We start from the raw sequence: 143,545 nt of genomic DNA, 5'->3' as shown, positions 1-143,545 counted from the left end.
CACATAAATCCAGATTTTGGCATCTGATTGTCAGACAGAGGGGTCACTGAACTCTGTGGCATCCAGCCAAGTGCAGATAGACACTGTTTGCTGCTGTTGCTGATGTATTTATCTTGCATTTGTTGGAGAAGTCTTTGGCTATGGATTCTACTTAGGGACAGTCCCAGGATGACTGGAACCATAAGAGGAGAGATGAAAGAAACTCTAATGATCTATTCCATTTGGAACAAGCTACGTTAGTGGAGAAAAGAGTGATGCTTTGAGGCTCTAGACTAAAAGTGAGACAAAGATACCGGAATCCACTAATGGGAGCAGGAAGAGAAGCAAGAAAGAGAAAAATAGTGACATTGGGGGGGGGGGGGCTTAATAGTTTCCCAGCCATGGTCCTACTGGATAAGATACAAATCTACCAGAAGGAACTATTGCTGGAGATTGTTTTCAGTGGAATACAAATGCCCTGGACAGGTTTGATATCCATCTTCTCATCAGTAGGCATGACCAACTGCAAGACATTTACAGGAGCCTTTTCCTCTGTGGCAGAGGAAAAATTTGCAAGAAGAGATATATAGACCCAAACTCCATTGGGAATGGAGGGACACCTCCCCCACATTTGCATGTGTCATTCCATCCACCTGAAATGCCCTCCCATCCTGATACACATGCTCTTTCCCTCCTACTCCCCATTGAATCAGGTGGCTCTTCTCTATGTTCACAGGGTCCTTTTGACAATTGAGTTCACTCATGCAAAATCCTTAGACAGATCTTTGGACACAGAACTCAGTGAGGCTTTGTTGTTTTATTCTACCATGGCACACTTCCACTAGACCATGTGTGTTGGTGGCCATGTGTTTGCCCATCACATCCACCTGACTGAGTTCTTGACTAGCAAGAACCATTCATGGAATGCTTTTGTATCCTTATAATCTGGAATATGGTTAGTGAAACATGAGATAGTTCCGAACCTGGTACATAACTGATCGCTAAATGTTGAATAAACAAGAAACGAATGCCTATGCACTTTTTGAGATGTGTTATGAGCAAAACATGTGCCCGCCACCCGTGGTGGTCATGTTCACTTGGACATGTGTTTCTTCACCCCTCACCACTAGTCCAGGTCTCGGCCAGCAGCCTGTGGTCCAGTCTCTTTGGAGGGAGTTCATTGTGCTCTGCTCTGGCACAGCCAATATCAACAGCAATGTGGAGATGGAAAACAGACCAGAACCAACAAAAGTTGTTCCTTCTCCAGCTGAGACGCCAACCGTTTTCAATCTGCTAATGAGACCCAGCTAGGAGTAATCAGGAAGTGTCTAAAATTAGCTATTTTAATTTAAGTAAAAGGGAAAGGGGCTGACTCAGAAGGGGACACAGACTCCAGTGGAGCAAGTAGGGTCCTGGATGCCTCCAGAAAACCCAGAGAATCATCTGGTTGCCCAACACCCAAGAGAACACCCAGGATGCATCCAGGGTCCCTGTGATCAAACACCTGGTCACAAATTAAAACAATCATTGGCCATTTGTCCCAGAACCCATTGTGTTCCAAATTAGAGAGCAGAGGCCATGGGCTGCCACCTGGAAAACATTAGCTGAAGTTTGATTATGAGAGTCCTTTCTCCTACCCAATTTACTACTTTCTAACTTCATTATTTTGGCTCTCATTCCCCACCCCAGAAAAGTTAGGCCTGTACTAGGTGCTTTGCTGCTACTGACAAAGGTTTTCTGACCATCCCACAGGGATCCCAATATCCTTTGAATCTCTAAAAGAAATTGATTGTCTTTGCCATTCATGTATTACTCATGTATTAATTCATATATTTATTGAGCACCTGTTATAAGATATATACTAAGATAGGGATCAGGGATTCACACAAAGAGGGAAGAGATACAGTGCTGCTTTATGAAGCTCAGTCTGTTGCTGAGACAGAGAAATCAACAAATGCAAGATCATGAAAACCAACAACTGAAAGACCATGTGAAAATTGCTCTCTGGGAGGCAATGTATATATTGGGAACAAAGGAATTACAGGCGGAGAAAAATAAAAAATGATTTTATTTGACACTTAGTATATATGGCCTTGTGTTACTAGTTTTCTTTTTTATTTCCTTTCTCCCATATGTGAACAACTTGTGACCAAAGACTGTGTCTTCTAATTCTTTATGTTCAAACCTGCTAAGATACTTTCACATACTAGGAGTCCAATAAATGATTTTCATTGGCTATTCCCTAAGAATGTGGGGATCATTGATTACAGCAAGTGGTGACTTTTCCTTTCCTTTGAGATTACAAAAATAAGTAGAAACTGGAGAAGAAAAGAATTGAACCAATGAGGGTGACTTGGTGAGGTTGTAGGGTATTCTTTAAAATATGTCAAATACAGGAAAGTGTCTTCTGTGTCTAAGATGGTTTAGACCTGGTGTTTCCTAAGAATAAGAGAATGTAGTCAATGAACTTCCAAGGTACCAAAGGTTCTCCTGTGTTCAGAGGCCCCCAGCAGAAGGCAAAAGACCAAGTGCTACGAGGAGGGGAATTTGTGATTGAAGAAGAACGGTACCAAGGATAAGATTCAAGTCCTTCACTTGGCTTCAGAAGCTCTTCTCAGCTGATCCCAGCCCCTCTTTCCCAACCACCTTCCTGGACATGTCTCTCTTACTACCATCCTGAACTTCCTACCATTCATATTCAGCAGGTCCATCGCACATTCTTAGGACATCCTCCTCCATCATCTGAAAACTTCTGCTTATCCCCTAAGATTCAACTCACATGCCACCTCCTCAAAGAAGCTTTTCTTGCATTCCCTAGCTGAATCTATCCATTCTCTCAGCAACTCTACCATTTCATTTACATTCATCTTATGACACTCACCAAGTTGTGTTGCAAACATATGTGTTGCACTGTTTGGATTACAAGGACAGAAGTGATTAGGACTTCAAAGCCTGGAAAATCTTCAGGGCCCTGCTGAGCTCACCGATTCAGTATAGCAGTCACTTCCTAATGACCAGAGGTCACTGGATGCCTCCTCTGGGATTCTCCATTAACACCACTCACGATTCCCTCCTGCACCCTCAGTACCTCCCTTTCTCTCCCCACCATGTAATCAATCACACCAAATTCTATAAATTGAAGTCTAAGACTTTTCCCAGCTCTGACTGCCCCCACTCTAGTTTCCTTGGCTCTTAATTCCATGATCATAATTAGAGTCACATGGAGAACTTTTTTTAATATTTTTTTTTTAGTTTTAGGTGGACACACAATATCTTTATTTCATTTTTATGTGGTGCTGAGGATTGAATCCAGTGCCTCCCGTGTACTAGGCAAGCGCTCTACAACTGAGCCACAACCCCAGCCCTCATGTGGAGAACTTTTAAAACCATCCAATGGTTTCCTTCTGGTCTCAGGATAGGACCATCTCCTTACCCTGGTGCCCAGACCCTGGCAGTCTGGTCCTCCCTCACCCCTCTCCAGCCTCACCCTGGGCCCCTTTCCTGTTCTCCACCACACTTACCCTGTGCCCTATGCTATGGTTTGGATATGGTTTGAATTTGCCCCTAAAGGTTCATAGAAGTTTGGTTCCCAATGTGGTGATGAGAGGTGGTAGAACTTAAAGTTTGGGGCCCAGCTGGGCACGGTGCATGCCTCCAATCCTAGCGACTTGGAAGGCTGAGGAAGGAGGATTACAAGTTCAAAGCCATCCTCAGCAACTTACTGAGGCCCTAAGCAACTTAGTGATATTTTACTCAAAATAAAAGATCAGATGGGCTGGAGATGTAGCTCAGTGGTGAATCACCTCTGGGTTCAACCCCAGTACAAAAAAAAAAAGTATGTGTTGCACTGTTTGGGGCCCAGTTGAAGTTGATCAGGTCACTGGGGGGTGCCATCTTCAGAAAAGAATGACTCGAACTAGTCTCATGGAATAAGTTGTTTATCACAAGAGATGCTATACAAGAACAATCCCGAGTGTTTTATGAAAGGATAGAAGGTTGGCTCTCTCCTTGACAAGGATGGAAGAGGCCCTCCGGCCTGACAACACACATATGGTTAAGGCATTGCCACCTACTTCGTGGCATCTAACCATCATTTTTGCAATTAGAGAAATGCAAATCAGAACCACTCTAAGATTTCATCTCACTCCAGTCAGATGGCAGCTATTATGAAGACAAACAACAAGAAGTGTTGGCAAGGATGTGGGGGAAAAGGTACACTCATACACTTGGTGGGACTGCAAATTGGTGCAGCCATTATGGAAAGCAGTATGGAGATTCCTTGGAAAATTGGGAATGGAACCACCATTTGACCCAGCTATCCCACTCCTCAGTTTATACCCAAAGGACTTAAAAACAGCATACTACAGGGACACAGCCACATTAATGTTCATAGCAGCACAATTCACAATAGCTAAACTGTGGAACCAACCCAGATGCCCTTCAGTAGATGAATGGATAAAAAAAATGTGGTAGGTATATAAACACAATGGAATATTACTCAGCAATAAAAGAGAATAAAATTATGGCATTTGCAGGTAAATGGATGGAGTTAGAGAAGATAACGCTAAATTAGCTAATGCCCCCAAACAAATGCTGAATGTTTTCTCTGATATAAGGAGGCTGACTCATAGTGGGGTAGGAAGGGGGAGCATGGGAGGAATAAATGAACTCTAGATAGGGTAGAGGCGTGGGAGGGAAGGGAGAGACATGGGGTAATTAATGATGGTGGAATGTGATGGACATTATTATCCAAAGTACATGTATAAAGACACGAATGGGTATGAATATACTTTGTATACAACCAGAGATATGAAAAATTGTGTTCTATATGTGTAAAAAGAATTGTAATGAAAAAAATAAAATAAATAATAGTGTTACTATAATTCATATAATAAAATAAATATTCATGAGCTTAAAAAAAGAATTGTAATGCATTCTGCTGGCATTCATAAATTAAGAAAAATTAACTAAAAAAAAAAGCAATCCTGAATCCCTCTCTGGCTTTCTGTGTCACCATGTGATCTCTTCTCTCCTCTCACATGATGCCTTCTGCCCAGGGATCTTTACTAGAGGCCAAACAGATGAGTCTGCCCAGTTTTGTACTTCTAGCCTCCAGGACTATGAGTTAAATAAACTTCTTTTCTTTATAAAGCACCCAGCCTCAGGTATTTTATTAACTCAACAGAAATGAACTAAGATAACCCCTGACATGTGCTGTGTCCTTTCCTTCTTGGGGACTTCTCACATGTCCTTTCCTCTGTCTAGAGGATTCTTCTCTTTCTCTCTTCCTAGGAACACTTTTTCCTCCTCCTCCTAGATGCAGGAGAAGTTAAAAACATGAGCTCTAGAACAAGGCAGCCTAGATTCAGATCCCAGCTGCAGGACTGAACCTTGAAGTTAACCCCTATAGCCAGTGTTTCGTCATCATGGTATTGTTGCTTTAGAGCTGCAACTTCAGAAGGTGACTGGGAGCAGTAGAGTCTTCTAAGTAAACAGCATAATGATTTTTAGATGTCTGCCTCCCCAATTATCTGCTACTACTCACAGCAGAGGATCATGTTTTCTTTACCTGGTACCTGTCACTAAGTCCAACACTTACTAAGTGTTTGATGTTGATTGAGAGCTAATGTCCCTCTCTGTGTTCCTAAAGCAGACCCTTGCCTGGAGTTCCCTTCAGTCTTCAGAGATCAAGGGTACTGGATCCATCTCCAGTTTTCCCCAAACTGGGCAATTTACAGTTAGAGAATCGTGACTTCCTCTCCCTCCCCCAATTAAAAAAGCAGAAAGCGGGGCAGACATCAAAAGCCTCCTTAAAACCAACATTTTGATGACTTAAGAGTAAATGAATGAGAAACATACGGCTTAAGTTTCCTTTATGATACACAAGGGCTCTTTCTGGACTCACTTTCCATTGCTGCCAAGCTAATGATGAGAGTGGAAGTTGCCCAATTCTCACATCATCAACAGATGGCTCCCCATATTTGGAAAATTTTCACGTGACAGAGGAAGGAAACTGCCAGCTCCTCAAATCAGTTTCATGCTGAGTGGCCCTTTTGCCTCTTTTCATATCTCATCCTGGTTAAAAAGAAAACTCCCCACCCCGTGGCCCCAAGGCCTGGGACAGCAGGGCTTGTCTTCCTGGAGCCAGCAGTGGGTGTCACAGAAGGAGTGTGGGACCAAGAGAAGATCCAGAGGCCAAGATCTAATCCAGGATTTGCCACTGGCAAAACCTCACGAAACCACTGAGCTTTAATATGCTCCTGGGCAAGAGGGGTAATAAACCTTGCTCTCTCTTTGATATAGTTGTAACGATAAAAAGATAACATCAAATACAATGTTCATGTCCAGCACATTAACAGTCAGCATTCATTGATTCCAAGAGCAATACATATGTAAGGACATTACCAGGATTCCTAGCACTCTGCAAGTATGTAAATCTGTGGCTGGCTGTTTTTGTTCTCTCCTAGATGGGGGACTTCTCTGTGTGGTGGAAGGAGAACCCAGGAGACTTGCCCTTGGTTTTAGTTTGATACCATGGTGCTATGGGAAGAGTCCTGTGGAGAGGCAGACTTCAGGGACTCACTCCCAGGAACACCTTCACTCTCAACGCAGTGAATTCCCATTTCCCCAAAGCTCACCCTCACTTTGATTGGTGAATAGCTGTAATTTGAGCAACATTTTAAAAATCTTTCCAACACTGATGTGCTTTGGCAGGCAAAGATGCTTCCCAGTCACAGTAAGACCAACTGGCCAGGATGAAGCAGAAAGTAAGGGCTTACTCCAAGCTACAGGTCTGGCTGCATTTCCATGGGCAGGCTCATGCCCAGGACCTGAGCACTGTGGGTTCAGCAACACCGTGAACATTTATATGAACAAACAGCAAAGCAAAGCCCAAGAAATAATCTGAGGATGACGGGCGAACGGAGACGGCATAAAAAGATGAATGACTCAGGTCAGATGGTTGACAACCCAGTGCCTCCACCTACCACTTTCAAAATCTATTTCACTGATTATCTATTCCCCAGGCCAGCTGGGTCACAGACAGACAAGGTCCCTGCCTTCATGGAATGCATAATCCAGAAGATGCCAGACTACTAAAGTGCTAAGCATTCCAAAGGAGAGGGTCAGGTGCTTCAGGGACATAGAGCAACCATGCCAAGTACTCTGGGTAATCAAGGAGGGCCTTCTGGAGAACATGACATTTAAGACTGAGACGGAAGATTGATAGGAATTTGTTAGGCAAAGGGAAACAAGGGCAGGGACTGGGAGGAGCTTTGAGAGCTGGGAGGTAAAGGGAACTACATGTACAAAGACCCTGGTTGATACATTTTCTTTGCACAATTTTTCTGGATGTTTTATTTGGCCTTCTTGCCCTTCCAGGTTTATAGATGGGAACACATACATATAAATATCTGAGTTATTTTCCATGGGGTTCCTGGGTCCCTTGCAAATTGGAATGGGTGGCAAGATATAGTTGGGATAGATGATATTGCCTCACTTCACATGGTAATAGGTTAGAATTTTCACCGTGATACAGTAAAATCCCCTTTCTTTTTAAAAAAAAAAATTATTTTTTAGTTTTAGGTGGACACAATATTTTTATTTTACATTTTTGTGGTGCTGAGGATTGAACCCAGTGCCTCATGCATGCTAGGCGAGCACTCTACCACTGAGCCACAACACCAGCCCATAAAATCCCCTTTTCAACAGTATTGTCCTTAGATGTGTCCTTTCCATTCTTTGAATGAACGATCTGGATGAAAAGCAGAGATTATATATTGTAGTAGTTAAGACCATATGCTGGAATTAGATAGACATCGATTCAAATACAAGACTTATAATCTTGGGAAAGTTAGTTATTCTCTCTAATCCTCGGTTTCTTATCTGTAAAATGGAGCTCATAAAAATGCCTACCTCAGGTTGGTGTGAGCATGAAAGAGGAAAAAACATCCATGTAAGATAATAAGATTAGCATCAGTCCCTGATGAGGTCATAGTGCATTCATGTCAGCCTTTTTGACTCTGGAGACAGATCAAAGACAGACATAAAACACAAACTTCTTGGCTGAGAAAATGCAGAAATCAATACATTGGGCCTACAGGTCAAATCAGTCAAGATAAAATTTAATAAGAATGTATTAAGGGCTGGGGATGTGGCTCAAGCGGTAGCGCGCTCGCCTGGCATGCGTGCGGCCCAGGTTCGATCCTCTGCACCACAGACCAACAAAGATGTTGTGTCCGCCGAGAACTAAAATAAATAAATAAATAAATTCTCTCTCTCTCTCTCTCTCTCTCTCTCTCTCTCTCTCTCTCTCTCTCTCTTCTCTCTCTCTCTCCCCCCCTTTCCTCTCTCTTAAAAAAAAAAACATAATAAGACCCCTTCTCAAAATAAAAATGACAACAACAACAATACATCTGCCAAGTGATTCTGATGCTATTTTTAAAAAATGATATTGAGGATACAATACACATCATTAAAAAAAAAAAAGAATGTATTAAGTGCTAGACCCTGCACTTAGATTTCTCATACCTCCCTGCCCACACACCCCACAGCTTTATCAGGGTGGGTCAGGGAAGCTATCAGAACACCAGGTATGAGGGAACCATCAGATTTTAGGGAGTTATAGGCACAATAGGAGTCTAAGTTTTCTGTAGCTGCTAAAACCTTCAAGTTGTGTTAGAAAAGAGCAACGTCTAAACTAAGGAATGTGATCGTGCACCTCTGCACCAGGAACCAAGCGATGAGTTCTGGTGTTGCATTTTAAGAGGGATAGGGGCTGGAGTTGTAACCCAATGGTAGAGTGCTTGCCTAGCATGTGTAAGGCACTGGGTTCCATTCTCAGCACTGCATATAAATAAATAGCAATAAAGGGCCACTGACAACTAAAAAAAATATATATTAGAAATAAAAAAGAGGGATAACTCCAAGTAGACAGAAGTCAGCACTTCAGATGCAAGTGCTGAAATGCAGGTTTACAAGGAATGTTTGAAGAATGTGGCATTTTCAGCCCAGAGAAGAAAAGGCCTCCAAACATTGTCTTTCATTTATGCATCCAAGCATTTATGGAATGCTGATTAATTGTTGGGAAACATGCAATGTGTTACCATAGCAATCAAAAAAGTCTCTGTCTTCAAGGTGTTAGTGGTGGGTGCCATGGAGCTCAGTCATTTCCCTCTTCAAGGAGACAGTTCCATCCCATCCCCCACATACTAAGAATGTCAGCTGCTGGTGACACCCTGTCCCTCACTGGAATGACCTTGCCCGATTTTGTGCTACCTTCAAGGGTATGGCCTGGTACAGGGAAAGAAAGGCCTGGCCTCCTTGTCACAATCTGGGATAATCAGTAGGTTTAGGAATAGGGAAAACATAGAGTGATACATGTGTATTCAGGAGGGACACCTAATCTAGAACTGGCGGTACTGGATGTCTTAGTTCACTTTCTTTTGCTATAGCAAAATGCCTGACACCAGGTAATTAAAAAAAAAATACAAGTAATTTGGCTCATGGTTCTGGAGGTGGGAAGTCCAAGAGCATGGCACCAGGATCTGGTGAAGGCCTACTTGCTGGCATCATGACATGGCAGAGGGCATCACATAGCAAGACAGAGCAAGAGGGCCAACTCAGGTCATCATCCCTCCTCCTCCTCCTCCTCCTCCTCCTCTTCCTCCTCCCCCTCCCCCCTCCCCCTCCCCCTCTCCTTCCCTCTCCTCCTCCTCCTCCTTCTTCTTCTATTAGTTCTAATCAGTTATACATGACAGCATAAAGCTTTTTGATTCACTGTACACAAATGGAGCACAACTTTTCATTTCTCTGGTTGTACATGATGTAGAGTTGCACCACATGTTCAGTCACACACATACCTAGGGTAATGATGTTTGTCTCATTCTACCATCTTTCTTACCCCCATGCCCCCTCCCTTTCCCTTTCTCCCCTTGGCCCAATTAAAGTTTCCCCATTATTCCCCCCACATACACCTTATGGATCAGAATCTACTTATCAGAGAAAACATTTGGCATTTGGTTTGGGGGGATTGTCTTACTTCACTTAGCATTATCTTCTCCAACTCCATCCATTTACCTACAAATCCCATGATTTTATTCTCTTTTAATGCTGAGTAATATTCCATTGTGTATATGTACCACATTGTCTTTATCCATTCATCTACTGAAGGGCATCTAGGTTAGTTCCACAGTTTAGCTATTGTGAATTGTGCTGCTATGAACATTGAAGTGGCGGCTGAGTCACTGAAGTATGCTGTTTTTAAGTCCCCTCTCTTACTCTTCTTATAAAGCCACTAATGCCATCACAGGACTCCACCCTCATGACTTCATCTAACCCTAATTACACCCCAGAGGCCCCACTTCTAAGTACATTAATATATGAATTTGGGAATAAAGTTTTGAACACATGATCTCTAGGGAGACATATGCAAACCACACAGGGAGTCAAGGAGATGTCCCAGAAGGGGAAGGTTGGCAAAAATGATTTTTAATGTCCAAAGTCCTAAGTGGAAGAAGAAAGACCCAGGCTCTTTGTTATGAGCCCCAAGGTTGTGCTGACAGGGACTCAGAGGAGGGGCCCTGCTCTGCCTCAGCTCTTGCAGGCCTCCTGGGTCTCTGCCCAGAGCTTGCATGGACAGGATCCCTAGTCTCCAACTGCTGGACACAGCCAGCTCATCAGAGGGACCCAACACAGCAGGAGGGGACTCAACATTTTAGGATTCAGTTTTCCTGCCTCCAATCCCCACCCCATCTAAAGCGAATTTGAGCTCAGAGATTAAAAACTCATTCCCTTACAGGAAATGAAGAACTGTTGCCAGGACCGCCCAGTCGAGAAAATATGAACAAGATGCCTCGTGCCGCTGATGAACTCCCAACTCCTAGAGCCTTCAGGGAAGACAGGAAGATGGGCCAGCATCCCAGACACTCCCATATTTGTTCTCAGCTGAGCTTCACCCCCAGAGTGTGGGAAGTCCCTGGCTGCCATGGCATCCATAGCTATAAAATGCCCCGAGTCCCATGATTATAAATTGCCCCATTCAAGAGGCAGAGAGCTGGGCAAGATGGTGCATGCCTGTAATCTCCAGTGATTCGGGAGGCTGAAGCAGGAGGATTGCAAGTGTGAATCCAGCCTCAGCAACTTAGTGAGACCCTGTCTCAAAATAAAAAATAAAAATGGCTGGGAATGTACCTCAGTGGTAAAGTGCCCTGGGTGGGATCCCCAATACCGGGGATAGGTGGTAGGGGGGATAAAGGCAGAGAGGCATGGGAGTGATATGAAGAGGCACAGTGTTCTAGCCCAGATTTGCAACCAAATGACTGTGTGATCTTGAGTCTATTCATCTTTCTGCTACTGCTTTTAGTTCTTGTTGTTTGTTTGGTTGGTTGATGCTGGAGATTTAGCCCAGGCCTTGCTCATTCTAAGCACACAATATGCCAGTGAGCTCCACCCTACGTCTTTGGCCTCGTTTTTTTATCCATGCAATGAGATTACTTCTCCTTCTCCTCCCCTTCCTCTTCTTTTTCTGAGGCATTCCATGTCCTGTTTTATTTTTTATTTTTTTTTTGCAGCAGAATGCCCAACCCAGAACATAATTGCAAATATTCAGCTGTGCAAGAGGAACAAGTGCTTAAATAAAGATGGGAGACCTGATTCTTTTATTTTAAATGAATACTTAAATATAACTTGGAGTTTAAAAGTACCTGAATTCTAGTTCTGCATAGTAGAGCTGCCTCACCTATGGGCACACAAAGATGTCATGATCCCTCAGTAACCAGTAAATGGAGTCAGGGTGCCAATGGTTGAAAATGATCACAATAAACCCCTTTTTTAGAGCCTTTTCTAAAAATATAAAATAGCCAAAAATATTGGGTATTCTACATGATTGCTTCCTAAGAATATATACTTCTGCAAATGTCAAATGACAGCCATTATAACCACCAGCCTTTGGTTTGGGGGGATTGGCTAACTTCACTTAGCATTATCTTCTCTAACTCCATCCATTTACGTGCAAATGCCATGATTTTATTCTGTTTTATTGCGGAGTAATATTCCATTGTGTATATATGCCACATTTTTTAATCCATTCATCTACAAAGGGCTTCGAAATTAGTTGCACCGTTTAGCTATTGTGAATTGTGCTAGTATATACATTGATGTGACTGTAGTATGCTGTTTTTAAGTCCTTTGGGTATAGACCAAGGAGAAAGATAGCTGGGTCAAATGGTGGTTCCATTCCCAGTTTTCCAAGGAAATCTCCATACTGTTTTCCATATAGGCTGCACCAATTTGCAGTCCCATCAGCAATGTATGAGTGTGCCTTTTTCCCCACATCTTCTCCAACATTTATTGTTGTTTGTCTTCATAATAGCTGCCATTCTGACTGGAGTGAGATGAAATCTTAGAGTAGTTTTGATTTGCATTTCTCTAATTGCTGCAGATGTTGAACATTTTTTTCATAAATTTGTTGATTAATTATATATCATCTTCTGAGAAGTGTCTGTTCAGTTCCTTGGCCCATTTATTGATTGGGTTGTTTTTTATTTTTTTGGTGTTTAGCTTTTTGAATTCTTTTTAAAAAAAAATCTTTATTTTTATTTATTTATTTTTATGTAGTGCTGAGAATCAAACCCAGGGCCTCATGCATGCAAGGCAAGCACTCTACAACTGAGCCACAACCCCAGCCCATAGCTTTTTTAATTCTTTGTATACCCTAGAGATTAGTGCTCTATCTGATGTGCGAGTGGTAAAAATTTGCTCCCAAGATGTCGGCTCTCTATTCACCTCACTGATTGTTTCTTTTGCTTAGAAGAAACTTTTTAATTTAAATCCATCCAATTTATTGATTCTTGATTTTAATTCTCCTGTTATAGGAGTCTTATTAGGAAGTAGGGGCCTAATCCGACATGATGGACTTAAAAATAGCATACTACAGGGACACAGCCACATCAATGTTTATAGCAGCACAATTTATAATAGCTAAACTGTGGAACCAACCCAGATGCCCTTCAGTAGATGAATGGATAAAGAAACTGTGGTATATATACACAATGGAATATTACTCAGCAATAAAAGAGAATAAAATCATGGCATTTGCAGGTAAATGGATGGAGTTGGAGAATATAATTGTTGGGAGTCACCCCGGCTCCAAAGACCCATCCCCCAAGAAAAGCCATCCAATGGTGAGCCCTGCTGACTCACATGATCCTTACCCACCAATCAGACTAGCCCTGATGCCTCACATGATCCTTACCCACCAATCAGAAAGCACCCCATGCCAACTGTCAAACCGTTCAACCATTAAACTATCATAACTGTCAAACCACCCCCGGCTCTATAAATATGCAGAGCTGTTCTCAATAAATGGGCATTTTCTCCGACGACGAGCCTTGTTCGTTCTTTCATTGGTGCTGAAACCCGGGAGGGGGAATGCCTCGCTGCTTGAGGGCACCCTCTCTCAAAGCTTGCCGTCCTCGTCCACTCTTTTGAGCACTGCTAACCATCCTTGTCCCTCTCCTGACCTATGGGGGCCTCTTCTTCCCTCCCTGAAGACTCCCCCTTATTAAATTCTGCACACAAGATTGGCCTTACTATCAATTAGACAATCAAAGTCAATGGACCCCAGGAGGATCCCGCAATTCTCAGAGATCTGTTTAACTTCTGCGAGCGCTTGAAAAAGTGGAAGGAGATCCCCTATGTTGAGGCTTTTATGCAGAGCTGTTCCTCAATAAATGGGCATTTTCTCCAATAATGAGCCTTGTTCATTCTTTCAATAATGCTAAGTGAAGTTAGCCAAAACCCCAAATCCAAATGCCGAATGTTTTCTCTGATATAAGGAGGCTGATCCATAGTGGAGTTGGGAGGGGGAGCATGGGAGGAATAGATGAACTCTAGATAGGGCAGAGGGGAGGGAGGGGAAGGGAGGGGGCATAGGGGTAGAAATGAGGATGGAATGAGATGGACATCATTACCCTAAGTAACATGTATGAAGACACAAATGATGTGAATACACTTTGTATACAATCAGAGATATGAAAAATTATGCTCTATATGTGTAATAAGAATTGTAATGCATTCTGCTGTCATATATAACAAGTTAGAATAAAAATAAGTTAATTTATTAAAAAGATGTTTTAGTCCACCCAAAGCACTCCTGAGCCTAGGGCAGTTCCAACACATTGAGATGCTAAAAACACCAATAGCAAAAAGCTGTTCTGAGGGGTTGGGGTTGTGGCTCAAAGATAGAGTGCTTGCCTAGCATGCGTGATGCACTGGGTTTGATCCTCAACATCACATAAAAAAATAAATAAAATAAAATAAAATAAAGGTATTGTGTCAACCTACAACTAATATATATATATATATATATATATATATATATATATATATATATAATACTAATATATATATATATATATATATATATTTATTAAAGTTGCTCTGAGGCAGAGATATGGGCAGGAGGAAGGTATAATGAAAAAGGGAGCTTTTCAACAAATAGGACAACTGGATATTCACATGCAAACAAGTGAACCTGGACTCCCTACCTCATATCATATATAAAAATGTGCTCAAGAGCTGGGGATAGAGCTCAATTGGTAGAGTGCTTGCTCCACACACACAAGGCCCTGGGTTCAAACCCCAGCACCACACACACACACACACACACACACACACACACACAGTGCTTAAATGAATCAAAGACCTAAAAGTAACAGCTAAAACTATAAAAATCTTGGGGAAAAAATAGAATTGTTAGAAGAAAGCACATATTTTTATGATCTTTGACTAAACAACATTTTTAATAGATATCAAAAACTCTGAAAGCACAAGCAACTAAGAAAAAAATAGATAAATCAAACATCCTCAAAATTAAAAATTTTTGTGCTTCAAAGAACAATATCAAGAAAGTAAAAATACAACTCTCAGAATGGGAGAGAAATTTTGCAAATCATTATCTATGTGTGTATGTGTGTGTGTGTGTGTGTGTTACAAGTCAATTTTCAAGTCAATGAAAAAAAATAATTTAAAAGTGAACCAATATCTGAATAGACATTTCTTCAGAAAGGATATACGAATGGCCAATTAGCACAAAAAAGATTCTCAGCATCATTGGCAACTATGAAAATTCAAATCAAAACCACAATGAGATAGCAGCTCACACCCACTAGGATGTCTATAATTTTTAAAAAGACAAATAATAACAAGTGTTGGTAAGGTAATGGAGAAATGGGAACTGATATATGCTACAGGCAGGAACAGGAAATGATGCAGCCTCTATGGAAGACAGTTCTTCAAGGGCAAAATCTAGAGTTACCATATGACCCAGGAATTGCACTCCTAGACCCAAGAGAAATAAAGTGTCCTGTTCACACATAAACTTACACATCAATGTTTAAAGCAGCAATATTCATAAAATCCAAACAGTAAATCAACCAAATGTCTATGCATTTGTCAATTCCAAAGGAACAAATAAATAAAAATTTGTCATGTCCATTCAGTGGAATATTATTCAACAGTAAAAAGAAATGAAGTATATACAAGTGTTACAACATGGAAGACCCAGGAAAACATTATGTTAGGAAAGAGCAGCCTACAAGGATCACATATTGTATGATTTCATTTATATGAAATGTCCAGAGTAGGCTAATCTTTATAAATAAAAAGTAGATTAATGGTCTTCTAGAACTGGGAGAATGGGAGGGCTAGGCATAATGTCCCAGAGATATGGAACATTTTCAGGGGTGTTGAAAATATTCTAAAATTGATTGTGGTGATGACTACATAATTCTGTGAATATACAAAAAAAAACCCCACTGAGTTACACAATTTAAACAGTTGAGTTTTATGGTATTATGAAGTCTCAATAAAGCTATCAAAAAGAGAAAGAAAGAAAGAAAGACTCTTATTTTCCAGGAAGTATTTTTAACTCTGGGTCCACAAACCCTGTGAAATGGTGAAATGGTATATGTAAGAGCATTTGTACATTTTCTTAGAAGGCCTGCAGCTTTCTTCAGGTTCTCCAAAAGGTCCAAACCACAAAAAAAAGAATCCCTGCCCTCAGGCTGACCTGTTGCAGGACCCAGAGGTTGGGAGGGCATCCTTTGCAAAGCCCCTTTGTGCCTCCTCTCCTATTCCAGAGGCTGGTTGGATATGGGAGGGGCGGGCTCCCTCACCTCTCCTTGGGACCAGATTCAATTTCCCAGCTGTTTACTTAATCTTTGCTCAGCTGTGTGGAATTGGGTTCACAGGAGCTTACCTGGAGCAGCCGGACCACAGCCAGAGTCCCTGGCTCTTGCTCTTTCCAGCCCCTTCCCCTTGGTGATACTCCTTCTTCTTCCAGTTGCCTCTCCAGGGACAGCCCTGCCAGGCTTCCCCAGGGTGGACAGCTGGCCCCTCCCTGCTGTTGCCGCTTGCTCAATGCATTAACTGGGAAGGTGGATTTCTGGTTTCAAACTAAACTCTAATGTTGGAGTAGCCCAAAAGTAGGGTGACCTGTGGATGATAGTCTTTAAGCCTGTTGTCCTAGTGTGACTGTGAAGTGCCACCTTTCATTCTCAAAAGCATCTTGATTTGTAAGACACATTCAACTATTTCCTTAACCAAAGGGGGAATAACTTGGCTTCCTGGGAACCAGCAGCACTCAGCAGACCCCAGAAGAATTCAGATCCACCTCCCTCTGCAGACAGGCTTCGTTCTGGTTTAAGGTCTCAGCGGGAAAGAATGTTGCTGCCCATCAGGACTCAGGTGGCTTTCCAGTGACCCACAGCCTCACCTCTCATCTTTTTGATAATCCTCAGGCTTGGGGTTTTCCCTGTATAATACAATCTTGTGGGACACTAACCTTACACGTGACTGGGTTACACTCCCTGGCTGGGTGCTGAGGCGCTCAGTCGCAGAAATGTGGCAGAGCTTTCCCCACCCTTCTTGTGTCCGAGGGTCAGTGTCTCGTGCATGGGTGTGTCTTGCTACAGCCCCATGGTTGAAGCTACGCTCACCTGTTCCTTTGTAATATAATCCCTTGCCCTGTTTAGGATAGAATCTTCCATGGAAGTGCCTTGTGTGTGTCCCCTTCCCTTACTGTGTCCTTGGGCGTGGCCTACCCAGGTGTCAGTCAACCTGCTGACAGTGGACATCATGAAGATAGACTCAGCCCCCTGAAACCTGACCCCCTGCCTCATTTGAATAGCTTCTCCTCAACAAAAGGGTCAGCGTGTGCTCTCGCGCTCTCTCTCTCTCTTTGCGGACCCTTAAGGTCAGAGGAGCCGTCACAGCAACCCCAAACAAAAAGGTATTTGTGTCTCTTCTGTGATTATTTCGTGCAGCCCAGTTAGCCCAGTTTATCTGGAGTGACCCCTGAGCCTTTTAGACGAGAGAACAGAAACCCGGCACAATCTCATTTAAAAGCAATGGTGACGTTCTTCACTAGCCCCTGCCACACTCACCTCCTCCCCAGGCTGAAAATCCTGACCCCTCAATGCTTGGTTCCTTCCACTCTCTGCCAGCCTCCTCTAGGCCTCACTGTTCCTTAAGATCACAAACCATGTCTCTTCCATTTTATATAGTTAGTGCCTAGCAAAGAGTATGTGACTGATAAATAATTCTTTTCAATAAGTAATATTTGAATGAAGCACTGGCAAGATTTCGTTAAAGCTACCAACTCATTGCCTACGGCTACGGATCTTACAGAGCCCAGCCCCTCAGTGTAAGCAGCTCTAGAGACCACTCTCTCTTGATTAACAGACCCTACTGAAGTTCACCCACATGGGTCAGACAGGAGGTCACAGGGCAGAGGGAAGGAGCATTACCTTCTCTTCCCAGAGCCACTCTTCTTTCCTTTATCACATGCCCAGGACACTTATCCCCTTTAGTCAAACCCACTTCCTCTACATTAAAGAGAAAAGAAATAATCTTTACAATGAAAGAGGTGTAACAGGGCTGGGGCTATAACTAAGTGGCACAGCACTTGCCTAGCATGTGTGAGACACTGGGTTCAATCCTTAGGTACCACATAAAAATAAACAAATAAAATAAAGGCATTCTGTCCATTCACAACTGCAAAAAAAATTTAAAAAGAAAGAAAGAAGTGTAACAAGGAAGGGGGGTCTGCCTGAGACTTTTTATTGGGGGTCCTTTTTATTTCATTCTGTTTGACAGAATTTACTACCCATTTGACAAACATTTATTAAGTACTTTCTGTGTGCCTGGCCTGTGCTAGGCACTGGGAATATCATCATAAATAGGTCAGAGGGGTGTCTCTGGTCCTGTAGGGCTGTCCTTAATCATGGTGCCTAAAGTTGGCCCCCTGGACCACAATTAGAATGAAATGAGGCAATAATTTCTTGGTTTGCATATGCTGCATACCTGGATATTAATGGCTACCTTTACAGGTCTATAAAGCCCATAGTTTAGTATTTGCTAGACAACAGACCTTCTGGAGTCAGACGGAACCATTTCCAAATCTCAGTTCTGTTTCCCCTTGTGTAAGATATTTGATCTCCAGCTCATTTTGAAATGTAGATAATGCCATCACTTCGCAGGGTTATTTGGACAAACCGATGAGGCAATGTCTGGAAAACCCTGGGGACACTCAGTAAGTGCAGTCTTGATTTTTCAGATTCCCAGTAGATGATCCTGGTGCCAATTGCCATTTCTTTGTGTTCCAAGACAGTGGTTGCTGAATTTGGTGGATTTGAAGAATTGCCAAGGTAGATTATTTTGTTTGCTTTTGGTTTTGTACTGGGAATTGAACTCAGGGGCGCTTTACCACTAGCTACATCCTCAGCCCTTTTAGTTTGTATTTAGAGACAGGGTGTCACTAAGTTGCTGAGGTTCTCAATGAGTTGCCCAGGCTGGCCTGTCTCAGCCTCCTGAGTCGCTGGGATTACAGACATGTGCCACTGTGACCGGCACCACAGGGAGTTTTTTAAAATTACAGATTCTCATGCCCCAATCTAAACCTACTAACCCAGAAATGCCAGGGATAGGGCCTGGGAATTTGCATTTTAAAGGTCTCCAGGTTTGCAACCTACAATTTTAAGCAATGCTTCTCAAATCCAGTTGCACTCATTTATTTTCCAAAAGTCCCACAAGGGACAACAGATGTTCGGAAGATCTGTTAAACCTTAGCCTGCACCACACCCTTCTCCACTCTGGGCCTGGGCATACTGGCCCTGCCTTCCTCAGGCTGCGGTGGGTCCCCACTGAGTGAGGAGACTGCTCATAAAGCTCCCGATGAAAGGCTAGATGGGACAGGAGAGGTCAAAGTTCACACAAGCTGCTCCGCCTTCTGTTTCATTTACAAGTGGCAGTCACCTCATTAAACCAGTCTCCCTCCACCCCACCCACCCTTACCCCACAGCCCACCCCTCACATCTCACACTCGATCCCTCCCCCCTCTGCCTTGGCTGGGCATCAAGAGAGAAACTGGGTTGAAGAACCAGGGTTCCAGAAGCACACAGATTTCCTCCTGGTGACACACACTCACACGCCCTTCGGGGAGCCCATCCTCCCTAAACTCACCCAATGTCAGGCATAGAGGACACACTCAACAAATGTTTGTTAAAACTCAGGCATGTATAAATGCATAAAACTGGCATTTTAACAGCCAAAATACAACTTATACTTGGAAATCAGTGCTGACCCCTTCAGGCAAAGCCCTGGAGGGCAAGATAGGCACACACTTGGAGAGAACCAATCCTGGCAATGCCAGCCATTTGCTGTGCTCCCTGTGCTCTTTTCACCTTCTGACCCTCAGTCTCCTCCTCTGTGAAAAAGGGTTACCAAGATGATTAAATCAGGGGGATGACATGAAGGAGCCCAGCTTATAACAGGCACATTGCAGATATTCAGCAAACACGGGCCATGTCTAACAGTGAACAGAGCATTTCATAAAGAGTTAACTTCAACTATGCATCAAGGTCTTTGAGGTTGGTGAACCACATAGAGGGACCTGGAGTTCTGAGCAGAGTGTGGAGATGAATCCCTGAGCATCGGATGTGTGAGCCCTGACCTAGCAGAGGAGTGTTAGAGAGGCCAAACTAGGGAGCTGTGTTGGTGTGGAGTGAATCCATACAGTGTGTGCTGGGCCTTGTGAGGGGAAGACTGGGGAGAAGGCAATCCAGTGATACCTGTAAAGGAGCAGGCAAGACTGGAGAAACAACTGCTGGATGCATGTGGAGGCCTCCAGCTAACGTGCAATGAAAGCTGCTGAGTTGCTTTAGGTGGGGCCATGATGCAAATGGATGTACTCCCTCCCCTCTTTTAGTGTACACCAGTTTGTGAGTTATCCAAGGGCCCCCCCAATTTAAGTCATACAGTGACTTTTGAGACCCTAATATACACCAATGCCCTCTCCTCCCAAACTTCCCCCACTCCCCACCATAGGAAAGTGCTGCCTTGCCCCCCTGGGGATTGGGGCTCAGCATAGGGCTCATGCCAACATGGCGGCAGCGGAGATCTTCACATTTCTGTGCAGGAGGAACAAAGGGGAGGCAGCCCCATCGAAGGAGGTCTAGGGGGCTGACTAAGTTTATCCCTTAGATTCTATATTTGTTTGATGGAGGAGGCTAATGGAGATGGATCAGGGGCTAAAGTCCACCCCAGCCCCACAAAGCCCCGCTGTGGAATGCCAGAGAAAAGCTTACCATTCCCACCATGGCTTCTGCAAAGAGTACCCCTTAGGCTGCGGCTAGCAAGACAGATGAGGCCCCTCGTGTCCCTGAAGAAAGTCCAGCCCCATCATGCCACGAACTTCTCACCTTGGCCTGTCCATCCTCAGCTCCCTCATAGATTCTGTAGGGACTATGGGCACCCCCATCAGTACCCCATGCCATGGAGGCTGCCACAGGCCTCACCTGAGATGGGCTTTCCCTGCCTGAAAGGGAAGCTGGAGAGAGGCTGGGGCTGAAGCTTGGAAATGCTGGAAGGAAGGAGAGAAATAGAGTTGGGGGGAGCAGGGACCATAACAGAGGCAGACAGCAGGGTCGGCTGGTCCTGTTTTGCAGCTTGATCCTGCTGTGAGAATCAATCCTTCCTTCCTTCCTTTCTTTCTTTCTTTCTTTTTTTTTTTTTTTTTTTTTTTTGTACTGAGGATTGAATCCAGGGGCACTGTATCACCGAGCCACACCCCACACCCTTTTTTAATTTTCTGTTTTGAGACAGTCTTGCTAAGTTGCTTAGGGCCTTGCTAAGTCACTGAGGCTGGCCTGGAACTTGTGATCCTTCTGCCTCTGGCTCACCCACAGCACTCAGCTGCTGAAAACTCTTGACTTGGATTGATTTTGGGGTCAGGATGGAAGAAGGCCTTCCTTTCCTATTCTTCTGACTAGAACCCTAGAGGCAGCTCCAAGTCTTCCCCATCCTCCCTGAGGTTCCACCTGCAACCAAACACTCTGGGGACAATGCAGATCTGGGAGGTGTCTGTGCAGAGTCAACCTTGGACAGTAAGGGAGGCTATCTGTAGGGTGCCAGGAATGAGGAGCCACTGAGAAGTATGAGAAGGACCCTAAGGGATGCCAGCCAAATAGACTCTCCCAGGCTCTTTCCAGGACTGTGCAGTATATAACTGGTTAATAGGGACCTTGAATCCAAGAAGAGTCAAAGAGAATTTCTGGATGTTTTGACATTGACAGGTGGCACACCTACAGCTTGAAGTCTAGTCCTTTAGTCACCAGCCAAGAGCATAATTCAGAGGACTCAGGCCCTGGAAGTCTCATGACTCTGATCCACCAAAAACCATGTACATGCCTACCTTCACCCTCCCTGAGCTTCTCTACCCCTGCCCTCTAGAGCTCCTCACCTCAGATTAGAGACCCAGTTCACTAACCTGGCTTGCCAGGCCCTTGCTTCTTCTCCAGCTGTGTCCCTTCCCATCCCTATGCAGCACTAAGAAAAAAACTACTTGCAGATCCATGTATACACCATGCCACCCTATCCTCTGAAGTGCCCATGCCTTCTCTCCACCTAGAAAACTCTTCTGCATCTGTTAAGTCTCTCTCTCTCTCTCTCTCTCTCACACACACACACACACACACACACACACACACACATACACACACACACCATATCCCACAGGCGGAGCTGCACTTTCTTAGTGTTCTCAATACCCCAAATGCATGGCCTACAATGCATTTGAAACACCTGAACACCCCTGCCGTATGCTTTAGGGCATCTGCCAGAGCCCAACACTGAGCCTAATGGAGCAAACAGGGGACAAACCAATGAGATGATTATAAGACATGTTCCACCAGTCGTTTCCCTACTTCATTTCTGTCTTTCAACTAGATGGCAAGTCCTTTTATCTTTCTCTAGTGCCAGACACTGACTCTCAGAAGAGGACTCAAGGTCTTGCTGTGTCCAAGGGTTCACCTGCATTCTCCAGGGTACTTCCTGAGCTGCAAGCACTAGAGGGTCTACCTAGGGTTTCACTCTTTTCTAGGGACTGCAAGTCTGGAGAAATGTCCCCATTCCCTCTAATAATATGCCAAAGCATAGCCTGGAGCCCATTCAGGTTGATTTCAGGACAGGCCAGGGGAAGGGACAGAACTGGAAAGCTGGTGATGGGGGACTTTCCTCAAAATAAGGAGGCAATTAGAGTAGGCATAGAGCAGCTGCAGGTGTGAGTTTCATCCTGAGATGGCGCCTGCATCTGCTAACAAGCCAGAGCACAAGGAGAGAAGCTGGCTGCAGCTCCCAGCCATCACGCTAGCTCAGGTGATGCCGTAGCTACCTGACCTGGTATGGGAATGAGTGGGCTGGGGCCTTGGGAACCTAGAACCCCAGTCCCCAGAACTCCCCACCACACAGAAGCCAGTCCCTGGTGAGGCCCTATGGGATCAGGGTTGTCAGGCCATGCAGCTCAGGAGGACATGGAGACAGGTAAAGTCCAGGCCCAGGGTTCTTTCTGTTCCTTCTGCTTGGGGCCCAGCAGGAGAGGACAGCAGGGGCCCCACCAACACCAAGACATTTGCTGTCACCTTCAAGCTTGTTCCTGTACTATCTGTTTGTGGGAGTCCATACCTAGAGGAGGACCCTGGAATCTTCTCCAGGATGAGCTTTCTGGAGAAGCTCAGATTCAGCCCTGGGTTGGTGCTGGGGGCAATAATGTATAGTCAGGTGTGGCTCCTGGCCCCAAGTCCAGGCAGAAGTGGATACAGGGATAATGGAACAGGGATAATGCCCCTCGGGCAGAAAATGGCCAGTGACCAGCACTGATCAGGTGCACACAAAAGTGGCTGTGTTCCCATCCCTCTACTCCAGGGGCCCTGGACCAGAGGCCCCTCTTTCTTTTCCTGAGCTGCAGCTTTTTCAATGATTACTGGGACAGGATACCAGCACTGACAGCTCTTGTCATAGCCCTCAGGCCTCACTGATGTTGGAGAGGTGAGGACAGGCTAATTCCCTGCCTCAGACACAGGGCTGTCTGCCAGATAACAAGTGGGCCCATATTGACCCCTGCCCCTCCCTCCTAGGAGGTGAGCACAGGGAACAAAGCCCCTGGTGTCCCTTCTGCCCTCCTTCCCACTGTGACCTCCTTCTCCTTTCTCTGCACCAAATAGCAGTCAGTAATGGTAGCTAAATTGCCCAGGGATGAGTGACACTGGGTCCTCAGGAGGATGGGAAGCAAAACACTCTGACATGGCAACCTCTACCTTCCATGCTTTGTCCTTCCATTTAAGGGCAAGGAAAGAAATTTATTTTCATCTGGGTGTTTCCTTATACCCAGTATTCTTGGCTTCTGGACCCAAAGGAGGAACCAAAGAGCCCTGGCTTGGTGCAGTAGGTTAAACCCCTCCACATACTCCTCAAAGAACCCAAGGCCCTACAGGAGCTCTTAGTGATGCTGTGTGCCCCCTTCATATCTCCCCACTTCCAGGCCTGAGTCTTTAGCTAGGGTTTTTGCCAGGCCCTTCACTCCCCAGGTGCATGGTCTCCAGCCCCATCTTTGGTGGACATTCCCTATTCTTGGGGAACAATCTCCCAAACTAGCTTGGGGGCCCCTCCCATTCACCCCTGGAACTCTAACTGCTTGGGAATGTCTGGCCTCTCCCAGCTCAAGGCCACAACGTGTCCAGCTGGGAACTCTGGTCTCTTCACAGCATGGGGAGGAGCTGATCCTGTCCCTTTGCTTTTCCTTCTCAGCTGCTTCCCAAAACTGTAGCAGGATATTGTCATCAGAGCTTCTCTGCACTCTTGGGACTCTATATGAACAGACTAATAGCCCCAAAGAGCCCAACCCTGAGACTTGCCTCCTTTCTAGAAAGATTGGAGGAAATCTTAGACTGCTTCTTGAATTGGGTAGCAATTCAAGTGCAGTAGGTAAGAACGTGAGTTGGAATCTCAGCCTCCTCACTTCTTATCTGTGAGCACTTAGGCAACTTGCCTGACTCAGATTCCTTATCTTCTAAAATTTCTCCTTTTTGAACTGTGGTAAAGATTTAATGAGGTTCCACATAAAGCATGTCACCATGCCTGGTATATTAGAAGTGTCCAACGGAAGCCGGTCTTTGTCCTATCTTCCTCCTCCTCCATGGTAAGGTTAGTTAACTGTCACAGACTGAACCATGTCTCCCTTGAATTCATATATTGCAGCTGTAAACCCCAGGATCTCAGAGTGTAACTGTCTTTGGAGATGGGGCCTATAAAGAGGTGATTAAGTTGAAAAAAGGCCACTAGAGTGTCCCTAATCCAATCTGATTGGCAACCTTATAAGAAGAGATTAGGACTTGAACAGGGTCACCAGCACAGTAGGATACAGGCGGAAGGTGGCCATCTACAAGCCAAAGAGAGAGAGTCCTCAGGAGAAACCAATCTTGCCAAAACCTTGATTTCTAGACTTCCAGCCTCTAGAACTGTAAGAAAACAAATTTCTATTGTTTAAGCCACCTAGTCTGTGACATTTTGCTGTGAAGCCCCAGCAGATTCATACAGTGTAATCACTCTGCCCAGGATGAAGGTGTTGGGTAGAATGGTCCACACCCTGTATCTGGGTCCCTCCTGGGAGGCTGCACCTGTGAGGAGAGTCTGGATTCCTAGGCTGGATCCAAATATTGAGTTATACCTCTGCAATTCTCTGAGATGCCAAATTTGTGGATTCCAGACAAGAGTCTAAGGGTATATTATTTTTTATCCCAAATAAGAAATCTCAGCATAATCATAAACAAGCATCCTGGAACTTGAGGGACCTCAGAGATTGTCTTATCTAGAGACTAAGGTCATAGACTTTGTCTCATCCACCCATTTTACAGACAAGAACCTCGAAGTGCAGAGAGACTGTGGCACAGCCAGCTAGTGGCAGAATAAACACCAGAACTCAGCTGTCTCGTCTTTCCATGATGAGATAGATACTTCTTCCTGCTTCAAACACACACCTCACTCTTTGGAAAGAGGACAATTGGAACTTCATTGTTGGTCTCTAAGACATGTGGACCGCTGGGGATATGCAGCTTAAGGGCAAGGGCTCGAAAGGTAGACAGATCAGAGCCAAAACCTAGTTCTTCTGTGTACAGATGTGACTTCAGGAAGTTAACTGACCCCTCTGAGCTTCATGTTCCTCATCTATAATATGGAAAATAAAGAAGGAATAGTATATTCTTTGCAAGGCTATTATTGGAAAGTTTAAATAACTAACACATTTAGGAGGCGATGAACATTCAATGTTGAAATTACTGTTACTTTTAGCTTTCTAGGTCTCACGTAGGAGGAGAAAGGAAGTTTGGGCTGTGACAACAGGCTCTCTAAGCCTTCTTCTCTTTGGCTTTTCCTCCATAGACTGGAGAAGTGGGTTACAGGGGAAATCTGCTTTGTGACTCCATAAAGGAAAAAAAAAATTAAAACCCAGGGAAACTTCTGGAAAATTCTGTAACTTTAGACAGGAAAAAGGCCAGACTCCGTGGATGAGCTGGCAGACTTTCAGGCCTGGCCTGGAGGAGGCTGGGGGGTGGGGGTGGGGGTAGCGGGGAGGGGTGGAAGGAGGTGTGGGATGTGGAGGGGAAAGAGCAGGAGTTGTAGAATGTGGGGAGGGGTGTGTGACCAGGAGGACTGCTGTGAGCTCAAGGCAGCTGTGGCACACCCCCTCCCTGTCTTTCTGTCTTCCCTCCACCCCCCAACCCCCACACACTGTTCCTCATATTCTCTTCCCACCAGCGAGGGTGGTCAGAGAGTTCCTTGCAGTTGCAGTGTGTAAGGTCAGGCCTGGCAGGTGTACTGCCTGAAAGGAGTAGAGGTGAAGGAATATAGCATGCAGTTGCAGGTAGAGTTCCAAGACATCCGAGGACCCTCCCAGCACCAGTTTGCCTTGTTTGCAAGGGAGACATTCTCTTTCCTGACTCTCAGAGCTGGGCGTTTCATGCATCAACTACAAATGAAGTGGGCAGTTGGGTCCAGCCATCAGGAACCCCTTGGGACACAGACTGGAGGTTTAGGATGAGGAGCCCAAAGCTGTTGCTTAACTTGGGTGGAAGAGAACTGGCCCCAGAGAATGGAGAGATGAAAGGGGTGACAAAGACAAGCTGGCATCTTCCCCCAGAAGCCTGTGATGAAAGAAGAGATTGTGTCCAGCAGCCCTCCCCCGCAGCCCTCACCTCCTGCTCTCTCCCTGACCTTGTGGCTCACATCAAAGTGGCGACCTCTTCCCCTAGCTTTGCAGCCTGAACTGGTCCAGGTCATCACTGCGTGTGCTATGGAGCTGCTGATGGACAAATGGTAATAGCTCCCAGAGTGCTGAAAGGGGACGTGGACTTCAGGTCAGGGCTGGCCCTTGCCAGACTCTGCTAGGGAAGACTGCTGCCCTGTCTGCCCCTTTTCTGCACCTACCCTCACAGCTCCCCAGAATAAGGAGGGTTCACAAGTATCTCTGATACTGGGGTTCAGAAACCACAGATGCAGGGAGGGAGAGGTGATGAAGCTTGAGGACCTCTAAATGTCAGACAGGCCATGGAAGCCACCAGGGATCCTGCAGAGAGAAGGGTGGGGCCTGCCCTGAAGGAGTTTCTCACCCAAGAGCAAAGGAGGAGACTAGAAGGGCCTGGGGCACTCACTTTATGCATCTAAAATGCATCCTTGCTGTGCAAGGTGGTGCATACCTGTCATCCCAGGGGCTCTTGAGGCTGAGGCAAGAGGATAGAGTTCAAAGACATACTCAGCAATTTAGCAAGGCCCTAAGTAAGTTAGCGAGACCTTCTCTCTAAATAAAATATAAAAAAGGGCTAGGGATGTGACTCGGTGGTTAAGCACTCCTGGGATTGATCCCCAGTACCTAAATAAATAAATAAAAGTGCATCTTTACACTTGGGTGGTAGCAGTGTGTCAATGTAGGTTCACAGATTGTAATAAATGCGCCATTCTCGTGGAGGATGTGGAGAGTGGGGGAGGCTGTGTTTGGTGGCAGGGAGTGTATGGGAAATGTCTGTACCTTCCACTCAGTTTTCCTGTGAACAAAATCAAGTTTATTAATTAAAATAAAATAAAATTCATTCTTGGAGAAGAAGCTTCCAAATTTGTCATCCTTCTTTTCCCTCCATTGTTTAGTAAATAATCATTTATTTACCCATTTTTAGTTAATCAAAGTCATACATAGAGGGCTGGGGGTGTAGCTCAGTAATAAGTGCTTGCCTTGCACGTGTGAGGCACCGGGTTCAATCCTCAGCACCACATAAAAATAAATACTTAAAAAAATATTGTGTCCATTTAGAACCAAAAAAAAAAAAAAAAAGTTATACATTGAGCCCAAACTATATCAGCTAACAACTAGGGAAACTGGAAGTTTTAGCTAAGCCATGTACCCTTGTGGTGAGAAAAGCATATTCTTATTACGCTTTTTGATAGTTGAGACTAACTTGATTATAATCTTCACATTTTTATATAATAAACCTGTAATGCTTTTATAACTGTATATGAATCAAATTCTATTTCAAATTTACTCAAGGAACCCAAAACATGGTCTCCTCCTACTACTTCAGCCTGGCACAAGAGAATGGAAAAACCCAGGTTTAAGCTAGCTAAAAGAAGTTAGAGGACAGAGATTTGCTAGTTTTATTGGGAAGTAGAGAAAAAGAAGACTGATTAAGACCTGTCCTCACCTTTTGAAGTAGGCAAGAAGGGATAATATCTGGGGGATTGCTGCCATCTTGTGGTAAAACTAGAAAATGCATTTCATTTTATTCACAATACTATCATAAAACGAAATTGTACCCTGTGACATTGTTGTCTATATTTAACTCATTGTGATCTTCAAAAATAGCAATTGGCCAAAATAATCCCATGGAGGAACGAACAGTCTTTAAACAAATGGTTCTGGGAGGACTGGCTATTCAGTCAGATACTTCTCTTACACCATACAGAGAAATTAACTCAAAATGGAATAAGACCTAAATGAAAGAGCTAAAACTAGAAACTATTAGAAGGAAATATATATTTTACCAAATTATATTGTTATATCATGTGTGTATGAATTTGCAACAACAAGTCCAACTATTATGTATAATTAAAATGCACCTATAAAAATACAGAAAAAAAGAAAATATAGGAGTAAATCTCTATGACTTTGGATTGGTCAATGGTTCCTTAGACATGGTACCAAAAGCACAAACAGCAAAAGAATAAATTGGACTACATTGAAATTAAAAATTTCAAAGTGCAAATGACATCATCAGAAAAATGAAAACAAGGGCTGGGGATGTGGCTCAAGCGGTAGCACGCTCGCCTGGCATGCGTGCGGCCCGGGTTCGATCCTCAGCACCACATACCAACAAAGATGTTGTGTCCACCGAGAACTAAAAAATAAATATTAAAAATTCTCTCTCTCTCTCTCTCTCTCTCTCTCTCTCCCCCCCCTCTCTCACTCTCTCTTTAAAAAAAAAAAAAGAAAAATGAAAACAAAAGGAAGAAAACTTTTGTAAATTATATACCTATATGACTTGCATCCTGAATATATAAAGAACTCTTACAACTTCATAAAAGATTAATAACCCAATATAAAATGCACAAAGAATTTAAATGACCAAATTATGTTTGAATATGTCACAATGAATCCCATTATTATGTGTAATTATAAAACACCAATAAAAATCTTTAGTTAAAATGAAAGGATTTAAAAAGACAGTTCTTCAAATAAATTATATTAATGACCAATAAACATGTAAAAAGATGTCAAATCCTATTAGCCATCAGTGAAATACAAATCAAAACCACTTCCATCCACTAGGATGGCTATAATCAGGAAGACAGTTAATAACAGATATTGGCAAGAAACTGGAAGCTTTGCACTCGATTCCTGGGAATGTAAAATGGCACAACCACTTTGGAAAACACTACGGCTGTTCTACAGTGTCAAAGAGCTGTCACGTGTCAGCAATTTTTTTTTTGCAATTCCAGAAAGTGAAACATACATCCACATGAAAATCTACATATGAATGTTGAGAGCAGCATGATTCATAACAGCCCCAAAGTGAAAACATCAATTGACAAATGTATAAACAAAATGTAGTATGTATTTTATATATACATATTTCACAATAAAAAGAAATAAAACACTTTTATATGTTACAACATGGATGAACCTTGAAAGCATTATGCTACGTGAAAGAGCCAGTCACAGAAGACTATATGTTGTTGTATGTTCCTATTTATACAATATATACAAAATTGGCAAAGTTATAGTTCTGGTGGTGCAGACCACCTAGGTGGGGTAGAGTGTATGTGAGGTGCGGGTCCATTGTGCATTTAAGATATGTTTGGTTACAAGTCATGAAAATATCTGAGAAAGGATTTCGGTCTGCTCTGTAATCACACCTGATTAAACCAAATTCCCACTGCTAATAGTGGTAGCAAAATAAGGTGTAAGGGAAAAGATTAACAGGAATGTCTCAGGTACTCTTGCCTAAAATGATCCTAAGGTCCCAGTGATGGGGACATCTATGAAGACAGCCACCAAGACTGGTCATTCACTGGGGATGGCAAGGTGAAAGGAGATGACTAATGGAATTGGGGATGGAGAAGGAAAAAAATTTGATTTAGTATTAAGTCATGATATGTCAGTAAAGAAAACGATGTTTCATTCTTTTGGTTTTAGCTCTCCCTGAAATGTCTATGTGTGCCTCTGGGAAGTGCTTGTTGTACTCTGAGGCTGGGGAGTGGCTCACCTAGCGCCCCCTCTAGAAGCAGCACCTCTCTTTCTGGACAGTCTGTTTGTCCAGGCTGTACCTGGCTAGCCTAAACTCAAAAAGCACCATTCTACATTTAAGGACTGGATCTCTCCCACCTTGGGTTCCTCACTCACTTCGATTCCACCAACTCTGCTGTCCAGTCTCTTTAAAGGCCTCCAGATAGGTGCCCAACAAAACCCACAGCTCAGGTAGTCCACCTCTTCCCCAGGCAATACAGTGGCCCTATTCTGCCCTGTGTTCAACCCACAGTATGCTGGATACTACATGGGCCTGGGGGTAGTTCCCTAGGTACCTGAGATTTCTCTATACACCACTAGATCAGGGGCCCTCAGCAACATCTAGCTGATTGGCTCCTCTGCAGTGATGTTCACTGGGCTGTTCCCCGCCCTTCAGACTGCCAGCTGATGATTGGCTCACAGCGGCCCCAGCAACATCTAGCTGATTGGCTCCTCCACGGGAGCTGCTCATTAGGGGACTTCTTTGGCTCCGCCCACGCAACCCAGCCAATCAGCCTCAAGAGCAGGAGGATTGTGGGAGGTGGTGAGGTTTGTGTGGGGGTGAGAGGCTTGGGGGAAGCCGGTGGTGGCAGTTGGGCTCCGAGGGTTTTTTCATGAGGAGCTGTTTTGTTTGGCGTTTGTAGTTCTAAAAATAAAGTTAGTTTCTTTTGACAAGTGGCTCCTGAATTATGCCCAGCCAGACTGCGGCAATCTGTCTCCCTAATCAAAGTGAGTTATCACTATTTCTTGAGTGTCATATTATTATCCCTTTGTTAAGAAGCATGGTTTATTGGAGACAGGAACAATAGCCAAACCACAGTCTGTTAGCTGAATGCAGCTCATGTTTCTCTTTGTCCTGTTGTTACTAAACCCAAGTCTGTTTACTTGTTACTTGAAAAGGGGCCCAATGAATTGAGGACAAGTTGTGGGACCAAGGAAAAATATTTATTCAGAATGCCAGCAAAATGAGAAGATGACAGGCTACAGCCAAAGAAGGCAAAGCTAGGGGGAGACTAATGGCATATTGCTCAGCAGCACGACCTCCAGAATGAATGACTTTTAAAGTCACCTAAAACCCAAGTGATGCTGAAGGGTTTATTTAGACTTTCCCTCAGTTATACAGAGTGAAGATCTTCTATTTTAAAATAGTTTGGAAAAATCAAAATAATAACAGATGGTGTTGTATTATTGTGCACTCCTGCCCAAAATTTGTAAAAGCACTAACCCCCCAACTATATTTAGAAATAGGACTTTTAAGGAGATAGTCAAATGAGGCCATAAAGGTGGGACTTGACCCAACCTGGCTGATGTTCATATAAGGAAGAGACATCAGGGATGCACATGTACAGAAAAAAACCTGTGTGAACACACAGCAAGTTGATAGTCATCTGTAAGCCAAGAGGCCTCAAGAGAAACCAGACCTGCCCAGCCCTGACATAGTACTTCCAGCCTCCAGAAATGTGAGAAAACGTCTGCTGTTTAAGCCATCCATCTGTGGTATTTTGCTATGGCAACCTGAGCTAATACACTTAGTGACACATGAAAATTATATGAACTTCATATTTGAGTCCATTAATAAAATTTTATTAGAACATAGCCTTGCTCACTCATTTACATATTATCTCTGGCTGGTTTTTTGCTACATGGCAGAGTTGAGTAGTTTTGACAGGAACTGTGTGACCTGCAAAGTCTGAAATATTTGCCATCTGATCCTTCACAGAGCATATCTCCAAGCAGCTTGAGTATAAGGTCCTTGCTTAGGATTTGGATGGCCATCTTAAGTGACAGCTGCCATGTTAAGGAAAAAGTTTCGCTTTCCTGCCCAAAGGCCTTTCTGAGAAAGGCTCACCACTCCCTCAGACCAACCCAACCCTTAACACATTAGGACCCGCCCAGCTCTGGTTCCTGAGCCTCCCTGATAAAAGTCCCAGAACCCAAGCCTATTTTGCCTCTCTCTGACAAATACACTCACATGTGTATCTCTGCCTGACCTCCGTCTTTCATTTCTCGCTTACCAGTCTCTCATTCCTTGCTTTCCCTTCATTGAGCACTTGCTTTGAATGCCTAAGTATCTTGCTCTGATTCTTACTTGGCTGAACTACCTACATAGTGGGTCTTGCTTGGTACAGTGGCTCTTTTTGATCACTGCAAATAACTTAAGAAGGATGGTTTCATAGGGTAGTGTTGCCTGGGAAGCTGGAGTTACACAGCCAAGGAGCTTGGAACATGACTAAAAATGAACTTCACTTATTTTGAAATATTAACATAGCAGTGTTGGGCACCACTGGGTCATTTCACCTTAACCCAGCAGGTTCCAATCCCAAAAGGGTGGGTCCCATCTCTGTTGCCAGATGAACCTGGCTTGATAAGCAGACCCTACACCTTGGGTCTACACCTTACCCTCCCTGTACATCAAGAGCAGCATCCCCATATCAGATCACCCCTGGCAGATCTGAGTCTAGATCTGACCTCAGACGTATCTGCCACACTTCTTAACATAGGTCCCCTTCTTTGGGGACACTGGAGAGTGGTGAATGCTTCAATGGCAACCAATTACAAGCAGACTACATTAGCTAATATCTGATGCTTCTTCTGGTATGCTTAAGTGTTCTATTAATTTTACACAATATCTTTATTTTTAGGTGGTGTGAGGATCCAGCACAGTATCTCACGCATGCACAGGAGAGCGCTCTACCTCTGAGCCACAACCCTAGCCTAAGTGTTCTATTAATTTTAAAAGGACAATTCATATTTATAAATAAGTTATTTCAAATGTAAACCTTAAAAAAAATCATGCTTCCTCTGGTTAACCAAACAGCATACCAAAGTATGTTTATTTTAAACTGAAATCATATGGTCTGTTCTCCCACCCTTACTCCCAAAGTTGCAAATCCCCTACTAGGTTATTCTAATCCATGACTCAACAGGTAGGGTGGGAGACAGCCCTGAGTGTAGGGATAAAGACGCTTCTCTATTTTCCAATGCAGAGACCCATATACCAGGGCAGCTTAGGAACTCTCAAAATACCAACTGTCTCTCTCTTGGTAGCTCCCTGCCCAGAAACCAACATGAAACAGCAATGAAAAGCTAAAAATATCACAAAGAATGGCACTGTAGCATTCATGGTGACACTGAGTAAGATTAAGGACACTGACAGCTGGTTCTGTCCACCTCTGTGGCTTGTGCCAGACTAGGGAGCAACATCCCTGCTCCACACTTGTCAATCACAGGTGATTACATTTTCCCAGTTAATGAAAGACCTCTGGAGATACGTGAATGCCCCCATTTACTTTCAACCTAGTAAATATTCAGTCTGCCAAATTATAGACCATACATCCCTACTGAAAGGAAACACAACTGGAAGAATGATAGAAATCCTATATCACTTTCCAAGTGTGTCCTGATTAGCATCTTTTCTATATTTTCCAATTTTTATTCTCATCATCTGCTAATATAGTTCTCCATTCTTGTAGGCATTTCTGATCATCTCACTATGCCAAAGTAAATTATTAATAGTTCTTAAGTGTCACATTCTTGTCCCTTTGGAGAATCCCTCTTGAGAATCACAGTTTACCAAACAGCCAAAATATTTAGGCCTTATAGAAAGTCAACCTCTGTGCTCTTAAATTCAATATGCATAGTAATAGCAGTGTAGAAATGGGGAAGGACATTTAGAAAGCTGTATTAACAATACAGAAATTCCCCTGATTCAAGGGGGATACATTCCAAGACCCCTAGTGGACGCCTGAAACCATGGATATTACCACTCTCTATATATTTTCCCTACACGGAAACCTGGGATCAAGTTTAACTTAGGTACACTAAGAGACTGGTAAAAATGCTACTTGAACACCAATACTAATACTGAGAAAGGTGATCTGATAACTAAGAGCTATAAAGTGACTAAATAATGGGTAACATGTATAGCATGGAAACACTAGACAATGGGATGATTCACATCCCAAATGGGATAGAGGGACAGTGCAAGATTTCATCATGCTACTCAAAATGGTGTGAAATTTAAAACTTAAGAATTATTTCTGACCTTTTCCATCTAATATTTTCAGACTGTGGTTGACCACAGGTGACTGAAACCGTGGAGCGAGAAACCATGAATAGGAGGAGTACCTTATATACAGAGGAAGCATACAAAAGCTATTCTGGGGCTTTTCTCTCCAATGTGCTGTCACTCCAACTTTCTTCAGCTCAGCCCAAAGTAGTGTGCGATGTATCTGCGTATTAGACAACTGGGTATAAGTAGAAAAAAGAGAGCCAGAGGGATCAACTGAGCAGGGAGGCCAAGGAAACTTGTACACTACTGGTGTTGGGCATGGCCATCTCCTTCCTGAGAACTAAGAACAGGAGGCTTGTTTTCAAAACAAAGAATTTTTTTAAATGGCAGCTCCCTTCTAACCACACTCTTTTGAATTAACCAAAGCCATCCCCTAGTCTAGAAAGGACATATGGCAGCTGAAATGCCAGCTACTGAACTAAAACTTTCAAGATGGCTTCTCTCCCCTAACTTTTACACTTACTATTCATTAAACACAGATTGCAAACTAGCAACCTGTAGACCAAATTCATTCTGCAAATATGCTTGGCTAAGTGTCTTTTTAAAATTTTGATTTAGTTGGCAATTGGCTAGGAGTTCACATAGCTTCTAGATTGCCTTATTCTCTGAAAAAAAATTTTAAAAAATCTGCCTCCACAGGGTAACAACCACCTGGAGCTAACAACTATTAAAACAGTGTGTGAAGCCTGGCACAGGGGTCCACGCCTATAATCCCAGCAGCTCAAGAGGCTGAGGCAAGAGGATCATGAGTTCAAAGCCAGCCTCAGCAATTTAGCGAGACCCTGTCTCTAAAATACGAAAAGGGCTGGGGGTGTGGCTCAGTGCTTAATCGCCGCTGGTTTCAATCCCTAGTAACAAAAAACGAAACTCCTAGGTTTGTCCCCACCACTGCCTTACATCCTGGCAGCTTCACTCATTTGTTAGCTGCCTGCCATTTACACCTGCTTTCTTATCAAAAGCCCTACCCCATCCAGACCCTGAACACTCCCTTCCTGGATTCCATAATCACTAGTACAGTGAGGACTCCATTGATAGCCAGAAAGAATTCTGGATTCCGTAAATGTGTTTAACCATTATGTTCTTTACAATGACAAGAATCTCCCTGATAGCTCAAGATGTGGGATGAAAACAATTCCTGACCACAGATTTTCTCCTTTAGTTCCCCTTTTTTCCATTACTGTACCAATCGCCCTGGTCCTGGGCTCTCTTGCATCTTGGCAAGGAGACCCTGTGGTGGGGAGATTTCCAGCAGGCTTTTTCATAGAACGCTCAAACTCTCAGTAAATAGATTTTATTCTCCATTAAAAGCCCTGACACAGCTGAGTTTCTTCAATTTATGCCACCAGGCTCTTCTGGAGTCTGTTCCAAGTGAGAAGTTACAACAGTCCACGAAACAAAGCAGAGTTCAGGGGCCAAACAGTCTTCACTGTGCTCTCAGATGCCTGGCTTCATTGTCCCCAATTTGATCTTGATTTGGAATCTCTAAACCCAGACGACGCAGAGAACGTGCAAAGAAGTGAGGAAGCCTACAGACCAAATGGAGTTCCTCCTTCCTGGACCCCAGGGCAGGCAGCACCAACTGCCGGGCATGCAGATGAAGGGGGATGTGGCGGGCCTTTGACTGTTCCAGCCCCAACTTCTTCAGAATGCCAACAGGAAGCTTCTACACAAAGACAAGACAGACCCTTGTGAGCAAGACTACCCTTGTCCACCCTTGACCAGCATGCAGAGTCAGAGGACTCCCACCTAAAACTAACTAACCCCCTGGAAATCCCAGTAATGGATAGTCTGCTTTAGTGGCATGTCTAGGAAGGGCTCAGAAACAGGTAAGAAAAAACCAGACCAAAGAAATTTTATGGGCTCATACTCTGGCCCTGCAAGAGAATAAACTACAACATTAAACAATGAAAAAAGTTACTCCATATTTCTTTAGCATGAAAGGTAGCTTTTAGTTTCAGGAAGATTTCTTCCCCTTGCCCACAACATCACAACAAAATCTGATGCTGATCAAATAAAGGAGTAAGGTTTTGCTCATAGATTCTAAAGCTCCATGAGAATGAGATCTGTTTCTAAATTCTGTAGAGTTAGATAATCAATATAGTGCCAAGCCTGGAAACAATACTTGCCATGACTTACTTCAGGATTTTTTTTTTTTTTTTTTTTGAGAGAGAGAGAGAGAATTTTTTTTTAACATTTATTTTTTAGTTTTCGGCAGACCCATCTTTGTTTGTATGTGGTGCTGAGGATTGAACCCGGGCCGCACGCATGCCAGGCGAGCGTGCTACCGCTTGAGCCACATCCCCAGCCCCACTTCAGGATTTTAACAAAAAGAAAACTCAAGTGCTCTCCCTTATTTGTTTAATACTCCCTATTAAACCAGTGTTACCTGAGGGGCCAATCTATTCCAGTCTGAGTACTTGTGATCACCAAGGACTGGGCAATCCAATCCAAAAGACAGGTGAACTCGAAGTTGATGTTTCACTCCTTGAGAAAGAGAAGGACTTATGAGAAACTACAGAAACAATGTCAGTGCTGGAATCTGCTTCAAATCATATTAAATCAAAGCACAGTAAACTGGCAAAGACCTAACTACAATAAGTTATGAGGAATACTGTAACAAGCTATAAGCTATGCAGCATCAACCAGCTTAAGAAATGAACATTATAATCACTTCAGATAATCACCCCATGAAGTTGGCATCCACCATTACCCTGACTTTTTAATAACGTTACTACATAATAATAAATAGTATTCTTCTGCACATTTTAAAACTGCAGTAAAATATATGTAAAATTTCCCATTTTAACCACTTTTAAGTATGCAATTTATAATATTAGGTATATTCACATTGTTTTACAGCATCAGCATCCATTTCTCAAAGAATTTCACCAGCATCCATTTCTCAAAGATTTTCATCTTTCCAAACTGAAAGTCTTGAACCCATTACACAATGATTCCCCATCACTTCCTTCTTTCTCTCAACCCCAACCCCAAGCTTTTGGCAACCATCACTCTACTTTGTTTCTGTGAATCTTACTACTCTTGGTACCTCATATAAATGGAATCATACAGCATTTGTGCTTTTGTATCTAGCTTATTTTACTTAGTATAATGTCTTCATGATTTACCCAGGTTGTAGTATATATCAGAATTTTCTTTAACTCCCTTTTTTTGTACTGAGCATTGAATCCAAGGGTACTTTATCACTGAGCTATATCCTCACTCCTTTTTATTTTGGGTCAGAGTCTCACTAAATTGCCAAGGCTGGCCTCAAACTTGTATTACTCCTGTTTCTCAGCCTCCTGAATAATAGAATTAAAGGCCTGCATGACCATACCCAACTGTATTTTCAAATAAAGGTATCCAAAATCTAGCCTTCTGCTACCCACAATGATCCCTCTGGGGACACTTGTCTCAGAGCAGTACCAAAAGGCCATGGTCATATAAATAAGCTACCCCTCATCCCACCCACAGTATCAGTGTCTCATAACAAGGGCAGAGTCAAGCACAAGGCCCCGGACAAAGCATCAGAATGGGGGTACCCTCACCAGTTACAGGCTGGAGCTCCACGAGGGCAGAGGACAGAGTGCTGCTGAGCACCTGGTACTGAGTCATGGCAATGTGGGCATTCCGGTTGGTCCGTACTTTGACCATCTTACCACTGTTCATGCGGTAGCTCGGGGACAGCGTCATCTAAAGATAAAGTAATCAAGATATGATTTCCAAGGAAGAACAGAAACCCATACCTCAGAAAGGCAGCTCACCCACCTTGTGGTGTTGCTGCTGGCCTTGCACCTCCTTCTCAATGATGGGAATATCCACGACTCCTGCCGAGGGCACGGGGACATGCACAGTGATGGCCCTAAGGGAAACACACAGATGGTTGCTTTAGTCACATAAGGCAGAGAAGAGCTCTTGGATTTGCCTGTATAGAGGATTTCACTCCAGACCTTCTGCACTAACATGGGTACTTCTTATGAACTTTTATGCCTGTCTGTGATGAGACGAGAGGGAGACCACCAATAAAAGAGATTCAGAACGGGTGATTGTTGTGGCTGAAGTTCTTGTGACTTTCTGGGGGCACAGTAAAGTCCTGATTTATCTGTGTGACAAATACGGTAGGAGTGGTCCTCTGAGTTTGTCATTAGATCCATTTATTCACTTAGTCTACGATCAGAACCCACTATCTTTTATTACTTAAAAAAAGAAAAACAGGGCCAGGCGTGGTGGTGCACGCCTATAATCGCAGTGGCTTGGGAGACTGAGAAAGGAAGGTCACAGGTTCAATGGCAACCTCAGCAACGGCAAGGTGCTAAGCAACTCAAGTGAGACCCTGTCTCTAAATAAAATACAAAATAGGGCTGAGAATGTGGCTCAGTGGTTGAGTGCCCCCAAGTTCAATCCCTAGTACCCAAAAGAAAAAAACAAAAAAAGGACACACCAGAACCCTATTCTCCCAATTTTCTTTTTTAAAATTTTTTATTTGTATATGGAAACAATACCTTTATTTTGTTTATTGTTATGTGGTGCTGAGAATTGAACCTGGTACCTCACACATACCAGACAAGTGTTCTACTACTGAGCCATAACCCCACACCCCAATTTTCTTTTAATCGAATATCCACTCTTAAATGCTGGAATAAAAGACCACGTAATTAATATAATTTTTTATCCTTCCCCAACATTCTATAATTAGTATTCATGACATTAATAGTAAAAGACTTAAGAATATAAGTAGTATCCAGTTTTCAGATTAAGCATTATACCAAAGAAAATCATGTGGGACTCTCCAAGAATGATCTCTTATTATAATGGTTCTTAAATTTGATTGTATATTCTAGACATTTATAGAGCTTTTTAGAACTTTTTTTTTTCTTGCAATACTAGAGATAAAACCCAGGGCCTCACATATGCTAGGCAAATGTTCTACCACTGTGCTACATCCCCACCTCCTGTTTGTGAGCTTTTTTAAAAAAAATAAAATAAAGACACCAATCTCCACAGCCACCAGATTTATGAATCAGAACCTCTGTGGGTGGGTCTTAAGCACGCAGATTTTTAAAGGGCTCCCCAGATCATAAACTATCTGCAAAATCTGTAAAAAATAACAAAAAAAAAAAAAACAAATGGACTAACATCCAAAATATAAATATTTGTAAAGCAAACAGAAAATAATAACCCAATATGAAAATAGGCAAAGGAGAAGTAAACAGTCTATTATTCCAAGAAAGAAAGGGAAACTCAACCAACCAATAAATCCAAAAAGACAGCAAATATCACTAGTACATAGGGAAATAAAAAAAGATCTTTTTTTTTTTTTTTAACCCATCAGAGTGGCAAGCTTTTTAAAAACGCTTTGGTTAGTATAAGGGGAAGTAGGTAAGACCACCACTCATGGGAGTATAAAGTGACTTTTGGAGAGCACTTTGGGGACTAATAAAATATCAAACATGCACACCCTTCAACCTAGCAATTGTTTCCAGGAATTTATTCTAAAAATATTGCCATGGCTTAGATGTGGTTTGTTCCTGCCAAAATTCATGTTGAAATTTAATTGCTGCTGTAGTGGTATTGGAAGGTAGGCAATTTAAGAGGTGATCAGGACGTTGAGAAGGATGCATGCTGGATCATTACCACATGTGTGGACCACTACAAAGCAAGGCTGCCCTCCTGTTTCCTCTCTTCCACACATGCCCACTTACCCTACCACTTTCTGCCATGAGTTGAAGCAGCACACCAGCTCATGCTCTTGGACTTCCTAGCCCCCAGTACTATAAGCCAAAATAAACCTCTTTACTTTATAAATTACCTAAGCTCAAGTATTGTTACAGCAACAAAAAATGAGTTAATATACATTCACATATTCTTTACAATAGACTCTGAAAAATGGGAAGTTATCTAAACATCTATTCATACAGTAGAATAACAGAGTCACTACAAAGGGAACAGCTTTAAATGTACAACACAAAATGCTCTCCAAGATATTTGATCAAAATGAAATCAGCAGGGTACAAAGCAGTGCATAAATGTGTTGCCATATAATGTTTATGTATGCCCAGTATAACACTTAAAAGTTTACAAAAGATACTGGTAGAAGTATTGCCTTTGGGGAAGGAAATTGCTGAAATGCAGAACAGTGGGTTTCTCTATTGACTCATGTATCCTTTTTATTAAAAAAAAAATGAGGTAGACTTATATGGAAAGATCCCTAAGACACAAATTAAGTATATATATGTACGTGTGTATGTGTGTGTGGGGGGACAAGTATGCAAATTGTACAATGTGAAAAATATACGAATAAGTATATCTAAATGTGTGATATATGTGTATTCATAAGTGTATGTAGGTACATACACAAATACCGCATATACAAGACATGTGTAAATGAATTGAGTAAGGACCAGAGAAACAAAAATTAAATAGACCACAGTGGTTGCTACTTCAAGGGAAGAGACTAGAATGGCAGAGTGGGTTGATTCTCCAGAAGCTTTTGTCTTTGTTTCACTATTTCAACCAAAAATGAAATCATATATTTCATGTACAATTAATTTTGATAGCTTTGATGTACAATCATAATTAAAAACCACTATTTATTTAACGTTCTCAACACCAAATCTGTTTTAAGTATTTTTTATATCCTAATAGGTGATAGCGCAGGGCCTTCTACTAATAGTTGCTGCTGTATGATGAGGAACAGAAGAGATTCCTCCATTTATACCACCTCTACTTCCATCAATGATCCTCATACCAGTACTTCTTTGCCACCTGACGGGTTCTAAACAACTCTTGGACTTGATGTGCCACATCTTTCTCCCAAGCCAACACCATTACGCCTGTGGTTTCCTTGTCTAGCCGGTGGCACAGATGTAAGGGCTCTGCCTTGTGGCCATGAAGCATCTTTGCCAGGATAGGCAGCACATCACTGATGCAGAGCTGGACCCCAGGGCCACCTAAGGAAAAAGACAGAAGTTTGAGAGCTTTTACCAAAGAACTAACTTAGGAGAAAAGTCCTCATGCATAAACTGTCAATGTGTTCTAGAGAAATACTACTGAAGTGTAGGAAGGGCTAGCAACATCAGTATATCTAAAGACCTCTCTAGCTATAAATGAATCTAAAGTCCCCAATACAGGCTACTAAGTCAGAATCTGCCTTTTAACAAGCTGCCCAAGTGACTTACAGGCAATTAAAATTTGAGAAACACTGCCCTAGATTATGTGGCTTTCTCCTGGATATACTTTGCAGGACCATAAGGCCCTCTTAGTCATTGCAGAAGAGTGGTTACGGGAATGGGGTTTGGGATTAGACATTCCTGGTTTCTCCTTTTTGTACTCACCTAACTAGCCACTTGACCTCAGACAGATTACTTGTATTTCCAATTTTGTTTTCTCATGTAAAAGAAAAAAAAAAAAAGAGGGAGGTAAATAACTGGAAAATAATCTCACTGGGGAATGATAAGGCAAGAAATTGTTTTTGGAAGAGGAAAAAATTCATGTAAAGTACCGCTTTAATTCTTTGTCTTTATGGACAACTTTCTCTTAACTTCCCCCAAAGGATTACCTTCTTCTAGAAAAAAATATTCCTTCTCTCTCTCCACCTTTTTCACCAATACATTTTACCCTATCAAACTTTTCTGACTCACTTCAGCTGTTCCTTATTACTACATTCAACGTTTAGTTATTTAAAGACAGATCTGAGTGTCCTGTTAAGTTCCAGAAGTTTTATTTGGCATACTCCACCACAAACACACCTTTTAAAAATATTATTATGTATTTTGTGTTATTTTCTCTTTCCCAGTTTCGTGTGTTTATTTGTGAAACAGGATCTAAGCTGCCCAGGTTTGCCTAGAACTCCCAATCCTGCTGCCTCAGCTTCTCAAGTATCTGGAGTTACAGGCACTTGCCACTGCACCTTTCTCTCTTTCCCAGTTTTGATGAAAAATAACCTGAGGACTAAGAACACACAGTCTTTATATTTTTTTACAATAGTCCCTGTGGTAGTCTGCACACAACATTCCAGGAATGACTGCTGTTCAAATGTTTGGAAATGGGTTTACCTTATTTATGTAATACTCTACAAAGGTTTAATTAATTTGAACGCAAGAGTGCCTCACCTGTAATACTTCATAAATGCCCCTAGTTGTGGCAGAAAGCAGTAACAGGTTCTGCTCCCTTGCCCACATGGTTCTTACCATGGACAGGAAGACCGTAGGGCTTATTGATGACCACAAGGTCCTCGTCCTGGTGGAGAATCCCTCGGCTCAGTGCCTTTGCAAGGACGTTAGGGTGAACTCGCTGCAGCTGCCGTGTGAACCGCACGAGTTCTTGCACTCTCCGTTGAATACGGTTTATTGGTTCCTACGGAGAGAAGGAGAGGTGGGAATGCCTGGTGACTAGTAGTAAGCGAAACAGAAGGGAAGGCCCTCAATAAGCGTGAGTATTTGGGTAGGGAATGCCTGTATCTCTGAGTTAGACTCAGGTCTTTCTCACCTTCGTACCTACGCGGTGGTCGGAACTGAGCCTGGCAACAGCAAAGACCCAGCCCAAATGAAGACCACGTAACCCTACAGACCTACCCTCTCCGCAGTCTGCCCATTCTCCTACCTTTACTTACTTGCCGCCCAAGGACCCTCCTACCTCACACCCTGCCTGGGAAACTGTGCGCACTGCCAGTTGGGAGTCGTGGTCCTTCCGGACTTACCGGCTTTTTCTTCTCTTGTTCCCGTTTCTGGGCTCGGAGCCTCTCCGCTAGTCTCTGGGCATTCAGAGGTCTAGTAGCAGCAGCGGTGGAACAAAATGGCTTTGAGACGAGAGTGAAAAGACTCCCCAAACGCGGGCCGGTACCCCGGACCCAGGCGCCAGACGCAGTACAGCTGGGCGCCGCCATCTTACCAAGGGAGGGGCAAGCTACGACCACGTGGAGAAGAGTGACAACAGGGTGGAGGGAGTGGGTGGGCTCCTTGGGTCACGTGTAGAGGGCGGGACCTGCGGGTCACGTGGGCGGTGCGCGCTCAGTGCGGCTGCGCCGGCCGGTAGCTGCAGCTGGAGCCGTGGCGTTTGGAGGAGACGCGGTGAGTGTAAGGGGAAGCCGGGCTGGGACTGGGCAATGTCCGTGCCTCAACGTTTTCCGCGTCCCCAGGATCTCGGTTCTTGGAAAACACAGCCCACGAAAGCGGTTGTCCCTTTGGGACACAACTCCAATCAAAAACACTTCCCCGCCCCCGCACCCTCTTAGAAGAGAAACCCCACGGACGCTTGCCCCACTGTCTTCTCAGGCACCTACTTCGTCCCTCTTGGCAACCACCTCCTTGGCGGGGACGCGGCGTGTCCCCTCCTGTTTCCTTACCGCTCGACCTCCGGAGATGCCCGGATCTCTAGCCTCTCCACCTCTCACCTTCCGACTCTCTTATGTCTTTGTTCATGTTGTAACCTACCCTCTCTTCCTCCTCTCCCAAGGATGATGGTCCCTTCTTTCATCCCAAGCCCCTAGCCCGTATTTCCTGCGAAGGGAGCACACGGGTTTCTTCTGTCCTTCCTCAGGAATTCATTTCTTGCGGTCTCCTCCTGCTTACCTTCTCCACTCTTCACAGAGAAAAAACGAAGTACAGGGCACCGACCTTCCCTTCTCCCTTTTGCTTTATTTTTGCCCTCCGTAGTTTGCTGCCCCAAACGCTTTCTTCTTACATGATGCAGTGTTGGGACTCCCATACCTGAACTGCAAGCGACTTCCTCTGATTTCACTTAAGGGACGGCTGGGAAGATGAACATCTGTTTGGGATGGTAGTCTTAAAAATACCTTGGGATGTACGTGCCTTTCGTTAAGAATTAAAGGTAATGCTGTGCTGAGTTCTGAAAGAATGTCTTGAGAAAAACCAATGAAACTGAAATGACGGTAGAAGGATAGCAGGAGGTATGCTTGGGGAGTTAAGAGAATAGGAAGTGAATTAGGTTTAGGTCCTTCCTCTCCAAGAGATTGACAGAAGGGAGTAATGGAGCATAAAACAAAGTTGAACAGATGGAACTAGCCTAATGAAGACCTTAAGTTGAAGAGTTTAAACTATAAATGATGGGTAGCTGAGTCTTTGAAGCTTCGTGAGAGACTCCTTGGAAGTGGAATTCTGGAAATGAATGTGACACTTAAATGCAGGACCGATTGTAGCAGGGAAGCTATCTGGGATGCTGCAATCTATGTGATCAGTAATGAGGCTGTGCCCTATTCTAGTGTACCCTTTGCCCTACAAGGTACTGTTTTTTGTTTGAATCCATTTAGTTATATGCAAGTCAAGATACATCATTGGCGGGCTGGGGCTGTGGCTCAGTGGCAGAGCACTTGCCTCGCACATGTGAAGCACTGGGTTCAATCCTCAGCATCACATAAAAATAAATAAAAATAAAGATATGGAAAAAAGATTTAAATTCTTAAAAAAAAAAAGATATATCATTGGCAACTACTGTTGATTTGTGAGTCCTTTGAGGACTGTCCCCCATACCTAGCATTTAGTAAGTTCACAAATATTTTTTAGGAGGTTGAAGTACATCATGGACATATTAGGTGTTTCTAAACTTTTTGAATTGTCTTATTTCTGTCAGTTTTGGACCTGAAGAGTAAAGATAGGGGTAAATACATTTGTAAGGAATATGGAAAAAATCTTGTGTGTTTCTGAGATAAGATAAATGATCTGGAATAAATACAAAGAACTCCAAGGGAGATTGAGAAACAACTAGTGTTTCCCCTTCTATAATTGTTTGTTTTTGTTTTCCCCAGTAAATTCACAGAACATAAATTTATAAATCTTGAGAAATTCCACCCTAAAAAATTACTACCCTTTATCTATATGCACCAGACCCAGGTTCTAATTTTATTAAACTGTTGCACATGCCTTGTTACTTAGTTACATGAAGTCCCTTTTCCAAGGACCCTGAAATTTGGACTTCAGAGTTTAAATGCATATCATTACATTAATTGCAAACCTGTTTTCTATACAGGATTTTTGTGGTGTGAGTGAAAGTACTGGGAGAATCTTTCTGCCTTTTGGCACTCAAGAAATACTTCTAAAGAATTGGCATTCTGGCCAGTAATCCCAGCGGCTAGGTAGGCTGAGATAGGAGGATCCTCAGGTTCAGAGTCAGCCTCAGCACAGCGAGGTGCTAAGCAACTCAATGAGACCCTGTCTTTATTTTATTTTATTTTTTAAAGAAAGAGTGAGAGAGGAGAGAGAGTGAGAGAGAATTTTTAATATTTATTTTTTAGTTCTCGGCGGACACAACATCTTTGTTGGTATGTGGTGCTGAGGATCGAACCCGGGCCGCAGCATGCCAGGTGAGCGCGCTACCGCTTGAGCCACATCCCCAGCCCATGAGACCCTGTCTTTAAATAAAACGCAAAATAGGCTGGGATTGTGGCTCAGCGGTTGAGTGTCCCTGAGTTCAATCCCCAGTACCAAAAAAAAAAAAAAAAAAAAAGGCATTCTGTGACAGAAAACAAAAGAAAGAACAACTCAGATGTCATTGCTTCTTGACTTAGAACTTGTGTTCTTCAGTTTCAGGTTAACCCAAAGCACACACCATAGTGCCTTGGAGAATAAAAACATTAGTCACTTTTTTTCTGGAGAAGGAACCTTTGTTTTCTTTCTTCTTCGTTTGTGTTTTTCTTGTTGAAACTTTGTAAGAAGAATTTAAAGAATTCAAAGTTTTTGTTATCACTTTACTAGCTTTAGCCAACTTGGGTCCAGAAGTTACAACTTCCTTGTTTCTCTTATGAGGCTAGGCTGCTGTCTCAGTATAAAGAATGTATGCAAATATCATGTGTCTCTTTCCTTTTTTTTGTAATTCTGTGGTGCTGGGGATTGAGCCCAGGAGCACTCTACTATGAAGCCATATCTTCAGCCTATTCTTTTCTAAGACAGGGTCTTGCAGAGTTGCTGAGGCTGGCCTCAAACTTGTAGTTTTTCTGCCTCAGCCCCCTAAATAGCTGGAAATACAAATGTGCACTGTGCCCAGCATTCTTTTTTAAAATCTCTGTTGCCTCCTTCCTCTTCCTCATTCAATTGATGATATTTTAGGCATTCATTTTTCTACTTCTTCACAGTTGCACATTGTCTTTTTGGTTGGGGACTACCCTTGTCTGAACTGTTTTCTCAGTATAAAATTCTATTAATGGGTCTTCATTCTTATGAAGTCTAATTCTGTTCAAACATAACTTAATTACGTAGATTTTGACATATCACCATATATGCCCTCAAAATAATTAAATAAAGAAGAATTTGGGCTGGGGTTGTGGCTCAGTGGCAGAGAGCTTGCCTAGCCGTGTGAGGCACTGGGTTTGATTCTCAGCACCACATGTAAATAAATAAAATAAATATTAAAAAAAAACTTGATTTTTTTAAGACTATTTTTCACTCTGTGCAGGAACAAGGACTACCAGTAAAGGAACTTGAAGTTAAATACCGTATACATAAGGTTGATTAATGGCATCAAGTTAAATGGCAACCCCTCAATAGTGATTTGCTAGTTGTAGATTAACCAGAGATCACATTTCCCCTAAGAGCAGGAAGTACTTGGACAATGTTTTAAAGAGATTAAAAGAAGCAATTAGCAGGAACTCTCTGAAGGTGTTCTGGAAAATACAGTTCTTGGGAGCCAGAAGATCTGGAGACTAGTCCCAGTTCAGCTTTTATGAACTTGAAGAAATAATATGGGTTTCAGTTTTGTCACTTAAAAGTTTAAGAGCTTTACAACTGTAAGCTTCTCAGCTGTGAAGATTTTCCAGTGACACTTCAGTACTTTCGACTTTAACAAGTGGAATTTCTCTCAGACTTATCTTGAATGCATTTAGCATTGGTACAGAAAATCTGCCAGTGCCACTAAACTAATATTTATATTTGGAGTTTACTTCATTTAATGGTGTTGGAATAATCAAGATTTCTAATGGGGCAGGGGAGGGGCATATAGAAAAATATTTGGGAGTGTGAGGCTCAATGGTAGAGCACGTGGTAAGCATGTAGAATGCCCTATGCCCTGGGTTCAGGGCATTCTACGTGTTTATTATTTCCCTGCACTGGAAAAAATATTAAAATATTAAATCTATAACATATACTATCTCTCATACTTTTATTTAGCTTTTGAATAATGATCCGGGCAAATCTAACTTAAACCACTGCTTCCCAGACTTTTCTCATTTCACAGCACATATGGAAATAATTGTTCTATCATTAGGAAAAGCTGAAAGTTACCCACAGAAGGCAACTGGCCTGGGAGCTGTGGCAGTCCACAGTCCCCACTTGGCAACATCAAGGCTAAGGAGATACATCCCTACCCTGAGACCTGACTGAATATTAGGAAGGTAGGCTTTGCACATTCAAGGTCTTTGCCCCAAACTCTGCCGGACTATGAATAGGAACTGTATTATTAGTTACTTTTGTTAAATTGGTCTCTAATCTTATTTTTTGTGTTTATGTTCCTTTCTACTTTTGGCTAGTTTACATTTAAAGACCATACTTATCCTTACACAGTGGCTTTTCTAAAAGTATGTGAATGATAGCTAACTGATGAAGAGATGGGAAATACTTTTGCCATAATATGGTGACACTGTTAAGAGTATATAGGCAGTCTTGGTCTGCCTATTTAAAGATAAATAATATCCAGAGTCAAAGACCACCATGCAAGGGAATATGTGAATTTCTTTGAATGGTTTATTTCATACTTTCTTTTATAAAAGTAATAGGTCTGGGGTTGTGCCTCAGTGGTAGAGCACTCGCCTAGCATGCTTGAGGCACTGGGTTCGATCCTCAGCACCATGTAAAAACAAAATAAATAAGATAAAGGTATTGTGTCCACCTACAACTTAAAAAAATAAATAAAAGTAATAGTTAAAAAACAAGGGGCTGGGATTGTGGCTTAGCAGTAGAGCGTTTGCCTAGCATGTGCAGGGCCCTGGGTTCAATCCTCAACACCACATAATGGTAAGTGAATGGAATGGAGGTATTGTGTCCAACTATAACTAAAAAAATAAATATTTTAAAAAAATTTAAAAATACCAAAAAAAGAGTGGGAAGAAATCATTCTTAGCTTCTCTTTTCCATATGTGTAAATATCATAGTTTTTCTCTAGTCCTTTTTTTTGTGTCCTTTTTTGAATTATTATTTGTGGAAATTTTCAAACGTTTACAGAAGTAGAGAAGATACTCTTTTAACAAACCTCCATTTACTCATCAGCCATCTTCTACATTTAACCAAAACAATGTCTTCAGCTGCATTCCATGCCCTCCTTCACCTCCCAGATAGTTTTGACTCAAATTCCAGATAATGATTTGTTTTCAAAATAACCATGATACCATTATCATTCCTTAATAATAAATGCATTCCTTAATATCATCAAGTAACCAGTCAATGTGTGGATATTCCTCCCCGCCCACCCCCCCTGCACTTAATTGTTGAAGAGTTTGAATTGACATTCAAGAAAGATCCATATATGATGCATATACTTTTGGTTAGAATAAAAATACCCAGTACCATCTTAATAACTAAATATTAAATGTTTTTACAAAAATAAATGATTAATTATTAAAAAAAATAATACTACCCAGTGGACATATAGAAGAGACATTGTTTCTAAACCTTGCAAGTGATAGAGCCCTAGTGGCTAAGAGCTTTCACTTCAGCCACTTGCTAACTTTGTGACCTTATGAAGGTTACTTATCCTCTCTCACATTAGCATTTTAATTTGAGGGGAGGGTATGGGAGATGGAATCCAGGGCTTTCCACAAACTAATCATGTGTTCTAAGCTGAGCTGTACGCCCCTCCCCACAAGCCCACTTTAGTATTTTTAAATTGTAAAATGTGAGTGATCTGCTTTAGGGCTACTAGAGGATTAAGTGAATTAATGCATATTAAAGCACTCTTGTAGATTTTAGCACATTGTCAATGAATATTGGCTATTCCCAGCACATAGTGCACCAGGTGCATAAGTATTTGCCAGATAGATCATAAATGTGCTGAGTCAAGAAATAGGGTACTTAGTTTATCTCTGGTGCTTAGGTGATTCACTTCAAAGTTTTGGACCTTAAATTTCTCACCCAGAAAAGGTGGTGGATTGAACAACTAGATGATGAAATTCTTGTGCTTATTGGAAGTAAAGAGCTCAGTATTTAGAAAGGTCATGAACTTTGGTAAAAGACTGGGCTTTGCATTGGGGGCCTTGTCATTTACAAGCACTTATGCTTTATAGCCTTAGTTTCTTTGTATGTAAAATGAAATTAATAATATTTACCTGATAAGATTGTTGTGATAAGCAACAAATAAATATATGTGGTGCCTAGCATAGTAGATACTTAACATTATTAGTAGCATATCATGAATACAGGGCATTATATTAGCACATTTTCAAAACTGTATAAAGATTTGTGTATTTAGCCAGGTATGTTGGTGTACGCCTGTGATTCCAGTGGTTCCGGAGGCTGAATCAGGAGGATCACAGGTTCAAAGCTAGCCTCAGCGAAAAGCAAGGCACTGAAAGTGAGACCCTGTCTCTAAATAAAATACAAATAGGGCTGGGGATGTGGCTCAGTGGTTGAGTGCCCCTGAGTTAGTCCCTGGTAGCAAACAGTGTATTTTAAGGATGATCAAGATAGTAATATGGGAAAATGAATACACACTTGAAGGGTGAACATGGTTTCCAGAACAAGAACAGTGGAAAATTGAGGAACTATGAAACCATGTGGTTGGATAAAAGCCCAAAGATATCAAAACCTAGAGAAATTAGAGAAATATTTGTGACAGATGTTTACTTAAGGTAGGATAAACCTATTTTCTTCATCATTTGAAATTTGAACAAGAGTAAGTTAAAGATGTGGATCTTTGCATTTTCATTGTTAATTATGGGCACATACTGTTTCCCTTACTGATATTGTTAATATGATGATAATAAATCCCACTAGCTGTTGTTAGGTGAGTTGAACTGTGAACTGATTTTAGAAAACCAAATCCATGCAGAGTTTACCGATCCCAATGTGCATCTCCCAACTTGACTGATGATAAAAATCACAAGGGTCAGACGTGGTGGTGCACACCTGTAATCCCACCAACTCAGGAAGCTGAGGCAGGAGAATTGCAAGTTTGAGACCAGTCTCAGCAATTTAGCGAGACTGTCTCAAAAAGGGCCAGGCACAGTGGTGCACACCTGTAATCCCAGCAGCTCTAGAAGCGGAGGCAGGAGGATCATGAGTTCAAAGTCAGCCTCAGCAATTTAGTGAGATGCTAAGCAACTCAGTGAGACCTGTCTCTAATAAAAATAATAATAATAATAATAATAATAATAATACAAAATAGGGCTAGGGATGTAGCTCAGTTGTTGAGTGCCCAAGTTCAATCCCTGGCACCACCACCACCAAATAAATAAATAAATAAAAAGGGCTGTGAAGTAGCTTAGTGGTAAAGTGCCCCTGAACCCAATTCTTAGTCCAAAAGAAAGACTCACTGAGGATGCTTGTAAATTTACAGATCACCAGAACACTGCTGTCGAGATTTTGATTCAATAAATGCCAAATTGGAACCCAGGAATCAATTTCCTCCCTCTCAAAGTAATTCATCTATAAGATTTTTAAAAGTCCTATAGTACTGAAAGACTCATAATGGGGCAGGGGGGACTCTTCTCCCTCTCTCCTTATCTTATATTTCTGTTCTTTAGAGGCAGCCAGTCAGGGTTTTTGCTCTTTCCTCTAGCATGATCTTCATGTTTCTAAATCATTTGATAAACTATTGGTTATTTTCCCCCTCACATTGGGCCCGTTGAGTTCCTACAGTGGACCTATAGTTCACCCATCTGACCACTTCCCTACCTTTCCCCACCCTCTTCTCCTTAACAGAGTTATATTTGTCATCTTTGGTTATCACAGGCAACGTTTGTGTATTTATATTGTTGCCACATATTGTTCACTGAGGAGTCAGATGACCTGATACAGCTGTGTTCCTCCAGTTTAGGTTGGCCTGCGCATGTGTTTTTCATGTACCTACCGTTAATTTTTTTCCAAGTGTGCTAACGTATTTGTCACATTCTTATCACTAACATTGTCTGCACTTGTACCACCTTGTTTGCTTATTGGAGCCCTGCCTTTTCCTTCTCCCAGATTTACTGTTCCTCTTAGGCACTGCTGCCCAAGTGTCCTAGAACTGCCCTACCCTTCTCTCACCTCCTTCCCGTGAGGGAATCAGGTCTTCCTCTCTCTGAGCTTTCTCCTTGTTTTCTTGAAGCATGTATTCCCGTCATTTCCTGACAGGTATTTGAATAACTTTATTTTGCCCCACATAATGTTTGATGGTTCAGCAGGTTAGAGGTTTGAAATAATTTACCTCACAGCATTGAAGGCATTGCAATACTATTTAGTGATGTTTGTAATTGCTTTAGAGGCCTGGTGATTTAAACTCTTTTTATGTGACCTTGTTCTGTTTTCTTTTTCTGACCCTGATGTTCTGAGTTTCAGGGTGGTGTGCCATGGTACAGGTCTTTCCTCATTTCTTGTGCTGTATTATTGGTGGGCCTGTTCATTCATTCATTCATTCATTGTGTCTTTCAGTTCTGGAACATTTCCTTGGATCATTTCTCTAACTTTTCTCCCATCTTTTCTTTCTTTCTTTCCTTTTCTTTTTGCTTTTTTAAAAAATAATATTCATTCATAAAACCAAATACCAATTTTTTTTTTTATATAAGGAGGCTGATTCATAGTGGGATAGGGAATGGGAGCATGGGAGGAATAGACAAACTCTAGATAGGGCAAAGAGGTTGGAGGGGAAGGGAGGGGGCATCAAGTTAGAAATGATGGTGGAATGTGATGATCATTATTATCCAAAGTACATGTATGAAGACACTAATTGGTGTGAATATACTTTGTATACAACCAGAGATATAAAAAATTGTGCTCTATATGTGTAATAAGAATTGTAATGCATTCCACTGTCATATATAAATTTTAAAAAGAAAAAAAAATAACATTTGTTCTTGTTACACAAATACAATAGGCTCACATTGTGGGTTTTTAGATTTCCTCTGCTCTCTGCATTGACTCCATTTCCTCCAGGTGATTGGGAGGCTTTCCACCTATACTTCTTTGCCCAGAACTTCCCTCAGATATCCAGAGCTCTCTAAGCTCCTTCAAGTGACTTCTTAAAAATGACGAGAGCGGGGAGGGAAAGAGAGAGAGAGGGGAAATTTCATGGTAAAGGAAGGAGACCCTCATTGTTATACAAAATTACATATAAGAGGAAGTGAGAGGAAAGGGGAAAAAAAACAAGAGAGAGAAATGAATTATAGTAGATGGAGTAGAGAGAGAAGAGGGGAGGGGGGATAGTAGGGGATAGGAAAGGCAGCAGAATACAACAGACACTAGTATGGCAGTGTGTAAAAAAAGTGGATGTGTAACCGATGTGAATCTGCAATATGTATACGGGGTAAAAATGGGAGTTCATAATCTGCTTGAATCAAATGTATGAAATATGATATGTCAAGAGCTTTGTAATGTTTTGAACAACTAATAATATAAATAAATAAATAAATAAATAAATAAATAAATAAATAAGAATTCTGAAGAAACATTCCCCAAATGTTACTATTTTGTTAACTGGTTTTATCTCTTCTTTTCCATTTCTAGATAAGTATAGATACATAACAGTTTTTATCTGTGAGCCATTTGCAAGATGCACACGTCTTTTTATTCCTAAATATTCACATTTTCTAAAAATGAGAAATTATCTTCTATAAATATGGTGCAATGATCAAAATAGGGAAACTATATTATGAATATTCACTCTACAAATCTTATTCAAAATTTGATGTTATTTTAACAGTTGTCTTTGAAAAAAATAAATCCAGTTTTGGGAAATTTGAATATAAAAAAAAAATGCAGGCCCCCATTTCTGTTTCCTGCTTTGTTTTTCTCAAGAGTATTTGTCACCATTTAGCACACTAGGCATCTTATTTGTCTCCCCACCCCTACAATATAAAATCCACAAGGACAGGGATTTTATTTGTTTTGTTTCATTCACTGCTATAACTTCAGATCTAGAACAGTACCTGGCACTTAGTAGATGTTTATAATGATTAAGGAATGAATGAACTCTTCCATGAATGATTTCTTCAGAGGTTTAATGATCCTGTTTGTTCTTTTTGTTTGCTTTGTTTTTTTGTTAAGAGTGAAATACCATGTTGTGTCTTGTTGGATGGTGAGCATTACTGTAGGGTGATTGACACGTATGGATTTTGTGCATGTGTTTGTACAGATGTATGTGTTTGCTGGTATTTGTTCAGCTGACAGTGTTTTGGTTGCAAGGACAAGGAATAGGGCTCGAACCACATTTAGTATGTGCCTTTTGGCATAATCTATATATTTTTAGTTCTTTGTTCCTACTGATGTATTTGACTCGGGAGCCTTTTCAGATTTGGGTTCATTTTTCTCTAAGCCTCTGGATTTGAAGTTAGGAAAAGTACATGGGATAGTTTTATGGTTTAGCGGGGATAAAGAGAATTCTGCCATAAATAGAGACTCTGCTGATCCAGGTTTTCAGGTTGACATTTAAAACTTTCTGTTCGTCTGCTGAAGTCTTATCTTCTTTTCCCTCATTCCTGGTTTTATATTAAAAAAAAATCTGTTGTCATTTTGATGGGGATACTTGAAAACAGTAAGAGAGAAATTCTTACCAGCCAGGCTGGGCTGGTGTAGTGGCAAGTGCCTATAATCCCAGCAGTTTAGGAGGCTGAGGAAAGAGGATGGTGAGTTCAAAACTAGCCTCAGCAACTTAGGGAGACCCTGTCTCTAAATAAAATACAAAAAGGGCTGGTGATGTGGCTCAGTGCTTAAGCACCCCTGGGTTCATTCTCTGGTTCCAAACAAACAAACAAACAAATCACCAAGTTTTTATTCTAAGTGTCATAAAAGACAGCAGCACAATAATACCTATAAATCAAACAGAAGAAATGTTTCCTGTGTTCTTTTCAGAAGCTGATCTTTCAACTTTTGCTTATTTATCTTCAAGTGCCTTAAGAGTTGGCCTTGCCTTTTTAACTCTGCCCTAAGGAGCCCTTTGAGATCTGTTGTCAGAATTTGTGATTCGTTGCAGTGCTACAGATTCCATGGCAGTTCTGTCCATGGGGTGGGGCCAGAGACCAGTAATCCTCCACTGTCTTTGTCCCAGATTCCCACTCATTCCAGTGCCTCACATTCTCCAACTACCAGAAGTGTGCTGATGCTTGCTTTGTTTTGTGGAAACAGGTACTCCTGTGCGTGCGTGTGTGTGCACACGCACGCTGCCTGGGCCTTGTACATCCTAGGCAAGTGCTCTACGCACCTAGCAGCACACCCAGCACCAAGCACTACTGAACTTGTGTTGAATCCACAAGCTGCTTGAGAATTTTTAAGTTACTTTTACTAAAATACTAAAGTAAATGGAGGAAGAAGAATTGGGAAACAAAAGACGACACTAAGAAAGGGAATTTAGTATGTCAGAAGATTTATGGTGTAAAGCAGGTGCACACTGTAGTGAAGTATTCTTTTGATCAATAAGAACCTGAACCTAGGATGCTCGGACTTCTTCCAAGAATTCCTTTTAAATGCGCTTCTCTCCTAATAAGCCATAATGTTGGCAGTGGTTATCTCCATGTGGGAAATGGGTTGGTTTTCATTTTGCTCTGCCTTTTATTTATTCATTTATTTGCAGGGCTGAGGATTGAACCCTGGGCCTCTTATATGCTAAGCAATCCCTCTGCTACTGAACCACATCCCAGCCCTTTCATTTTGCTGTCTACTTAACTGGACTTATTTCCTACAGTACTTAAATGGCCTTTGTTCTATTTCAACCAGGGAGGAAAGATGCTTTCTTTTGGGGGGTTAGGGGGGGCAGTACCAGGGATTGAACTCAGGGGCACTTGACCACTGAACCATATCCCGAGCCCAATTTTGTATTTTATTTATTTAGAGACAGGGTCTCAATGAGTTGCTTAGCCCCACACCATTGCTGAGGTTGGCTTTGAACTCGTGATCCTTCTGCCTCAGCCTCCCAAGCTGCTGGAATTACAGGCATGCACCATTGCACCTGGCAAAATACTTTTTCCAGGATGAAGTATCCATCGCACTCTGTGTGCTCCCTGGAAGTCCTCCCTTGTCTTCCACTGATCTTTTGTTTTGTTCTTTTTAGATATTCATGACAGTAGGATGTATTTTGACATATTATACATACATGGAGTATATCTTTCCGTTCTTGCAGTTGTATGTGATATGGAGTTACACTGGTCGTGTATTCATATATGCACATAGAAAAGTTATGTCCAGGTCTTTCTGCTGTCCTCATATTCCCATCTCCCCTCCCTTCCCCTAATTCCCCTTTGACCAATCCAATGAACTTATATTCCTCTCTCCCCCTTCCTTTATTGTGTGTAAGCATCCACATATCAGAGAGACCATTCAGCCTTTGGATTTTGGGGATTGGCTTATTTCATTTAGCATGATAGACTTCAGTTCCATCCATTTACTGACAAGTGCCATAATTTCATTCTTCTTTATGGCTAAGTAATATTCCATTGTATATATGTACCACAGTTTCTTTATCCATTCATCTGCTGAAGGGTACCTAGGTTGGTTCCATAGCTTAGCTATTGTGACTAGAACTGCAATAAACAATGATGTTCCACTGACCTCTTTCTGAAAGAAGTCTGAGCTGTTTGTGAAAGCATGCTTTAGGTTCCCCTAACCTGCCTTTCTCTCATGAATTTTTTTCCTCAATTATTGTAACTGACCATTTTGAGTGATGTTTCCCACTCGACAAAGCAGTGCTTTTAGAACTATTTCTTCTAAGTTAGAAGCTGGTGCACTTTGTGACAGATAACACCTTTCTCCTTGGAGCTTTGAGATTTTTGTTTCAGATCTAACCAGTGTTTTCAACTCTCAGCTCATTGACATAGCAAAGAAAATATTGAATTTTCAATTAATTTTTGTTAGGGAAAAAAATAATCTGTCGAGTATCATGCTAGGTTAAGGTTACAGATTTAGACTTTCCTAGGTTGCCTTTTATTCATTCTCTGAAAAGATTATTGGAACTGGATCTACAGAATATGCTTAATGGTACATTCCTGAAGTACAGGACAATTTTTTTTTTTCAAAATCAGGAAATACTTATGTTAGTTCTTGAAACAGAAAGTAGGAAATAATTGCCCATAATCTTCTCACCCAAGGATTATTTCTACCATTCAGAGATTTATAGCACATGATAAGGAGCAGGTTGTTGAACTGTATTTCAACCTCAAGGAACCCTAAATATTAAAGAGCTAACTGAAACTTTAAAGTAGATAACTTGTGGACCTGAAACACAATAGAGATCTGAGCCGAGAGTCTCTTTTACACCATAAGAGTAATGGTTTAAGGAAGGGAGTGAATGGGTGAAGTAAATAATAGGGAGAGCCGTGAGGACTTTCAACTTTTAGCAAATGGGCAGAGAAAAATCTTTTACTAGAGAGTAGAAGAAAAGCCAGGAAAACATGAGAATGGACTTAAGTGTCCGCTGCTCCCAGGAGGCAAAGGAAGATAAACACCAACAATTTCCCCAAATTTTGCCTTAAGGTTATTCATTTCCCTAAAGCCTTCCTTGATCTGCCTACAGCACAAATGTTAGTTTAGTATCTTTGGTCCTATTAAACTTGGTTCAAACATGTCCTAAATACTTGTTTACAGTTATTTTTAAAGGTATGGCCCATGTTTTACTCATCTATGGCTAGGCAGCATTTCCTTGGGTCTTAACAACATGGACTCTGGAGTCCAGGTCCCATGTCTACTGTATAATAGCTGAACAGCCTTTAGCAAGCTGCTTCAGACATCTGCCCCTCAGTTGCATTATCTACAGTGTTCGTGATATGGGATGATAATAGAGTGTCTTGCAGGAGGGTGAATGTGCAGTACAGAAAACACTGCCTTGCTTTTTGTAAATTCTGGGTAGTGTTTAGGGGAGGTGAGCTAGAGGCAGTAATAGTAATATTCTTAACACAATACCTGACATTTAGTAGGTATTTGAACATGAAAATTCAAAAACTTGTATCTAATGTGATTCCTTTCATTTTAAACGCTACAAACTACAGAATATAAAATGGTCAGACCATAAGAAAACTACACACTGGAAGTGGACAGAATTAAGTGCAAGTAGTTTCGTTTCATAAAACACATCAGTAGACTTTCAGCAAAAGTGTTCTATGACCTTAATTTCTTTTCATGTAGTTGGGAAGCAGAAACTGAAAGATAGAGATTCCTCTAGGACTGGTAGTATAGCCAAATGGTAGAGCACTTGCCTAGTATGCTTGAGGGCCTAGGTTCAATCACACCAGTATTACCCCAAAAAAAGAAAAGAAAAATTAAAAATTTCTCCACAACAGGTTAGCATTTTTATGTGCAGGGATCAACATTAGTCTTAAGAAGGTGAGTGGTGGATAGGTGGTAAATGTCAGCCTGAGAAGGTATTTGTTTAGCATGAAAGGAAATCATATCATTTTACCCACTCATCCTGGTTTATAACAGCTCAAAAAATTAGGCGTATCGATTGATCGATCTCAACTAACTTTTTTTTTTTCTTTGCTGGGGCTCTAACCTAGGACCTCTTCTATGTCAGGCAGTCACTCTACCACTGGGCTACATCCCCAGCCCTCAGTTGATCTCTTACGTTTTAACACATGGTAGATGTACATTCATTAGATCAGCAAATATTAACATTTTCTACATTGTAAACACTGACTGTTTATTTGAAACTGGGATGGGGCTGGGGATAGGATTATCAGTAAGACAGATAGTGTACTTGTACTAAAATAGTGGGGGTTTTTTTGTTTTTTTGTTACTTGGGATTGAACCCAGGGTCATTCCACCATTGAGCTACATACATACCCAGCCCTTTTTATTTTGAGACAGGGTCTCACTAAGTTGCTGAGGCTATCCTCGAACTTGATGATACTAACTGGCTCAGCCTCCCACATTGCTGAGATTACAGATGTATATCACCTTGCCTAGTTTAAAAGAGCTTTTATTCTGTGGGAGAGTCCAGTGACTGCAGGTATGAAGAGATGCAGCTAAAGAGCTGAAGTACAGATGAGGCACTTGAGTGAAGGGAATGGAAAACCAGGAATAGTTAAACTGAAATGAGCCCTCTTGTGCTGGATCATGCCAGGTCTTGTAAATATGATGAGTAGTTCCACATTATTAAGCACAGTGAGAAGCCATGGAATGAGTTTAAACCATGACTTAATCCAGTTTGTATTTTGAAATCCCTTTGCTGCTCCCTGAACTTTTCTTTTTCTCTGACTGTAAAGTACTTCAGATAGATTTGTAAAATAAAAACTAAATTTTTTAGTCTCCTATTGAGTCATTTGCTAGGAGTTTTCCCCTTAAAAAAACCACTCTTAAACCAGGTACAGTGGCATGCACCTGTAATCCCAGCAATTTGGCAGGAGGATCACAAGTTTAAGACCAAATTGGGCAATTTATCAAAACCCTGTCTCAAAGTAAAAAGGACTGGAAATAGTGCTCAATAGTAGGGCACTTTGCCTAGAATATGCAAGGCCCCAGGCTCAATTCCCGATAGTCCCCACCCTAATCCACCCTTAAAAATAAGTTTACATCTTAGATATCTGAAACTTGAATTATAGAAATAAAGCAGTTTTTATATAAAATATTAGTGCAAGTGATGGTTTTGAAATTGAAAGTCTGAAGTCCTTTTGTCTCCTGAGTCAGATTTCCTTCACTCATATAAACATTACCATAATGATAGTCTAAGTGTTGATTTACTGTGTATACAATTTTCCCATTTGTGCCATTGAAAATCTAAAATTGCATTTTATGGTCATGGTCCTTGCTGTATTAAAAACAGTAACAGACAGTAACAGGGTCTTTCTTTCTTTTCTTTCTTTCTTTCTTTTTTTTTTTTTTTTTTTTTTTTTGAGATAGGGTCTTGCTATTTTGCCCAGACTAGTCTTAAACTCACAGATTTAAGTGATCTTCCTGCCTCAACCTCCGAAGTAGCTGGTCCTGCAGGTGCACACTGCCGTCCCTGGTTAGCAGAGTGTTTCTTTTAATTGAAAATCCTTTCTCTGTTTCATAAGAAGTTTCTTTCAAAGAAGAGATTCATGTCTTTAAGGAGCTTACATTCTAGTCAGAGAAGGCAATGTCAAATTATAAGCATAATTCGTATAGTTATTGTAATACTAATAATAAAATTGGAAGCTGGGCGTGGTGGTGCATGACTGTAAGCCTGTCATCTCTGGGAGGCTGAAGCAGGAGGATCACAAGTTCAGTCAGCCTCAGCAACTTAGCAAGGCTGTGAACAATGTAGAGAAATACTGTCTCAAAATTAAAAAAAGGCAGGGAATGTGGCTCAGTGGTTAAGCATCCCTAGGTTCTTATGGTATGGTGGGGGTGATATATGGTATAGTGGGGGTGGCATGTACTATGAAAAATGAGTTAACATGGGGGGAGAAGAATATGTGCAATCCATTTTACATTGTAAATAGGATGGTTAGGGTAACATCAAATCAATGGGTGTGACCTGAGGAAAAGCTTGGAAACCTGGGCACATAAGTGAGGGACAGCATTCTAGACAGAAGAAACAGTCAATACAAAGAAAGGCTTCCAGGACAGAGAATACTGGGCCTGTAGAGGAACTGGAGGGAGACTTTTAGTAATGAGTTTCTCCTGAGTCAGTTTTTAAAAATTCATATTTGCCAAAACCTGAATAATTAGGCAGAGAACAGATTCTTTTCTGTAGATGGTAATCAATACACACACACACACACACACACACACACACACACACACGTTCTTAACTTGAATTAGGTAATTCCAAAGTAACACAAAGTTTCTTAAATTCAGTTAATAGGTCAGCTGAACAAACATCTCCTTTTCTGTGAATAAAAGACTAAAGTTGGATCACATTCTTATGGACCTAGCACTTAGTAAAAACTAAAGATTTTATCATCACAATTTTTAGCTTGTCATCTTAGAAGCCAGCAGACTTTGGGTTCTTTTTGTTTTTTGTTTTTAAATTTTTTTTATTCTAATTTGTTATATAAGACAGCAGAATGCATTACAATTCATATGACACATATAGAGCACAATTTATCTCTGGTTGTGTATGAAGTATATTCACACCATTCGTGTCCTTATGCATGTACTTAGAGTAATGGTATCCATCTCATTCCATCATCATTTCTAACCCCATGCCCCTTCTCTTCCCCTCCCACATCTTTACCCTACCTAGAGTTCGTCTAATTCTCCCATGCTCCCCCTCCCAACCCTACTGTGAATCAGCCTCCTTATATCAGGAAAAACATTCGGCATTTGGTTTTGGGGGATTGGCTAACTTCACTTAGCATTATATTCTTCAGCTCCATCCATTGTCTGCAAATGCCATGATTTTATTCTCTTTTATTGCTGAGTAATATTCCATTGTGTGTATGTATACACATTTTCTTTATCCGTTCATCGACTGAAGGACTTCTAGGTTATAGTCCCACCAGCAGTGTATGAGTGGACCTTTTCCCCCACATCCTCATCAACATTTATTGTTTGTATTCTTAATAGCTGCCATTCTGACTGGAGTGAGATGATATTTTAGAGTAGTTTTGATTTGCATTTCTCTAATTGCTAGAGATGTTGAACATTTTTTCATATGTATGTTGATTGATCATATATCCTCTTTTGAGAGGTGTCTATTCAGGTCCTTGGCCCATTTGTTGATTGCGTTATTTGTTTTTTTGGCGCTTAGCTTTTTGAGTTCTTTATATACCATAGAGATTAGTGCTGTATCTGATGTGCAAGTGGTAAAAATTTGCTCCCGTTCTATAGGCTCTCTGTTCACTTCACTTATTGTTTCTTTTGCTGAGAAGTGTTAGCAAGAAGAGTGAAGCAGGTGGCATCACTATAACAGACCTTAAACTGTACTACAGAGCAATAGGAACAAAAACAGCATGGTATTAGCACCAAAATAGACTAGTAGACCAATGGTACAGAATAGAGGACACAGAATCTAACCCACATAATTACAGCTATCTTATATTAGACAAAGGCGCCAAAAACATACATTGGAGAAAAGATAGCCTCTTCAACAAATGGTCCTGGGAAAATTGGAAATCTGTATACAGCAAAATGAAATTAAACCCCTATCTCTCACCATGCACAAAACTCAACTCAAAGGACCTAGGAATTAAACCAGAGACACTGTGCCTATTAGAAGAAAAAATAGGCCCAAATCTCTATCATGTGGGTTTAGGCACCAGCTTCCTTAATAAGACCCCTATGGTGCAAGAATTAAAGTCAAGAATCAATAAATGGGATGGATTCAAATTAAAAAGACTTTTGTTTTACAGGAAAGGATAGCAGAGGTATCAAGTCACTTGCATCTAAAGAGGAAGAGATAGGATGAAGATTGGGTTCAGTTTTAAGAGCAAGTGTTATCACATCTCTTGTTTTCTTTCCATACCAGCAGCACCAAATCCTTTTAAAAATATTTGGTGATTCACATCTTCTGTTCTTTGAGTCAGTGAAATTTTACATGTGTTCCTTAAGGTTCTAGTTTTAAATTGGGCACACTACTTTCATAAAATTCTAATCAATGGCCAATATAGTAGAATATTACTAAAGTTGTGTGCATATCAAGTGTATCCTATGGGTATAGTTATTCAGCATCATCTTTATTTCATATGTACAATACTCTTCATAAATAACAGAACCATGCTCTATTATATGCATGTATGAATATGTCAGAATGAACCCCACTATTATGTATAACTGTAAAGCACTAATAAAAATATTAAAGTACATATTATTTTTTAAAAAAATTACACTCATGGCACATTCTTATAATCCTAGCTACTCAAGACATTAGGCAAGAGGATCACAAGTTCGAACAGCTTTGGCAACTTAGCAAGACCGTGTCTCAAAATAAAATTTTTAAAAAGAGCTGGGGATGTGGCTCAATGGTAGAGTGCTTGCTTAGTGTGTGCAACGCCCTGGGTTCAAATCCCAGGACTGGCGAAAACTGTCCTCAGTTTATCTAGTGAGATCACTAGCACTATTCCAGCCATACTTGCCCACAGCTTTTTTTTTTTTTTTTCTTTTTTTTCCACGTTCTGAATTTTTGTTCTCTAACCACAATATCCTTTGGTACTTTTAAAAACTTGTAATTGATTCCTTTCCCAGTTTGTCATGATGGTTACATATTAGAGTGGTTTTATATTGGAATCCATTCCATGGGTTGTCATTCAACTGCCAAATGGAAGGGCCCTTGAGAAACTTAGCAGGTCTTTTCTCTCCTTGAGGCAGAACTGCATAGAAATCTCCCCCAAATCTAGTAGTTTATCCTCCTTTTCTTTAAAAGGAAATGTGACAACCCCTTTTGGGCCTCCAGTTCTGTTGCCATTCTAAGTAGGAAGGTCAGAAGCCTAGCATTTAGTAGACATTAATAGCTTAAAGCTGTTACATAACAAAATTAAAAGAGAATAATTGTACTCAAACAAGCTTATTCTTAAAGCCCTCTTTATTGGGTTTTTGATAACTGCTTTAATTGTAATTAGAAGCCTATGATGGGTATCTGATTTTTTTTAATCCATTTTTTTTAAAATAGTGTGTTTTGGATAGAAACTCCAAAGTAATCTTATAATGATTGAACTTGATGGACTTGATTTAGTGGGTGTATGTGTGTGTGTGTGTGTGTATATGTCATAATATTGTAGAACATTTTATTTTTCTTTTAGTTCTAACAATAATGTAAAAACAGATCTACTTTCTATCTTTGTTATTCTTCTGTCTTTGGTTTTGCTGTTAATGGGTTTGGATCCATAACCACAATGTGAGGACTTCCAAGATGTTTCACCTTATGCTGCCAGTGAATTTACTTAATCACTACAGACATTGACCTATTCTTGGAAGTCTTCATTCATAAAATTGACTAAGCTTTATTTTTTTATTATTTAAAATATTTTTGGTTTAAAATTTTTAAAACATTTTTAAAATTTTCAGTTCTAGTTTGGTCAGAATCCTCAAGGAAGTGAAAGGTATGAAAATTAGGTTGGTATATACTTAACATTTTGATATTTATGACAGAGAAAGTCTTTCCATCATAAAGACCAGTCAAATTTCAGTCGGACGTAATTACCCTATGTGCATATGTGATTATACAACCATTGTAACTCTATTATCAGATACAACCAGAAGAATGAAAAGTTGTACTCCATTTATGTATGGTGTGTCAAAATGCATTCTACTGTCATGTGTAACTAGTTAGAACAAATAAAGAAAAAAAAGACTGGTCAAATTTCAACTCATAAAAGATATCCTCTATAATGAGCATCTTCTCATCTTCTGGGATTCTTCAGACTTAGAAGGATCAGCATTTGTAGGCAGCATTTTGTGTTTATTCTGCCAGCATGAAAAGTAACCTATCAAAGTTATCAACATACATAACTCACATTATTTTAAAGGAATTTAATTTTTCTTCTTTTTTTGGGGGGGGTACAGGGGATCAAACTCAGGGTTTCGAGGAATTTAATTTTTAAGGATTCGCTGAACATAAAATCTTGCCCTTAAAGATTTATGTATTTCATTTTTTTTTAAAGAGAGAGTGAGAGAGGGGAGAGAGAGAATTTTTAATATTTATTTTTTAGTTCTCGGCGGACACAACATCTTTGTTTGTATGTGGTGCTGAGGATCGAACCCGGGCCGCACGCATGCCAGGCGAGCGCGCTACCACTTGAGCCACATCCCCAGCCCCTGTATTTCATTTTTAATGAATAACTTGTCATTTGTGGTGGAATTGTTTGTAAGGTCATACTACTTGGTACATGGAACACATTTTGATTGAATTAAATACTCTCAAAGTCCTTCTTTAGCAACATGTGTCATTGTTCGCAGGCTATATCTTCTCAGAAGTTTCACGGGAGGGAAATCAGTGACAAAGAAAGAAGTTGTCATTTTTGCACGGTAAAATCGTCATTTCTGATCACCAACTTCTAATTCAAAAGTTCCATATTCCTTCCTAAAGTAGTTTTGCTTCTTATATGTGATGTATTAATTTGGCTTATAATTGAAAATAATCAATATAAACAGGAGCCTGAAATGCTAGTGTGACTTATTGGATATTGGGTTAAATGACTTACTAGAATTTGAGTTTCAGTCCTTTTTGGTTTTGTTCTGTTGTCTTTTTTTTTTCTTGGGGGGGGGGGTAAGGAGGTGATTACTGGTGATTGAACTAAGTGGCCCTCTACCAGTGAGCTATATATCCAGTCTTTTTTATTTTATTTTGAGACAGGGGCTTGCTAGGTTGCTGAGGCTGGCCTTGAACTTGTGATCCTCCTGCCTAAATCCCTCTAGTTGCTAGGATTACAAGTGTGTGCCAATGTGCTGAGATTGGGTCCTTAACTTCCTTCACAAATCCTACTTCTGGTGAGGCTCTTCTCACATTGTTCACGTGTGGATCATTATTTGCTGGTAAATGCCAAGAATAGAGGCAGAAAGCTAGCATTTTATCAGTTACTATGATAAAGAAATTTTAAAGAAATGAGTCTGATACAGATCTTACTATAGAAAGTCAAGGGTGTCAGGCACACTTAAAATAAAAGTAAGAGCTAACAAATTAACCATGGGTAGAAGAAATATTTCAAGCTTAGAAGGATCAGGGTACTTAGCTCAGTATTTCAGCATACTCAGAGGAATCAAATCTCTGCACATCTAGACATAATTTCTATCTCTGTGTGTGTCTTGGAAGAAGGAAAGGGTAAGTTTGCTTTTAAACACTGATAGGAAAAGCTGCAGTCTACATTATGAACTAAATTTATCAACTACCCAAGCAAAATGATTTATTCAGTTTGTTCATTGTCAACAACTTGAGTCTTCTTTTGTAGTACCTTACTCTCAACATCTTTTTCTTCTTCCCTTCCCCCACAGCTGCTAAAAGCCAGATGTGTTAGAATTAGTTCAAAAGCCACAATTAGAGGGGTTGGGTTTCCTCTCAGGTGATAAGATGACTATCAAAAAATGAAGTTAACCCCTGTCTGTATTCATTCTAGAAAAATAAGCCATTCTTTTTCCAGTCACTTTTAACTAAAGGAAGGAAATCTTGCTTTTTTTTTTTTTTTTTTTTTTAGTTGTCATAGGCCTTTGTTTTATTTATTTATATGTGATGCTGAGGATTGAACACAGTGCCTGACACATACTAGACAAGCACTCTACCACTGAGCTACAACCCCAACCCCCCTCAAGCTTTTTTTTTTAAAACAAGAAATCTACTCTCTCAAGCTAGTCATTTGTAGAGGCTAAAAAAAGAAAATTTTTTTAACTTTTTACTCCATTCAATTTATTCCATCTGCTGGTCTACCACAGTGTATTGTGTTGAGTTCCTTCTGGCATGTCACTTAGTTGAGCTGAATACTGTATGCTGGAAACACAGGGGAGATGCTTATGTTAGAAAGAGGAAAGCCGGTCAGGAGACCTCACTCAATTTCTTTTTTTTTTTTTTTTTGGGGGGGGGGTACTGGGTATTGAACTCAAGGTTACTCAACTACTGAGCCACACACATCCCCAGCCCTATTTTGTATTTTATTTAGAGACAGGGTCTCACTGAGTTGCTCAGCGCCTCATCTTTGCTGAGGCTGGCTTTGAATTCGCAATCCTCCTGCCTCAGCCTCCTGAGCGTCTGGGATTACAGGCGTGTGCCCCCATGCCCGGCAACCTTACTCAATTTCTGACTGAAGAGAAAAGCCATATTTTTTGTCCTTGGCCAAGCAAGAGCTACAGGGATTCTTTGATGGTATCCTCAGGTCCTTCAGTACATTCAAACTCAAAATCTCATTCAGTACGTTTTGTCTTGATCCTTTTCTTTCTTACTGGATTTTTCCCTAAAAGACTCAACCTTGATTCCCCCCGCCCCCCGACATATACCAGACATAGCATTCTATTTCTCGCCAAGTTGACAGGTTTTAAGTATAAGTATTCTATCTCATATGAAGATTTTAGCCTTAAAAATTCTGTTACTTTGTTCAGTGTCTACTGACCATCCACTTTTTATTTTGCTGTTCTCTGTTAGCTTTGATAAATTTCTCAGTGGCTTAATAGTCATTGGAGTAATGAAGACACTGCCACAGGCAATTGACTTTGCCTTCTTGTGGCAGAAAAGCATTTTCCCATTTATGCTGTTCATACTAAATCCCATTGAAATGAAAACCCAAATAGCAATCACTTCAAAGAAATAGGTATGGACTATTTGTTGCAGCTTAGGAATTGTGTGTCAGGTTTTTGCAGTTAATTCTTTAGCAGAATTGCATATTGTTTAGGGTAAATCGTAAAATGGATTTTTTTTCCAAAAGTAATATTCTAGAAGGGCTAAAATATGGTTTATGTAATATTATATATAAAATATGGTTTGTATAATATTAATATTATATAATATTTTAGAAAGGATAAAATATGGTTTATATAATATTATATATTATATCTGGGGTATACACATTAGAGGTAGTGTCATAAGACATCCTTTAGACTGAAAATAAGATATTATTCTGTCCTAAAACATAATGACCATATGATCAGATTTGAATGAGGGTATATTGAATTACTTCTCATTCAGTTCCTAAATAATGGGACCTGAAACATTCCAGTCAGGAACTATTGAATATATTTAATTTTCTTTTTTTTTAATATATTTTTTAGTTGTAGGTGAACACAATACCTTTGTTTTATTTTTATGTGGTGCTGAGGATTGAACCTAGTGCCTCACACATGCTAGGTGAGCGAGCACTCTACCACTAAACCACCCCCCCCACACCCAGTTTTCTTTAATTATAGTAGATGGAATGTACCTTCAGAACAGTTGACTTTGTAAAGAAAAAAGGAAGTTTAGTATTGAGGTGTAAGCATTTAGAATTGACCGTAAGTCAGAAATAGAATCCAGCACAAATGGTTGTGCATATTTTCCAGGATAAAATGATAGTACTAACATGAAGCTCTGCTGATTAGTGGTATGAAGTCTATAACAAATAGGGCTTGTCACCAGAGAAAGTAGTTTCATCCAGCAGCCAGGAGTGGCAGCGCATGCCTGTAATCCCAGCAGCTCAGGAGGCTGAGGCAGGAGGATGGTGAGTTCAAAGCCAGCCTCAGCAATTTAGTGAGGCCCAAAGCAACTTGGCAAGACTCTTTCTCTTAAATACAAAAAAGGGCTGGGGATGTGGCTCAATGGTTAAGTGTCCCTGAGTTCAATTCTTGGTACCAAAAAAGAAAGAAAGTAGTTTCATCCAGCTTTAGAATTCATTGCCATGAATATGTGCCCTGATACTGCCTAGTTAAGAAGCAGCTGTTAAGCATTACACTTTTTAGAATGTTGGTGTTTTGGGTTTGTTTGTTTTTTTTTTTTTTGGTGCTTTTTTTTTTCTTTTAATTTCAAGCTTAAAACAACTGAAAAGCTAATATTCGGAGAATGTTTTAGCTGGTAATAGTGTAGTTATGGGCATATTCTTGGAAGACAAAAGTTGCCATGATTTGAATGCTGGTACTACTAAATACCAATCTTTTTTTTTTTTTAACCTCCTTTTCTCATCTGTAAAATCGAGTTGAGGATCTATAAAATGCAGATTGAGAATCTCTTATCTGAAATGCTTGAAACCAGAAGTGTTTTAGATTTTGGGGTTGGGGGGTGTGAGGGAACAGGAGATTTTAGAATACTTGCATAGACATAATGAAGGTATCTTGCAAATGTAACCATGTCTAGATACAAAGTTCATTTATGTTTCATATATACCTTATACATAGCCTCAAGATAATCTCATAGCACATTTTTAATATGTTTGCTTTTTAACTGTAACCCATCACATGAAATTAGGTGTGAAATTTTTCACTTACCAGCATCTTATTAAGTGCTCGAAATGTTTCAGGTTTTGGAACATTTTGGATTTGTGATTTTCAGGTTAGGGATGCTTGACCACATAGTACCTAATAAGGTTATGTGGATTAAATGGATTAGTATTTATAAATAGTGTATGGCACATGGTAAATATTACAAGAGTTAAGTAAAACTGGTTTAGTAACTGAATTGAGCATTGAGTTCTGACAGGGTACTGGGGATTGGATCCAGGGTTGCTCTACCACTTAGCTAATATCTCCAAGCTCCTTTTTAAAATTTTATTTTATTATTATTATGATTATTTTTAATTTTTGAGACAGGGTCTTACTAAATTGCCAGGGCTGGCTTTGAACTTGGATCCTCCTACCTCAGCCTTCTCTCTCTCTCTCTATATATATATATATATATATATAGAGAGAGAGAGAGAGAGAGAGAGTGTGAGAGAGTATAATGCATAATTATAAAACACATTATATGTTTTATAATAAAATATAACTAAAATAATAATTACTTAACATTTATTTCCTTTTCTTTTTTCTTTTGATTTTTATTTTTCTAAATACATGACAGCAGAATGTACTACAATTCTTATTACACATATATCTTTGTATAAAGTATATTCATGCCAATTCATGCCTTTATACATGTACTTTGTATATTTTTTGCATTACAATTCTTATTACACATATATACCACAATTTTTCATATCTGTTTATAAAGTAGGTTGACACCCAATTCGTGTCTTCATACATGTACTTTGGATAATGATGTCCATCACATTCCACCATCCTTGGTAATCCCCTGCCTCCTTCCTTTCCCTCCCTCCCCTCTCCCCTATCTAGAATTAATCTATTCATCCCACGTTCCCCCTCCCCACCCCATTATGAGTCGTTCTCCTTATATCAAAGAAAACATTCGGCATTTGATTTTTGGGGATTGGCCAACTTCACTTAGCATTATCTTCTCCAGCACAATCCATTTACCTGCAAATGCCATGATTTTATTCTCTTTTATTGCTGAGTAAAATTCCATTGTGTATATATGCCATATATTTTTTTTTATCCTTTCATCCTCTGAAGGGCATCTAGGTTGGCTCCACAGTTTATCTATTGTGAATTGTGCTGATATAAACATTGATGTGGCTGTGTGCCTGAAATATGGTGTTTTTAAGTCCTTGAGTATAGTCTGAGGAGAGGGATAGCTGGGTCAAATGGTGGTTCCATTCCCAAATTTCCAAGGAATCTCCATACTGCTTTCCATATTGGCTGCACCAATTTGCAGCCCCCCCAGCAATGTATGAGTGTACCTTTTTTTCCCATATCCTCGCCAACACTTACTGTTGTTTGTCTTCATAATAGTTGCCATTCTGACTGGAGTGAGATGATATCATAGAGTAGTTTTGATTTGCATTTCTCTGATTGCTAGAAATGATGAGCATTTTTTCATATATTTGTTGATTGATTGTATATCTTCTTCTGAGAAGTGTCTGTTCAGGTCCTTGGCCCATTTGTCGATTGGGTTATTTGTTTTTTTCGGTGCTTAGTTTTTTGAGTTCTTTATATATCCTAGAGATTAGTGTTTTATCTGATGTATGATGGGTAAAGATTTGCTCCCAAGATGTAGGCTCTCTGTTCACCTCACAAATTGTTTCTTTTGCTGAGAAAAAACTTTTTAGTTTGATTCCATCCCATTTATTGATTCTTGGTTTTAATTCTTAAACGCTATAGGAGTCTTATTAAGGAAGTTGGGGCCTAATCCCACATGATGGAGATTAGGGCCTACTTTTTCTTCTATTAGACGAAAAGTCTCTGGTTTAATTCCTAGGTCCTTGATCCATTTTGAGTTAAGTTTTTTGCATGGAGAGAGAGATGGGTTTAATTTCATTTTGTTGCATATGGATTTCCAGGTTTCCCAGCACCATTTGTTGAAAATGCTATCTTTTCTCCAATGCATGTTTTTGGCACCTTTGTCTAATATAAGATAATTGTAATTTTGTGGGTTAGTTTCTGTGTCCTCTATTCTGACCATTGGTCTACCAGTCTATTATGGTGCCAATACCATGCTGTTTTTGTTACTATTGCTCTGTAGTATAGTTTAAGGTCTGTTATAGCAATGCCACCTGCTTCACTCTTCTTGCTAAGGATTGCTTAGCTATTCAGGGTGTCTTATTTTTCCAGATGAATTTCATAATTGCTTTTTCTATTTCTATGAGGAATGCCTTTGGGATTTTGATCGGAATTGCATTAAATCTGTATAGTGCTTTTGGTAGTATGGTCATTTTGATAATATTAATTCTGCTTATCTAAGAGCAAGGTAGATCTTTCCATCTTCTAAGGTCTTCTTTGATTTCTCTCTTTAGGGTTCTATAGTTTTCATTGTTTAGATCTTTCGTTAAGTTGATTCCCCAATATCTTTTTTTTTTTTTTTTGAGGTTATTGTGAATGGGGTAGTTTTCCTCATTTCCTTCTCAGAGGCTTTGTCACTGATATACAGAAATGCCTTTGATTTATGGGTGTTGATTTTATATCCTGCTACTTGCTGAATTCATTTACTAGTTCTAGAAGTTTTTTTTAAGAGAGAGAAAAGAGAGAAATTTTTAATATTTATTTTTCAGTTTTCGGTGGACACAACATCTGTATTTTATTTTATGTGGTGCTGAGGATCGAACCCAGCTCCCCGTGCATGCCAGGCTTGCGCGTTACCACTTGAGCCACATCCCCAGCCCAAGTTTTAGAAGTTTTCTGGTGGAGTTTTTTGGGTCTTCTAGGTATAGAATCATCTTCAGCAAATAGTGCTAATTTAAGTTCTTCTTTTCCTATACATATCCTTTTGATTTCTTCCATCTCTCTAATTGCTCTGGCCAGTGTTTCAAGTACTATGATGATTAGAAGTGGTGAAAGGAGGGCATCCCTGTCTTGTTCCAGTTTTTAGAGGGAACGCCTTCAATTTTTCTCCATTTAGAATGATGTTGGCCTGAGACTTAGTGTAGATAGCCTTTACAATATTGAGATGTGTTCCTGTTATCCCTAGTTTTTCTAGTGTTTTGAACATAAAGGGGTGCTGTATTTTGTCAGATGCTTTTTCTGTGTCTATTGAGATGATCATATGATTCTTTAAGTCTATTGATGTGATGAATTACATTTATTGATTTCCATATGTTGAACCTACCTTGCATCCCTAGAATAAATCCCACTTGATCATGGTGCACAATCTTTTTAATTGTTTTTGTACTCGATTTGCCAGGATTTTATTGAGAATTTTTTCATCTATGTTCATTAGAGATATTGGTGTGAAGTTTTCTTTCTTTGATGTGTCTTTTCCTGGTTTTGGGATCAGGGTGATATTGGCCTCATAGAATGAGTTTGGAATTACAGCCTCTTTTTTTATTTCCTGAAATAAGTTGAAATGTATTGGTATTAGTTCTTCTTTAAAGGTCTTGTAGAACTCAGCTGTGTATCCATCTGGTCCTGGGCTTCTATTTCCTCACTTGATATTGGTCTGTTTAAATTGTGTATATCTTCCTGAATCAATCTGGGCAAATCATATGACTTAAGAAATTTGTTGATGCCTTCAATGTCTTCTATCTTATTGGAGTATAAGATTTCAAAATAATTTCTAATTATCCTTTGTGTTTCTGTAATGTCTGTTGTGATATTACCTTTTTCATCACATATGCTGGTAATTTGAGTTCTCCTTCTCTTTGTTAGCGTGGCTAAGGGTCTGTCAATTTTATTTATTTTTTCAAAGAACCAACTTTGGGTTTTGTCATTTTTTCAGTTTCTTTTGTTTCAATTTCATTGATTTCAGCTCTAATTTTAATTATTTCTTGCCTTCTACAGCTTTTGCTGCTGGTTTGTTCTTCTTTTTCTAGGGCTTTGAGATGTAGTGTGAGGTCATTTATTTGTTGACTTTTTCTTCTTTTAAGGAATGAACTCCATGCAATGAATTTTTCTCATAGTACTGTTTTCATAGTGTCTCCGAGATTTTGATATGTTGTGTCCATGTTCTCATTTACCTCTAGGAATTTTTTAATCTCTACCCATTGTTCATTTAGTAGCATATTGTTTAGTCTCCAGGTGATGGAGAAATTTTTATTTTTTATTTTGTCGTTGATTTCCAATTTCATTTCATTATGATTTGATAAAATGCATGGTAATATCTCTACTTTTTTGTATTTGCTAAGAGTTGCTTTGTGGCATAGTATACGGTCTATTTTAGAGAAGGATACATGTGCTGCTGAGAAGAACGTGTATCCACTTGATGCAGGTTGAAATATTCTATATATGTCAGTTAAGTCTAAGTTATTGATTGTGTTATTGAGTTCTATAGTTTCTTTATTCAACTTTTGTTTGGAAGATCTATCCAGTCGTGAGATAGATCTTCTGAGTCGCTGGGATTGTAGGCATTGTGCCACAACGTCCTGCTTAGCATTGAATTCTGAAACTGTGTATCTTCAAAACTTAAATCAACTTCCTTTTACATTTTATGTTTTTCAGTACATGATGTTTTACTTGGTTCTGATTTGTTTATATGAGAGTTTTATAGAACCATATTCATGGAAAGAGCATAAGCAATTATGCTTTTCCTTGTATCTTCTAAATAGTATCCCAAACTCATATGAGTTGTCCTTGATATGGAAGAAGTAACCACTTTTCTATCACAAGTTCTTCATCTAGAACATTACAATAGGAAATAACCACATGCATGAAAGGATTGGTGAGGTGGTGCACATTGTAATCTCAACAAGTCAAGAAGCTTAGGCAGGAGGATCACAAGCTCAAGGTCAACCTCAGCAATTTAGCATATCCCTAAGCAACTTAGTGAGACCCTGTCTCAAAATGGAAAATAAAAAAGGGCTGAGGATGTTGCTCGGTGGTTAAGTGTTCCTAGGTTCAATCCCTAATACCAAAAAAACCAAAAACAAAACAGAATGAGTATTACCACATTGGGAAGCTGTTGATACTATAGTAAATGATACACTTGAAGGGAAAATGACATGATGGTGTACCTAATATGTACCCAATGTATATTAAAATAGTTGCATTCTAGAAAAATTAAATTTGTGTTTTATTTAGATGTTTCCTATTTAAAGAATACCCTGAAGATTCTGGTTCATTGGTTTTAGTCTTTGATCAGGAAATGTCCTTCTTTAAAAAGTAAGACTTCTTTTTTAGAATCTATAGTATCCTTTTAGCAAGTATACCAAATGATTGAGTTAAGGCTAGGTTTACTGATTTCAGTAATCTGTCATCTCCTGAGTCCCAGCTTTCTCACCAGTCAGAATCAAAGGTTTGAATGGAAGGTGATCTGCTTCCTAACTCTTGTGATTTTTATGATTTCTATTTTCCTGATGATTTAGATATTAAAGAAGAATTTCCTTATGTGGGATAGAATATGGGGTAAAGAACCAAGCCTTCTGTTTACCAGAAGAATTGGTTCAGTAAACTTTTTTTAATGAAGAAAAAAGCTTTCTAATGAAATAGTAAGTTCCAGTAATTATTAGTAGTTTTGTTCTTTCTAAATTTTGACAATGGAATGTAATAAAATACCCAAAATTCTGGTTGTATGCCTTGTCTTCTGTATTGGGAATGTGCATTTAAAATGTTATTGCCATTTTTAAAATTCCTTAGATTTAGTAAGTTTGCTAAAGTTTTGAGTAGTAAAACTGTTCTTTGTAGTTCTCATGCTAATCCATTTAATCCTTTTACTTTTGCTAGTTTTTCCAGTACCTGAACATATTGGCCATTTTTCATCTTTGTTACCTTTATATTACCTTTACCGTTTATCACAATGACTGATTTCAAAGTCCCCTACATGAGAATAATAGAGAATGTCCACTGCCTTTGAGGATGCAGTTGTCCAGTAGGTGACCAAGAATCTCTAATAGTCAGCAAATTAGTATTGGTTGTTCGATCTTGACTCAAGTGATTTCTTCAGCTGAGAGTAAGTGGATAATTGGGAACTTATCTATGGGTGTTTTTATCTTCTAAGTATTCCCTAAACTGGTCTTATGTGGAAGGCTATCAGGTATTTCTTAAGCCCCACAAAATGAAGGCCAATAATTAACATGAGTTGGGACATTGTGAGGTTTTTTTTTTGTTTTTTGTTTTGTTTTGTTTTGTTTTGTTTTTGTTTTTGTTTTGTTTTTTTTTGATGGCAGGTTGCATGGGAGGCCTTCAGGAATAGAAGAAATAAGATGACAGTGTAGGGCACCAAGGTCCTATAATTTCAAGATGACTTCATTTAGACAAATTAATTCCTTAACTTTGGAATGCTTTGGATTTTCATTAGTAGGGGGCACCCAAAAAACCTGTAAAGCGTATATAATTTATTAAAACTATTGAATCTATGTGCTATTTTAAATGGTGTTCTTTACAGATCTAATTGTGGTATATGGTATTTAATTTGTTTTAGAAACTGGATGGCTTCTACAGGGAGCCAGGCCTCTGATATAGACGAGCTTTTTGGATTCTTCAATGATGGCACCCCCCCCACGAAAAAGCCCAGGTAAACAAGAGAAGGGAATCAGAGGAACAGAGTGAATTAACCATTAGTGGGAGGTAAAGAAAAATCATAAACTTATCTGTATTCCAGTTGTTTTCACTAATCAGTATTGACTTTTATTTTTTTAAATTTATTTTTATTTTGGATTTTTTATCAAAATAATATATATAGGGCTCACAATGCCCTACCCCACAGAGATAATCACTTCCAAATTTTTTGTTTCTTGTGATACTGACATTGATATATTTAAATATTATTATATGTGCATTGACAGTATTTTAGTTTTTTCCAATTATGGAAGGTAATGATTCCGTTTGCTCTCTTGATTTCTTCCCCACATTGCTGTCCCACATGCATCCTCTTTATTCTCCCAGAGTGCTTATATTAACAGTGTTTGTTTCAACCATTTTTAATATTTACATTATTATGATTGTATAAATAGTATTCATAACTAATGTGTTACAGTATTTCCTTTCTTGCCTGTTTGTTTTCCTCTGTGTTGTTAAAGATTGCCTCATTTTGTTTGTTTGCTTTGTTTTCTGGTTATCTTTCAGTCTATCCCCAGACATTATAACAGAAGAGTAAATATCCTAGACTTGCTAAAAGACATCAGTAGGGCTGGGATTGTGGCTCAGCGGTAGAGTGCTCGCCTAGCATGGGCGGGACCCGGCTTTGATCCTCAGCACCACATAAAAATAAAGGCATTATATTGTGTCCTCCTACACCTAAAAAATAAAAAAAAAGACATCAATAACTTGCTAGTTTGAATTTATTTCAGGGATTCTTCCCTCTAGAGTCTATTCCACTCTGGAAAGTTGTTTTCCAGGCCCGCTGCGTGCTGATATTGGCCATTTCTGTTTCTCATCATTCCAAGCGTTTTACATCTCTACTATATTGGATCTTGTTTCCTATATCTCATATCTTGTTTTTTGATATACTCCTTCATTTAGTTGAAGCATACCCTTGTGTAGCTTTTGTAGTAAGGATTCATAGGAGGCAATTTCTTGGAGGCATTAAATGTCTTTATCATAGTTTATATTTATTTGCTGGTATGACAATACAGCCAGTATGACAGGTAAGAGAGTTTTTTAAAAATATTTTTTAGTTATACATGGACACAATATCTTTATTTTGTTTATTTATTTTCATGTAGTGCCGAGGATTGAACCCAGTGCCTCACAGGTGTGAGGCAAGCACTCTGCCACTGAGCCACAATTCGAGAGTTTTCGTAGAGTTTTGAAAGTATCACTCATTTTCTGCTATTGTCTAAATATTCCTGCCAAAATAATCACTCTTTTCTAAAGAGTTCCCAGTTCTTTGTGTTACATGACATCTTTTTTCTTCACTTTTTTATAATTATAAAAATTATAATCTCGGCAACCTCAAATTTCACATGATATACCTTTATATAAGTCTAGACCTTGGGAGGATCTTTTGAGCTATAAGTAACTTCACTTTAAAGAAATTGTCTTATGATACTTACTTGATACTTTCCATAATTTTTCCTCTGTAGAGCTCTTATTATTCAGATATTGGACCTCCTGGATTGAGTCTTGACTTCTGTTTTATTTTTCTTGATTTACCCCCCTCCTTCCCAGTACTAAAGATTGAGCCCAGGGCCTAATACATGATGCTAGACCACTGAGTTCTAATTGGAACTTGTTTTTCCAGATTTTTTGGTCAGTGGGCTTTGATGTGTATCAAAAATTCCTTCTTTGGGACTGGGGTTGTGGCTCAGTGGTAACACACTTACCTAGCATGTGTAAGGCACTGGGTTCGATTCTCAGCACCACATACAAATAAATAAAATAAAGGTCCATCAACAACTAAAGAATATTTTTTTTTAAAATTTCTTCTTCAAGGTAACTTATGTTTTTGGTGTTTGTTGGGTTTTTTTTGTTTTGTTTTGTTTTGTTTTGTTTTGTTTTTTGTTTTTGGTACCAGAGATTGGACCCGGGGTTACTGAATCAGAGTCACATCCCCAGCTCTTGTTTTTTTATTTTTTTATTTTGAGACAGAGTCTCACCTTGCTAAGTTTCTGAGGCTGACTTTGAACTTGCAGTCCTTATGCCTCAGCCTCCCAAGTGTGCCCCCCTATCCAGCCACATTTGTTAACAATAGGGAGGATCTTACAATCAAGATTCTTGGGAAATATAGCTTTACATATAACAGGTTGCTTGCCAAAGAATGTAACATCTTGTTGACTTGAACTAGGTCAGGGCCAGAATTGCCTTAAGTTAATTTCTTTTTAGAAGAAAGTTTGGTGAAAATCAAAGGGAGATCAGTAGAAGAAAGGGATCAAGGGGTGAGAGGGAAAGAGCTGGGGAGTGAGAGTGGCCAAATTATTGTTATATTGTATGCACGTACAAATATGTAATAATAAACCAGGTCATTATGTATAACTATAATGTACCAATAAAAAAAAGTGAAAAAAGCAAGCAAGCAAACATGGGGGGATGGGCAGCACAGTAGGCCTCTTCTATAGAATTATTTTCTTAACTTCATCCTACTGCTCATGTCTATCTGCTAGCCATCAAAAGTGCTGCTGCTTCTCCCCAGTCCCCAGTTAGTCACTATTTGCTGTTCTTGTGAATCCTTCTCTAAGTTTTCTCTACATGTGTATATGGATTTGTATATAATTCTCTCTCTCTCTCTAGTATCTATTATCAGGCTTTTCTAGTAGAAAATAACTTTTTTTGAGATCAGAGATTTTGTTTTGTCCATAAGTACATCACTAATACCTATCATATTGTCTGGTATTTACAAGTTTTTCCCAAGTGTTGAATGACTGAATGCCGGAGTTAGGGGTAGGGAAAAAACTTTGAGAGGTTGTTTACCCCAAACCACATTTCCCAGACTTTTAAAGTACTTTTTCTTTCTTGGGTTTTACTAAAATGCTGATCCTATTTCTATTCATTTTACTATTCGGTAAAAAATGGTTGGGAAAGGCAGTCTCTAGAATGAAAGGGGAATGAGAAACAGAAACAAAAACTTGTACCCATGCTATCTCACATGTGCTTTGGAACAGAAATGTGTGCTTCTCATGGTAAGAAAGGAATGTTTTTCATTTTTTGTCATCTCCTTTTATTTTTCTTTCCCTTTCCCTCCTGACCCTTTTTCTTTTTTCTTTCTTTTTTTGCCTAAGGATATCTAAACAAAACTGAGGTCAAATTTGTCCTCATACTTGGCTATCTAGCTCATGCTCAGTTTTATATTAATGATGTTTACAAAATTTATAATTCAGTTTTTAATTGGTTTTCATCTCCTGTTTTAACATTTCTCAATGATAGGAATTTAATTTGTATGGGTTATCTTTTCTCTCTAGAATATAAATCAAAGATGTTCTTCTGAAATATAATACTAGTTTAAAATATAATTTAATTGGCAGAACACAAGTTAGTTGTAATACATTTGGACTTTTTCCTAATATTAGTGGATCTTCTCAGTTGAAAGAATTATGGAGGAGAAAATTCATTTTTAAGATTTTTTTTTAGGATTACTGAAGCAGGTTTATTTTTCTTAAGCACTTTATTTTTCAGTAGGCACTGGCACAGTATTCTGGTCTTTTATTTAAGTGTCAGAAATGTATTTGGCATCTTTGCAACTATAAAACTTAGAGCTGAAAACTTGTTATATAGTGATAACTGACTGTAGCTTTAGTAGTCAGATAGTCTTTCCTGTGCCTCATATCTATTGCAGATACCAGTCCTCTTGTATATTTTGCTATTTCAGGAAGCTGCTTCCAAGCTTAAAAACTAAGAAACCTCGGGAACTTGTGCTGGTGATTGGAACTGGCATAAGTGCTGCAGTTGCTCCTCAGGTTCCAGCCTTAAAATCCTGGAAGGGGTTAATTCAGGCCTTATTGGATGCTGCCATTGATTTTGATCTTCTAGAAGATGAGGAGAGCAAAAAGTTTCAGAAATGTCTCCATGAAGACAAGAACCTTGTCCATGTTGCCCATGACCTTATTCAGAAACTCTCTCCTGTGAGTATCCTCCTATATATCATAGCATTTGAAATTTCCTCAAACCATGACCAGCATGCTGGATGTAATAGGGGCATTCATTTTATAACTTTAGATTTGCATAACATTTGGCTCTTGTGTAAAATGTCTATTTATGGACCCTATTCAGGGTAGTTATCTTGATCCCATTTTATTCTCTGCCTGTGTGTGGTGGGTATGTGATATAGAGACCTTCATTTGTACCAAAATGAAGTTACTGTCCCAATATCACTATATTTTGAATTTACTTTTTCTATTCTCACTATTATAAATTTGTATTCTCTGGCATCCATGCCTTTTAGGGAACATGAGAAAAATTGGAGATAATTCTTAGCACTTTTATGGATGAAACAAAATCAATTCTTAATGTTCATTTTAGAGACAGAAACTCAAAATATTTTTATTTTGTTTTATCAAAACCAAGTTGGATAAAGGGCCTCATTGACTTGCTTTGCCTTAAATTTTTTTTTTTAAATCAGGTCTCAAGGAGCTGGGGCTGTAGGTCAGTGGTAGAACACTTGTGAGTCACCGGGTTTGATCCTCAGCACCACATAAAAATTAATAAAGATATTTTTTAAAAATCAGGACTCAATATTTCAGACCATGTTCTAAATTTATTTTTCTTTTTTGCTACTGGGGATCAAACTCAGGACTTCACTGATGCTAGGCAAGCACTCTACCACAAAGCTGCATCTCCATCAATAGAGTTATAAATTTTAATAAGTCAAATGCACCTTTTAAAAAAACATAACTCCTACTTATTAAAAAGTCAGCTATCAGTGATGATTTCCATTTTTACCCCCAAAGAAGTATCCTTAAGAATGAAAAAGATAAGCATTTAAAAATAAATTCCTATTGGTTCATTATAGAACTTTAGGGCTTTTCACTTCCTTTTTTCATTTCCTTGGCCTTAATTGGGAAATGTTTTTACTTACTTAGAACCAAGGAAAGAATTAAAGGGTTCATGGGATCTTCTTTTCACACAACATGCAAATCTAATTCAAACGGATTACATAGCCATGCGGTGGTGGTACACATTTGTAGTTCCAGTGACTTAGGAGACTGAGGTAGGAAGATCACAAGTTTGAAGCCAGCCTGGGCAACTTGGTGAGACCCTTTCTCCAAATAAAACATTTTAAAAAGGGCTGGGGATATAGCTCAGCCCTTGGGTTTAATTCCCAGTATTCCCCCACAACATCATCAACAACAAAAAAATATCATGGAAATATTTGTCAGAGCAAAAAGTATTAAGTTCATAGAACAAAATATAACTTCATGGGCTGGGGTTGTGGCTCAGTGGTAGAACACTCGCCTGGCATGTGTGAGGCCCTGGGTTTGATCCTTAGCACCACATAAAGATGAATAAATAAACGTATTGTGTCCATCTACAACTAAAAAAAAAATATATTAAAAAAAAAGAAAATATGACTTCATGACTCTGTCAGTGATTTAATAAAAATGTAAATAATCTGATCTTAAAATGACAACAGATTTGAATGAACATTTTTTCCAAGGAAGACTGTCAATAAGCATATGAGAGGAGGCTAACATCACTAGTCATTAGGGAATTGCAAAACAAAACTACAAGGAGGTGCCATTTCATGGCCACTAGGATAGCTAGTTTATTTATTTATTTGTTTTCACTTTTTAAATTCTAATTTGCTATATATGACAGCAGAATGCATTACAATTCATATTACACATATAGAGCACAATTTTTTATCTCTGGTTGTATACAAAGTATATTCACACCATTCGTGTCTTCATACATGTACTTAGGGTACTGATATCCATCTCATTCCACCATCATTTCTAACCCCATGCCTCCTCCCTTCCCCTCCCACCGCTTTGCCCTAGATAGTTTGTCTAATCCTCCCATGCTCTCCCTCCCAACCCCACTATGAATCAGCCTCCTTATATCAGAGAACACATTCGGCATTTGGTTTTGGGGGATTGACTAACTTCACTTAGCATTGTATTCTCCAACTTCATCCATTTACCTTCAAATGCCATGATTTTTATTCTGTTTTATTATTGCTGAGTAATATTCCATTGTGCATATTTTCTTTATCCATTCATCTACTGAAGGACATCTGGGTTGGTTCCATAGTTTAGCTGTTGTGAATTGTGCTGCTATAAACATTGATGGAGCTGTGTCCCTGTAGTATGCTGTTTTTAAGTTCTCTGAGTATAGACCAAGGAGTGAGATAGCTGGGTCAAATGGTGGTTACATTTCATTCCGAGCTTTCCATATAGGCTGCACCATTTTGTAGTCCCATCAGCAATGTATGAGTGTGCCTTTTTCCCCACATAGGATGGTTAGTTTTAAAAAGATAGTAACAAATGTTGCAGAGAAATTGGAACCCTCATACTTGTTTTGGGGAGCTTGGAGTGTAAAATGGTGTAGCCATTTTGAAAATAATTTGATAAGCCCTTAAAAAGTTAAACCATTACTCTATCAGTTAGCAATTCCACTTTTAGGTGTTAAGAGAATTGAAAGCACATTTATGCAAGCACTACACACAATGTTTATAACAGCATTTTTCAAAATAGCCAAAAAATGGCAACAATTCAGGTGTCCATTAATGCAAGAATAGATGGATAAAATGTGATCCAGCCACATTTATTTAGCTATGAAAACAGATGAAGTACTGATACATTCCATAGCATGGAGGAACATTGAAAACATAAGTGAAAGAGCCAGACAGGGGACACATTGTACAATCCATTCACATAAAATGTCCAGAATAAGTAGGTGCATAGAGATAGAAAGTAGATAAATGGTTGCAAGGGTAGGAGAGGAGAAAAATGCTGCCTGGGTATGGTGGGACATGCCTGTAGTCTCAACCATGCAGGAAGCTGAGACAAGAGGATCACAAGTTCAAAGCCAACCTCAGTAATTCCTATGTCAAAATGAAAAACAGAAAGTTGTTGGGGATATGGCTCAGTGGTAAAGTACCTCTGGGTTCAATCCGTGGTACCAAAAAAAAAAAAGTAAATGCTAATGAGTACAAGGTTTCCTTTTGGGTTGATAAAAAATGTTCTAGAATTAGATAATAGTGGTTGTGTCTTGTGAATATGCTAAAAAAAGCTGAATTGCTCGCTTTAAAAGAGTAAATTTTATGTAATGTGAACTCTGTCACAAAAATAAAAACAGCAGCCTTTATGCAAATATTTTAGTTGGAGGTACTAATATTTTAAATTTCTTTAATTTAAAAATTATTCCCAAGTCACTTCAAAAATTAGAATAGTAGGAAACACTTCCAACTCATTTTACAAGGTAAATTCTATCCTGCTAACCAAAACCAGACAAAAGACATCTTTAAAAAGCTACATACCAGCTGGGCGCAGTGGTGTATGCCTATAAACCCAGCAACTTGGGAGGCTGAGGCAGGAGGATCATGAGTTCAAAGTCAGCTCCAATAAAAGCAAGGTGCTAAAGCAACTCATTGAGACCCTGTCTCTAAAGAAAATACAAAATAGGGCTGGGGATTGAACTCGGGGGCACTCTACCACTGTGGTCAGAGTGCCCCTGAGTTCAATCCCCAGTACCACTCCAAAAAAAAAAAAAAAAGTTTAAAAAATTACTGAGGATTCAAATAATTTTTGTTTATATAGGTCAGATCTATCAACAGTCACTGTTAAAAATCAAAATAAAAATTTTAAATATTAATTTATTTAAAAATAGTACCCCACTACATGTTAACATAAATAATATTTTATTAAAAATAATTATGTGGGGGCTGGGAATGTGGCTCAGGCGGTAGCGCGCTCGTCTGGCATGCGTGCCGCCTGGGTTCAATCCTCAGCACCACATACCAACAAAGATGTTGTGTCCACCGAGAACTAAAAATAAATATTAAAAATTCTCTCTCTCTCTCTCTCTCTCTCTCTCTCTCTCTCCTTTCACTCTCTCTTTAAAAAAAAAAAAAGAAGAGTACTATTGTTTCACATTTTTGCCAATCTCTTTACTATCTGACTTGATAGAATACATTAATTCTCATGTCTGTTTTCTGTAGTTACTATAGTTATGTTGTTTTGGTTTAAACATATGAAGAAAATTTAATCTCAGACAGATACATGGTTGGAAAAGAGAGTACTCTTTTAATAATCTTTTCAGATAATTGTGGATATTCTTTGTTGATACTATATGGAAAACTCAGTGATGGATTCCTTCATTTTAATAGCAGTATCAGTGAAACTTTTCCTATTCTGTTGTATTAAAATCTATTTGTCATGGGGGCTGGGGTTGTGGCTCAGCAGTAGAGCACTCACATAGCATGTGCGGGTGCTGGGTTCGATCCTCAGCACCACATAAAAACAAAATAAAGGTATTGTGTGCAACTACAACTAAAAAAAAATATCTTATTTTTCTGTTTTGCAATTGGAATAAATCTTATCATGTGTGATTGTATAACATCTTACATTGGTCATTTTTTGGAAAATAATGGCTTGCTGAGTTATGCATTATCTTCCAGATGTTGACAGACTTCGTTATGCAATCAAAAAGAATTACATTCATGAATATTATCACCAGCTCATCAGAAGAACATTTGGTTGCTGTGAAAGCTCACTGTGGGAGTTGAAAATTTTCTAAAATTCCAACTTTTGCTTGAAAGCTCAGATATTACCATTGGCAACAGTGGCAGCAGTCATCAGTTGTTTTCCTCAAAAGGACAGGCTCACTTCATTTTTGAGAACATGCTTGAGAATACGGGTATCTATTGAACAAAAGTTTGTCAGTCATTCTTTCAAGTAAAAATAGTGTGTGAGGAAAAGGGTGGCAAAATCAGCTTAAAACTAAAATAATTGCTCTCAAATGTTTTCCCTCAATTCAGCTTTCATATTCCAGTATGTTGCAGAAGTGCTTTTATTTTTTGATAGTAGTGAGGATTTAACTCAAGGACACTTGACCATTGAGCTACACCCTTACCCCCACCTCCCAGGGTCTCACTAAATTGCTGTTGCTGGTCTCAAGTTTGCCATCCTCCTGCCTCAGCCTCCTGAATGTCTGGGATTAAAGGTGGGCACCACCATGCCCGACTATTTCCTGTTTCTTCACACAGCATAGTGAAAGATCATGTACTCAAGGGTAAAGATTTAATGCAGTTAACAGTTTTTACTGCTTTGAGAAGGCCAATGTTAGGTGAAACAGCCTCCCCCCGCCCCACTTCTTTTAATGGAAGTGAAGCGCACAATCATTACTGTCACAGTTGAGCTTCACCACCTTGTTTAAGGTACCAGCATTTTGCCCACCATTGTTCTTGAACCATCAATAAAAATTTCAACACAGTTTATAAGACATAATTATGATAACATTATTATGAAAATAATAACTGCTTATCCCCCAGGAGTCTGTGGGGTCAAGTCTGTGGGCCAAATTTTGTGAAACCCTACATATGTAAGAAAAAATACAAGCAACTTAATGACTTTTTTAAAAATGAGGAACTTGGGGAAATTTGAATACTACTAAAGTACTTGATACTAGGGAATCAATACTTTTATAGTTGTGATACTGGTATTGTAGTTATGTTTTCAACTTGTATATTAAGGAAGGTCTTTTTGTTTTAGGGAATGTAAAGTATCTGTGAATGAAATTATATGATGCCTGGGAATTGACTCCTAAAAATTCAGTGAAGAGGAAAGAAGGCATAGTAGAGGGGAGTTTAGGTTAAACCTAAACAGGATTGGTTCTGTGTGATATTGGGTGATGGTTACATGGGGGGAGGGGAGTTATGCTCTTTTTGCTTTTGTGTATGTTTGGAAATGTCCATATTTTTTAAAAGCCAAATCGGAAAAATCAACTATAATACAGCAGGATTATTTGGCCCACATACTGATCCATTTTAATATAATGAGGATCCATTTTAATATTATGGATTCAAGGCAAAGAGTCTGGATTCCAAAATCAGAAAGACCCTACATTTCAGTGCATATGGAACCCTGGGAAAGTCCTTTAACCTCTGTTCATTTGTTTGCAGATATATAAGCCTGGGATAGGGGTTAGGGATGAGATCAGTGATAGAAGCCCTGGGTTGGATTACCAGCACTGCAAAAACAAACAAAAACCCACTGGGATATTAATTACATCATATGGTTTTGTGAAGAATTAAGTGACACTTAGTAACATTTAAGGAGTAGATTGTAAGCTGAACTAGCCACCCTTTTTCATAACAACCTTGGGAGAAAAGAGGAATTTTTGTTGTTACTGTTGTTGTTTTGTTTTTATTACAGGTTTCAAAAAATCAGAGTTACAGGGTAGAAGGAAGTGAAGCAACATTGGATTCAGTTCACTGTTTTAAATGAAGGGGGAAAGGCTTTTAAGTTGTGTGGGAATTGGACATTTCCTTTTGACTTCTAAACCTCCCTGTTTTGTTTTTCATTCCATTGTTTTTAGTTACAGAGGCCACTAGTGGGAAATTTAGTTCTAGGATCACTTGGCCTAAGTGAAAGTTTCATTTCAAATCTGAGGAAATCAATGCAGCTACCAAAGCCCCTTTCCTTCTTACTTGATATACAAGATTGAATAACTTACATAAATAGGACTAAAAGATATTGAGCTAAAAATAAGTGATTCAAGAAATATATTTCCAAGTTTTTACCTTTTGAATATCTTTTCTTAGAATCAAGAAAATATATTCTATACCCATGACTTTTTATCTGTGTGCATGATAATTTGACTGATGTTAAAATATATTATGTATCATTGTGTGTGTATGAGTCAGGGTACAAAATGAAACTATAATAAAATACAACAAGGAAGTTCTTAATAGCAACAAGAAGGAAGTCACTGTACTCTTTATTGAATTTGCAACTTAATTTTGCTTTTTTGAATAGATATTATTTGTACACTTTGCAGAAATCAAAAGGTTATAAATAGTTTTGCAGATATTGAAACATTCTTCTCCCATTCTTACGTTTATCTCCCTTCTCTTTGCTAACCCACCTGACACAAGTCACCACTAATGTTTTTTATGTATCTTTCCAGTGTTTCTTTTTGCAGATGGAAGCATGTTTTAGCTTTTTTACTTCTGTGACCAAAAGATGTAACAAGAACAATTTTAGAGGAAAAGTTTATTTGGGACTCACAGCTTCAGAGGTGTCAGTTCATTGATGGCTGACTCCCTTGATCTAGGCCTGAGATGAGGCAGAACGTCATGGTGAAAGGGTGTGGAGGAGGAAAGCAGTTCAGGGCATAGTACCAGGAAACAGAATGAAAGACAGAGCTCCCCTCACCATGGACAAAATATATAAATTGTGCCCAAAGGCACAACCTCAGTGACCCACCTCCTTTAGCCACGCCCTATCTGCCTACAGTTACCACCCAGTTAATCCCTGTCAGTATTAATGCACTGATTAGGTTAAGACTCTAATAACCCGATTGTTTCACCTCTGAACTTTCTTATTGTCTCACACATGAGCTTTTGGGAAAACACCTCATATCTAAGCCATAACAAAGCAGATCTATAAATATTTCTTCCCTTACAACCTCCATCTTCCAATTCAAAACATAGCTTTCTGGGCTGGGGATGTGGCTCAAGCGGTAGCGTGCTCGCCTGGCGTGCGTGCGGCCCGGGTTCGATCCTCAGCACCACATACCAACAAAGATGTTGTGTCTGCCGAGAACTAAGAAAAAATAAATAAAATATTAAAATTCTCTCTCTCTCTCTCTCTCTCTCTCTCTCTCTCTCTCTCTCTGTGTCCCCCCTCTCTCTCTCTCTCTCTCTCTGTGTGTCCCCCTCTCTCTCTCACTCTCTCTCTTTAAAAAAAAAAAAAAAAAACCAAAAACAAAAACATAGCTTTCTGGGCATACTGTCTTGCAGCCTGTTCTACCTAATAGTGTGTCCTGGAGATATTTCTGTGCCATTGACTTATATGTGGTGTGTTAGCTTTCTAACACTATAACGAAATAGTTGCCGTAATTAACTTTTAAAGTAAAAAGCTCAAAGTTTAGAGATTTTAGTCCATGATTGCTTGTCCCCATTGCTTTGGGTCTGTGGTAAGGTAGCACATCATGACAGCAAAACTACTGATATCATGAGCCAAGAAGGAAGGAAAAAAAAAAAAACTAGAAGGGTCCAGGGTCTCTCAGTCCCCTTCAGGGGCACACATCAGTGGTTTAAGGACCTCCCACAAGGTTCTACAACTTCCTAATAGCATCATTCTGTGGACCAGACCTTTAATACTTGGGCCTTTGGGGACATTCAAATTGTAACGTGTGTACTGGACCATACCAGTTTCCTATATGAGTATTTGGTTTGTTTACAGTCTTTTGCTGTTATGAAACAGAACAATGTTAACCTTGAATATATCATTTTTTTTATATTTTTTGCAGTTTTATCTGTGGAATACCTTCCCAAAAATGGGATTGCAAGATGTAAGGGTAAATGAGTTTATAAGTTTGATAGATATTAAAAGAACACTGTATTTTTTTATGACAAATCTATTATGTTAGTGAGTCCACAGTTGGTTGCCTATGTGCTGTTAATTTATGAAGACCATGACCCACATTCTTAGCCATATAAGGTATGAATCATTCTATCTGTTTAGCACTAGAAAAGAATCTCTGAACCTAGTGACAGCAGGGTATAGCAAGAAGCCTGTGTTCTGGTGGATGCAGCTTGGAACATTGGTTGACGGAAACCAATTAAATTAGAGTTGCATCCCCACCAAGCAGAGGCATTATCTCACCTCAGTGTTCTCATGCTTTGTTGTGAAGCTACCATTTGTAGTTAACATTTCTTTGGTAGGTATGATTAAATAATTGATAATTTTATTAGATACTTCCTCCAAATTAGGGAAAGAGTTTAGCTAATTGAAATGTGTTATATGAATCTGCTTAGGTGGTTCCATGGACACAGCTCTGAGCATTGCTGTATGAGAAAGATACACAGAGGAAACCAGGAAGGGTAGCAGGACAACTTTGAGGGAAAGCATTAGGAGCTAATCTCTCTCTCTTGCAGCCAAGTGCAATTGACTGTAGTTTAAATGGGAAATATCAGAACCTTTAAGAATTAATTCTTGAGGTAGTCATGGTGGTTTGCACCTGTAGTCCCACCTTCTCAGGAGACAAAATCAGGAGATCCACTTGAACCCAGGAGTTGAAAGCCAGCCTAGGCAACAGGGCAAGACCCCATCTCAAAAACTCACTCATTCTTGGTTCAGTATTACCTAATGGAATGGTCTTTCAGGAACAGACTAGGGATCAGATATTTGATTCAACACATACATAGTTACTTTCTCATTTCAAATTCCTTTTCTCCTAGGGGTCACTTTGTTCCTTTAAGCTATAAAGCCAGCTCCCACCTGAAGTTTGTGTTCTAGTTCCTCATTAGTACTCAGAGATACAGTTATGCATGGCCTAGTGATGGGATACATCTGAGAAACACATCCTTAGGCTATTTCATTATTGTACAAACATCGCAGAGTGTGCTTACAAAAACTAAGATGGCTATGACATCACTAAGTGAAACTATCAAATGGGACAATGTGGTGTTGTAGGATATGGTCCATCACTCACCAGAACCTCTTTATGTAGCACATGATGTATTTACAAGTAAAGCTCCAAAAGCAATTATTTATTTATACCATATGTTAAGAAACAGTCTATTTTAAATTGATTAGTGCTTGATGTTCTTTGTTTATTTGTTTTCTGTGGTATTGGAGATTTAACCCACGGATGCTTTACCACTGGAGTATATTTCCAGTCCTTTTTGTTCTTTATTTTGATACAGGGGCTCGCCAGTTGAACAGGCCAGCCTCAAAACTTGCAATTTTCCCGCCTTAGCCTCCCAAGTCTCTGGGATTTCAGGCATGCATCACTATATCCAGCTGTTTAATCTTTTTTGGCAGGGAGGGGAGCCACAGGGTACTAGGGATTGAACTCAGGGGCACTCAACCACTGAGTCACACCCCCAGCCCCATTTTCTATTTTTTATTTAGAGACAGAGTCTCACTGAGTTGTTTAGTGTCTCCTGTGCCACTGGGATTACAGGTGTGCACCACTATGCCTGGCTTCCAGCTGTTTAATCTTAACAATTGCAAATTACAATTTTTAGTTGTAAAATTTCATTAAGTTTTTTTTAATACTAATTTTAAAATATACTAGTTTTTTTTTTTTTTTTTTTTCTGAGGGGAGATACCAGTGATTAAACTCAGGGCTACCCAACCACTGAGCCACATCCCCAGCCCTATTTTGTATTTTCTTTAGAGACAGGGTCTCACTGAGTTACTTAGTGTTATTTTTTCTTAGGCTGGCTTTGAACTCCTTATCCTCCTGCCTCAGCCTCTCAAGCCAATGGGATTACAGGCTTGCACCACCTCACTTGGCCTAGGTATTCTTCATAATAAATCTGTGAACAGATTGCTGAGTTAGGCCAGGGGGAAAAAAAAAACAGGGAGAGAGATGTTAAATGTTTTTTCTAACTTCATAAGCAGCCATAAAGAATACCTAGGATTAGGAAAAAGAATACTAAACACATTTTAGTTATATCTTTTAGAGGTTATTCTGTAGGTAAGGGAAGTTTAACAGAGCATCACCTTCCTGTCTGAGACCTAATTAGAGGGTGGTTGGAACTGTGCTTTCTCCTCTGTTCTCCTTTAATCCTGATGTTAAATTCTCATCTCTCTGTGGGGAAGAGTGTATTTATACTTTGCTGGTGGGACTGCAAATTGGTGTAACCACTCTGGAAAGCAGTGTGGAGATTCCTCAGAAAACCTGGAATGGAACCACCATTTGACTCAGTAATCCCACTCCTCAGTTTATACCCAAAGGACTTTAAAATCAGTATACTACAGTGACACAGCCACATCAATGTTTGTAGCAGCTCCATTCACAATAGCTAAACTATGGAATCAACCTAGGTGCCCTTCAACAGTTGAATGCATAAAGAAAATGTGAGATTTATATATATATATATATATATATATATATATATATATAAAAAATACACACACACAATAGAATATTATTCAGCCTTAAAGAAGAATGAAATTATGGCACTGGCTGATAAATGGATAGAGCTAGAGAATATGCTGAGCGAAATAAGCCAATCCCAAAGAACCAACGGCCAAATATTTGCTCTGATATTTGGATGCTATTCACAATGGGAGGGGTGTGGCAAGGGAAAAATAGAGAGAGGGGAAGGGAGGGAGCACGAGGGTACAAAGAATAGTAGAATGAACTGGACAAGAATAGTAGAATGAACAGACCTTATGTATGTATATGATTATATGACCAGTATAATTCTATATCATGTATAATCATAAGAATGAGAAGCTATACTCCATTTATGTATTATGTGTCAAAATGCATTCAGCTGTCATGTGTAACTGGTTAGAGCAAAATTTAAAAAATACTCATCTCTCAGTATACCTATTTTCATCCTTTTTTTAAATACATTTTTTAGTTGCAGTTGGACATTTATTTATTTTTATGTGGTGCTGAGGATTGAACCCAGTGCCTCGCACATGCTAGATGAGCACTCTACTGCTGAGCCACAACTTTAGCTCCCTATTTTCTTCCTTCTGAAAAATGTCTGTTTTACAGCACTTATGTTTATTTGCATAAGATATAATAGTTTTGATCACTTGCTACATGCCAGACATTCTGCTTGGCTTATATCATCACCCCATTTCCCTAAGTACAACCATACAAGAGAAATTGTTTAAGTACAAAAAGTTCTTAATAAATTTCTTATTACTTTAAAAGAAGCAACCTACCAGAACGCCTTGAATTAATTTCTGGTTTCAAATCTCTCCCCAGCGTACCAGTAATGTTCGATCCACATTTTTCAAAGACTGTTTATATGAAGTATTTGATGACTTGGAGTCAAAGATGGAAGATTCTGGAAAACAGCTACTTCAATCAGTTCTCCACCTGATGGAAAATGGAGCCCTAGTTTTAACTACAAATTTTGATAATCTCCTAGAACTATATGCAGCAGACCAAGGAAAACAACTTGAATCCCTTGACCTTACTGATGAAAAAAAGGTAAAAAGTATAAGTGTTTTGAGAATTCATGAGAATTGCTGCTTCCTGATCAGAATATTGGTGTTTATGCAGAGTGAGAAAGGAAGATCTTTATCCTTACTTGTGCTTTTGGAGTTTTTTTGTTTTTGAGATAATATATAGTAAAATGCACAGATCTTTAAAGTGTTCAGTTATGAGTTTTGACAGTTTTGCCCAATTTCAAAAGCAAGATTAGAGGAACTTCTTTGAACTGTGAGATCTCTTTAGCACCTGATGGTTTCAAATGTAATATTTATTCATAGTTCTCTCTTAGGATACATTGTTTATGGTGTCTAAACTACTTTATGATGATTGGAAGAACATTTTTCAGGCCAGGTGATAGCTTGAAAGTTGAGGTTCCAACATTTCCGTGGAAACATTAAACTGTCTTTGGAGATGTCTAGGGTTCTGGGGTTGAACCCAGGCCTTGCGCATGCTTGCAAGTGTTCTGCCACTGAGCTATATCCCCAGCATTTTTTAAAAATTTGTATTTTGAGAGAGGGTCTTGCATAAATTGCCAAGGCTGGCCTTGAACTTGTTATACTGCTTTAGCCATCCTGAGTAGATGACATTACAAGTGTGCTCCACCACACCAGGCTAAGCAGGTGTCTTTTTTTTTTTGTACCAGGGATTGAACTCTGAGGCACTCAACCACTGAGCCACATCCTCAGTGCTATTTTATTTAGAGACAGGGTCTCACTCAGTTGCTTAGCCCCACACCATTACTGAAGCTGGCTTTGAACTCACGATCCTTGTGCCTGAGCCACTGCGCCCAGCAGCAAGTGTCTTTTTAATGTAATCTATACCATACCTAAACCATCTATCATAATACTTAATTAAGGATGTTGATCTTTGTCAGCAATAACAGAATAAGTGCTTAAAGTCTCATTTGTCCTCCTGTATGGTTTTTGTAATTTTTCTTCAATGCTTTGTTTTCTTCAGGAACCTACCTTTGTGGCCACCTTAGAACCCAGCTAAGTATAATCAATAGGCCAGCAGTTCACCCATTGGTATCCATTGCCCCTGTGCTGCCTCTCCAGAGTAGTAGCTCTAACACCACTCTTGTGGTTTTGCTGACTGGAAGCTAGGATTTAAGAGGGAATCAAGCTGGGTGTGGTAGTGCATGACTGTAATCCCAGGCAACTCAGGAAGCTGAGGCAGGAGGATCATAAGTTGGAGGCCAGCCTCAGCAACTTGGTGAGATCTTATCTCAAAACAAAAAATAAAAAGGACTGGGGAAATAGCTCAGTGGTAAAACACCCCTGGAATCACAACCCCCGGCAGGGAAAAAAAAAAAAAAAGAAGAATAGAATGAAGCTGAATTTAGAGAAATGGTGCAATGGAAACTGTTCTTCTATGACTGGAACGTTTTCCTCCTATGCCCCCATGCTTTGTATAGCCAGCTCCTCCTTCATCCATAAGTCTCAACTAAGTTACTTCCCCAGAGAAACCATTTCTGATCATCGTCTTTAAATTGTACATTATTTTAGGTCCATTCCCTTGCCCATTTCCTTTATAGTACTGACTGTAACTTGTAGTTTTTACCTTGGATGTTCTTTATGTTTTCTGTTTATTTCGTAGGAATAGCAACTCCATTTGGACAGGTATGTGTCAGCCTTTCTTCCCTTCATGACTCAGTACCTGGCACTTAGTAGATGCTGAATAAGTATTTCTTGAATTAAATGATTATATTAAATTCAAAAATTAGTGTCTGGAACAGTTTGTCTACCATTTCTGATATAATCTTCAAAGAGGGCAGTCAGTTATTCATGGGCATCAGAAGCATAAGGGCCTTTCCAAAACTAAAGTTATTTACTGTCAGTCTTGGTATTTTCTTCCTAATTTCATCAGTTGCCTTGAGAGGCATTCCTTCTTTTAGTACTTCTGTATTGTTTTGCAAGAAACTACCCTGAAACTTTGAGACTTAAAATAGCAAACAGTTTATTAATAGTCAATAACCAGTCGGGTAGTTCTTCAGCTGGTTTTGTGGCTTAGCTGCATTTATCTGGTTGTCAATCTGGACTGCATGGTATATAAGTGACAAAGAGAAAAATAGGACTAGTTGTGCCAGTACTTTACAAGCCTCTGTTTGTGTCATGTTTGCTGTTGTCCCAGTAGCTAACGTAAGCCACACTAGAGTTATCACAAGCAGGGACTACACAAGGGCCTGGTTGATTTCTTGGGCCCATCAGTGCAGCATTTCTCTGTCGCTCTCATGTTTGTCACTGGTAGAAAGGCCCTGTTATTTCTATAAATTATGACAAATGAATTCTGACTTCTGATTATTACTTTCTAAGAGAAATCAGCAGACTTCCTGCCATCCCTTCTTGACAGTTACACTTGAAATGGAAACAGTCCACATCAGGTTTTGCATTCTTGTCCTGTGATACCATGAAGCTGGAAGGTTATGCCAGAAGTCCTTTCCTCAAAACAGCCTCTTGCCCATTGTGACCTTCAAGCAGGTGCCATTTTGCCACATAGATGAGCTGTCTCTGTGTTGTGCAGGTCCTTGAGTGGGCTCAGGAGAAGCGGAAGCTAAGTGTGCTACACATCCATGGGGTCTACACCAACCCTAGTGGCATTGTCCTTCATCCAGCTGGATATCAGAATGTGCTCAGGAACACTGAAGTTATGGTGAGTGGTGCTGATCTTGCTGAACTCAGGAACTCTCCTGGGAGCCTCTCTAAATATGGTATAGGTCTTAAAGGGGGAACATTTTCATTAATCAAAAGCTGGGGGCTGGGGATATAGCTCAGTTGATAGAGTACTTGCCTCACATGTGCAAGGCCCTGTGTTCAATACCCAGCACCACAAAAAAAAGCTGAAAGGTCAGACATCTTTCATATGCCTTTTAGCTTTTGAGTGTGCAAGCCATCCTGGGAAATGGAGAACTTTCCTTCAGATCAGGACAGACTCTTCATTTGTACTTGATAAACAGCCAGCAGATGGTGCTTTCATCATTGGCATCATCCTTATATACAAAGAATACACTGATACCTTTCTTCATTGTTTGATTTATTAACAACTGGGCCAAAAATAATTTAGGGAACTTTTTACATACTAGTCGCTATTAGAGCATACAATCCAAAGAGCTTTTTGTTAAAACAGAAATGGCCTAAATTGAATTAAGTATACCCACTTACATTTAAACTTCTTGATGGAAAAAAATTGAAAAATTTTGGCTAGGATGATAAAATGGAGGTTTTCTTTTGTTTATTGATCTTTTAGGGTGTAAGTTTTGGACTTGGTCACATGTACATGTTTAAACCAGAAGTTCTTCCTGGCCAGTGATATGTAGGGGAATTCATTGGCCCCCAACTCAGTGCTGGCTATTCTTAGGACTAGACCACATAGAATGGTAGTAGATTCCTTACATGGTACAGCCAAAGTAAATCCAGGAAATGTGTTTTCTAATAAGGGATTTATTATTATTATTATTATTTTATTTACTATTTCTAATAATAAGGGATTTATTATTCCTTGACATCTTCTAAAACTGCATCTACAACTGAAATTTAGTGATTTCTTAAAAAATTATTTGTAACATTTTTAAATTTGTGTATATGTATATTTGTAAATATACACATTACACACAACATTCACACCCTTGTTTATATTCTAAGTAGTCATACTTCTTTGAGCAAATCTGTTGAGGACCCATGGTTCAGTTTGTAAAACAAAACAAAACAAAAAGGCAAATGGAGTCAAAAAAATTTGAATCTCAGTTAATTGGTCATTGTAGTTGCTAACTAGCAGTAATGAAATGTTGACTTTTTGTTTTAGACATGCCTTGTATCAGGTATTTGGTATGATTAATATGGTTTTTTTTCCCCCTTTAAGAGAGAGATTCAGAAACTCTATGAAAACAAGTCATTTCTTTTCCTGGGTTGTGGCTGGACTGTGGATGACACCACTTTCCAGGCCCTTTTCCTAGAAGCTGTCAAGCATAAATCTGACTTAGAACATTTCATGCTGGTTCGGAGAGGAGATGTAGATGAGTTCAAGAAACTTCGAGAAAACATGCTCGACAAAGGAATTAAGGTCATCTCCTATGGAAATGACTATGCTGATCTTCCAGAGTATTTCAAGCGACTGACATCTGAGATCGCCACGAGGGGTAGATCAGGTAAGAAGCATTTCGAGACTAAGAAAAGTCTAAGAGTAATATCCCTTTGGCCTTTTATGTGTTTATGATGGGTAAAATCATTATCAGGATACAGAATGCAGTTATCTGATCATACTTCAAAGGGAGATCAATCTCCAAGTTAGACTTAAATGCCATTTAGGTAATAAGAATGTGGACAAGGGGCTGGGGATGTGGCTCAAGCGGTAGCACGCTCGCCTGGCATGTGTGCGGCCCGGGTTCGATCCTCAGCACCACATACCAACAAAGATGTTGTGTCCGCCGAGAACTAAAAAATAAATATTAAAAAAAAAAAAATTCTCTCTCTCTCTCTCCTCTCTCTCACTCTCTTAAAAAAAAAAAAAGAATGTGGACAAAAGGCATACTCTAGCAATTCAGTATAAATGTAGGAGGAACAAGAACTAGTTCTCAATGAAATGCAATTAGAATTTAGATTTCAAGGGCTAGGGTCGTTGCTCAGTGGTTAAGAGTGCTCGCCTGTCATGTGCGGGATCCTGGGTTTGATCCCCAGCACCACATAAAAACTTATCTACAACTAAAAAATATATTTAAAAAAAATAATTTAGATTTCAAAACTGAGAAGGATTACTCAGTTTTGGCTAAAGGTATGGGGAAAGAAATTTTTTCTTGAGGTGTTTGTATAGTGTTTGGTGGTGAAAGGAAGGTAAAGTTTGGTGGGTTTTTTTTTTGTGTGTGTGTGTGTGTGGTACTGGAGATTGAACCCAGAACCTCAGTACTCTTACCACTGTGCAAATTGCCAGGCCCCCCCCCCTTTTGTTTTTTCATTTTAATTTGAGGCAAGGTCTCATTAAGTTGCCTAGGATGGCCTCAAACTTGGAATCCTCCTGCCTTAGCCTCTAGCACAGCTTTTATGAAAATGAATGTAATGTGTATCAAAAATGGCAAAAATCTTTGATCCTAAGAAAATAATCGGATAATTGCACCATCACATGTACATGTGAGAACATAATCTGTGTTGTATATGTAATGGCAAAAAATTGGAAAACACCAAAGTGTCCTGTCCTCATGAGTAGGAAACTCTCTATATAGATACCCCAACATTTATTTAATTGATGAAATACAATGAAGCCATAAAAGAGAAAAATGAAATTCTGCTAAGGTGATGTCAGACAGTGAGGGGAAAACAGCAGGTATAATTGCCACTTTGTCAGTCCCATTCATGGAAAATTGTAGGGGTGTGTATGTGTGTAGGAATATTTAGAATGGTCTTTTGGTGTTTAATTAAATGGTCATTTTCATGAGTTTTTTGTTTTTGTGTTAGCATTTTCTATTGCGACTATGATTTTAAACAGCCTGGAACCACTATATGACCCAGCTATCCACTCCTCAGTATTTATCCTAAAGAATTAGTCGTCATACTACACTGATACATGTATATACATATTTATAGCAGCACAGTTCAATATCGCCAAACTATGGAACCAACCTAGGTGTCCCATTAACAGATGAATAGATAAATACTGCTATATTGCCTTCCAAGATGGGTTCCCATACCAATTTTTACATTTCAGTGCCGTGTGTGTGTGTGTGTGTGTGTGTGTGTGTGTGTGTGTATATATATATATATATATATATATATACACACACACACACACACACACGGCACTGATATATATATATATATATATATATAGTGTATTTCTGATTATTTTCTTCTATGTGTTTTTTTTTTGAAACTTTTGACCACTATTTTTTTAAGAGAGAGAGAGAGAATTTTTTAATATTTATTTTTTAGTTTTCGGCGGACACAACATCTTTGTATGTGGTGCTGAGGATCGAACCCGGGTCACACACACACAAGGCGAGCACGCTACTGCTTGAGCCATATCCCCAGCCCCCCTTGTGTGTTGTTTTTTAATTTTTCCTAAGCCGGGCACAGTGGCACACGTGTAATCCTAGCTACTCAGGAGACTTGAGGCAGGAAGGTTTAAAGTTGAAGGCCAGCCTGGGCAATTTAGTGAAAACTGTCTCAAAAAAGTAAAAAGGACTAGGGATGTGACCCAGTGATAGAGTGCTCCTGGGTTTAACCCCCAGTACTTCAAATAAATAAATAAGCAAGCAAACTAACTTTCTTATACCATTTTCTATCCCAATGCTGTGCAGTAGAATTTCCTGCCATCATAGCGTAGAGTCTTCATTGTGCAGTGCCAGTGCCATAAGCCACAGATAGTTATTGAACACTTGAAATAGAGAATTTTTAATTTATTTGGACACTAAATAACTATATGTGGCTAAATGTTACCATACCAGGCAATGACAATACAGATCTAACCCATTTTCTTTTCTTTTTTTTTTTTTTAAAGAGAGAGTGAGAGAGGAGAGAGAATTTTTAATATTTATTTTTTAGTTCTCGGCGGACACAACGTCTTTGTTGGTATGTGGTGCTGAGGATCGAACCCGGGCCGCACGCATGCCAGGCGAGCGTGCTACCGCTTGAGCCACATCCCCAGCCCCAAGATCTAACCCATTTTCTGTTGTGGCGAATAATTGGCTACGTTTTTACCCTTGTACTAGGTTGAATTTTTTCACTCACATGCTCCCCATCATTTATCAGACAGAATTTTGCCTAAATTTGGTTTAAAAAAAAAATACTTAGGCAAAGTCTCTATGTAAATGTCTCATTTACAAGCAGTTTGGTACACTAAGGAAATTCATTGCTTGTTTAATGCAACAGCCTGAAGACCAACCCAATTTATTCTCCTATCTCATCTTCTGTTGCATTTTTAAATGCCATAATTTTTAGTCATACGTGTACCCTTAGCTCCCTTTAGTTGTTCTTCTCTCCCCAGTTTCCACTTGTGGTACCAGGGATTGAATCCACAAGTGATGTTTTCACTGACCTACATCCCAGTCCTTTTTATTTTTGACACAGGGGCTCCCTAAATTGACAAGGCTGACTTGGAACTTGTGATCCTCTGCCTCAGCCTTCCGAATAGCTGGGATTACAAGTGTGCACCACCACGCCCAACCTTTTAGTTTCCTTTTTGCTATTAATAGTTTTAGCATTTCAGTCTAGTCTGACACTTATTTCTCTTTAGCAGGAATGGTGAGAGAAGGCCAGCTAAATGGCTCATCTGCAGCACACAGTGAAATAAGAGGTATGCTATTTCTCATTTGTCACAATGTCAGAAAAGTTTCATAAAACTTAGTTAAGACTGGAGAATGATTTACCTCTCCACTAGAATTTTACCATTCCCTATCTAGTCTATTATAAGATTCCTAGACTCTCTAGGTCTTGCCTTTAAGGTAAGGACTCATTGAAATATCTGCCGCTTTCCACCTGTTTTGTGAAACTTCATTTCATTCTTTTTCTTTCTTCACAGGTTGTAGTACATGAGCCAGCTAGAGGAATCACCACCAAGCTGTAAGGCCCTAGTGTGGACAGCATCTAACAAGCAAATTTAGAAGAACTCAACACAGCTCCCAGAAGCACCAATACCCAGAGGTTGAAATTTGGGGCAGAGTAGCGGGGGGAGATGTTCCAACTTTTCCTTTATGCTGGCTGGTTCATGATATTCTGCTACCTGTTCCAGTTCAAGAACACCTAAGTAACAACGGGACCCAAATGCAGCCCCCTCACTACACCCACCCAAGGCTGGACATGCTTGCGTCCACACAGCAGACCAATGTTGATACCTCCACTGACTGTGGCTATAGCCCTGCATGAAGGACTTGGGGAGTTAGAAGTCATGGAGTCAATGGGGCTCTTGTTGCAGTTTTGTACTCTATTGGTTTTTCAACTAAGCTTAATGGCTTTTTTAAAACATGACTTGAAGTTCTAGTTTTCTAGATCTTTTACAGTGTACAGTATTTTACTTACTGAGCTGTATTAAAAGCTTGTTCATTTACCTGCCAGGGCCCTGGCTCTACTTTGACAGTCGTAGAAATCTCTTAACTTGCACCAAGGTACTATGAGAAGCCTAATTTTTATAACACAACTTAAATTTTAAAAGTTCTGTTCTTTCACCTTGGGATGGGGTGATATATTCCTAGGATGACACCTTACTTACCTGATTCCTAGGAGCAGCCTCAGCTCCTGCTTTATTGCCCTTCTTGCTGTAAGTCCCAGAACTAGATAGTGTGATTTGGGATTTTAATTTGGAATCCTATATAAAATAACTTTAAGACCTAAGAGCCAGTTTATTTATGAAATTTATTTTCTTATATAAATTATGTATTTCTCTGGGCAGCCAGCCTTCACCTTATTGCACTAATAGCACATCTGTAATACCAAGCTACAGGACAAGTCTTAATAAGAGGTTTGTTTTCTTCAACGTAGCACTTGTCTACCAGGCACTGTAGAAGACAGGGATGAAAAAGAAGCCAGGACCTGCTCAGGAGGTGAAGGGTTGGGCTGGGCAGGGGGCAACGGATACCCTTCTGATAATTGGTTTTCTCCCAGGAAGGGGAACATGCAAGGCTTACACATGGATTCCAGGACTAGGGGAAGAGTCAGAAGGCTGAGAAGCCCAATGCAACACTGCAGCTCAGTTCCCTGTGTTTGAGGGAAGCAGGGACTCACCTTTCACTCATTTTGTAACAAATCACTCTGGCCAAGGTGATGCTTTGGAGAAAATACAGTATAGGGGTCATCAGATTTTGAATTAGCAGCAATTAAGAACAGGCCACATACTGCCACAGTGAAGTGGATGTCATCATGGCACCAGGGACCTGAAAGCTGTGTATCCTAGGAGAAGGTGCCGTTTAAGACCCAAAGCTGGCTCTAGAAGAGTCTCTTAACCTAATGGAGCTGGGACCTCAAACTGCTCCTTAGGCTCAGATGGCTCTATGACCATACTGGTTCACAAAGTTCTTATGTTGGGTCTTCCAACCATTGGTCAAAGCTGTAATGAGACTGAGTCTATAGGCAGAGTGAAGGGGATGCCTGAGTAGGAAGAGGGAGGTTCAAGGTGGGAAAGGGAAGGTCAGTGGGCAGTGAATGAAACATGATTAGCTCCTCCTTGCAGATGGAGGCTGGGCTGACAAGGAAGTGGGGTTGGAAGGAGCTGCAAGCTCCTAGAGCTCCCTCACTCTGCCTTTGTACTATACTGAAGACAAGTTGCTCACATACTCTAAAGCACATTCTTGATAACAGGAATAGGGGTTTGTGGGGGAAAGCGGCAATTTGGTATTAGGCAAGAGCCACATTAAGCCTTCATGAGGGCAGCCACCACAGCCTTGGCATTGAGACTGCGGAGATCACAGTAGGTCTGGCCAGTGCCCACAAAGACGATGGGTTTGCTTGTGATGTATGTCATAGAAATAGCAGCTCCCACCTGAGGAGAAAGGGAACAACCAATCAACTCAAGTCCCCTTTTCACTCACCCTCAGTAATGGAGCATTTTTAACATCCTTAAGGCCTCAGCTCCCTTGTGAAGGAAGTCCATTCCTCCCTCCTTTCTCACTGTCTTATTTTTTTCACACTTACCTTGTCATCAATGGTGTCAAATTTGGTAAGGACAATGCCATCAATGAGCCGAGGTGTTTGAGCCATAGAATGGTCAGCCAAGGCTCTATTGAATTTGACCTGCAAAGGGAAAATATGATAGAAGTATAAGAACCATCTGATTTGCCAAAGTTTAAGTTGTAAAGGGAACTAGGCCCAAGCCCTCACCAGCTGGTCCACGGCTTCATTGCCTACTAAGGCCTCCCCCACAAACAGCACCAAGTCAGGCGTATTGACAGTAATGAGTTTGGCCAGGGCAGTCATCAGGGGAGCATTGTCTTGCATGCGGCCAGCCGTGTCCACCAGTACCACATCAAAGCCTTGGTTACGTGCTAGAGAAAGAAAAAGTGGTCAACTCAAACACTTGTCACTCGTGCTTCTGCCAACTTCCTCCCAAGAAGTCCTAGTCTGGCTGTTAAGACCTGTTTACTTACTCAGGCTCTGGATTCAGTTACAAGGTAATTTGAGGAACATATCCATGCTTGGCCACCACCAAAAACATTTAAAGAGAGGACAGCAATCGGATAAAACTGAGCAAATTCAAGTTTCTTTGGTTAGGATGTATGAGCTCTATCTCCAACTATACACATTACCCTAAAGCAAAGCACCACAAGTAACTAATTCTGACTTTTCTGTTACTCAGCAGTGAAGTCTGTAATAGCAGAAGGCTGATCCTCTGGGCAAATTCCAAGAGTGCCCAAGGATAAAAGAACCCCCAACAAGCCCACGCTTTCTGTGCACTTTACCAAAGGCAATGGCTTCCATGGCAATACCAGCAGCATCCTTGCCATAGCCCTTTTCAAACAACTGCACCATCGTGCGGCCACCATGCTTTTCTGGGGGATGTAGGGCAGTCAGACGCCGGGTATGTGTTCTCAGCTGCTCCACAGCCCCAGCACGAAATGTGTCACAGGCAGCAATGAGAACACTGAAGCCATTCTCTAACAGCCAGAAGGATATCTGTGCAAAAGAATTAAGAAACCTGTCACCTAGAACATGGTTCTAAAACAAGAGTAAAGAAGTTATCAATGACAGCCTGGGAAACTGCACTGACCTTGGCAAGATTAGTAGACTTCCCCACTCCATTAACACCACAGAAGGTGACAACATAAGGGCGCTGGCGACGCTGGGCATCCATGATATCCCGGAGCATGTCTACTCGACGCTGCGGCTGCAGAATCTGCACCAGAGACTCCTGTAGAGCTTGCTTGACTGTGGAAGTCACCGCTGAAAAGGAAGCAGTAGAGAACTCAGCATGAGACCCAAAGAATGTACTAAAAAATGCCCAACACCTTTCTGAGCTAGCAGACCAGAACCATAAACTAGGATCTAGTCATAGAATTTCAATCTATGCTGGTCTAAGCACTTTGTAAGTATTAACTCATTTACCTTCCTAAAAACTCTAGGCTATATAATAAGGTTTAGAAGACAAGGAACTTGTCAAGTCATAAGAATGGAGGTCTGTGTGTTTAACCTCTCAGTAAGCACAGGCACATTTTAACATGGAGATACTTACTGCTGAATGTCCCCATCACCTTCCCTTCTAACTTGTTGGCAACAGATTCACAGAGCTGGACGGCAATGTCTGCAGCCACATTCTTAGCTGCGAAGAGATGGGGACAGGTGTGAGTTCTGTGTCAACAGTGATTGATCCTTGTGGCACCACTTAGAAACTGTGTTCTGCTTCCTGCCAGCTCTACTCCATGAATTAATCAGTCCAGACCTCAGAACTTACCAATGAGATGATCACGCATCTTGTCCAGCACAGATTCCATGTCTTCACGACTCAAGCTCTTGGAACCCACAAGGCCCTTCAGCATCCCAAACATGCCACCCAGAGTTCCCTTGGTAGCACTGCAGGCACAAGAGATCAAATACACATAAAGCCGCAGGCAGAAGTTATGGTCTATTAGTTGTGCAGCCAAATATACCTCTCCCCACCTGAAATCCCCCTACCTAGGTTTGGTGGAGTTTTGAGCGGCCCCTTCATCATCTGAGCTGCTGCAATCCAGGTCCTGAAGCTGCCCCCCAGGCCCAGTCCCTCGAATCTGGAGGATGTGGGGAAAGGAAGGAGGTGGGATCAGGAACACTACAGGCTCTGAGGGATAAGAGCCAAGGATTTACCCTATCAACACTGCTATCTCCAATCTGGGGAGGCTCCAAATATAATTCATCCCCTCACTCAAATTCAAATATTGCCTTCCTAGTCTCTTGCTTCTTCCTAATTTCTAATTAATGGTGAACTTCATGCGGGTCTGTTTCCTCTTACCAAATTGATGTCCTCAGACAGGGCAGCCTCTGGAGTTCCATTGGTGGTAGGAGTGCTATAATCCAAGACTTCCTTGTTAGCACAGCCACCTAGTTCCCACACCCGGGGGGCTTTTTTGCCCTTCTCTTTGGGAGCATCTGACTTCATGGACTTGCTGCAAAGGGTCATGGAACAAAGGGTTATGGTGGAGAACCAAGAAAGAACACAAGCCAGAGATACAAGCTCCCTTGCCCCAATGTCCATGTATTTAGAACTAGTGCCAGTCAGAATGCTCACCTGGATTTGTCCATACCCCTCCCATGCTTCTGAATGAACTCTTCTCTCTTCCTGCGTATCAGCTCCTCTTTAGAAAGTTCTACTCCATTCTCGGCCCCCACTGAGAGACCTGACTTTTCTGCAGGGGCTGCTTTGCTGGTAGCCAAAGGGCCATCAGAACCTGTTGGGAGAAGTCTCATTGGAGATTAAAAAAAAAAAAAAGACCAAATCCCACCCTCTTTAAGAGGACATTTGGACCAAACATCTTGGGAATCATCAGGGGATGATAGGGTGTCTGGGAGGCAAAGAAAAAAGAAAGGAACACCTCAGTCCTTAATGCCACGTTAAGACACCTTTCATGTCTCAGTGTGTCCAAGGGGCTTAAAATTACCTTCCTTCTTGGTCCCCTTTTTTTTGCTGTTCTTTGCTTTTTCCTTGGGCTTTTCCCCCCGTGTTTCAATCATGGATCTTACAGGTTTCTTAGCCTTTTCAGAATCTTCATATTTCTTCATGGTAGTGGGAGCGCGGATCTTACTGCTCTCCTCAGCTTCGCTAAAGAGAGAAGAATGGTTGATCTTTCAACTTCATGGAGAAGGAGAATAAAACCCAGAGAGAAGACATCATACCAAAAATCAAAACTAGGTAGCAAATTATAAGTGGCTTTTAACACACAATTTACTACCCTTGAAACACTGTCAGGATGGGACTCATCAAAGCAAAGAAGCTGATTTTGGACAAAGGAGGCCTTCTCACCGAAGAAGCCGCAGGAAGTCATTTTGGAAATCAAAAGTGCCATTCAACAGACTTAAAGCACTTTGCTGTTGGATCTCTGTGCGGTACTTGTCTCGAAACAGCCTGTGCACATCATCTATCAATTTGTCTACATACGTCAGTGTTAGAATCTTCTGAAAACCAACCTGTTTAGAGGAAAAAACAGAGCCCACAGATCTGCTTACATGCCAGACCAGAATGGAGGGAAGCCAACCCAACCCAGGCCTCCAGAGATAGGCTCAGCTACCTGGCAGGTTTCCCTATCCTGAGAGGCAGCCAAGCTCACTGTCTGGCCCAGACGTTGCTTCCTCTCCCCTTTTCACTTTCCTAGTTTTCTTAGTTACTTCATCACATATACTGGGTACAATTAATCAGAGTTCTCTTTAATAATGAGGACTACGTTCAAAATGTAATCACCGTCTCTCTAAAATATCCCCACTTACCACAAACACCAGCTCAAACTGGTTGTCCAGTTTATACTTGAGTGTGAGGGCTTCATGGGTGAAGGAGTTGTTACCTCCCCGCTCCTAGAAAAAGAGTATGTCTCAGGGTTCAGGCTATCCCCACAGAACACAGACTTGGTCACCTACAAGATTACCTTTGGAAAAGAATGAGAAGTCCCCGCAAAGTCAAACCTGTCCTGAGGGCAAGAGGATGCTGGGGCATTTCCAGAATCCCAACAGTAAGAAAGGGGAGGCAAGACACATGGAAACCAGAAGGGAAATCTATAAACAGATCTACTAACAGCTGTGCACCATTTACAGTTTATTAAAGGTATACACACTCATCCATAATTTCACCCAGCCTCCAAATAACAGAAAACCAAGGTGCTATTGGTGAGCGGAGAGAGCGGATATAGTCCTAAGAGGAGCCAAAATCCGGCTTAGAGTCCCATTATTGGAGGCGGGGGTTGTCGCAAAGTTGCGAGGTAGTCTGAAGGGGCGGTAGAGAGTCCGGGTGACCCGTGAGTGGCCAGTTTAGGGTGGGTGGCCGGGAGTAGGGGGAGGGAGGCGCGGGATGAACAGTTGAAGGGAGACCATAGATGGGGTCAGTGAGAAAGAGACCAGAGTTCTGATCCCGCGGGGGTGGTACCTGCAGCAGCACGGAACGAATCAACGCGTTAACTGGCCCGGTGCATGAGTCGCTCACGCCCTGGAAGCACCAGAGCACGAGCCCGCCCTTGGAGAAAATGGTGAAGAAGTCGAGCATGGCGGCAGCCGGAGAGGAGCTGGGGCCGGCACCAGGAACTCGGCCGCTATCGCCGCCGCTTCCTGCTGCGCCAAACGCGGGACACGTCACACCAGCGGTCCCGGAAACCGGCTTAATGCACTTCCGTTTTGAGAGTCTGGGTTTCCTCCCCGTGTCCTCCGAGGACGCGTAGGACTGACGTATAAGCAAGACAGGCCAATGGTGGGTTGGGACGAGCATAGGCGGGGCTCCTGTGGTGGTCACGGGGAGGTGGCTGCCTATAACGTGGAGGGGTGGGGCCTAGGAGGACTGCTAACCAATGGGCGCGCTGTTCTGAATGCCCGTCGGCGCAGGGCTCTGACCACGCCGATGGTAGCGGTGGTAAAGCTTTTACTAGTACTGGGCCATGTTCCGGAGCGTGCTGCAGCTCCGTTCCAGCCGGGGCCTCTTGATTCGGGGACTAGGCACGCACAGAGGAGGCTCTACTCTGGGTAAAGTTGAAGAGGGTATTGTGGTTCTGGGGTACTTCCGGCTATGTGACCTTCAGGGCCGGGACCCGGGCCCACACTGGCAGAACAATGGGTCAGCTTGGGGAGGAGAGCTTGCCTGTCAGAGTTTGTAGGACCCAGCCAGGTGTGTGGATCCCAAGGCAGACCTTCTTGAGTGACAGATCCTCTGTAAATGGCGGTTTATTGGTGGTGATGGATCTCCAGGATAAGGTGCCACTTAAAGGTACCATGCTTTAAAGAATGCTGCAACGTGGGGTGTACCAGGACCTCTTCTGTGGACCTAGAATATGCTAGTGGAGATGTCAGTGAATTTGAATATCTGAGTCTGGAGGGAGAGAAGTCTGTATAGGAGATAAGTATATGTGAGTCACCTTGCCTACAGGACAGAGTAGAAAATGTTCATTTTAGGAAATTGAATCCTGCAGTGCTGGACATGATACATGAAAAGGGAGACAGACTGTTGGTATATAGACCATACAGCCAGCAAAGCTGTGACAATATGAGTGAGAGTTGTCCTCATGAGAAGGGATAAAAGTGGGGACTGCCAACACAAGTGCCTATGTATTCCCACCTTTTCCTGTGCCTGTCCTCCAAATCCCCACCATGTGAAGGAAACAAATGGCCCTCTAACCACAACTGTGTCCCACAGACTGGGATGAAAAGGTGTCTGAGATTAAGAAGAAGATCAAGTCCATCCTGCCTGGAGAGGCCTGTACTCCACTGTATGACACTAGCCACCTGCCCCCCGAACACTCAGATGTGGTGATCGTTGGAGGCGGGGTGCTTGGTTTGTCTGTAGCCTTTTGGCTGAAGAAGCTGCAAAAGAAAGGAGATGGCATTCGGGTACTGGTGGTGGAACGAGACCACACGGTGAGGCCTGGCCTGGAGTCGGGCAGAGTCTTGAGTGGGACAAGGAGGATGATGCATTTTAAGGACTCTAGAGGAAAGACTTCAATCTTTGGAGGTCCCAAAGACAGGGATTGTGCTTTGGACTTTTGACCTTTATGAGAAAGAAATAGTCCCAGATTCTTCTGCAAACCAGGAGCATTGCATAAAGTTTTTGGCTTTGAAAAGATATTCCACAATGTTGGATCTTTCTAGATCTCAAAGACCTGGCCAAAAGAGCCTGCATTCAAGCTATTGTTAATGCAAACAGCTATCTTAATGTTCTTTTAGATTCCATTACTTAGTTTTTTTCATTTAGTTATTTCTATTTGCCATTGCCAGCTAACTGCAAGTCTTTGTACTTTGGCCACATCCTTGTGTTTTCTAATAGTCAAATATTAATCTCCTGACCTTGGATTTCCAGGTCATTACCATTTGGTCCACTGTGTGGAACCCTTTGTAGATGAACAGCCCTCTCTGCACTTCTTATTTGCCCATAGCAATTTTATCTTTATCTTTGAGTTGCTGGTTGGCTTGCATAGAGGTTCACCCACCCCTACACCTCTTAGGTTATATATTTACAAATAGGATTTTCCTTTAACTTTAGGTCTGGAACTCTAAACTTGCATTGCAGTATTCCATTCACATACTGATGTACCTCAACTTTTCTTGTCTTTCCACAGTATTCAAAGGCCTCCACAGTGCTTTCTGTAGGCGGTATTCGTCAGCAGTTCTCATTGCCTGAGAATGTCCAGCTCTCCCTCTTTTCAGTCGACTTTCTACGGAACATCAATGTGTGTGCTATGAGATTTGAGGGGTTGGGGTGGTGATCCCAGAAGGAGGAGCAGCCCATCTAGCAATGGGATACAGGGAGCAGAAATGATTCAAACAACTAGGAGTCGGAACCCTTGCTTTTCTTCCCATTATGGGCGCCTAAAGGAGACCATTTTTCTGGTTTGGGTGCTAGGAACTGTGGGTGAGAAGGCCAGGAATACTCTTTTCTTTAAGTCAGCCTCTTTGAGCACCTTTTCTTTTACTAGGAGTACCTGGCTGTGGTGGATTCTCCTCCCGTGGACCTCCAGTTCAACCCCTCAGGCTATCTCTTGCTGGCTTCAGAAAAGGGTGCTTCGACCTTGGAAAACAGGGTGAAAATGCAGAGGTGGGTGCTTAGCACATCCCTTGCTACTTCTCAACCTCACATTTGTGGTGAGTTCTGTAACCAAGTTAAGAACTGGGAAGCTAGAGTTGATGGCCCAGGTGCCTACTCTCTAGGAGATCAGTTTGTCAGGAAAGGTGAACTCGTGCATATCCTGGATACCCAGTACTAACAGTTGTCATGCAGATATGGAAAGAACACTACAGTGGTTCTTGCATTTGCCAGATCATAAGAATGACCTAGGGCCACTTGGGCATACTGGCGGAAGGGGAAGTTGGGGGGTGGGCAGGCGGGGGTGGGAAAGATGGCGTACCAGAGCCTCCGGCTGGAGTATCTGCAAATCCCACCGGTTAGCCGCGCCTACACCACCGCCTGCGTCCTCACCACCGCCGCAGTGCAGCTGGAATTGATCACACCTTTTCAGCTGTACTTCAATCCTGAATTAATTTTTAAACACTTTCAAATATGGAGGTTAATCACCAATTTCTTATTTTTTGGACCAGTTGGATTCAATTTTTTATTTAACATGATTTTTCTATATCGTTACTGTCGAATGCTAGAAGAAGGCTCTTTCTGAGGTCGGACAGCAGACTTTGTATTTATGTTCCTTTTTGGTGGATTCTTAATGACTCTTTTTGGTTTGTTTGTGAGCTTAGTTTTCTTGGGACAGGCCTTTATAATAATGCTCGTCTATGTATGGAGCCGAAGGAACCCATATGTCCGCATGAACTTCTTTGGTCTTCTCAACTTCCAGGCTCCTTTTCTGCCCTGGGTGCTCATGGGGTTTTCCTTGTTGTTGGGGAACTCAATCATTGTGGACCTCTTGGGTATTGCAGTTGGACACATATATTTTTTCTTGGAAGATGTATTTCCCAATCAGCCTGGAGGGATAAGAATTCTAAAAACACCATCTATTTTGAGGACTATTTTTGATACACCAGATGAGGATCCAAATTACAATCCACTACCTGAAGAACAGCCAGGAGGCTTTGCCTGGGGTGAGGGCCAACGTCTGGGAGGTTAAAGCAGCCGTGCCAATAATGAAACCCAGCTGGGAAGGACTTGGTGAAATACCCATTGGGATTCTTTTATCCTTTGTTGTAAAAGTGTGGACACTTTTGACAGCTTGACAGATTTTAACTCCAGAAGCACTTTATGAAATGGTACACTGACTAATCCAGAAGACATTTCCAGCAGTTTGCCAGTGGTTCCTCACTACACTGGTACTGAAAGTGTAATCTCTTGGAGCCAAAAAACTGGAGAAAGATATCCTGCTGCCTCTAACAAAGTACATAAGTACTTGAATTCTGTGGCATAAGACAGGGCTTTTTCTTCTTCTTTGATAGACGAGGCCATGGTGTAAATGAAAGTTTCAGAGAGGACAAAATAAAACTGAGTTCCATCTCTCTTTCACTGTAAAAAAAAAAAAAAAAAAAAGAATGACCTAGGACATGTCTCAGACCTAATAAACTAGATTCTAGGGAGGGTCTGGGAATCTGAGTTTTTAAACAGGAACCCTAAGTTAGAGGTCAGCCAACATTTTCTTTCTATGGAGTGGGGTGGGGGTACTGGGGATTGAACTCAGAGGCACTCAACCACTGAGCCACATCCCCAGCCCTATTTGTATTTTATTTACAGACAGGGTCTTACTGAGTTGCTTAGTGCCTCGCCATTGCTATCCTCCTGTCTTAGCCTCCGTAGCTGCTGGGGTTACAGGCATGCACCACCGCAGCCAGCTAGCAAACATTTTTTTTTTTTTTTTAAAGAGAGAGAGAGAGAATTTTTAATATTTATTTTTTAGTTTTTGGTGGACACAACATCTTTGTTTGTATGTGGTGCTGAGGATCGAACCCGGGCCTCACACATGCCAGGCGAGCGCGCTACCGCTTGAGCCACATCCCCAGCCCTAGCAAACATTTTTTGTAAAGGGCCAGCAAGTAAATATTTTAGGCTTTGCCAGTCATTTTATCTCTATTGCAGCCACTCAGCTCTGCCATAAAAGTTACCATAGATAAAAATATAAATGATTCAGTGTGCCTCATTTAGAAAAAGAAGCAACAGGTCATATTTAGCAGCCTCTACCCTAAGTGAATTTCAGAATCAGTCAAGGGTGGGAATCTTTGTGATACATAATGAATGAAGGCTTTCTTTAATAAAACCTCTACAAGTCTAACTAGTGACAGGTAATCTCCTAAATGCTTTGCTAGTATTAACTCATTTAATCATCAGAAAATCCTTGTTTCACATGTGGGGAAATTGAGGCACAAGGACTTAATAAATGGTGGCACTGGGATTTGACTAAAACCAGACACTTTGGCTCATGAGTTTTCTTTAGCACCTACATTCTCCTGCCTTTGGAGAACAGGGTCCCAGACAAGATACTTGTGCTGATGGATAGGATTATACTACGTGGTGGAGAGGGAGGCTGTCCTGGGAGGAGTAGAGGGAACAGAATTCCCCACTGTGTCATGAAAATACATGGAATGGGTAGGAAATGAGAAGAAATAAGGGGGCTGGGAATGTGGCTCAGGCGGTAGCACGCTCGGCTGGCATGCGTGCGGCCCAGGTTCGATCCTCAGCACCACATACCAACAAAAGATGTTGTGTCCGCCGAGAACTAAAAAATAAATATTAAAAATTCTCTCTCTCTCTCTCTCTCTCTCTCTCACTCACTCTAAAAAAAAAGAGAGAGAGAGAGAGAGAAGAAATAAGTATATTAAAAGAAAATGCAGGAGTAGGGAAGGAAAGAGGGTCTAGATACTGAGGGACCTTGACTAGGAAGCTGGGTCTTTGCCCATTCAGCAGTGAGGAAAAATCAGGGCATTTAGGACAGGGAAGTGACATGAATGAGCTGGACTCCCTGCTTGTAGAGGTTCATATTTGCTTCTTTCACATACTCACTGTATGCAGACCTATACATTTTTCTCAGGCAGGAAGGGGCCAAAGTTTGTCTGATGTCTCCTGAGCAGCTTCAGAACAAGTTTCCCTGGATGAACACGAAGGGAGTGGCCCTGGCATCTTATGGTGAGGTTTGCTGTAGAAGGGACAGTTTTTTCCCTGAAGATGGTGGTTTGGGGGCTTAGTATGCCAGGGCCATAATGAAGGAGAACTGTTTTCCTTCTTGGCAATGAGGTCTGCCCCAAGCCATGCTGTTTTTCTGCCCTTTAGCAGGATTGGACTCTCTGATTCAGTTGGTCAAGATGACCTTCCCTGACTTCCCAGCCCTAGAAAAATACTAGGGGTGGGGTTGACTAGAAATATACTCTTGAGAAGAGAGTCCTAATCCCTCTTTGTGGGTGCTCTTTTTCTTATCTCAGGGATGGAGGGTGAAGGTTGGTTTGACCCCTGGTCTCTGCTTCAGGGGCTTCGGCGGAAGGTCCAGTCCATGGGAGTCCTTTTCTGCCAGGGAGAGGTGACACGTGAGTCCATGGCCCCATTCCCTCTGCTTTTGTCTATCACCCAGAGTATGGTCTACATTGGGGCCCATCTTCTCACAGGTTAAGCAAGGGTCAGTGCCCGAGACCTTCTCCCTGAGGGCTAGGGATAGATAGCCTGACCTTACCCCTCACTAGACTGCTTTGTGACTTCTGACCTGTTTCACAGTTCCAGCACTGTTCTGTTCTGTGTGTGGCCAAGTTGTCCTGGCTACCTGATTTCTGTTCACTTCAGTGTCTAGAAAAGCACCCATCATTCTAGCTTTCTTTCCTTAGGAACCAAGGGAGCTGGGTGTGGTAGCGCACCCTGTAATCCCGTTCATTGGCTCAGGAGGCTGAAGCAGGAGGATCTCAAGTTTGAAGGCAGCCTGGGCAACTTAGTGAAACCCTGTCTCAACATAAAAAATAAAAAGTTGGGGATATAGCTTAGTGGTAGAGTACCCCTGGGTTCAATCCCCAGCTCTACAAAAAAAGAAAAACATAAACCAGTGGAAACCCTATTCCCCACCCCTAACCTACCTCAAGGACTTTTTTACTAGGGGTGCAGCATGGATAGTGCTGGAGACTGAAGCAGGGCGTCTCTCATGCTAAGCACGTGCTGTGCTGTTGAGCTTCACCTCCAGCTCCGAAGGCTTATATTTGATTTCTTTCCCACAGGTTTTATCACTTCATCTAACCGCATGGTGACCTCAAGTGGGGAGGAGGTGGTCTTGAAAAGAATCTGTGAAGTCCACGTAAGTCCCTAGTTCCTGTATGCTTAACACAGTGGAGGGACAAGAAAAGTAATAACTATCCTGATGTTGGTCTTCTACCTGCTTTCCAGCATGGGTAAACTAAGGCTTAGGGGAAGTGTGTATCTCATGGACCAGGCCCTCCCTCCCCTCATCTTCTGGTGCCTGTAGGTGAAAATGAACAACAGCCTGGAGTACCAACCAGTGGAATGTGCCATTGTGATCAATGCTGCAGGAGCCTGGTCTGGGCAAATAGCAGAGCTGGCTGGTATTGGGAAGGGGCCACCTGGTACCCTGCAGGGCACCAAGCTACCTGTGGAGCCAAGAAAAAGGTAGCTTCCCTCAGGGCATCCCAGGACATTAGTGGAAGAAAAGAAAGAAATATAAATGTTGGTTGTGTATATGCATGTGCTTGTGTGTGTGTGTGTGTGTGTATGAGGTGGGGGGGATTGCTAGCCATGCTGTTCCTATGATACACTAACCCCCTGATTATGACAGGTATGTGTATGTATGGCACTGTCCCCAAGGTCCAGGCCTGGAGGTGCCATTTGTTGCAAACACAAATGGAGTCTACTTCCGCCGGGAAGGATTAGGCAACAACTACCTAGGGGGTTGTAGCCCCACTGAGGTAAGTTAAGGGGAGGTCGGGCGAGCAGTGTTGGGAAGGGACATAGACTAAATAGACTATTTGCCATAAAAGAGCCAGGTGTTTTGTTTTGTTTTGTCTTGTTTTTTTGGTGGGGTTGGGATGGGATAAATCCTGTGCCATTGATGCTGTAGCTCCTTTACTACCTACCCAGTTAGAACTAGGACCTTTTCTCTGGGTTCCCCACCTACTGGGGGGATTGATTAAAAGGATCAATGAGGTCTAAGTCTGCCCTTATGTCTTAGGCAATATAAGTCTTGTCCCCTTTTCTCACCCAGGAAGAGGAGCCAGACTCAACAAACCTGGATGTGGACCATAATTTCTTCCAGGACAGGGTTTGGCCCCATTTGGCTGAGAGGGTACCAGCTTTTCAGAGTCTGAAGGTAACTAGCAGGGTATAGTTTTTCCTATTTGCTTTTGGACATTGGACAAGAAGGATGATACTGGAGTATCTTAGTCCCCTTGAATCTATCTACTGCCTTGTTTCTACCATCTCATAACTGCTAGAGTCATTTGAACCCGTCCCATCCTCAGCAGCTGACTCCTGTCGAACAGTGATGGTTGAAGCCAGGCTTAGTGGCACATGCCTATAATGCCCAGCTACTCAGGAGGCTGAAGCAAAAGGATTACAAACCAGCCTCAGCTACTTAATGCGACCCTCAGCTGGGGGTGTAGCTCAGTGGTAGAATGCTAATCTGGCATGAGGCTCTGGGGTCAAGCCCCTGTACTGGAAGGGGAAACAAAAAGAGGGTTGAATATGTCTGCAGTCTTCCTGAAAACCTAAGCATCTTGTGTACCTGCAGGTTCGGAACGCCTGGGCTGGCTATTACGACTACAACACTTTTGACCAGAATGGCGTGGTGGGCCCCCACCCACTAGTCGTCAACATGTACTTTGCCACAGGCTTCAGTGGTCATGGGCTCCAGCATGCCCCTGCCGTGGGGCGAGCTGTGGCAGAAATGGTGCTGGATGGCCACTTCCAGACCATCAACATGAGCCCCTTCCTCTTCAGCCGTTTTCACTTAGGAGAGAAGTTCCAGGAGGACAATATCTTCTGAGCTTGGAAGCTCTTCACTGGGCCACATTGGCCCAGCTGTGATCTTTGCCTCACTCTAGCCCATCACTTCCTGAGTCCTCCCTGCACTGTGCCAGGGTCTCCTGCAGCCAATTCCAGGGACTCATCCCCTTCTCCACTGTCTTCTCATCTAGACCATTTTGGCCTCCTGTGGCTGGACAAGTCAGTGAGCACAGGCTTTCAGACCCAGGACAATAGACAGTGATGGGGCAGGTCCCTAGAACTGATCTGTAGCACAGGCTGATGGTATCCACCAAGGCAGTACAGATGGAGTTTTGAGAGCTGTGGCCCAGGGCTGTCTCCTTCCTGGTACTGACCCAGAAAGCTGGCCTCTGACTCTCTGGGTAGACCAGGGCAGAAACCAGGCAGAACAATTCTGGGAAAGGCTGGCTCAGATTCATGACTTGTCTATTTATCCTATTCATCAGTCAATAAATGTGATTATCTCTTTCCCTCCTGTCTTCTGTTCCTTCTACTTTTCTGCTCAGGGTAGAAGCTTGCCAAGCATCTCATTAGCCTTTGACACCAGGAGTGGGGAAGCACAGCTCCATCCTCTTCCCAGGAGCTTTCTTAGAGCCCAGTGGTAGGCATCTCATTCCAAGCTAGTGCCCCCTGTTTCCAAGTTTTTGTAGGAACATTGATTGTAGAGGGAGGGATGGCTCTGTTCATCTATTCAATATTTATTCAGCCCTAACTTCTGTCCATACATATTAGAGACCCATCAGCAAGTAAAGCAAAGCATAGTATGAGTCTTCACTAGAGCTCTTATATCTGTGTCCTGCCCTCCACCACTGCCTCTTGATCAGATAATAGTGTGACCTCTTCAGAGCCAGAGTAAGCACAAAACATGGACATCTCACCTAGGCTGGAGGTCTGGGTGAGACAGGAAAGGATTTCTCCATGAAGCTTCTTAGGGAAGTTGGTCTCCAAGCACAACCTAAATAAGCAACTTAAGGGAATCCAGGCAGGGTGAAAACACTAACAGGCTCAGAGATAAGAATTAAGATTCAGGGCATTTCTGTTATTCTATTTTGGCTGCCATAACAGAATATCTTAAACTAGGTAATTTACAAATAATAGAAATTTATATTGCTTGTAAGTTCTGGAGACTAAGATCAAGGTACTAGTAGATTGGGTGTCTAATAAGAGTTTGCTGTCTACCTCAAAGATGGTGCATTCTCTTACATCCTCACATGGTAGGACTAAGGCAGCTCCCTTCATCCTCTTTTTTAAGGCACTAATCCCATTCATATGGACAGAATTCATGATTCAGTCATTTCCAAAAGGCCCCACTTGTTAATACTATCACAATGGGTATTAGGTTTCAAGAATTTGGGGGGTGGGCAGATTCTGTGCACCCCTATAATCCCAGTTACTCAGGAGGCTGATCAGATAATAGTGTGACTTCTGCAGAGCCAGAGTAAACACAAAAGCCAGGAGGATCACAAGTTGAAGGCCAGCCTGCGCAATTGAGTGAACTTGAACTAAGGGCTGGGGATGTAGCTCAGTGGTAGAGTGCTTGCCTAGTGTGTGTGAGGCCCTGGGTCCTCATATCCCCTTTATGGGGAGCAGGATGAGGGAACAGGATACATTTAGGCCATGACAGGATTCAGAGTAACTGCTGGCAGGATCATGGAGTGAATAAAGGGGGGCAGGAACTGACGAGCCATAATAATATGGGACATGTTGAATGAAGAGTATTTATAGGACATCCAAATGGGGTCATCTAAGAGGAGAGAGAGAGATTAATTGGTGTGGCCTCACAGAACAATCTGGTCTTTAGAGATGGCATCATGGAACAGGATGGTGTCAAGGGAGGTTAGAAGTAGGAGGCTAGGCAGGGAAGCTAAAGGGAACCCACCAACATTTAAGGGACAAACTAAAGAAGGTGCTGAAGAGATGCTCGGTGAAGCAGGAAAAAAATTCAGTAGAATATTGTGTTGTGGAAGCTAAGGAGGAAGCAGCCAACAGCATAAAATGACACACCAGTGGGATTCAGTACCCAGTAGTTCAGTGATGGGTGAAGTTTGAGGTGTGGCAGCTACAGAGAAGGAGAAGTGAATGGAGTAGAGCCAGTTGGTAAAATGACCACTCCCTCAAAAGGGGCTTCCGGGACAATGAAATGTAAAAGATGATATGGACCTCAGATAGAAGGGAAAAGATAGGAAATGGTTGCCAGGGTCTGGGGCAACCAGGACAAATGAAGCAAGAGAAGAGGAAGAACCACTAGAATAGTGCTGAAAGAAAGGAAGGAACTTGCCATGGCAAGGGCACAGGGACAGACAGGTCAGGGCAGACAGAATCCCATTAACCCTATAAGATGGCTCCTCAGATGTCCAGTGCACACTGTCTCTTCAGCACAGACATCCCAATCTAAAGGTTGGAAGGAAAGGGCCTTCATTACTTTCTCACCAAGAAGTAATGCCCTTCAACACAAGTATTAAGAGTGCATTAAGGGGGCTGGGGATGTGGCTCAAGCGGTAGCGCGCTCGCCTGGCATGCGTGCGGCCCGGGTTCGATCCTCAGCACCACATACCAACAAAGATGTTGTGTCCGCCGAGAACTAAGAAATAAATATTAAAAATTCTCTCTCTCCTCTCTCACTCTCTTTAAAAAAAAAAAAAAAAAAAGAGTGCATTAAGGGCTAGGTGTGGTGACACGCACCTGTAATCCTAGTGAATGAGGAGGCCAAAGCAGGACTACAAGTTCAGGGCCAGCCTCAGCAATTTATCAAGCCCCTGTCTCAACATAAAAAATTAAAAGGAATGGGATACAGCTTAGTGGTAAAGTGCCCTGGGATCAATCCTCAATAACAACAAAAAAAAAACAAGCATTCCAGACTTGGAGAGCCCCTATGGTTGCAACCCTAGGAGAAAAACGAGACCAGGAACTGAAGAGTCATGCTAACATGGGACATGTTGAATGAAGAGTGCCTGCAGGATATCTAAGAGGGTCATCTGATAGAGGATAGATTAACTGGTGTGACCTCAAGAGACAATCTAGTCTGTAGGTAGAGATTACAGAATCTGTACCTATGTGAGGGCCTGAACTAAACCTCCTTTATCTTTGCCCCAACACCTAGCCATCCCAGAGCTTGTTCTGTACTTGTCAATGCTACTTCATTTGAGTGTCCCTGTGAACACTCCCTGTTGGACCCATCCCTGGCTCAGAGAAACTTCAGTCTAATGAAAAAGCTAAGCAAAGCACCATAGGGACTTGGAAGGGCAGAGTTAAGAAAGGCTTTCTTGAATAGGCTGCAAAAATGAGCCTGGCCAGAAGAAGGCCATTCTGCAGAGCAGAGTTGGGCAGAGGGAGGGCACTCTTGTAGTGGCACCCCATTTCTCCACAGAAAATCTTAACTAGCCTTCTCCAGAAATCTTCACCATGGCTAATTTTAGGACCGTCAGCAAAAGGGTTTCTACAAAAGAATTCAGTGTAGATAAATTTCCTATTTTCGTGTCACCCTGTTTTACTTGGCCGCTAGCCTGGAAGAAATCAGCACTCCAGGAGCTGGACCCCCCTTACTAGGTTTTCTTTTTTTCTTTTTTTTTTTTTTAAAGAGAGAGAGAGAGGAGAGAGAGGTTTTTTTTTTTTTTTTAAAGAGAGAGTGAGAGAGGAGAGAGAGAGAGAGAGAATTTTTAATATTTATTTTTTAGTTCTCGGCGTACACAACATCTTTGTTGGTATGTGGTGCTGAGGATCGAACCCGGGCCGCACGCATGCCAGGCGAGCGCGCTACCGCTTGAGCCACATCCCCAGCCCCCCCCTTACTAGGTTTTCACAAACATGTATCCAGTATAGTAGTTTATAGAAATGTGTAAACCAGGCCTTTGAGCCTTGAGCTGGAGCTTCACAGAGATGTTTACATTTCTAAGGTAAGAGGAGTTACCAATTGGGCTCCATGGTAACAGCTGAGGGGGTGGGGGAAGAAAGGGAAGAAAAAAGCTCTCCCCTTCTCATGTGTTGTCCTAGAAGGGTTAACTTGCCCAGAACAGTGATAGAAAAAGCTGCTTTTATGTAAACTTCTGCAGATTGAGAACTTCTGAGCCCCTCCCTTACATGCTGAATATAAAATTCTGAAACTACCTGAACTTGGGGTTCAGGGGATTGATTGATTACAGCAAAAGCTGTGCCCTCTGAACCTGGCTGCAGCCAAATAAAACTGTTTCCCTATCTTCAGTACCTTGCCTCATCTGTCCCTACAACACTCTGGGAAAGGAAAGAGCAGAGTGTACCCGCTAAAGAGCAAAAGTGAACACTGACTGAACATGTTGTCAAATGTTGGGTGCCCTGTGCTCCTTATGAATACTCACTTAATCCTTACGACATGAACTATCAGAGACCATAATTTTTTTTTATTGGTTGTTCAAAACATTACAAAGCTCTTGACATATCATATTTCATGTGGGAAGCCATTCTGACACGTGATTGGGTGGCTCCCGTTAAGGGTCTGAGGCACTCTGGCTGTGTCGAAGCTTTCCCGACCCTTTCCTGATGAGAGAGCCCATCTGTGTGGGGGTGTGCCTGACCACTGACCCCTGGGGACCCAATCACTGACCCTGACCTTGGAATGCAGCCCCCCCTCAACCTTCATTGGATGGAATTCTCCCCTAAATCTCTTGTTCCCCAATAAAAGGCTACTCCTCTCTCTCTCTCCTGCTAGCCCTGAGTAATCCTTGCTGCCCTGCTGGGCGGTTAGAGGAGGGAACCAGAGAGGGGAGCCGTCTCGGACCTAGCAATAGAAATAAGGTAACTGAGTCTGTGTGTTTTATTTCGATCTCTTCTAACTAACTTTATGCCTAGAACCTCATTAATGGAACCATTGCGCAGGCCGCATGGTAGAATTTCATACATTTGATTCAAGTGTCTTATGAACTCCCATTTTTACCCCGTATACAGATTGCAGAACCACATCGGTTACACATCCACGTTTTTACATATTGCCATACTAGTGACTGTTGTATTCTGCTATCTTTCCTATCCTCTACTATCCCCCCTCCCTCCCCTCCCCTCCCATCTTCTATCTCTACCCCATCTACTGTAATTCATTTCTCTCCCTTGATTTTTTTTCCCATTCCCCTCACATCCTCTTATATGTAATTTTGTATAACAATGAGGGTCACCTTCCATTTCCATGCAATTTCCCTTCTCTCTCCCTTTCCCTCCCACCTCTCGTCCCTGTTTAATGTTAATTTTTTTCAGAGACCATAATTTTGACAAGGAAAGTGGTCACAAAGAGTTGGGCATAAATAACCCTATAGCACAAACCCTCACAGGATGGGCTGCTCATCCATTTTGGCTGAGAAATCAGACTGGAGAAGGTGGATAATCAATCTTAGAATGGCCCAATTAAACCACCTCCATCCTCCAGCATTTAAAGAATATAGTTTTAAAACAGAGTTTCCCAAACTGGCATGCTACGGAACACTGCTCAAGAAGATATTATTAATATTTCTTCTATGTTGAAACACCTTTAGGAAATGTTACATTATCCCCTTGGGGATCCCTATGGTCAAGAACATCTCAAGGGCTCTAAGAGGGAGTCAAAGCAATCGCTTAACTCTTTGACCGAGGGCCTGCCAACATCACATACTGCAGCAGCTCTGTTGGCATCCTGTAGAATTGTTGGTAACGCCCATTTGGGAAGGCCTGTAGGGGCAAAGCATTTTGGCATCAGCGTTCCTGGGGCTCCTGTTTCCTGGAAGCACGACTTCACAGCTGCCACACTGGGCCCACCCCTCTTGCACTCCAGCCCCATTCTACCGCTTAGCTAACCGTGTGTGACTCTGGAGAAATTTAATCTCTCTAAGCCTTATTTTTCTCCGTGATATAAAATAGGGTGTGAACACGTCCCATGCAAGGTGTTAGAGGGCTAAATGAGCAAAATAATTTCTTTCCTTTTCCACCATCCAGCCCCTACTGGGGCTCAGGGGTTTCATGTGACTTTGGGCATTAGAGTGTAAGGGCTCATGTCCAAGTCCCTGAGGCTAATGTCCATTGGAGGCCCACCTTCCCACCTAGAGGAGGCCGGGCTCACCCAGAGGCCGCCTGGTGCTGCTTCCCAGCGGCAGGCGCGGGCAGGAGGGGCAGTGGCCTCCCGCTTCCGGGAGTCGGGCCAGCGCAGCACTTCCCTGGGCGGAGCCCGCGCCGCAGACTTCCGAGACCCTGGCTAGAGCGCAGGTGAAAGACCCGGCGGGCGGGCGGGGAGAGGCGGCACCGTTGCTGCGGGACTTCTGGGGCAACCCGCGGCCCTTAGGTCCAGACCCGACTTTGAGCCGCAAGAATCCGTCCTGCTTTCTTCCGGGCCTCGTCCCAAGTCTGTCCTGGAGTGACCGCCTTCTTTTCTCCGGGTCCTTTCGACTGGCCATCTCCAGCACCCAGAACGCGTAAGCAGCATTAAGAAGTTCCTCCGGGAAAGCTGTCACCTTTTCTGTCGCAAAAGAAGCTGGTGTCGGGCTCCTCTCCTTTGGCTGGGCTTCAATAGCCTGACTCTGGTTGTTTCAGTCTTAAACTGTAGATACTGTTTTCTCTGAGGCATCCTTCTCTGCTCAGGTCACAGCCTGTCTGCTCTTGGGTTGAGTTGTGGCAAAAACATGGTTTTATGTGGGGTTAAGTACCTCTGAGGCCCAGTCATTTAGCGACCTCCACCGTGGCACTGAGCCAAGTACTAGAGGGACACGATGAACAGAACAAATTCAGTCCTCTTGGGCTCCATGGAGACAGAAAATTAGAAATTAATGCACCAGGCAGGCGGTAGAGTGCTCGCCTAGCACGGGCGGGACCGGGTTTGATTCTCACCACCACATAAAAAAAAAATAAAGGCATTGTGTGTCCGTCTACCAAAAAAAAAAATCATTTTCTCTCTCTCCCCCCCCTTAAAAAAAAAACAAAAACAAAAAAGAAATCAATGCACCAGAGAAGTGCTGCTGAGAGAGGGGGAAGTATGAAAACTCAAGTGGAGACACCTAACCCAGGGAATATGAGGGTCAGGAGTGACTCAGAGGAAGCCACATCCAGTTTGTGTTGTGTGTTTTAGATTTTTTAAGAAATGATACATAACACATTTGGAAGAGTGCACAGATCCTAAGTGCATGGCTAAACCATTTTCACCAAGTGATAATTTCCTGTGCTACCTGCATCTAGTACAATAAGCCTTTACTAACCTCCCACAGCCTTCTTACAGTCACTGCTTCCCCCCAAGGGTGACTACTAAACTAATTTTGACACCATAAAGGAGCTTTACCAGGTTTTAGACTTTCCATCCATGTAATGATATGTTTCCAGAATATGGCATTGTTCACTATGTTTTTTGAGAGTCACCCTGGTTGTGTTTAGCAGTAATTCATTTAGCAATAATTCATTCAGCCTTGTTCATATATAACATTCTGCTGTATGGCTAGATTGTTTTATTTATCCAATTTATTTATCCAACATACTGCACACTTGAGCTGATGGACATTGTTGTTTCCCAATTGGGGGTTATTTTGAATAGTGCTGCAGATATTCTTGTGTTTTTGTGAACATATGGAAGCACTTCCACCTAAGAGTGGAATTGCCGGCTGCAAGCACATTCTGCTTGAGTATATAGTGCCCAATTTACACTCCCCCCAGGAGTATGTGAATTCCTATTTCTTCACATCCTTACCAATATCCCATACTATCTTTTTCATTCTATCAAGGACATAGTGGTGATGGACTAAGATTTTAATTTGCATTTCTCTGATGACTAATGAACTGTGCACCTTTTATGTCTGTTGGCCATTTGAATACCCTATTTTGTAAAATTCCTGTTCAATTCTGCCCATTTATTTTTTTGTTGGGGGTGGGGTAGGCATAGGGCTTGGTTTTACACCCAGAGTAAGATGCACCCCCAAACCTAGCCCATTTTTCTAATAGGTTGTCTCTCTTTTTCTTAGTAGTGTGTAGGAGTTCTTGAAATTTCAAATGCAAGACATTTATTGGATCTGTTTTTTTTTTTTTGGGAGGGGGGTGATGGTTTGGTTTTTAATGGTGATGGGAATTGAACTCAGAGCCTTATTACATGCCAGGCAATCACTCTACCACTGAGCCACATTCCCAGCCCAGATCTGTACTTTTAAGCATTTTCTCAGTAGATTGTCTTTTTACTCCTAATAATGTATTTTGATGAACAGAAGTCTTCATTTCATTGGTTTCCAATTCATCCTTTTCCCCATGGTTGTGTTATTAGTATCAGATTAAATTTTTTTTGTTTACTCCAAAGTCATAAAATAATTTTCTCTAAAAGCTTTATTGTTTAACCATTAGCAGTTACATCTAGTATCCATTTGAAACTACTTTTTTTGTATGGTATGAGATGTGGATTGAGACTCATTTTTTTCCCCACAATTGACTATCTTAATTGACCGAACACCATTTATTGAAAAGACCATCTTTCCCTGCTGCATTACAGTGTCAGATAATACAGATATGGGCCTGTTTCAGGACACCCTGTTCTTCCATTGGCCTGTCTCTCTGTCCTTGTCCACCAATGTACTACTTTATAATCAATAGAATAATAAGGATTATTCTAGCATCACATATTTCAGCAGTTTCTGATGAGCTTAGATACTGTTCAAACATCACCACAAAGCCATTTTTAAAGAATATTGCAAGTAGTTATCTGGAAGCCACATATGGTGGCACATGCCTGTAATCCCAGCAACTTGGAAAGCTGAGACAGGAGAATCAAAAGCTTGAGGGCAGCCTCACTCACCAACTTAGTGACACCCTGCCTAACTAAATAAAATAAAAAGGCTAGGGAACTAACTCAGCGGTAAAGTGCCCCTGGGTTTAATCCATAATACCACACATAATATAGCAAAATTAATTATAATGTTTTCTATTCATATTTGATTGCTGTTTTTATGTGACTAAAGTACAGATAAGTTTTTTTTTTTTTTTTTTTTGTACTGGGGATTGAACTCTGGGCCTTGTGCATGAGAGGTAAGCACTCTACCAACTGAGCTATATCCCCAGCCCCAAGTTTTTAGATTTTGATGCCTAAATTAAAAATAGTTTTATTCTTAAATTCAAAATACTGGGTGCTATTTTTAACACACGTGCACTTTTTGAAATTTTTTTTCTAATTTTTTATTCTTTTTAGTTATACAAGACAGTAACTTTTTGACATTTTTAATTATTCAAAATCTACAAAATATCTTGGTAAAAGTATATGTGCCTTGACATGTATTAATCAAATGATTTATTTTAATACTTCAGTTAACCAGAATTCTGTTTCTTGTCACAGTTCAATCTTAAATTTGCAAAAATAAGTAGTTCGGAATTTATTTCACAAAACCAATCCCAAGATTTGCTAGGCATTTTTTAAATTATTTCACAAATTTGTAAATATAGGTAACGTGATTTAAACTAGTAGTTCCTTGTACCAAAATTTCCTATGCAGCTCTGACAAAATTGATTTTGGGGCCTTACTTCTGAAGCACTGAATACAAATCTCCAGGGAAATTCTCTCTCTCTCTCTCTCTCTCTCTCTCTCTCTCTCTGTGTGTGTGTGTGTGTGTGTGTGTGTGTGTGTGTGTGTTTGTTTTGAGGCACTGGAGATTTAACCCAGGGGCAATTTACCACTGAGGCCAGGTGTAGTGGTGCACACCTGTAATCCCAGTGGCTCGGAGACTGAGGCAGGAGGATTTCAAGTTCAAAGCCAAACTCAGCAATTTAGCAAGGCACTAAGCAACTTAGTGAGAACCCTGTCTCTAAATTAAATACAAAAAAGGGCTGGGGATGTTGCTTATTGGTTAAATGCCCCTGAGTTCAATCCCCGGTACAAAAAAAAAAAAAAATACCACTGAGCTACATCGCCAACCATTTTTTATTTTTTGAAATAGAGTCTCCCTGAGTTGCTTAGGGCCTCACTAAGTTTCTGAAGCTGACCTTGAACTTGTGATCCCCCTGTTTCAGACTCCCTGAACCTCTGGGATTACAAGTATACACATGTAATCCCAGCAATTTAGAACTTGTGACTGGCAGGAATCGTTTTAAAGAGCTCCAGAGGAATTGAGATATGCAATTTTATTTGATGGACACACAGGACCAATTCTTAGATACATTAGAATCCTGAAGTTCTAGTTTAAAATGCAGGATCCCAAATCTCATGCCCAGGGATTCGATTCAGTAGACTTCAGATGGAGCACAGAAACTGGCATTTTAAACTAACACAGTCCCTGATTTATTATTTCAAAGTTTCTGTGGCTCAAGGGACCAAGCCAGACTTAACTGGATTCTTTGCTCAGGGTTTCACCCAGCTATAATCCAGGTGTCCATAGAGCTTTGGAGTTATCAGAGGTTCAAAAGTGAGGAAAGATCCACTTCTAAAACCCTTCAGGTCGTTGGCTGAATTTATCTTCTTGCAATTGTAGGGTTGAGGTACATTTTCATGCAAGTTGTTAGCTGGGGACCACTCTCAGCAACCAGAGGCTGCCCATTTTTCCTTCATACATGGTCCTCTCATAACATGGCACCTTTTTCAGAGAGAGCAAGGTGTTTCTTTCCCATCTGCTAAGATGGAGCTATGTGTACACACGCAAGCATACATGTACACATGTATGTATTCACACGTAATATTCATATATGTAATATATATAAATCTTACATATGATGTATGTAATGTAGACATAAACATGTCATATATAATAACATAATCATGTGAGTGACATTCCATCACCTTTGCTGTGTTCTGTTGATTAGAAGAAAAACACAGGTGTTAAGAGTGGTGGCACAAGCCTTTAATTCCAGCTTTTCCAGAGGCTGAGGCAGAAGAAGCATGAATTTAAAGCTAGACTGGACAACATAGACAATGTAGCCAGACCCTGCCTCAAAAATACTGAAAAAGTTGGGCAGGGTGGTGTACCCCTGTAATACCAGTGACTCAGGAGAATGAAGCAGGAGGCTTGCAAGTTTGAGGCCAGCTTCAGCAATTTAGTGAAGCCCTGAGTGATGTAGCAAGACCCTGTATCAAGGGCTGGGGATGTGGCTTAAGCGGTAGCTGCTCGCCTGGCATGCATGCCGCCCGGGTTCGATCCTCAGCACCACATACAAACAAAGATGTTGTGTCCGCCAAAAACTAAAAAATAAATATTAAAAAGTTTCTCTCTCTCTCTCTCTCTCTCTCTCTCTCTCTCTCTCTCTCTCTCTCTAAAAAAAAAAAAGACCCTGTATCAAAATAAAAAATAAAAGGGGATAAGGATGTGGCTCAGTGATAAAGTGCCCCTGGGTTCAATATCCAGTACAAAAAAGAAAAAAAAAAAAGATTAATCAAAGAATTAAACAAAAAATGTTAAGTCATGGTTCCATTCCATACTTAGAAGTATGAATGTTGGAGCTACCCCACAATCTACAAACCACTCTTTGAGAAACACTGTATTGTGTTTAAAAATATGTAATCAGATGGGTGTAGTAGTACATGCCTGTAATCCCAGTGGCTCAGGAAGCTGAGACAGGAGGATTGCAAGTTCAAGGCCAGGCTCAGCAATTTAGCAAGGCCCTAAGCAACTTAGTGAGATCCAGTCTCAAAAAAAAAAAAAAAAAGTTATAAATGAATTATGCTGAATCCTACAAACCCTAAAATTCCTGCGCAGACAAATGTTTTAGCAAGTATTTGAGAATAGTATAGCCTGTTGAAAACAAATTTTTAAAAAAGAAATTTTTTGTAGTGCTGGGGATTGATCCCAGGGCCTCATGCATGCTAGAGAAGTGTGCTACTGCTACTGATCTATAGCCCAGACTCTTTGATTTGATTAATTTATCTGTGGTTCTGGGGATTGAACGAACCCATTGGCACTCTACCACTGAGTTACATTTCTATCTCTTTTTATTTTATTATTATTATTATTACTTTGATTGAACCTAGGGGCACTTAACCACTACCATTGAGCCACATCTCCAGCCTGTTTTATTTATTTGTTTATTTTTATTTTGAGACAGGGTCTCATTAAATTGCTTAGGGCCTTGCTGAGTTGCTGAGGCTGGCTTTGAACTTGAGATTCTCCTGCCTCAGCCTCCTGAGTTGCCCAGCTCACTTTATATTTTATACAGTAACACTTCCCTCTTGTAAGTTGCTACATATAATAGTGTAAGGAACATTCTGGAAGGCATTAAGGTATCATGCTGCTCCTTTTCTGAAGAAGTTCTTTATTCATTTTCTATCAAGTCTTTGTTATTCTTTCCAAATGGGTGTTTGGGGTATACATTGTTTTGATTTTTGGTACTGTGGATTGAACCCAGGGGTGCTTTACCATTGAACTACATCCTCAGTTTTTTTTAGGCTGATTCATAATGTGGATGGGGGTGTGTATGCATGGGGCGAATAGAAGAACTCTAGATAGGGCAGAAGGGTATGGGGGTAGGAAAGTCAGTGCAATGAGATGGACATCAGTACACATATGAAGGCATGAATGGTGTGACTCTACATTGTATACAATCAGAGATATGAAAAATTGTTCTCTATAATATGTGTAATATAAATTTGAAATGCATTCTGCTGTCATATATAACAAATTAGAATAAATTTTTTAAAAAGATGTACAGAACCTTTAAAAAAACAGATGTACAGAGAAAGAACTTCAAAACCTAACAATGGAAACTGAATAAATCTTTATTCTCTATAAATTAAAAAAAAAAACTAACAATGGTATAAGGCCCTGCCATAGCTGCTGCCTGCCACCTAAGTTATCTGAAGATTAAGGACATTAAGTTATCCCAAGATTAAGGATATTAAGAAGGAAAAGAAACTCATGCACACAGAGAGTCTATTTTTGATGTCCTTTTGAATTTTAATACTTCTCTGCTTTTCTCTTTAAAATGTCTTCTTTGGTTCCTGCACTTATTCCAACTCGTCTTTCTGCCCCTTTTGTTGCTGCCGTGTGATTTTTTTTTAACTGTGATAATATTTATCAATCATCAGCATCTCTAGTCTTAGTCATCAGTTTGGTATGATAGTGTTTATCATCAGTGAATAGAGCATTAATGTCTAACAGATTGTTCTTCATTAAATTTGAAAACCTCGGTATTACAGTGTGTCTAAAAATCCACTTTATTTCTGTGGAAGTTCCCAGAGGGAACATTTTTTTTTCCTTTTACCTCTGAAGATCTGGCAAAGAGTGAGAAAGCAGGCCTGTACCTGTTACTCTGCAGGTCCAGAGCCAAGCCAAGCTTCCACCAGCCCTTAATTTGGAGAAGTATCTCTAGAATTCTGTGATTTCCCCCTGCAGACTCTGAGCCACCCAATGTTTCCCATAAACCTAGGTTTAAAGAGCTTCCAGCACTACTACTACTACTACTACTACTACTACTACTACTACTACTATTATTATTATTATTATTATTATTATCATCATCCTTCTCCTTTTCCTTCTTCTTCTTTCATTGAACCCAGGGACACTTTACTACTAAGCTACATTCTACATTCCCAGTTTTTATTTTACTTTTTAAGACAGGGTCTTGCTAAGTTGCCATAGCTCACCTTGAACTTGCAATCCTCCTGCCTCAGTCTCCCCCTACTGTAGCTCCCTAAGTCACTGGGATTACAGGTGTTATGCCACTGTACTCAGATTAGATTATTTTAAGGGCATACTAACCCACAACATTTTCTGAGCATTTATTGTATGGCAGATGTCATTGGGATTTACATAAATTATCTCATGTAATTCTCACAATAATGCTGAGAAAATTTCTAGCATTACAGTATTTCCATTTCACAGATGGAGATACTGAAGCTTAGCAAGTTTCTGAAGGCCGCCGTTAACTAGAAGTGAGAGTCTAGGCACTGTGCCTTCAGAGTATAGCCTTCACCACTTCATGACACTTTCTCCCTGATCTGAGAACTGGATAGGTAGAAGAATGGGGGCTTTGAGGGGAAAGCAGACAGAGAGGAAGTCTCCCAAGGAACACACATGTTCTTGCTTTCGACTGCTCAGCATCTGTCTACCTGGATACACAGTTTTCTATCCAAATACCAGCTGTCCTCCCATTTCAGCATTTACACAAGAAGTGCCTATAAAGAGCTCCCTGCCATGAACTCTACCCCAGATTCCAAACGCCATCCTAGCCAGGTGGAGTAGAGAACAATCACTCTGCCAGTCATGCTGAACTCACACCTGTAAGTCTAAGTATACTACACAAAACATGGTTTATTCAGAAACCAGCTCTAATCACAGTGTTGTTTTTCCCTAGTCTCATGATTAGGACCTGTTTAGGCATTAGCAGAGTGGTAGAACTTCCAGAAGCCCACAAACTGGGATTGGGAGTAAGGTAGGTATAACTTTTATGATTCTCTTTCTCTATGCCTTTTAGGATGGCTGTTCCATGAGGTCAAGACTGGGTCTCCCCCTTTCTACTGCTTTACTGATGCCTAGTCTCATGGGGTTAGTTTTGAGCCCAATACTATGGCATCATCGACCTCCCTCCCTGCTCCTCAATCCCAGTCCAAGAAGCCTCTGGGCAAGATGGCTGGTGAGTGGACCCAGATTCCTACTTCTGTTCTTGCTCCTAAGAGTGTAGTCCTTAGCCTGCATGTTGGCGAGGTGGGAGGCTTGCCTGGTCCAAACACAGGGAGGGATGCAGAAAGGGTGCCAAGGGGGCAAAACTCCTCATTAGACTTCAGTGCCCATGCTTTGTGGAGAGTGAGGAGAGAGGCATGCATCAGTGAATTCTTTGGTGGGTTCTTCAATCCTTTTGGCTCAAAGGTTTTCTAGCCTGCTCAAACAATTTTCCTAGCCTAGAAATCATTAGGCTAATTGCTTAATACTGTGACTCTTATCATACTAATCTTTACTCTAGAACCTTTACTCTAGGACCATAAAAAGAAAAAATGAATCAATCCCCCAAACACAAACTATCTGTATTCATCAATAGCTGAGTTTTAATATTATTATGGAGTACTTATAATATATGAGATATTGCATTATCTCAGTTAACCTTCAACAACAACTAAAATAAACACATTTTGTAGATAAAGGAAATGGAGATCTAGACTAACTTGCTTAAGGTTATAGAATAAGCAGTAGGACACAACCAAATCTATGTGCCTGGCTCCAAAGTGTAGATTTTGAATCAGTAAGCCCTGTGCTTTGCCAGAGTAGTAGCTTTCTTTCCTAGATTCGTGTTGCCTACTTAGCAACATCTAGGATTTCTTGGAGCTAAACAGATACAAGCCCCCCTGCCCTTTCCTTTCCACAATGGGCATCCCACCCTAACCTAAAGCCACCTCATCTCAGTGCTGGAAGTGGGCTTTGGAACAGGGTGATCTTTACCAGCATACATAGCTCTATATGCAGATGTTTGACCATCTAGTTCTAGTGAAATATTCTACTTAAGGGGTGGGGTACTAGGTATCAAAAGACTTGGAGCAGGGCAAGGCCATCTCTATTTTTTTCTTGTTTTTGAGACAGTGTCTCACTGTGTGATCCACACTGGTCTCAAACTCCTGGGCTCTAGTGATCTCCTGCTCAGCCTCCTTTGTAGCTAAGACCACATTTCTGGTACCCAGGCCTAGCTGAGCATTGCGCACTTCCATCAGAGGCTACAGGATCCCCCTATTGTGCATTACTCACCTGGCTAAGGACATCTCTTAATCAAGCTGATAAAACACTCCCAAATAAGGATTCTAGAGTTCTCATGTATTCTTGAATCCTTTCAAGATAGAAAGAACTCTTAGGCAAGGCCTAAAGGGATAACAAGTTGGCATAGCTAAATCTCTGAGAGTAAGGTGTTTCCCAATGCAGGGAGCTGGCAGGAATCCTGCCCATCTTCCCTTGTGGTGAGACTCCTCCATGTGTGAGGAGGTAGCCTGGAAAGATGTAGGCCTGAGCAGTATGTTTCCCCCCACTACAGATTGGTTCAGGCAAGCCCTACTGAAGAAGCCCAAGAAGATGCCTGTTAACCCAGAAAGCCACTCCAGTGATGGTTCACAGTCAGCCTCACAGGATAGCCACCGACCCTCAAATCCCAATTCAGTCATGTCTTTCAACCCATCATCAGCACACATGGATACCAGCAGCAGCAGGGGCCGCTGGAGCAAAGACTATGACGTCTGTGTATGCCACAGTGAGGAGGACCTGACAGCTGCCCAGGAACTGGTCGCCTACCTGGAGAGCAGTACTGCCAGCCTACGCTGCTTCCTGCAGCTTCGGGATGCAACCCCAGGTGGCGCCATTGTATCCGAGCTGTGCCAAGCACTGAGCAGTAGTCACTGTCGTGTGCTGCTTATCACTAAAGGCTTCCTTCATGATCCTTGGTGCAAGTACCAGATGCTGCAGGCTTTGACTGAGGCACCGGGGGCCGAGGGCTGCACCATCCCCTTGCTGACTGGACTGACCAGAGATGCCTACCCTCCTGAGCTCCGATTCATGTACTATGTTGATGGCAGAGGTCCTGATCGTGGCTTTCACCAAGTCAAGGAAGCTGTCATACGTTGTAAGCTATGGAAGGGTGAAAGAAGGGGAGGGGACTCAACCTCAGAATCTGATCCACATTGCCTTTAGGAGACAGCCATTATAGCTCCTGGTAGTTTAAAGTGTAGGCTCTGGAAAAGACTGGGTTTGGATTCTGGCTTCTTTATCTATTATCGTGTGAGCAGTTACTCCCTGTGTGCCTTGATTTTCTTATTGCTTATCAGACTTCCATTACTGTAAAACAAGAATTGTATAGCTGGGCATGGTGGCATATGCCTGTAATCCCAGCGACTTAGGAGGCTGAGGCAAGAGGACTGCAAGTTAGAGGCCAGCCTCAGCAACTTAGCAAGTCCCTAAGTAATTTAGCAAGACTCTATCTCAAAATGAAAAGGACTGGAGATGGAGCTCAGTGTTTAAGTGTCCCTGGGTTCAACTCCCAGGAACTTAAAAGAGAAAGAATAGTATGTATACTCAGTAAGTGTTCAGAGTATGACCTAGTACATGTTAAGTATTCATTACAGGCAAGGCCTAGCACATATCAAACCCTGTATATGTATTAGCTGGTGGTAACAGTAATAGTATGAAGTTTCTCACTAAGATTAGTTGGAGATGTCTATCAAGATCTGGGAAATGCCAGGAGGGATATCAGTTTAGTAAGGCAAAAAGGAGCAAAATAATTAGAATTTCATATGATGAACATACTCAGAGGAGGGACAATTATATTACAGTGGTTAAGGAAGAAACATAATAAAAAGAAGACAAAGACACAGGGACCAGTAGGGGGGGAATAAAGATGCTGTGTTTGAGGAGGTTGACAATTCCTATGATTCTGTTTGGTCTCTTTCAGATCTGCAGACGCTCAGTTGACACTTCTTATGTTATCATGGGACCAAGGAAATTGGAGTAAAGCTAGATATAGCCTATATAAGGCGTCAGATTCAAGCAGATATAATGAGACATCAGGAGCCAGAGTCTGCAGCATTTTATAGTGACCCTAGGATCAGACTACCCATCAGGCTTCTATTACTGTGGGCTCCCCAGGAAGGCCATGGAGAAGTCAGGGACTCCCCCAGGAAGGCCACAAGGAAGGTGGGGACTTCCCCAGGAAGGCCACAAGGAAGCTGGGGACTCCCCAGGAAGACCATGAGGAAGCAGGGGAGTCCCCCAGGAAGCCAGAAATAGAAGTTGGTAGGAAGTGCTGATACCAACAGGGTCAGCAGTCTTTTGCCTGCTGCCTAACTGGACAGGAAGCCTAGCATATACCTGTCTCCTTCCCTGGTACTGGGCACTGGGTAGATAGGCAACCCTCCTAAAGAAGCACGCAACTGTCAATGAGCTGGAAGCCTAGACTGCAGGTCTCAGAATGGATGCTCTTCCCAGTTGCCTGAAGAAGCCCTGGAACAGGCATCAGAAGAAAGCAACAGGTGTCAAGTCCTTCATACACACTACTGCTGTTCTCTCTCCGAGAGACATGGACTCACTTCAGAAAGCTGGATGAGGGGCTGGGGATGTGGCTCAAGCGGTAGCGCGCTCGCCTGGCATGCGTGCAGCCCGGGTTCGATCCTCAGCACCACATACCAACAAAGATGTTGTGTCCGCCGAGAACTAAAAAATAAATATTAAAAATTCTCTCTCTCTCTCTCTTCCCTCTCTCACTCTCTCTTTAAAAAAAAAAAAAGCTGGATGAAAGGTGCAGACAGCACTGTGCTGTATTTTATTTATTGCACAAGTGCCATTAAATATGCAAATCTAGGATTGCAGATGTACCTCAGGGTAGATCATATGCCTAGCATGCATGAGGCCCGGGGTTCAATCTCCAGCACCAAAAAAGAAACAAACGTTGCCAGGCGCAGTGGCACACACCTATAATACCTGCAGCTTGGGAAGCTGAGACAGGAGGATTGAGAGTTCAAAGCCAGCCTCAGCAAAAGCAAGGAGCTAGGCAACTCAGTGAGACCCTGTCTGTAAATAAAATGCAAACTAGGGCTGGAGATATGACTTGGTGATCAAATACCCCTAAATTTAATTCCTGGTACCAAAAAAAAGAAGAAGAAGAAAAGAAAAAGAAAGAAAAGAAACAAACCTAGAAGCCATTCTGAATGTACAGTAGATGGAAGAACTGGGGGTGGGGGCAGGAGAAGGAAAACCAGGGCTCAGGAATCACCCCTCACCTGGATCAAAGTCTACTAATTTGGGCTGGGGATGTATCTCAGAGGTAGAATGCTTGCCAAGCATGCCTGAGGCCTTGGGTTCTATCCCCAGCACCAAAAAAAAAAAAAAAAAAAAAAAAAATAGCCTGCTGATCCTGTGGTAACTGGGAACCCCATGAGAGGTCTGGCTTTGATTGGAGCTGATGCTTTCATAGTAGTTGTTTTTGCCTTGGACTGGAAGGACTCAACATTTTTCTTCCAGCAGCAGACTATATTCCTTGTGGGATAGGCAGGGTTTCATTTATCTGTTCTCAATAAGTTTATCATTTTTTCATGATACTGGACATCAACCCCAGGGGCACTTTACCACCAAGCTACATTTCCAGCCCCATTTCTATTTTCCTTTTTGAGATAGGGTCTTGCTAAGTTACCCAGGCTGGCCTTGAATTTGTGATCCTCTTGCTTCAGCCTCATGAGTTGCTGAGGTTACAGGTGTGTGTCACCACGCCTAGCTAAATTTTTAAAGTATGAATTATTATATATAAAAGAATTAAGGAATACTATGATGTGGCAACTCATGCCCCTGCAGCACAATTTACGAAGTAAAACCTTGGGCTGTGGGTATAGCTCAGTGGCAGAACATTTGCCTAATGTGCAACACTCTGGGTTCAATTCCCAGCATTGAAAAAAAAAAAACTTTATCACCTCTAAGGTGCTTCTTTTAGCCCCTGAATTCCAGTTCTCTCATCAAAAATAACCACTATTCTGAACTTTAAACTTAGTAGGTTTTCTCCATAAAGTTATTATGTTTGTATGATCAAACCATGTTTAATTCTACATGGTTTTATATTTTATACAAATGGCATTATAGTGTTTGTATGCTGTGGGTTCCTTTCTTTGTTCACTGTGAGATTTATCCGTGCTGGCAAGTTTTACTTCAGTTAATTTCCTTTCATTCCACTATGTAAATATACCACTATTGTTATATATTCTTCTCAAATGGATATTAGGTTTCCAACATTTTGCTACTAAAAACAAATGAGCCTGTCAACTTTTTGCACATGTTTCTGTGATTACAATTTTCTAGGGTTTAGCTTAAGTGGGGAAAGGCAAGTAGTAAATAATATAAATCTTCAGTTTTATTAGAAGATGTCAAAGTCTCTTCCTTAATATTAAAGCACATAGCTCTAAATTATTAGATGTTTTTAAATATATGGCAATATTATTTTTTTAAAGTTTTATTTTAATATAAAATATTTACCTATTACTTTTTTGTCTGTGCTTTTTATGTCTTAGGAAATTCTTCCCTACTTCTGTTATTTCCTTCTATAAGTATTTGTCACATTTAGGTTTTTAACCCACCTGGATTTCTAAGGTAGGGGTGTTTTGTTCTTCTTGATTTTTTAAAGTCAGAGTTATAATTTTTTCCCTTCATTTTCTATCAGTTACTGACTAGTCCATTCTTTCTCTCACTGATTGTGATCTCACCACTGCATTGCAGTCATGAATTATTATATGTGGGGATCTGTTACCAGGTTCTCCATTCTCCTTTGTTTGTCCCTTCGTGTACTGGTTTTCTGTGTGTGGTGCTGGGGATTGAACCCAGGGCTTTCTGCATAAGAGGTAAGCACTCTACCAGCTGAGCTATATCCCCAGCCCTGCCATACTGTCAAGGTTTTAATAAACTTTGATAGCTTTTCAGTCAATTCTCCCTACTGTTTTTATGCATTTATATTACTTTGACTTTTCTGATTCCTTTACTCTTCCACTGTTTCTTCAGTTTTTCAGGTTCTAGGAAAAAGCCTGTGAGTATTTTTATTGAACGTACATTGAATTTGGATTTATTTAGGGAGAACAGATGTTTTGATGACAGAACCATTATACTTATAAAAATGGTATGACTCCATTTATGTATTAAAATGTGTTTCAATAAAGATATATCCTTTCCATATTGGTTAGTTTCATCTTTTATTAGATTTATTCCTTAGTACTTCACATTTTGTTGCTACTGTAAAAATCCATTTTAAAATTATATATTTGCTTATGTATTACTGGCCTAAAGGATTGAAATTTATTATTGATCTAATACTAACAACATGCTGAATTTTTATTCTACAAGACTACAGATTTTATTGGGTTTTCTATAAATACAGTCATATAATTTGCAAAACAAACCAAAATTTAGTTCCTTCTTTGTCTTCTAGAACTTCTAGTGAAATGTTGAAAGGAGTGACAACAGTAATAATCCTTGTCTCCTTACCTTAAAGGGAATGTTTCAAACATTTTACTATTGTGTTGTAGCCAGATATGGTAATACATGCCTGCATTACCAGTGACTTGGGAGGCTGAGGCAGGAGGATTACAATTTCAAGACCAGCCTTACCAATTTAGTGAAATAGTCTCAGAATAAAATAAAAAGGGCTGGGGGTGTGACCTCTGAGTTCAATCCCAGTACCTCCACCCCCCCTCCCACACAAAGGGGGGGGGGGAAAGGCTGTATCACAGTGGTAGAGCATTCCTGGGTTCAATTCCAGTACCCCAAAAAGTTTGTTGTGGTTTTTGGTACATTTTTTGGGGGGAGTGGGGTGGGGTCAAACCCAGGATCTATATCCCCAGGGAGCATGCTAGGCACATATTCTACCATTGAACTATATCCCCAGCCCTCTTTAAAAATAATTTTGAGACAGGGTCTCACTAAGTTGCCCAGATTGGCCTCAAACTTGCAATCCTCCTCCCTCAGCCTCCCTGGGATGACAGGTGTGTGTGTGTGTGTGTGTATACTTATATGTATATTTATATTTAGTTGGACACAATACCTTCGTTTTATTTATTTTTATGTGGTGCTGAGGATCGAACCTAGGGCCGCACACGTGCGAGGCAAGTGCTTTACCATTGAGCCACAACCCTAGCCCCCACCTCCTGCCATATATTTTTATATGGGATATATTTTTAACAGATTAGAGTTTTTTGCTGTTTAAAACTGGCTAAGATTTTACTATTTTCAATGAATTTTAAATTCATTTCCACACTTACTGAGGTGACTTCCTGCTTTAATGCAATAAATAACATTAGATTTTCTGCTGTAAAGTCAGCTTTACATTTCTCGTGGAGACTCAACTTCACTATGATGTATTACATTTTTCATAAATCACAGGATTCAGCTAACAATTCCTTTAGGGTTTTTACATTTATGCTCGAATATAGGATTAACCCTTAATTATCATTTCTTGTATTATCCCTCTTTTGGTTGTTGCCAGAGTCATATCGGCTTTTTTTCCCCCTCCTTTTCTTTATTGGTACTGGGAATTGAACTCAGAGGTACCACTGAGCTACATCCCCAGCCCTTATTTATTTTTTATTTTAAGACAGGGTTTATATTGCTTAGGGCCTCACTAAGTTGCTGAGGCTAGCCTCGATCTTGTGATCTTCCAACCTCAGCCTCCCAAACTGTTTGGATTATAAGCATGCACCACACTATGCCCAGGTATTCCAGCTTTTTAGAATAGTTAGAGTGTGGTTCTTTTTTCTATTCTTTGCATAGTTCAAGCTCAGAATTAACTATCTGTGAAGCCATTTGAGCGAGATCTAAAACTATGTCTTAAAGAGTTACAAATTTACACTTCTGGATTCAAATGGAATACAGTAAGCAGTCAATAAAGACAAGAAGATTAAATAGATTTTTTTCAGTTTGAGTTTCCTGTAGGCAATTATGAATATCAAGACTTGCTTGTGTTTATGAATTCTTAGTTTTGAATTTTTTTTTTTTTTTTGTGGTGCTGGGGATGGAACTCATGGTTTTCAGAATGCTAGGCATGTGCTGTACCACTGAACTACACTACCAGCCTATTCTTAGATCTTTTCTATTCTCCTGGAGTAGAGGTTAAGGCAGGTAGGTTTTCCAATCTTTTCTCCATTAGAGGGGTAGCTTTTCTTAAGGTAACCCTTTCATTGAGGGGCCAGACCTTTAGAGACCTTAGCTCTATAGGACATTCTCTCACATCCTTCCATAGGCTCAGGTCTTGCATTCCTTGAATCATGCCCTAGATTTCTAGAGATTGGTAATTGCTCTTAAAATAGCTTACAGCTTCAAGGTCCACCTACCATATTGAAACCAAAATATTTCTCCCTAAATTACTGAGGATTGTTAAAATGCAGAAGGACTCTGATTTTCCTGTCTAAAGATATAGAAAATAAAACAGAAGGTCTTTCTACCTCCCCTTCCTCTTTTCCCACCTAAAGACAGAATTTAAATCCTCATATATTGGAGACAGTCTTATCAACTCAGACCTTAGCAGATCAAGCTGTAAGCCCACTTTCTTCCCACAAACTTACCTTCTCAGTTTTTTCACCACTAAAGCCTAAAACTACCTGCTCCTTTGTCTTGTCATTACTCTGAGATTTATTACTATGAGGATAGGAAAGATGGTGGGATGAGAATAATATCATTACATCATTACCTTAGGTATATGTATGACTGCACATGTGGTGCGTCTCCACATCATGTACAACCAGAGAAATGAAAAGTTGTGCTCCATTTGTGTATAGTGAATCAAAATGCATTCTGCTGTCATGTATAATAAGAGCAAGTAAAAAAATAAAAATTTTAAAAATAGGAAAAAATAATAAAATTTAAGACATTCCAAGCCACTGCTTTGAACATCTTGTGCTGCTGTTCTCCCACATGATGTGCACTACACACATTACTCGTTTTTCTCTTATTAATCTGTCTTAAGAATATCCCCAACTATTAATTTATGAGGGTTGAGAAAAAAATTGTTTTCTCCTCCTGTATTTGCTGAGACAGAAGATTCTGAGATACTTTACTCACTCTTGAGCCCTATAGAGGAAATCCTGGTAGAAGCAAACAGAAACACTAAGAATTCTTAACCAAAATGAGATCTTCCTGCTGTTATAGCTAAAGCTTCGTCCCGGGGTTTCATAAACTAACTTCCAGATCACTCACGTGTAATCAAATCAAGCCTTTATTGAAGCACACTGGTGGTGGCTGACCAGAACATAAAGCTGTTCCCCTGATCAGCCCCGAACAATTGCAAGGGCCCTCCTTATAAGCCTGAAAACGCAAAAGGGATGTTCGGGGGTCTACCCAATTCAAGCAAGCCAGGTTACAGAAGTGGGGGAGTGCACTCAAGTGACAGGAAGGCTAACCAATCACATTCCTCAACAAACTGAGGCGGGGAGAGAAGTTCTGGAAGTCAGTATAGATAATGACTGATGGGGTTGAGAAGATGAGGGCTGGTTACCAAAGAAAAGGCAAAAGGTTGCTATCAGCTAACCTCTGTTATCCTAGTTACAGAAACAATGCCCCATTATGTAGTTCGTGTTCTTAAAGGTTTCTATAGCAAAAGGAAAAGAACATTTTGCCCTGGTCATGACCCTTCTACTTGGCATGGATGAAGTCATAAAACAAAATGGAGTCACATTTGCTTCTACTATCACACTGCTTTTTTACCTGCAATGCCTGGTGGAGAAAGGGAGGTATCTTAGTTTGTTTTCTATTGCTATAACAAAATACCTAAGACTGGGTACTTTTTAATTTATTTTACAAATTTATTTTGGGTGGAGCTGAAAGTCCAAAGTCAAGTGACCATATCAGTTTGGTCTCCAATGAGGGCCTCTTGGTATATGGCACAATAGGGTCAGGAATATGGGGGAAAGAGATCACAAAATAAGATAGGAAAACAGAGATTTAGGAGTCTGGTTTGCTTTTTTAAAACATCTGTTCTCGCCAGGCACAGTGGCGCACACCTATAATACAGCAGCTTAGGAGGCTGAGACAGGAGGATCTAGAGTTCAAAGCCAGCATCAGCAACTTAACGAGGCACTAAGCAACTCAGTGAGACCCTGTCTCTAAATAAAAAATAGGGCTGGGGATGTGCCCCTGAGTTCAATTCCCAGTAACACACACACACACACACACACACACACACACACACAAAATGCCTGGACAAAAATGCAAGTTATACTCTTTTAGCAGCTAACAAAGCTTTTCTTTATTTTGGTCATCTTTAAGAGTGAAGGGCTCTTTTTCGGGGCGGCGGGGTGGGCCACGTCAGGAAGCCGGTGCGCGGCTGAGCTTGTGGCAGAAGAGAGGGAGCGGAGCGAGCGCCCTGCCATCATCCCGAAATAGCGAGAAGAGGAAGATGGCGGCGGGAAGTGAATAAGCCGCTCCGTGCTCTGCGCCCCGCGCCGCCGCATCTGAAAAGATGAGACAAACAGCTGTGACTCAGCATTAATCCATCTGGCTGAAACAACTGATCAGCCCTTCTCATCATACGGAGGTAAATGCCTACCGAGCCTTCATAAGTAGTGGCCACAGGTTCCAAACGGGGCTTGAGAGAGACAGTAAGGACCCACCCGTTGCATTGGCCGCCCGGCAATGGGAAACGAACTGTCGCCATTTGCAAGAGACACCACTATGGCAGAGAACTGACGTCACCAGACTGCGGCGGAGGAGATAACTTCATTGAAACCTGCTGCTACAGGTGTGTAACCCCCTAGCTTTCCCTCTACACACATAGGGGAAACCTTAAGGGCCCCTCCCAGTTCTCCCGTGAGTGCTACAGCCAGCCCAAGGGAATCAGAGGTGGTGCGGGACCCACGGCGCGGGACTACCGCTCCCACCAGGGCTGACTGCTGAGGTCTCTTGCACCAGCTACGGGGGAGTGGCTACCGGAGTGCAAATAAAATTCGCTGAGGATTCTCAGCCCCAAGCTCTACAAACTTAGGGTCTGAGGGAATGGCAAACTGGAAGAGTGAGCCCAGTCGTTCATGAAAACAGGGCTCCCGGGAGCAGCAGACCTGGCGTGTAGCCAGTGTTGTGGTGAGAGGGGCCTGGCTAGAGGAAAAGTGGGAAGTGACTAGACACAAGAGGAGGCCCTAGGCACTCAGAATTGGAGACTCGCCCAGTCTGGGAGGAACTGCTGCACAGTGATTGGTTCCCGCGTACTGACAGGAGAAACTTGACCTGGTGGGCACAGCGCCACCTACTGGAAGAGAAGTTAATCAAACTCTAAGACGGCATTTATTAGGTTTTTTTTTTTTTGTTTTTTGGTTTTTTTTTTTTTGGTTTTGATTTGGGTTTTTCTTTCATCTTCATTTTTCTATCTCGTTTTTTTTTCTTTCTTTTTCTTTTTTCTCTTCTAATTTTAATTTTAATTTTTTTAATTATTATTATTATTTTTTTTAAATTTTTTTCTTTTTTTAGTTCCTATTTCTTTATTCTTTTGTCTTTTCATTTTTCTTGTCCCCCTTCCTTGAATTCTACCTGCCTACTCTCATTCTCTTTAGTGACTTCTTCCCTTCCCTTCTAATACCTTTCCTCCCTAGCATCAAATAAATTTATAGGAATAAACAGTAACTCAGCAGTCAAACAGAACAAGAAGCAACATGAGCAGCTTCAAGAAGCAAGGAAGAAAAGGAGTACAAACAATGCAGGACAGCCTAAATATTCAGGAGGACCTAGAGTCATCAGAAAAATGGTCATATAAAGACCTCAAGGAACACCTTAGACAGATGGAATGGAACCTTAAAGATGATATAAGACAGCAAATTCAAGCAGCGAAAGAACACATTGAGAATGAATTACATAAACAGCTAAAAGAAGAAGTTAAGCATCTTTATCAGGAGATAGAGATTATAAAAAATAATCAAACAATAATTCTAGAAATTAAGGAAACGATAAACCAAATGAAAAACTCAATTGAGAGTATCACTAACAGAGTGGAGCAAGTAGAAGCCAGAATGTCAGATAATGAAGACAAAATATACCATCTTGAAAAGAGTCTAGCCAACTCAGAAAGGCTGGTAAAACATCACGAGAAAAACATCCAAGAGTTATGGGATAACATAAAAAAACCAAACTTACGAGTCATCGGGATAGAAGAAGGTACAGAGATTCAAACCAAGGGAATGAGAAACCTGCTGAATGAAATAATTACAGAAAACTTTCCAGAGATAAAAAAGGAAACAGATATACAAATTGAAGATGCATACAGGACACCGAGCACACAAAATCACAGTAGACCAACGCCAAGACACATTGTTATGAAGATATCCAATATACAGAGCAAAGAGAAAATATTAAAAGCTACAAGAGAAAGGAGACAGATTACATTCAGAGGTAAACCAATAAGGTTAACAACGGATTTTTCATCACAGACACTGAAAGCAAGAAGGTCATGGAACAATGTATTTCAAACACTGAAAGACAATGGATGCCAACCAAGAATTCTGTATCCAGCAAAATTAAGCTTCAGGTATGACAACGAAATAAAGATCTTTCATGATAAACAAAAGTTAAAAGAATTTGCAGCCAGAAAACCAGCATTGCAAAGCATTTTGAGCAAAACACTACACGAGGAAGAAATGAAAAACAATAACCAAAACCATCAGTGGGAAGTGCCTCAGTAAAGACAAAGGGCGAGGGGAAAGATAATCAAGGAGAAACAAACTAAATTTTTTTTTTTAAAAAAAAGGATAAACAATCAAACATGGATGGAAGTTCAAACCATATATCAATAGTAACTCTGAATGTTAATGGCTTAAACTCTCCAATAAAGCGACATAGGCTGGTATCATGGATTAAAAAAACAAATCCAACAATATGCTGCCTCCAGGAGACACATCTGATTGGAAAAGACATACACAGGCTGAAGGTGAAAGGATGGGAAAAAATATACCACGCACACAGTTCTCGTAAGCAAACAGGGGTGGCCATCCTCATATCGAATAAAATCGACTTCAAGACTAAGTTAATCAAAAGGGATAAAGAAGGTCATTATATACTGTTAAAAGGAACCATTCACCAACAAGACATAACAATTATCAATATTTATGCACCAAATAATGGTGCTGCGACATTCATAAAACAAATTCTCCTCAAGTTCAAGAATCAAATAGACCACAACACAAAAATTATGGGTGACTTCAACACACCTCTCTCACCATTGGACAGATCCTCCAAACAAAAGTTGAATAAAGAAACTATAGAACTCAATATCACAATCAATAACCTAGACTTAACTGACATATATAGAATATATCAACCATCATCAAATGGATATACTTTTTTCTCAGCAGCACATGGATCCTTCTCAAAAATAGACCATATATTATGCCATAGGGCAACCCTCAGTAAATATAAAGGGGTGGAGATAATACCATGCATTTTATCTGATCATAATGGAATGAAACTGGAAATCAATGATAAAAGAAGGAAGGAAAAATCCTACATCACATGGAAAATGAACAATATGTTACTGAATGATCAATGGGTTACAGAAGACATAAAGGAGGAAATCAAAAAATTCTTAGAGATAAATGAAAATACAGACACAACATATCGGAATCTATGGGACACAATGAAAGCAGTTTTAAGAGGAAAATTCATCGCCTGGTGGTCATTCCTCAAAAAAAGAAAAAACCAACAAATAAATGAGCTCACACTTCATCTCAAAGCCCTAGAAAAGGAAGAGCAAAACAACAGCAAATGTAGCAGAAGGCTAGAAATAATTAAAATCAGAGCGGAAATCAATGAAACTGAAACAAAAGAAACTATTGAAAAAATTAACAAAACTAAAAGTTGGTTCTTCGAAAAAATAAATAAGATCGACAGACCTTTAGCCATACTAACGAAGAGAAGAAGAGAGAGAACTCAAATTACTAACATACGGGATGAAAAAGGCAATATCACAACAGATGCTACAGAAATACAGAAGACAATTAGAAATTATTTTGAAAACCTATATTCCAACAAAATAGAAGATAGTGAAGACATCGATAAATTTCTTAAGGCATATGATTTGCCCAGACTGAGTCAGGAGGATACACACAATTTGAACAGACCAATATCAATGGATGAAATTGAAGAAGCCATCAAAAGACTACCAACCAAGAAAAGCCCAGGACCGGATGGGTATACAACGGAGTTTTACAAAACCTTTAAAGAAGAATTAATACCAATACTTTTCAAGTTATTTCAGGAAATAGAAAAAGAGGGAGCTCTTCCAAATTCATTCTATGAGGCCAACACCACCCTGATTCCGAAACCAGACAAAGACACCTCAAAGAAAGAAAACTACAGACCAATATCTCTAATGAACCTAGATGCAAAAATCCTCAATAAAATTCTGGCGAATCGAATACAAAAACACATCAAAAAAATTGTGCACCATGATCAAGTAGGATTCATCCCTGGGATGCAAGGATGGTTCAACATACGGAAATCAATAAATGTTATTCACCACATCAATAGACTTAAAGATAAGAACCATATGATCATCTCGATAGATGCAGAGAAAGCATTTGACAAAGTACAGCATCCCTTTATGTTCAAAACATTAGAAAAACTAGGGATAACAGGAACTTACCTTGACATTGTAAAAGCTATCTATGCTAAGCCTCAGGCTAGCATCATCCTGAATGGACAAAAGTTGAAGGCATTCCCTCTAAAATCCGGAACAAGACAGGGATGCCCTCTATCTCCACTTCTATTCAATATAGTTCTCGAAACACTGGCCAGAGCAATTAGACGAAAGAAATTAAAGGCATAAAAATTGGAAAAGAAGAACTTAAATTATCACTATTTGCAGATGACATGATTCTATACCTAGAAGACCCAAAAGGTTCTACAAAGAAACTACTAGAACTAATAAATGAATTCAGCAAAGTGGCAGGATATAAAATCAACACGCATAAATCAAAGGCATTTCTGTATATCAGCGACAAAACTTCTGAAACGGAAATGAGGAAAAACACTCCATTCACAATATCCTCCAAAAAAATAAAATACTTGGGAATCAACCTAACAAAAGAGGTGAAAGATTTATACAATGAAAACTACAGAACCCTAGAGAGAGAAGTAGATGAAGATCTTAGAAGATGGAAAAATATACCCTGTTCATGGATAGGCAGAACTAACATCATCAAAATGGCGATATTACCAAAAGTTCTCTATAGGTTTAATGCAATGCCAATCAAAATCCCAACGGCATTTCTTGTAGAAATTGATAAAGCAATCATGAAATTCATATGGAATAATAAAAGACCCAGAATAGCAAAAGCAATTCTAAACAGGAAGTGTGAATCAGGTGGTATAGCGATCCCAGATTTCAAACTATATTACAGAGCAATAGTGACAAAAACAGCATGGTACTGGTACCAAAACAGGCGGGTGGACCAATGGTTTAGAATAGAGGATATAGAGACTAATCCACAAAGTTACGACTATCTTATATTTGATAAAGGGGCTAAAAGCGTGCAATGGAGGAAGGATAGCATCTTCAACAAATGGTGTTGGGAAAACTGGAAATCCATATGTAACAAAATGAAACTGAATCCCTTTCTCTTGCCATGCACAAAAGTTAACTCAAAATGGATCAAGGAGCTTGATATCAAACCAGAGACTCTGCGTCTGATAGAAGAAAAAGTTGGCTCCGATCTACAGATTGTGGGGTCGGGCTCCAAATTCCTTAATAGGACACCCATAACACAAGAGTTAACAACAAGAATCAACAAATGGGACTTAATTAAACTTAAAAGTTTTTTCTCAGCAAGAGAAACAATAAGAGAGGTAAATAGGGAGCCTACATCCTGGGAACAAATTTTTACTCCTCACACTTCAGATAGAGCCCTAATATCCAGAGTATACAAAGAACTCAAAAAATTAGACAATAAGATAACAAATAACCCAATCAACAAATGGGCCAAGGACCTGAACAGACACTTCTCAGAGGAGGACATACAATCAATCAACAAGTACATGAAAAAATGCTCACCATCTCTAGCAGTCAGAGAAA

At 40.9% G+C, this 143,545-nt stretch overlaps 5 protein-coding genes and 1 pseudogene across 14 annotated transcripts; 4 read left to right on the top strand and 2 right to left on the bottom strand.

Moving 5' to 3' along the window:
• Window positions 1–35,486: 35,486 nt before the first annotated feature.
• Window positions 35,487–43,115, bottom strand: RPUSD4 (RNA pseudouridine synthase D4). Its single transcript, XM_081278944.1, has 7 exons — window positions 42,910–43,115; window positions 42,401–42,566; window positions 40,960–41,161; window positions 37,980–38,073; window positions 37,760–37,904; window positions 36,598–36,695; window positions 35,487–35,874 (listed from the first exon to the last, which is right to left on the bottom strand). The coding sequence occupies exons 1-7, from the start codon at window positions 43,093–43,095 to the stop codon at window positions 35,635–35,637; spliced, it is 1,131 nt and encodes a 376-aa protein (XP_081135070.1). The 5' UTR covers window positions 43,096–43,115; the 3' UTR covers window positions 35,487–35,634.
• A 55-nt stretch (window positions 43,116–43,170) lies between these two features.
• Window positions 43,171–98,635, top strand: FAM118B (family with sequence similarity 118 member B). 4 transcript variants are annotated; one of them, XM_081278942.1, is made up of 9 exons: window positions 43,207–43,279; window positions 43,902–44,039; window positions 74,520–74,612; window positions 78,342–78,594; window positions 90,377–90,604; window positions 93,128–93,256; window positions 94,463–94,748; window positions 97,826–97,885; window positions 98,111–98,635. In XM_081278942.1, exons 3-9 carry the CDS (start codon window positions 74,527–74,529, stop codon window positions 98,122–98,124), a joined length of 1,056 nt encoding a protein of 351 aa, XP_081135068.1. In that variant the 5' UTR covers window positions 43,207–43,279; window positions 43,902–44,039; window positions 74,520–74,526; the 3' UTR covers window positions 98,125–98,635. The 4 variants fall into 4 exon arrangements, with proteins under 4 accessions (XP_081135069.1, XP_081135066.1, XP_081135068.1 ...); XM_081278941.1 differs by lacking the exon at window positions 43,902–44,039 and adding an exon at window positions 64,127–64,195 and having other exon boundaries at window positions 43,212–43,279; XM_081278943.1 differs by lacking the exon at window positions 43,902–44,039 and having other exon boundaries at window positions 43,171–43,279; window positions 97,829–97,885.
• A 286-nt stretch (window positions 98,636–98,921) lies between these two features.
• Window positions 98,922–104,869, bottom strand: SRPRA (SRP receptor subunit alpha). The gene is made up of 14 exons (XM_081278938.1): window positions 104,621–104,869; window positions 103,972–104,055; window positions 103,511–103,674; window positions 103,149–103,309; window positions 102,779–102,938; window positions 102,503–102,656; window positions 102,190–102,281; window positions 101,969–102,087; window positions 101,750–101,836; window positions 101,288–101,460; window positions 100,980–101,193; window positions 100,402–100,565; window positions 100,216–100,314; window positions 98,922–100,063 (listed from the first exon to the last, which is right to left on the bottom strand). Exons 1-14 carry the CDS (start codon window positions 104,735–104,737, stop codon window positions 99,935–99,937), a joined length of 1,917 nt encoding a protein of 638 aa, XP_081135064.1. The 5' UTR covers window positions 104,738–104,869; the 3' UTR covers window positions 98,922–99,934.
• Window positions 104,870–105,046: 177 nt separating this feature from the next.
• Window positions 105,047–113,605, top strand: FOXRED1 (FAD dependent oxidoreductase domain containing 1). Its single transcript, XM_081278939.1, has 11 exons — window positions 105,047–105,207; window positions 105,875–106,095; window positions 106,794–106,904; window positions 107,151–107,269; window positions 110,196–110,290; window positions 110,584–110,685; window positions 111,358–111,434; window positions 111,603–111,763; window positions 111,930–112,059; window positions 112,356–112,460; window positions 112,881–113,605. The coding sequence occupies exons 1-11, from the start codon at window positions 105,123–105,125 to the stop codon at window positions 113,133–113,135; spliced, it is 1,461 nt and encodes a 486-aa protein (XP_081135065.1). The 5' UTR covers window positions 105,047–105,122; the 3' UTR covers window positions 113,136–113,605.
• Window positions 107,521–108,601, top strand: LOC308640927 (derlin-2-like; annotated as a pseudogene). The gene has a single exon. The product of its transcript is annotated as a derlin-2-like (transcript).
• A 5,589-nt stretch (window positions 113,606–119,194) lies between the features above and the next one.
• Window positions 119,195–131,071, top strand: TIRAP (TIR domain containing adaptor protein). 6 transcript variants are annotated; one of them, XM_081281240.1, is made up of 5 exons: window positions 119,195–119,538; window positions 120,054–120,177; window positions 127,361–127,438; window positions 129,020–129,601; window positions 130,427–131,071. In XM_081281240.1, exons 4-5 carry the CDS (start codon window positions 129,058–129,060, stop codon window positions 130,444–130,446), a joined length of 564 nt encoding a protein of 187 aa, XP_081137366.1. In that variant the 5' UTR covers window positions 119,195–119,538; window positions 120,054–120,177; window positions 127,361–127,438; window positions 129,020–129,057; the 3' UTR covers window positions 130,447–131,071. The 6 variants fall into 6 exon arrangements, with proteins under 6 accessions (XP_081137366.1, XP_081137367.1, XP_081137368.1 ...); XM_081281239.1 differs by lacking the exon at window positions 127,361–127,438 and adding an exon at window positions 127,481–127,639 and having other exon boundaries at window positions 119,202–119,538; window positions 120,054–120,168; XM_081281238.1 differs by lacking the exon at window positions 127,361–127,438 and adding an exon at window positions 127,481–127,639 and having other exon boundaries at window positions 119,203–119,538.
• Window positions 131,072–143,545: the final 12,474 nt, after the last annotated feature.

This window comes from Spermophilus citellus, assembly GCF_964194105.1.
Source record: "Spermophilus citellus genome assembly, chromosome: 2".
NCBI classification, from domain to species: domain Eukaryota; kingdom Metazoa; phylum Chordata; class Mammalia; order Rodentia; family Sciuridae; genus Spermophilus; species Spermophilus citellus.
This window is presented reverse-complemented; position numbering and strand designations above follow the sequence as displayed.

Excerpts from the sequence above, each read along its gene's own strand:
- RPUSD4 (XM_081278944.1), bottom strand. The coding sequence starts at position 43,095 with ATGGCGGCGCCCAGCTGTACTGCGTCTGGCGCCTGGGTCCGGGGTACC. Across the intron at positions 42,567-42,909 it reads AACAAGAGAAGAAAAAGCCG|GAACCAATAAACCGTATTCA; the intron begins GTAAGTCCGGAA and ends TTCTCTCCGTAG. Across the intron at positions 36,696-37,759 it reads GGAGCTCCAGCCTGTAACTG|GAGTGAAACATCAACTTCGA; the intron begins GTGAGGGTACCC and ends CTCTTTCTCAAG.
- FAM118B (XM_081278940.1), top strand. The coding sequence starts at position 74,527 with ATGGCTTCTACAGGGAGCCAGGCCTCTGATATAGACGAGCTTTTTGGA. Across the intron at positions 78,595-90,376 it reads TTATTCAGAAACTCTCTCCT|CGTACCAGTAATGTTCGATC; the intron begins GTGAGTATCCTC and ends ATCTCTCCCCAG. Across the intron at positions 90,605-93,127 it reads ACCTTACTGATGAAAAAAAG|GTCCTTGAGTGGGCTCAGGA; the intron begins GTAAAAAGTATA and ends TGTGTTGTGCAG.
- SRPRA (XM_081278938.1), bottom strand. The coding sequence starts at position 104,737 with ATGCTCGACTTCTTCACCATTTTCTCCAAGGGCGGGCTCGTGCTCTGG. Across the intron at positions 102,939-103,148 it reads AAAGGGGACCAAGAAGGAAG|GTTCTGATGGCCCTTTGGCT; the intron begins GTAATTTTAAGC and ends TTCTCCCAACAG. Across the intron at positions 102,282-102,502 it reads TGTCTGAGGACATCAATTTG|ATTCGAGGGACTGGGCCTGG; the intron begins GTAAGAGGAAAC and ends CACATCCTCCAG.
- FOXRED1 (XM_081278939.1), top strand. The coding sequence starts at position 105,123 with ATGTTCCGGAGCGTGCTGCAGCTCCGTTCCAGCCGGGGCCTCTTGATT. Across the intron at positions 106,905-107,150 it reads ACTTTCTACGGAACATCAAT|GAGTACCTGGCTGTGGTGGA; the intron begins GTGTGTGCTATG and ends TTCTTTTACTAG. Across the intron at positions 111,764-111,929 it reads CCTGTGGAGCCAAGAAAAAG|GTATGTGTATGTATGGCACT; the intron begins GTAGCTTCCCTC and ends TGATTATGACAG.
- TIRAP (XM_081281239.1), top strand. The coding sequence starts at position 127,573 with ATGGCATCATCGACCTCCCTCCCTGCTCCTCAATCCCAGTCCAAGAAG. Across the intron at positions 127,640-129,019 it reads GCCTCTGGGCAAGATGGCTG|ATTGGTTCAGGCAAGCCCTA; the intron begins GTGAGTGGACCC and ends CCCCCACTACAG. Across the intron at positions 129,602-130,426 it reads CAAGGAAGCTGTCATACGTT|ATCTGCAGACGCTCAGTTGA; the intron begins GTAAGCTATGGA and ends GGTCTCTTTCAG.